The sequence below is a fragment of the Pelophylax lessonae genome (assembly GCF_965119305.1).
Source record: "Pelophylax lessonae genome assembly, chromosome: 9".
Classification (NCBI taxonomy): domain Eukaryota; kingdom Metazoa; phylum Chordata; class Amphibia; order Anura; family Ranidae; genus Pelophylax; species Pelophylax lessonae.
The window spans coordinates 8318319-8462497 of NC_138776.1; the positions used below are offsets into that span (position 1 = coordinate 8318319).

A 144179-nucleotide genomic window follows, 5' to 3' on the forward strand; every position below is an offset into this window, starting at 1 on the left:
GTATAACACTGGTGGTGGTTCTACAATTTCACAGTCCTAGATCTTTTGGACTTTAAGTCAAGGATTCAGCACTTCTATTAAGCTACGGAGAATTTTCAGAGTTAGTGAGCGTTGGCTGGCGCCGGCTGGCGTCAAGGAAGCTCCAACAGGCATTTTTCAGGAACAAAGTCCCAAGTGTACATAGTTGAAGCCTAAAGGAGTATCCCACTCATTTCCTTCTCCCATCACCTTTATCTACAATAAAACAACGAAACCAAGATGCCCGAGTTGTCCATGTCTCAGTCTCTACACCCAAGGTCGCAGCTCACATGGGTTGGAGAGGTAACCGGTAACAATGGCAGACCCACATCAGGCCACAGGCCTGGAAAACCTGCTACAAATACATAATATTTATACCAACTAACTTGGCCGTGTGGCATTATATATGTAGGAAAACTAGACACAAATTTCGCAAGAGGATGGGGGAGCATTTGACAAGCATCAACACAAAAGATGACTCATCGGTGACAACACACTTTACAGATGCACATGATGCATCAACTAAAGGCTTCAAATGCATGGCGACCTATAACCAGGAATTGACAGAAATAAGAGGGGACGGGGACAATATTTTGTTGCAAAAAGAAGCAAAATGGATTTGTTATTAAATTTATTAGTACCGAAGGGGTTAACCACTTCCAGACCGCTAACCACCACTTCCAGACCGCCCACCGTGTATTTATGTTTTTACTTTGACGTTAAATGCCGGTGTTATGGCAGCAGATAGTTACCATAACCCCGGTATTTTTCTACACAGCTGGTGGTTCTCTTTCACATAAAAGTGGTCCCAGCAGCGGTTTTGCCACAGGATCACTTTTATGGGTGGCAGGAGAGGTGCCCGACCCCCCTCCCACCACTTTTTGGTAGTTTTCCCAGCTTACCAAAGCCAGTGGAGATTCCGCTAATTTAAAAAATTATGTACCCATGGGCTGTACCCAGAGATGTCATCAGAAGTTCCCCAGAGACCCACATGGAGGAGCCCAGAAATGTCATCAGAGGGTCCCCAGAGACCCGTATGGAGGAGCCCAGAAATGTCATCAGAGGGTCCCCAGAGACCCACATGGAGGAGCCCAGAAATGTCATCAGAGGGTCCCCAGAGACCCGTATGGAGGAGCCCAGAAATGTCATCAGAGGGTCCCCAGAGACCCGCATGGAGGAGCCCAGAAATGTCATTGGAGTGTCCCCAGAGACCCGCATGGAGGAGCCCAGAAATGTCATTGGAGTGTCCCCAGAGACCCGCATGGAGGAGCCCAGAAATGTCATTGGAGAGTCCCCAGAGACCCGCATGGAGGAACCCAGAAATGTCATCAGAGTGTTCCCAGAGACCCGCAGGGAGGAGCCCATAAATATCATCAGAGTGTCCCCAGAGACCCGTATGAAGGAGCCCAGAAATGTCATTGGAGTGTCCCCAGAGACCCGCATGGAGGAGCCCATAAATGTCATCGGAGGGTCCCCAAAGACCCGCATGGAGGAGCCCAGAAATGTCATCGGAGGGTCCCCAAAGACCCGCATAGGGGAGCTCAGAAATGTCTTTAGAGTGTCCCCAGAGACCCGCATGGAGGAGCCCAGAGATATCATCAGAGGGTCCCCAGAGATGTTGGTAGTGGGGAAAATGATCTGGTCCTTTCAGGTCCTAGGCAGGAAGTCCAGTGAAAGCAAGATGGCCCCCACTCCACTCTATGGCCTCGGAGGACTGGAGTGACATCATACGTCGCTTCCTCCCAATGGCCCCATTTTTTTTCTTTTTTTGCTTTTTAGTGTAGATGTGAGATGTGAGGTCTTTTTAAAGAGGACCTGTCCTGCTTATTTCTATTACAAGGGATGTTTACATACCTTGCGACAGGAATAAAAGTGATCAAAACATTTTTTTTTAAAGGGACAGTGTAAAAATAAAAAATAACAGGTAAAATAAATAAGAAAAAAAAATGTAAACTGCCCCGTCCCTCTGAGCTTGCGCGCAGAAATGAACGCATACGCAAGTCACGCCCACATATGTAAACGGTGTTCAAACCACACAAGTGAGGTATTGTCACGATCGTTATAGTGAGAGTAATAATTCTAGCGCTAGACCTCCTCTGTAACTTTAAACTGGTAACCTGTAGAAATGTTTAAAGCGTCGCCTATGGAGATTCTTAAGTACCAAGGTTTGTCGCCATTCCACGAGCGTGCGCAATTTTGAAGCATGACATGTTAGGTATCAATTCACTCGGTGTAACATTATCTTTCATTATAGAAAAAAAAAATTTGGCTAACTTTACTGTTTTCTTATTTTTTAATTAAAAAAAGTATATATATTTCAAGTCCCTCCCCCATACAGTTAGAAAACACCCCCTACACTTAACCCTTTGATCGCCCCTGAGTTAACCCCTTCCCTGCCAGTGTCATTATTACAGTAACAGTGCATATTTTTAGCACTGATTACTGTAGTAATGTCACCGGTCCCCCCAAAAGTGTCAAAAATGTCAGTTAGGGGTCCGCTCTGTCCGCCACAATGTCGCAGTCCCGCTAAAATTCACAGATCGCCGCCATTACTAGTAAAAAAAATAAAAATTACATAAATCTTTTCCCTAGTTTGTAGACGCGATAACTTTTGCGCAAACCAATCAAAATACACCCATATCCCCCAAATCCCAAATACAATTAGAAAACACCCCCTACACCTAGCCCCTTGATCACACTCATTGTTAACCCCTTTCCTGCCAGTGTCATTTATACAGTAACAGTGCATATTTTTAGCACTGATTACTGTAGTAATGTCACTGATCCCCCCTAAAGTGTCAAAAATGTCAGTTAGGGGTCCGATCTGTCCGCCGCCATGTTGCAGTCCCGTAAAAAAACGCAGATCGCCGCCATTACTAGTACAAAAAAAAACCAATAAAAATGACATAAATCTTTCCCATAGTTAGAAGACGTGATAACTTTTGCGTAAACCAATCAAAATACGCTTTTTTTGCGATTTTTTTTTTACCAAAAATATGTAGCAGAAAACAAATTGGCCTAAAATTTAAAAAAATTTTGATTTTTTAATTTTTTTTTGGGAAAGTTATATAGCAGAAAGTTAAAATATTGTTTTTTTGGCATTTTTTTCTGAATTCTCGCTCTTTTTTTGTTTATAGCCCAAAAAATAAAAATTGCACAGGTCAAATACCACCAAAAGAAATCTCTATTTGTGGGGAAAAAAAGTACATCAATTTTAATTGAGCACAGCGTCGCACGACCGCGCAATTGTCAGTTAAAGTAACGCAGTGCCGTATGGCAAAAAATGGCCTGGTCATTAAGGGGGAAAATCTTCCAGTCCAGAACTGGTTAAAGGGATGAATCGGCAACTCTTCTTTGGAGGGATCTCTGGGGTCTGATGCTGTTAATTGTTTTATTTACTTTAATTGCCTAATCAATAAAAACTTTTTATTTGCGGTAACTACAGGGTGTTTATCTTTCCCTTTATATTTGATGTCCCATGATATCTGCCAGTGCAGAGGATCTGCTGGGTCTGTTTTGAGGTTTTGTAATTGGGGGTTGCGCCCTCTACTGGTGGTCCTGGTCACTAGCTCTTATATCAGTAGCCTTATTCCATCCTGACCACTTTGGTTCACCCATTGGTCCATCCTGGTACACCAGTGCCCCCCTGGCTTTATAGGTATCTTGGACATAATGTATGAATTCAACCCAACAGAATTAATGCAAGACCAAAATACTGTTTTCTGCTGGGTTGAGGCTTTAAGAATTGGCCATGAGCACTGTAATTATGACACAAGGAGGGGGTGTGCTGCAACATACTGACAGTAATCAATGGCGTCAGATGCCAGGAAATGGCTGATGTACCAACGGGAAGCCAACCCCGTGTACAGGACCCATACACGGCATCATTCAGAGACTTATGAACAAAGAGAGTCAATGTTACTTGCAGCCAGGGCCGCTGATAAGGCAGTACAGCCAGCCCTCCTGCACTGGGCCCGGGCCTCATCAGTTCAAAAGGGACCTGCTGAGCAGGAGGTCCGGCTGTACTGTCTTATTGCAGACACTGATTCTCTTCTGTCTCTCCTTGAAGCACTGCCAGCCTCTCCTCTTCTTTCCCCCTGCAGTGCAGCCGGAGGGAGAAAGAAGAGGAGAAGCTGGCAGTGCTGCAGGGAAAAGAAGAGGAGAGGCTGGCAGTGCTGCAGGGGGAAAGAAGAGGAGAGGCTGGCAGTGCTGCAGGGGGAAAGAAGAGGAGAGGCTGGCAGCGCTGCAGGGGAAAGAAGAGGAGAGGCTGGCAGTGCTGCAGGCGGGAAGAAGAGGAGAGACTGGCAGTGCTGCAGGGGAAAGAAGAGGAGAGACTGGCAGTGCTGCAGGGAAAAGAAGAGGAGAGGCTGGCAGCGCTGCAGGAGAAAGAAGAGGAGAGACTGGCAGTGCTGCAAGGGGAAAGAAGAGGAGAAGCTGACAGTGCTGCAGGGGAAAAGAAGAGGAGAAGCTGGCAGTGCTGCAGGGAAAAGAAGAGGAGAGGCTGGCAGTGCTGCAGGGGGGAAGAAGAGGAGAGGCTGGCAGTGCTGCAGGGGAAAGAAGAGGAGAGGCTGGCAGTGCTGCAGGGGAAAGAAGAGGAGAGGCTGGCAGTGCTGCAGGGGGTAAGAAGAGGAGAGGCTGGCAGTGCTGCAGGGGAAAGAAGAGGAGAGGCTGGCAGCGCTGCAGGGGGTAAGAAGAGGAGAGGCTGGCAGTGCTGCAGGGGGGGAAAGAAGAGGAGAAGCTGGCAGTGCTGCAGGGGGAAAGAAGAGGAGAGGCTGGCAGTGCTGCAGGGGGAAAGAAGAGGATCAGCTGGCAGTGCTGCAGGAGGTAAGACGAGGAGAGGCTGGCAGTGCTGCAGGAGGTAAGAAGAGGAGAGGCTGGCAGTGCTGCAGGGGGAAAGAAGAGGAGAGGCTGGCAGTGCTGCAGGGCGAAAGAAGAGGAGAAGCTGGCAGTGCTGCAGGGGGAAAGAAGAGGAGAGGCTGGCAGTGCTGCAGGGGGGAAGAAGAGGAGAGACTGGCAGTGCTGCAGGGGAAAGAAGAAGAGAGACTGGCAGTGCTGCAAGGGGAAAGAAGAGGAGAAGCTGACAGTGCTGCAGGGGAAAAGAAGAGGAGAAGCTGGCAGTGCTGCAGGGAAAAGGGAGGTCCGGCTGTACTGTCTTATTGCAGACACTGATTCTCTTCTGTCTCTCCTTGAAGCACTGCCAGCCTCTCCTCTTCTTTCCCCCTGCAGTGCAGCCGGAGAGAGAAAGAAGAGGAGAAGCTGGCAGTGCTGCAGGGAAAAGAAGAGGAGAGGCTGGCAGTGCTGCAGGGGGAAAGAAGAGGAGAGGCTGGCAGTGCTGCAGGGGGAAAGAAGAGGAGAGGCTGGCAGCGCTGCAGGGGAAAGAAGAGGAGAGGCTGGCAGTGCTGCAGGCAGGAAGAAGAGGAGAGACTGGCAGTGCTGCAGGGGAAAGAAGAGGAGAGACTGGCAGTGCTGCAGGGAAAAGAAGAGGAGAGGCTGGCAGCGCTGCAGGAGAAAGAAGAGGAGAGGCTGGCAGTGCTGCAAGGGGAAAGAAGAGGAGAAGCTGGCAGTGCTGCAGGGCGAAAGAAGAGGAGAAGCTGGCAGTGCTGCAGGGGGAAAGAAGAGGAGAGGCTGGCAGTGCTGCAGGGGGGAAGAAGAGGAGAGACTGGCAGTGCTGCAGGGGAAAGAAGAAGAGAGACTGGCAGTGCTGCAAGGGGAAAGAAGAGGAGAAGCTGACAGTGCTGCAGGGGGGAAGAAGAGGAGAGGCTGGCAGTGCTGCAGGGGGGAAGAAGAGGAGAGGCTGGCAGTGCTGCAGGGGAAAGAAGAGGAGAGGCTGGCAGTGCTGCAGGGGGTAAGAAGAGGAGAGGCTGGCAGTGCTGCAGGGGAAAGAAGAGGAGAGGCTGGCAGTGCTGCAGGGGGTAAGAAGAGGAGAGGCTGGCAGTGCTGCAGGGGGGGAAAGAAGAGGAGAAGCTGGCAGTGCTGCAGGGGGAAAGAAGAGGAGAGGCTGGCAGTGCTGCAGGGGGAAAGAAGAGGATCAGCTGGCAGTGCTGCAGGAGGTAAGACGAGGAGAGGCTGGCAGTGCTGCAGGAGGTAAGAAGAGGAGAGGCTGGCAGTGCTGCAGGGGGAAAGAAGAGGAGAGGCTGGCAGTGCTGCAGGGGAAAGAAGAGGATCAGCTGGCAGTGCTGCAGGGGGTAAGAAGAGGAGAGGCTGGCAGTGCCTGCGGGGGAAAGAAGAGGAGAGGCTGGCAGTGCTGCAGGGGGAAAGAAGAGGAGAGGCTGGCAGTGCATCAGTCTCTGCAATAAGACAGTACAGCCTGACCTCCTGCTCAGCAGGTGCCCGGCCCCTCCCTTTTGAACTAATGCACCCCTCCAGCGCCCCCATGTGTGACCCTTTTCTCCTCTCTCCTGCCGGCAGCTGCTGCAGGCACACCAATCCATACCCATCACTGACTCTGTTCATTCATCACTGAAGCATAGTAAACTGTTTACTATGATTCAGTTTGTGAATGAGCAGGAGTGCTTCCTATTCATTCATCTGTGCAGCTGAGGCTCCAGAGAAAGAGAGTAATACATCTATGTCCTCAGCCACTTTTGGCCGGGGGAAGGGGCCCCTGTCAGGTAGGCTGTATGAGGCACCCGTGATTTCTAATAGCAGCCCTGCTTGCAGAAGCCAATGAGAGGCCTGCTTTCATATTCTTAACTGCACTGAAAAAAAAGTCAGCTGGAATCTGGTTGGTACAGTCAGGACGGGTAACTTTCTCCAGTTCTATCTGCCCAACACAATGCTGATGACGCGCAGTGCAATCAGGTGGTGCAATCAGTGCGAAATTGGGAAAACGATCCGGTCCTTTCCCCTCCTAGGCAGGGCAAGCTGGCCCCCACTCCACTCTATGGCCTTGGAGGACCGGAGCGACGTCATACGTCATCTCCTTGCAACGCGTTTAAAGAGCCCATTTTTTTTCATCATAAAAAAAATTTCTTTTTTTTTTTCTCTTTTAGTGTAGATGTGAGGTCTTTTTTGACCCCAGATCTCACATTAAAGAGGACCTGTCCTGCTTATTTCTATTACAAGGGATGTTTACATTCATTGTAATAGGAATAAAAATGATCAAAACATTTTTTTAAAAAAAAACTGTGTAAAAATAAAAAATAATAGATAAAATAAATAGAAAAAAAAATGAAAGCGCCCCGTCCCCTTTAGCTCGCGCGCAGAAGCAAACGCATACGCAAGTCGCGCCCACATATGTAAACGGTGTTCAAACCACACATGTGAAGTATCGCCGCGATCGTTAGAGTGAGAGCAATAATTCTATCCCCCAACCTCCTCTGTAACTCTAAACTGGTAACCTGTAGAAATTTATAAAATGTCGCCTATGGAGATTTTTAAGTACCAATGTTTGTCGCCATTCAATGAGCGTGCGCAATTTTGAAGCGTGACATGTTGGGTATCTATTTACTCGGCGTAACATTATCTTTCACATTATAGAAAAACATTGGGCTAACTTTACTGTTTTCTTATTTTTTAATTAAAAAAAAATTGCCTTTGGAAGACCGCTGCGCAAATACGGTGTGCTAAAAAATATTGCAATGATCTCCATTTTATTCTCTAGGGTCTCTGCTAAAACAAATGTATAATGTTTGGGGGTTCTAAGGTTTCTAACAAACAGATTTTAAGTTGTAAACAACAAGTGTCAGAAAAAGGCCCGGTCCAGAAGTGCTTAACCACTTGCTGAGCACCCCATGCAGATTTACTGCGGCAGGGCGGCTCGGCTGCACATAGTTGCGCAGATTTACGTGATTATGTGTACGCGGTCTCGCCGACAAAGCCGCGCTCCCGCTGTGATTAGACACAGCTGGAGCCAGACTGCGGGAGGAGCGGGCACGATCGCTGCTGGCCTCCCACGATCTTTAGAGAAACTGACAGGAGAGCTGCCTACCTATGTAAACAAAGCAGACGGCTCTCCTGTCAGACAGGCACAATGAGATTGTGACATTTTTACAGTAACAGTGCATATTTATAGCACTGATTACCGTAGTAATGTCACTGATACCAACCAAAAGTGTCAAAAATTCTGTCCGCCGCAATGTCCCAGTCCCGCTAAAAATCGCAGATCGCCGCCATTGCTAGTAAAAAAATAAATGAAAATGAAGTAAATCTTTCCCCTAGTTTGTAGACGCAATAACTTTTGCGCAAACCAAACAAAATACACCCATATCCCCCATACAGGTAGAAAACACCCCCTACACTTATCCCCTTGATCACCCCCAGTATTAACCCCTTCCCTGCCAGTGTCATTAGTACAGTGACAGTGCATATTTTTTAGCACTGATTACTGTAGTAATGTCACTGGTCCCCCCAAAAGTGTCAAAAATGTCAGTCAGGGGTCCGATCTGTCCGCCGCAATGTCGCAGTCCTGCTAAAAATCGCTGATTGCCGCCATTACTAGTAAAAACAAAAAAAAATAATGAAAAATTCCAAAAATCTATCCCATAGTTTGTAAACATGATAACTTTTGCGCAAACCAATTAAAATACGCTTTTTGGGCTTTTTTTTTTTAACCAAAAATATGTAGCAGAATACAAATTGGCCTAAACTAAAGGGGAATCTATGGGGACCCTGCTGTAAAGGAGGATCTATGGGGATCCTGATCTAAAGGAGGATCTATGGGGACCCTGTTCCAAAGGGGGATCTATGGGGACCCTGATCTAAAGGGGTATCTATGGGGACCCTGCTCCAAAGGGGGATGTATGGGGACCCTGATCTAAAGGAGGATCTATGGGGACCCTGCTCCAAAGGGGGATGTATGGGGACCCTGATCTAAAGGGGAATCTATGGGGACCCTGCTGTAAAGGAGGATCAATGGAAATCCTGATCTAAAGGAGGATCTATGGGGACCCTGCTCCAAAGGGGGATCTATGGGGACCCTGATCTAAAGGGGAATCTATGGGGACCCTGATGTAAAGGATGATCTATGGGGATCCTGATCTAAAGGGGAATCTTTGGGGACCCTGCTGTAATGGAGGATCTATGGGGATCCTGATCGAAAGGGGGATGTATGGGTACCCTGATCTAAAGGGGAATCTATGGGGACCCTGCTGTAAAGGAGGATCAATGGGGATCCTGATCTAAAGGAGGATCTATGGGGACCCTGCTCCAAAGGGGGATGTATGGGTACCCTGATCTAAAGGGGAATCTATGGGGACCCTGCTGTAAAGGAGGATCAATGGGGAACCTGATCTAAAGGGGAATCTATGGGGACCCTGCTGTAAAGGAGGATCAATGGAAATCCTGATCTAAAGGAGGATCTATGGGGACCCTGCTCCAAAGGGGGATCTATGGGGACCCTGATCTAAAGGGGAATCTATAGGGACCCTGCTGTAAAGGAGGATCTATGGGGATCCTGATCTAAAGGGGAATCTATGGGTACCCTGCTTTAAAGGAGGATCTATGGGGATCCTGATCTAAAGGAGAATCTATGGGGATCCTGATGTAAAGGATGATCTATGGGGATCCTGATCTAAAGGGGAATCTTTGGGGACCCTGCTGTAATGGAGGATCTATGGGGATCCTGATCGAAAGGGGGATGTATGGGTACCCTGATCTAAAGGGGAATCTATGGGGACCCTGCTGTAAAGGAGGATCAATGGGGATCCTGATCTAAAGGAGGATCTATGGGGACCCTGCTCCAAAGGGGGATCTATGGGGACCCTGATCTAAAGGGGAATCTATGGGGACCCTGATCTAAAGGGGGAGCTATGGTCGCTAACTGGATATTTTCTCTTTTTCCCACCATTCTCTGTAATCCTGAGAGATGGTTGTGTCTGAAAACCCCAGAAATACTCAGACCGGCCCGTCTGCCACCAACAACCATGCCACGTTCAAAGTCACTTCCATCCCCTTTCTTCCCCATTCTGATGCTCGGTTTGAACTTCAGCAAGTCATCTTCACCACGTCTAGATGCCTAAATGCATTGAGTTGTTGCCATTTGTGGTACCAGGCAACTGATCAGGTGTACCTAATAAAGCGGCCAATGGGTGTATATAACTGGATTTCCAAATAATATTTGTGGTCTTGCCGAGTTCCCTCCTGGATGGTGACCTTGAGCACATCTGGACCATTGATGTGACGTGTCTGGGGGGGGTGGGGGGGGGGGAGTGATGACTGAGAAGTGACGAGAAAGGCATTTGCAATCTTTGTGAGTGTTGAAATACTACGTGGGGCTGGCAGATTACAGAACACTTATATACACCCTCCCTGTGCCCGGCAGTCAGCTATATAGACAGACGGACAGATAGATAGACAGACGGACAGATAGATAGACAGACGGACAGACAGACGGACAGGAGAAGGTTCTCTGCAGGATCTACAAATATTACAGAAGAAGGTGGGGACACATCTGGAGTGCCGGCTGCAGGACGCGACTTGCCACCACATTTTACTGGATTCTTCTGCAAGGAGTTAACCCTCCGAGGGCGGCGATCGCTGCGATGGAACCCAAAAAGGTACGCGGGGCACTTCTGATTCTCATTACAGAACGTCTGCAATCAGTTTGCTGCTGATTACTACAAAGAGAAATGTAACTCTTTATTCATTGTTACATTGTATACGGTGCCTGATACAAAGTTTTTGTCCTTCATCACAATGATCTCTGCTTTACACTGATGTGAGGGGGGACTCTGATGGGGACCCTGATATAATGAGTGACTGTGATGGGGACCCTGATGTAAGGGGGGGACTCTGATGGGGACCCTGATGTAAGGGGGACTCTGATGTAAGGGGGACTCTGAAATAATGAGTAACTCTCTGATGGGGACTCTAGTATAAGGATTGACTCTGATGGGGACCCTGATGTAAGGGGGGACTCTGAGACCCTTATGTAATGGGTAACTCTGATAGGAACTCTGATGTAAGGGGGGCTCTGATGGGGACCCTGATATAATGAGTGACTCTGATGGGGACCCTGATATAATGAGTGACTCTGATGGGTTCCCTGATGTAAGGGGGGACTCTGAGACCCTAATGTAATGGGTAACTCTGATAGGAACTCTGATGTAAGGGGGGCTCTGATGGGGACCCTGATATAAGGAATGACTCTGATGGGGATCCTGATGTAATGGGTGACTCTAATGGTGACCCTGATGTAAGGGGAACTCTGATGAGGATCCTGATATAATGAGTGACTCTATGGGGACCCTGATGTAAGGGGGGACTCTGATGGAGACCCTAAAATAAGGAGTACCTCTGATGGGGACCCTGATGTAAGGGGGGACTCTTTTTAAATTGAAGACTTTGTGGGACATTCTTCCCACTGATCACCAATGTAAGGAACATTCTTCCCACTGACCACCAATGTAAGGAGCATTCTTCCCACTGATCACCAATGTAAGGAGCATTCTTCCCACTGATCACCAATGTAAGGGACATTCTTCCCATTGATCACCAATGTAAGGGACATTCTTCCCACTGACCACCAATGTAAGGGACATTCTTCCCATTGATCACCAATGTAAGGGACATTCTTCCCACTGACCACCAATGTAAGGGACATTCTTCCCACTGACCACCAATGTAAGGGACATTCTTCCCACTGACCACCAATGTAAGGGGCATTCTTCCCACTGACCACCAATGTAAGGGGCATTCTTCCCACTGACCACCAATGTAAGGGACATTCTTCCCACTGACCACCAATGTAAGGGGCATTCTTCCCACTGACCACCAATGTAAGGAACATTCTTCCCACTGACCACCAATGTAAGGGACATTCTTCCCACTGACCACCAATGTAAGGGACATTCTTCCCACTGACCTCCAATGTAAGGGACATTCTTCCCACTGACCTCCAATGTAAGGGGCATTCTTCCTACTGACCACCAATGTAAGGGACATTCTTCCCACTGACCACCAATGTAAGGGGCATTCTTCCCACTGACCACCAATGTAAGGGACATTCTTCCCACTGATCACCAATGTAAGGGACATTTTTGCCTTTGACCCAGAGAAAGTGATATTAGTTAGAGTTGCAAACCTTAAAAATATTTTAGTGATTCCTCGGGGGGTAAAAAGGTTGAAGGCCGCTCTAGACCCCAGCTGGGACTATGGTGGGCAGGCAGCTGGCAATGACCCCCTACACCACCCCAGATTCCAGGTACTAGAGGTAAATTGTCTACAGCTTCACTTTACAGTGGGCAGAAATGGAGAAATGTTATGATGGTCACAGGAGAAAAACAATTATTTATAGCAGGAGACATCCATGTATGAGGAGCACTAATGAAAGAGCCCAGGGTCCCCAGAGAGGTCCCCATAGATCCCCCTTTAGATCAGGGTTCCCATAGATCCTCCTTTACAGCAGGGACCCCATAGATCCCCCTTTTGGAGCAGCCCTGGGTCCCCAGAATCTGAGTGACAGGTCCCCTTTATTGTGTAGGAATGAAAGCCAACACATTTCAGGGGCTGCTCAGACCTCCTTTGTCAGGGCTCACATTGTGGAAACACTTGTATTGGGTTTAGGGTCCTGCAGTGAAAGTCATGAAGCACTCACAGAGGACCAATAAGGAGCTTGTACACTCACCGGCCACTTTATTAGGTGCACCTTGCTAGTAGCAGGTTGGACCGCCTTTTGCCTTCATTCTTGATGCCATAGATACAAGAAGGTGCGGGAAACTTTCCTCAGAGATTTTCCTCCATAGTGACATGATAACATCACACAGTTGCTGCAGATTTGTTGGCTGCACATCCATGATGCCAATCTCCTGTTCCACCACATCCCAAAGGAGCTCTATTGGATGAGATGTGGGGAGTGTGGAGGCCATTGGAGGACAGTGACCTCATTGTCATGGTGAAGAAACCAGTGGTGAGATGATTGGAGCTTTGTGACATGGTGCATTATCCTGCTTGAAGGAGCCATCAGAGGACGGGGACACTGTAGTCATAAAGGGATGGACATGGTCAGCAACAATACTCAGGTAGGCTGTGGTGCTCTATTGGATGAGATATGAGTGTGGAGGCCATTGGAGTACAGTGACCGATCTGGTGAGTGTGGAGGCCATTGGGTTACAGTGACCGATCTGGTGAGTGTGGAGGCCATTGGAGTACAGTGTCTGATCTGGTGAGTGTGGAGGCCATTGGAGGACAGTGACCTCATTGTCACGGTGAAGAAACCAGTGGTGAGATGATTGGAGCTTTGTGACATGGTGCATTATCCTGCTGGGAGGAGCCATCAGAAGATGGGGACACTGTGGTCATAAAGGGATGGACATGGTCAGCAACAATACTTGGGGAGGCCGTGGCATTTAAACCATGCTCAATTGGCACTAACGGGCCCAAAGTGTGCCAAGATCCCCCACACCATTACACCACCACCACCAGCCTGAACCATTACCCCCCCCCACACCATTACACCCCCACCAGCCTGAACCGGTGATACAAGACAGGATGGATCCATGCGCCAAATTCTGACCCCACTATATGAATGTTGCAGCTGAAATCCAGACTCATCAGACCAGGCAACGTTTTTCCATTCTTCTTTTGTCCAATTTTGATGAATCGTAGCCTCAGTTTTCTGTTCTTAGCCAACAGGAGTGGCACCCGGTGTGGTCTTCTTCTGTGTTGGATGTGTTGTGCGTTCAGAGATGGTATTCTGCATACCTTGGTTGTAACGAGTGGTTATTTGAGTTACTGTTGCCTTTCTATCCTCTGGAATCTGCCCATTCTCCTCTGACTTCAACAAGGCATTTTCCTCAACACAACTGCCGCTCACTGGATATTTTCTCTTTTTCCCACCATTCTCTGTAATCCCGAGAGATGGTTGTGTGTGAAAATCCCAGAAATACTCAGACCAGCCCGTCTGCCCACCAACCACCATGCCACGTTCAAAGTCACTTCAATCCCCTTTCTTCCCCATTCTGATGCTCGATTTGAACTTCAGCAAGTCGTCTTCACCCCAGCTAGATGCCTAAATACATTGAGTTTCTGCCATGTAATTGGCTGATTAGCAATTTGTGTTAACAAGCAATTGAACAGGTGTACCTAATAAAGTGGCCGGTGAGTGTATATACAATATGGGAAGCGTTAGCAAGCTGGCCTAGGGATTGCATGCAAGTATAAGGGTCCTATTCCCAATTCCTGTGTAGGGTTGGAAGATGAACTGGCATCTACCCCAAACTGGGTGTAGCAAAGCACTCCCTATGTGTAGCTAGCAGTGCATTAGATTGTGAGCTCCTTTGCAGTGATTTACTGTTCTCTGTGCCAGGGCTCCGTAAATGAGTAATAAAAGGTAAATACGGGTAACAATGGGATCTGTAGCAAGGCTGCCGCTGGTTCCAGAAACATGCCCGTGCTGCTAATGGCGACACTCGCAATCCTGCCAACAAAACAAATATTTAATTGGAATCCTAATAGACTTTCAGAAACTTCACGATGTACTTGCCAAACTTCAAGATTGGAAATGTACACCAATAGCGCCTCCTGCTGGTGGCAATGCATATTATACAGTATCTCACAAAAGTGAAATTTTATTCTTTTTATGTGACAACACTGAAGAAATGACACTTTGCTACAATGTAAAGTAGTGAGTGTACAGCTTGTATAACAGTGTAAATTTACTGTCTCCTCACAATAACTCCACACACAGCCATTAATGTCTAAACCGCTGGCAACTAAAGTGAGGACACCCCTAAGTAAAAATGTCCAAATTGGGCCCAATTAGCCATTTTCCCTCCCCAGTGTCATGTGACTCGTTAGTGTTACAAGGTCTCAGGTGTGAATGGGGAGCAGGCGTGTTAAATTTGATGTTATCGCTCTCACTCTCTCATACTGGTCACTGGAAGTTCAACATGGCACCTCATGGTAAAGAACTCTCTGAGGATATGTAAAAAAAGAATTGTTGCTCTACATAAAGATGGCCTAGGCTATAAGAAGATTGCCAAGACCCTGAAACTGAGCTGCAGCACGGTGGCCAAGGCCATACAGCGGTTTAAGAGGACAGGTTCCACTCAGAACAGGCCTCGCCATGGTCAACCAAAGAAGTTGAGTGCACGTGCTCAGCGTCATATCCAGAGGTTGTCTTTGGGAAATAGACGTATGAGTGCTGCCAGCATTGCTGCAGAGGTTGAAGGGGTGGGGGGTCAGCCTGTCAGTGCTCAGACCATACGCCGCACACTGCATCAAATTGGTCTGCATGGCTGTCGTCCCAGAAGGGAGTCTCTTCTAAAGATGATGCACAAGAAAGCCCGCAAACTGTTTGCTGAAGACAAGCAGACTAAGGACATGGATTACTGGAACCATCTCCTGTGGTCTGATGAGACCAAGATTAACTTTTTTGGTTCAGATGGTGTCAAGCGAGTGTGGTGGCAACCAGGTGAGGAGTACAAAGACAAGTGTGTCTTCCTACAGTCAGGCATGGTGGTGGGAGTGTCATGGTCTGGGGCTGCATGAGTGCTGCCGGCACTGGGGATCTACAGATCATTGAGGGAACCATGAATGCCAACATGTACTGTGACATACTGAAGCAGAGCATGATCCCCTCCCTTCAGAGACTGGGCCGCAGGGCAGTATTCCAACATGATAATGACCCCAAATACACCTCCAAGATGACCACTGCCTTGCTAAAGAAACTGAAGGTAAAGGTGATGGACTGGCCAAGCATGGCTCCAGACCTAAACCCTATTGAGTATCTGTGGGGCATCCTCAAACAGAAGGTGGAGGAGCGCAAGGTCTCTAACATCCACCACCTCTGTGATGTCATCATGGAGGAGGGGAAGAGGACTCCAGTGGCAACCTGTGAAGCTCTGGTGAACTCCATGCCAAAGAGGGTTAAGGCAGTGCTGGAAAATAATGGTGGCCACACAAAATATTGACACTTTGGGCCCAATTTGGACATTTTCACTTAGGGGTGTACTCACTTTTGTTGCCAGCGGTTTAGACATTAATGGCTGTGTTGAGTTATTTTGAGGGGACAGCAAATTTACACATTGAATTGCAATTATTTGCACAGTCCCTCTTTGCCGTAAAAATTAACTTAATCCCAAAAAAATAAAAAATAAAATTCCACTGCATTTCAGCCCAGCCACAAAATGACCGGCTGACATCATGTCAGTGATTCTCTCGGTAACACAGGTGTCAGTGTTGACGAGGACAAGGCTGGAAATAACTTTGTAATGCCGATTTGGGTTAGAATAACAGACTGGAAGCTTTAAAAAGGAGGGTGGTGCTTGAAATCATTGTTCTTCCTCTGTTATCCATAGTTTCCTGCAAGGAAACACGGGCCAGTCATCATTGCTTTGCACAAAAATGGGTTCACACAGGCAAGGATATTGCTGCTACTAAGATTGCACCTAAATCAACTGTTTATTGGATCATCAAGAACTTCAAGAAGAGAGGTTCAGTCTTAGCTTCCAACTGTCCCTGATTTGAAGGAACTGTCCATGATTTGGAGGAACTGTCCCTGATTTGAAGGAACTGTCCCTGATTTGGAGGAACTGTCCCTGATTTGAAGGAACTGTCCCTCATTTGAAGGAACTGTCCCAGATTTGAAGGAACTGTCCCTGATTTGAAGGAACTGTCCCTGATTTGGAACAAGGTCACTCTGTCCCTCTTTCCTCCTTATTTGCCCCTCATTTTGGTCAGATCTGTAGAGATGTATATACAATGAACTTTTTATCATTCAAAAGGTGTTTCCCAGTGCAAAACTTTCCCTGATTTGAAGGAACTGTCCCTGATTTGAAGGAACTGTCCATGATTTGAAGGAACTGTCCCAGATTTGAAGGAACTGTCTCGGATTTGGAGGAACTGTCTCGGATTTGGAGGACCTGTCCTGGATTTGAAGGAACTTTCCCTGATTTGAAGGAACTTTCCCTGATTTGAAGGAACTTTCCCTGATTTGAAGGAACTTTCCCTGATTTGAAGGAACTGTCCATGATTTGAAGGAACTGTCTCGGATTTGGAGAAACTGTCTTGGATTTGGAGGAACTGCCCTGGATTTGAGGGAACTTTCCCTGATTTGAAGGAACTCTCCATGATTTGAAGGAACTGTCTCGGATTTGGAGGAACTGTCTTGGATTTGGAGGAACTGCCCTGGATATGAGGGAACTTTCCCTGATTTGAAGGAACTCTCCATGATTTGAAGGAACTGTCTCGGATTTGAAGGAACTGTCCTGGATTTGAAGGAACTGTCCCTGATTTGAAGGAACTGTCCATGATTTGAAGGAACTGTCCCTGATTTGGAGGAACTGTCCCTGATTTGAAGGAACTGTCCCCGATTTGAAGGAACTGTCCCAGATTTGAAGGAACTGTCCCTGATTTGAAGGAACTGTCCATGATTTGTAGGAACTGTCCCTGATTTGAAGGAACTGTCCCTGATTTGGAGGAACTGTCCCTGATTTGAAGGAACTGTCCCTCATTTGAAGGAACTGTCCCTCATTTGAAGGAACTGTCCCAGATTTGAAGGAACTGTCCCTGATTTGAAGGAACTGTCCCTGATTTGGAACAAGGTCACTCTGTCCCTCTTTCCTCCTTATTTGCCCCTCATTTTGGTCAGATCTGTAGAGATGTATATACAATGAACTTTTTATCATTCAAAAGGTGTTTCCCAGTGCAAAACTTTCCCTGATTTGAAGGAACTGTCCCTGATTTGAAGGAACTGTCCATGATTTGAAGGAACTGTCCCAGATTTGAAGGAACTGTCTCGGATTTGGAGGAACTGTCTCGGATTTGGAGGACCTGTCCTGGATTTGAAGGAACTTTCCCTGATTTGAAGGAACTTTCCCTGATTTGAAGGAACTTTCCCTGATTTGAAGGAACTTTCCCTGATTTGAAGGAACTGTCCATGATTTGAAGGAACTGTCTCGGATTTGGAGAAACTGTCTTGGATTTGGAGGAACTGCCCTGGATTTGAGGGAACTTTCCCTGATTTGAAGGAACTCTCCATGATTTGAAGGAACTGTCTCGGATTTGGAGGAACTGTCTTGGATTTGGAGGAACTGCCCTGGATATGAGGGAACTTTCCCTGATTTGAAGGAACTCTCCATGATTTGAAGGAACTGTCTCGGATTTGAAGGAACTGTCCTGGATTTGAAGGAACTGTCCCTGATTTGAAGGAACTGTCCATGATTTGAAGGAACTGTCCCTGATTTGGAGGAACTGTCCCTGATTTGAAGGAACTGTCCCCGATTTGAAGGAACTGTCCCAGATTTGAAGGAACTGTCCCTGATTTGAAGGAACTGTCCATGATTTGTAGGAACTGTCCCTGATTTGAAGGAACTGTCCCTGATTTGGAGGAACTGTCCCTGATTTGAAGGAACTGTCCCTCATTTGAAGGAACTGTCCCTCATTTGAAGGAACTGTCCCAGATTTGAAGGAACTGTCCCTGATTTGAAGGAACTGTCCCTGATTTGGAACAAGGTCACTCTGTCCCTCTTTCCTCCTTATTTGCCCCTCATTTTGGTCAGATCTGTAGAGATGTATATACAATGAACTTTTTATCATTCAAAAGGTGTTTCCCAGTGCAAAACTTTCCCTGATTTGAAGGAACTGTCCCTGATTTGAAGGAACTGTCCATGATTTGAAGGAACTGTCCCAGATTTGAAGGAACTGTCTCGGATTTGGAGGAACTGTCTCGGATTTGGAGGACCTGTCCTGGATTTGAAGGAACTTTCCCTGATTTGAAGGAACTTTCCCTGATTTGAAGGAACTTTCCCTGATTTGAAGGAACTTTCCCTGATTTGAAGGAACTGTCCATGATTTGAAGGAACTGTCTCGGATTTGGAGAAACTGTCTTGGATTTGGAGGAACTGCCCTGGATTTGAGGGAACTTTCCCTGATTTGAAGGAACTCTCCATGATTTGAAGGAACTGTCTCGGATTTGGAGGAACTGTCTTGGATTTGGAGGAACTGCCCTGGATATGAGGGAACTTTCCCTGATTTGAAGGAACTCTCCATGATTTGAAGGAACTGTCCCAGATTTGAAGGAACTGTCTCGGATTTGGAGGAACTGTCTCGGATTTGGAGGACCTGTCCTGGATTTGAAGGAACTTTCCCTGATTTGAAGGAACTTTCCCTGATTTGAAGGAACTTTCCCTGATTTGAAGGAACTGTCCATGATTTGAAGGAACTGTCTCGGATTTGGAGAAACTGTCTTGGATTTGGAGGAACTGCCCTGGATTTGAGGGAACTTTCCCTGATTTGAAGGAACTCTCCATGATTTGAAGGAACTGTCTCGGATTTGAAGGAACTGTCCTGGATTTGAAGGAACTGTCCCTGATTTGAAGGAACTGTCCATGATTTGAAGGAACTGTCCCTGATTTGGAGGAACTGTCCCTGATTTGAAGGAACTGTCCCCGATTTGAAGGAACTGTCCCAGATTTGAAGGAACTGTCCCTGATTTGAAGGAACTGTCCCTGATTTGGAACAAGGTCCCTCTGTCCCTCTTTCCTCCTTATTTGCCCCTCATTTTGGTCTGATCTGTAGAGATGTATATACAATGAACTTTTTATCATTCAAAAGGTGTTTCCCAGTGCAAAACTTTCCCTGATTTGAAGGAACTGTCCCTGATTTGAAGGAACTGTCCATGATTTGAAGGAACTGTCCATGATTTGAAGGAACTGTCCCAGATTTGAAGGAACTGTCCCAGATTTGAAGGAACTGTCCCAGATTTGAAGGAACTGTCCCTGATTTGGAGGAACTGTCTCGGATTTGGAGGACTTGTCCTGGATTTGAAGGAACTTTCCCTGATTTGAAGGAACTTTCCCTGATTTGAAGGAACTGTCCATGATTTGAAGGAACTGTCTCGGATTTGGAGGAACTGTCTCGGATTTGGAGGACCTGTCCTGGATTTGAAGGAACTGTCCATGATTTGAAGGAACTGTCTCGGATTTGGAGGAACTGTCTTGGATTTGGAGGAACTGCCCTAGATTTGAGGGAACTTTCCCTGATTTGAAGGAACTGTCCATGATTTGGAGGAACTGCCCTGGATTTGAGGGAACTTTCCCTGATTTGAAGGAACTGTCCCTGATTTGAAGGAACTGTCCCAGATTTGAAGGAACTGTCCCAGATTTGAAGGAACTGTCCCAAAAAAAAAAAAAAGCACTTGTAGGCTTCAGTAATGATTTTTTTGTGGTATAATTCTCCTTCGAGGGGTGTGGTAGGTGTGTGTCCTATGGCTACATACTTTTGCTAGTAGGTGTCCTTCATTCCCATCTCAAAAAGTTGGGAGTTATGGTTCAATTGTTGTGAAGAAGGCTTCAGGGCGCCCAAGAAAGTCCAGCAAGGGCCAGGACCGTCTCCTACAGTTGATTCAGCTGTGGGATTGGTAAACCACCAGTGCGGGTTGCTCAGGAAGGGCAGGAGTGAGTACATCGGCATGCATAGTGAGGAGAAGACTTTTGGAGGATGGCCTGGTGTCAAGAAGGGCAGCAAAGAAGCCACTTCTCTCCCGGAAAAACATCAGGGATAGACTGATATTCTGCAGAAGGTACAGGGATTGGACTGCTGAGGACTGGGGGAAAGTCATTTTCTCTGATGAATCCCCTTTCTGATTGGAGAAGAAAAGGTGACATCAGTCCTGTGTCTTGCATCCTGAGACCATTCATGTGTGAGGTTTCTTCTCAGCCAAGGGAGTGGACTCACTCACAATTTTGGCCTAAGAACACCACCATGAATAAAGAATGGTACAAAAACTTTCTCCGAGCTCGATTTTCGGGTGTGACGTCAGACGCCGGGTATCCAAGGTGACCGCGTGCTCACGCACTTACGCGTTTCGTCATCACGGACTTCTACGGAGGGCGTCAATCCTCCTAGAACAACTACTCCCAACCATCCAAGAAGAGTTTGGTGAGGAACAATCGCTTTTCCAGCATGATGGAGCTCCTTACCATATAGCAAAAGTCATAACTAAGTGGCTTGGGGAACAAAACATGGACATTTTGGGTCCATGGCCAGGAAACTCCCCAGACCTTAATCTCATTGAGAACTTGTGGTCAACCCTCAAGAGGCTAGTGAACAAAACAAAACCCCCCAAATTCTGACAAACTCCGAACATTGATTATGCAAGAAGGAGGGGCGGCCATCAGTCAGGATGTGGCCCAGAAGTTGAGTGACACCATGCCAGGCGGAATTGCAGAGGTCCTGAAAAAGAAGGGTCAAGGCTGCAAATATGGACTCTTTGCATAAACTTCAGGTCATTGTCAATAAAAACCTTTGACACTTATGGAATTATACTTCAGTATCCCATAGTAACCCATAGTAACATCCAGGGCTTTTTTTCAGCGGGAACGAGGGGGAACACAGTTCCAGCACCTTCAATGGGTGCTGGAGGGTCTACTGATGCTGGCTGCTAGATCTATTGGAGATCTATTGTTGCTGGAGCGGATCTATTTTTGCATGGAAATCTATTGTTGCTGGTGGAGGATCTTTTGATACTGAGGGTTCATTGTTGCTAGAAGGGATCTACTGTTTAGGGAGGGGTCCACTGTTGCTGGCTGCTAGAGAGTCTATTGATGCTGGCTGCTGGGAGGTCTTTTGCTGCTGCTGGGGGTCTATTGCTGCTGGGGGGGTCTATTGCTGCTGGCTGTGGGGGATCTATTTTATAGCTTTTCTTGTTATCATAACCTAATCCTTTAATCCTTTACATTCCAATACAAAATTATACTTGACTAAATTTTCTCGAAAAGGGGCTGTACTGGAAGCTGGGTAGGGGGTGGAACCAAGGGTTAGTGCTCGGAGGTTGGAAGGGGTGGAACCAAGGGTTAGTGCTCGGAGGTGGGTAGGGGTGGAACCAAGGGTTAGTGCTCGGAGGTGGGTAGGGGTGAAACCAAGGGTTAGTGCTCGGAGGTTGGAAGGGGTGGAACCAAGGGTCAGTGCTCAGAGGTTGGAAGGGGTGGAACCAAGGGTCAGTGCTCGGAGGTTGGAAGGGGTGGAAGCAAGGGTCAGTGCTCAGAGGTTCGAGGGGTGGAACCAAGGGTTAGTGCACAGAGGTTGGAAGGGGTGGAACCAAGGGTCAGTGCTCGGAGGTTGGAAGGGGTGGAACCAAGGGTCAGTGCTCGGAGGTTGGAAGGGGTGGAACCAAGGGTTAGTGCTCGGAGGTTGGAAGGGGTGGAACCAAGGGTCAGTGCTCAGAGGTTGGAAGGGGTGGAACCAAGGGTCAGTGCTCGGAGGTTGGAAGAGGTGGAAGCAAGGGTCAGTGCTCAGAGGTTCGAGGGGTGGAACCAAGGGTTAGTGCTCGGAGGTTGGAAGGGGTGGAACCAAGGGTCAGTGCTCAGAGGTTAGAAGGGGTGGAACCAAGGGTCAGTGCTCAGAGGTTGGAAGGGGTGGAACCAAGGGTCAGTGCTCGGAGGTTGGAAGGGGTGGAACCAAGGGTCAGTGCTCAGAGGTTGGAAGGGGTGGAACCAAGGGTCAGTGCTCGGAGGTTGGAAGGGGTGGAACCAAGGGTCAGTGCTCGGAGGTTGGAAGGGGGGGGTTAGTGCTCGGAGGTGGGTAGGGGGGCGGAGACACAAAGTAACTTAGAAGGGGGAGTTCCTGCACCTATTCTCTGAGAATAAAAGCCCTGGTTACATCTGACACAAAAATCTAAAAACAAAGAAGCAGCAGACTTTGTGAAAATGCATATTTTTGTAATTCTCAAAATCTTTGGCCACGGCTGTGCTGTACAGTATAGTGTACATTCACAGCAGTCCCTGCCCTCAACAGCTTACAATCTAAGGTTTCTAACTCACATTCATACATACACATACTAGGGCCAATTCAGCCTACCCGCATGTCTGTGGAGTCCAAAACAAAGTTTATTGGAAGTAGAAATGATGACTGTGTGGATATTGGTCTTTCTTTGCCTCTCATGCAGTAGTATGGCTGTGAACAGGTCTATTCATAAAAAAAAACTTGATCGTTTTTACAGCCGTCATAAATAAACCCAAAAATGCATCTAATAGGTGCATTTTCTGCGACTGTCAACGCCATCTAGTGGTCATAATGCAATATTTTCCTGACAGCAGTATATCAGGAAAATACCACATTATGGCCACTAGATGGAGCCGACGATCAAAGGAAATACACAAATTAGACGCATTATGCTGAGACATTTGTATGTTGGCTTTTTAAAAGTATAAATAGACTCCTAAATGTCTCTTCTATCTCTCTCTACAGGCCAGGCTCACGTGTTCGCTGGTCTTCGCAGTCCTGGTGGCGGCCATTGGCTCCCTGCAGTTCGGGTATAATAGCGGAGTGATCAATGCCCCTGAAAAGGTGATGATTTCTATATTTTCCTTCTTTATAGGACGCTAAACTATATTGCGATAAGGAGTGCGATGGACCTTGGGGTTGTTGACTGTGCACTTTGCATGTGCAGTTCCTCCAGAGCCAATGAGATGAAGCTTCACTTTGCAAAGAATACCCAGTCACATGCAAGGAAATTTTTTTTAAAAATTGCATTTTTTCCCTGGCACGTGATTGGACGATGGAAGTCAGCAGAGCTTCTCCTCTTTTACTAAGCTTCTTTATTCCACACTTCATTACAGAGGCATGCAAGGAACCCTCCCAATGAAAGACGTAAACTACTATATGGGAAATGTTACAAGAGATATAATAAATAATAAAATATAATATATATATATGACACATATATATATATATATATATACTATATATAATATATATGTGTGTGTGTATATATATATATATATATATATTATAATATATATGTGTGTGTGCGTGTATATTTATATATATATGATATAATAAATAATGTATTCTATCACTAGTGGAGTTGGTGTTTAACCACTTCTAGACCGGAAGGATTTACCCCCTAAGGGTTAAAATCAGTATTTTTTGCTAGAAAATTACTTAGAACCCCAAACATATATATATATATTATTTTTTTTTTTTTTTAAGCAGAGACCCTAGAGAATAAAATGGAGATTGTTGCAATACTTTATATCACACCGTATTTGCGCAACTGTCTTCCAAACGCAATGGCGGCAAACATTGGTACTTGTTGAATGTTTGCCGCCAAACATTGGTACTTGGAATGGCGACAAATATTGGTACTTGAAAAATCCCCATAAGCGACACTTACAGTAACAGAGGAGGTCTAGGACCAGAATTATTGCTCTCACTATAACGATCGCGGCGATACCTCACATGTGTGGTTTGAACACCGTTTACATATGTGGGCGCGACTTGCGCATGTATTCGTTTCTGAGCACGAGCTAACGGGGACGGGCACTTTAATTTTTTTTTTTTTCCTATTTATTTTATCTTTTATTTTTTATTTTTACACTGTCCCTTTAAAAAAAAATTTTTGATCACTTTAATTCCTATTACAAGAAATATGAACATTAGTGATGTCGCGAACCTAAAATTCGCCGTTCGCGAACGGCGAACGCGAACATCGGCAAATGTTCGCGAACCGGCGAACCGGGCGAACCGCCATAGACTTCAATAGGCAGGCGAATTTTAAAACACACAGGGACTCTTTCTGGCCACAATAGTGATGGAAAAGTTGTTTCAAGGGGACTAACACCTGGACTGTGGCATGCCGGAGAGGGATCACACAAAAAAAAGTTCTTAAAAATTATAATTTTTTGATAGAGAGCCAATTATTGGAAAAATTTAAAAAAAAATAAAAATAAAAAATTTCTTTGGATTTAGCATCTGGGGGGTCTAAAAAGTGTACCTGTGAAGTTTCAGCTCTGTAGCATGTCCAGAACCCCTAAAAAACAGCATTTGTCTTATATTTTCAGGAATATGGCTTCTCTGCGGCTGGCTTTTTCTCTTGCAGGCATTTAGCGGGCATTTTTTTAGGCAGGCATGTCATTTTTTGTATTCAGTGTCTGGGGGGTCTAAAAAGTGTACCTGTCAAGTTTCAGCTCTGTAGCATGTCCAGAACCCCTAAAAAACAGCATTTTTATTATATTTTCAGGAATATGGCTTCTCTGCGGCTGGCTTTTTTTCTTGCAGGCATTTAGCGGGCATTTTTTTAGGCAGGCATGTCATTTTTTGTATTCAGTGTCTGGGGGGTCTAAAAAGTGTACCTGTCAAGTTTCAGCTCTGTAGCATGTCCAGAACCCCTAAAAAACAGCATTTTTATTATATTTTCAGGAATACGGCTTCTCTGCGGCTGGCTTTTTCTCTTGCAGGCATTTATCGGGCATTTTTTTAGGCAGGCATGTCATTTTTTGTATTTAGTGTCTGGGGGGTCTAAAAAGTGTACCTGTCAAGTTTCAGCTCTGTAGCATGTCCAGAACCCCTAAAAAACAGCATTTTTCTTATATTTTCAGGAATACGGCTTCTCTGCGGCTGGCTTTTTCTCTTGCAGGCATTTAGCGGGCATTTTTTTAGGCAGGCATGTCATTTTTTGTATTTAGTGTCTGGGGGGTCTAAAAAGTGTACCTGTCAAGTTTCAGCTCTGTAGCATGTCCAGAACCCCTAAAAAACAGCATTTTTATTATATTTTCAGGAATATGGCTTCTCTGCGGCTGGCTTTTTTTCTTGCAGGCATTTAGCGGGCATTTTTTTAGGCAGGCATGTCATTTTTTGTATTCAGTGTCTGGGGGGTCTAAAAAGTGTACCTGTCAAGTTTCAGCTCTGTAGCATGTCCAGAACCCCTAAAAAACAGCATTTTTATTATATTTTCAGGAATATGGCTTCTCTGCGGCTAGCTTTTTTTCTTGCAGGCATTTAGCGGGCATTTTTTTAGGCAGGCATGTCATTTTTTGTATTTAGTGTCTGGGGGGTCTAAAAAGTGTACCTGTCAAGTTTCAGCTCTGTAGCATGTCCAGAACCCCTAAAAAACAGCATTTTTCTTATATTTTCAGGAATACGGCTTCTCTGCGGCTGGCTTTTTCTCTTGCAGGCATATATATCAGTGGTGGGCAGTGCACTGCAGTGGGTACAGTGCACTCTGTGGACCTGACACAGCACTCACTGCAATTATGACAGAGGAAAAAAAAAATATTTTTTAAAATGCCAGGTACTGTGCCTGTGCCACCCGAAATGAGTGTGGTGTGCACACAGTACAGTCTGTGGTAGGTCTGTGGCCTCTCACACACAGCGGGCAGGCAACTGCAGTGTACAATAGATATATATAGATATATATATAAAGAAAAAACTCTATTACCTTACCAGCCCTTAAAAGGGCTTTTGGGGACACTAGATAGATATAGATATATATATATAAGAAGAAACAACTCAATTACCAGCCCTTAAAAGGGCTTTTGGGGACGCTAGGTATATATATATATATATATATATATATAAAAAAAAAAAAAAACACAAATACCAGCCCTTAGAAGGGCTTTTTGGGGTGCTGATATTACAGCAGTAGTGGACCAAGAACACTGCAAGACCAGGAACACTGACTAACTGTCCCTAGCTTAACAGCAGCAGCAGCAGCAGCAGCAGCAGCAGCAGCAGCAGCAGCAGCAGCAGCTCTCTCCCTACTCTCACTACACACACTGCTTCAGAATGATCTAAGATGGATGCTGCCCTTGCTTATTTATAGGAGGTGGGAGGGTGTGGGAGGGAGGTACGCTGATTGGCTGGAAATGTGTCTGCTGACTGTAAAGTTCAGGGTCAAAGTTTGCCTCAATGATGTCTTATGGGGGGCGGACCGAACATCGCATATGTTCGCCGGCAGCGGCGAACGCGAACATGCTAAGTTCGCCGGGAACTGTTCGCCGGCGAACAGTTCTATACATCTCTAATGAACATCCCTTGTAATAGAAATAAGCAGGACAGGTCCTCTTTAATGTGAGATCGGGGGGCAGAAAGACCTCACACCTCACATTTACATTAAAAAGCAAAAATAAAAAAATAAATAAATAAAAGAAATGTCATTTTTTTATTTATGAAAAAAAAAATGGGCCCTTTAAGGCCGTTGGGAGGAAGTGACGTATGACGTTGCTCCGGTCCTCCAAGACCATGGAGTGGAGTGGGGGCCAGATTGCCCTCACTCGACTTCCTGCCTAGGAGGGGAAAGGACCGGATAGTTTTCCCCGCTACCGACAGCTCCGATAAGCGGGGAAAATGACCAGGAAGTGGTGGGAGGAGGGGGGGGGCACCTCTCCCGCCGCCCATAAAGGGGATCCCGCAGCGAATCTCCCGCTGGGACCACTTTTGTGTCAAAGTGGACCGCCCGCCATTTAAAAAAATACTGGGGTTGTGGCTGCTATCGGCTGCTATAACCCCGGTATTTAACATCAAATACCGACATAAAACTGCGGCGGGCGGTCATTAACCACCTCCCATCCGTGCTACAGCCGAAGTACGGCTGCAGCGCAGACTCACATTTTCGGGAGGCCATTTTTAAATGGCCTCCCAGAAACAGTCTCCCCGCGAGCGCGCATCGGGGAAAATCTGTGTCGGCCGTGTCCCTTAGACACAGCCAATCACAGATCGTGGTGAATGGCCAATCACAGCGGCCATTCACCACGTGATCGGACCGTCCAATGAGAGATGATCTCATATGTAAACACATGAGATCATCTCTCATCGCCGGCGCTCCTTCCTCACACAGAGACTGCAGTGTGAGGAAGGAGGAGAGCTGCCCAGCGCCGGGGACACAGAAGAATGTAATCAGGGCACCGATCACCAGTGCCCTGATTACTAGAGGTACACCAAACACACCTTCAATGCCCACAGTGCCCGCCATCAGTGCCCCCATCAGTGCACACAATCAGTGCCCATAGTGCTGCCAGTCAGTGCCCATCAGTGCCTGCTCATCTAGGCACTGATGAGCACTGACTGGCAGCACTATGGGCACTGAGTGTGGGCACTGATGGTGCTGCCCATCAGTGCTCATCAGTGCCACCCATCAGTGCTCATCAGTGCCACCCGCCAGTGCCCATCAGTGCCGTCCGCCAGTGCCCATCAGTGCCGTCCGCCAGTGCCCATCAGTGCCGCCCGCCAGTGCCCATCAGTGCCGCCCGTCAGTGCCCATCAGTGCCGCCTGTCAGTGCCACCTCTCGGTGCCCAGCAGTGCCACCTCTCAGTGCCCAGCAGTTCCGCCTATCAGTGCTCATCAGTGCGGCATATTAGTACCTCCTCATCAGTGCCACCTCATCAGTGCCCATAAGTGCCACCTCATCAGTGCCCATCAGTGCCGCCTCATCAGCGCACATCAGTGAAGGAGAAAAATGTATTTATTTTCAAAATTTACTCGCAGAAAATAAGTAAATTATTGTAAAAAATAAAAAACCCAGAGATGATTAAATACCACCAAAAGAAAGCTCTATTTGTGTGAAAAAAATGATAAAAATTTCATATGGGTACAGTGTAGCATGACCGCGCAATTGTCATTCAAAGTGTGACAGCGCTGAAAGCTAAAAATTGGTCTGGATGGGAAGGGGGTTTAAGTGCACAGAAGGCAAGTGGATAAGAGTCCAGCCCAAGGTCGTCATATTACGTCCTGGGTTTTCAGTGGAGATATCGGGGTGACGGGTGCAGCTGCAGGTATCAGATATCACATTTTTGTGCCGGCGATTCCTTGCACCATAAGAACAGTCATAGCGGCAGTTCACTCCGGTGCTTCTTCCGGCTCGCCCGTGCGATCGGCGAGCAACAGAAGGAATCCGCCAGCGGCCGAAGTTCACCATAGAGAATACTGAAGACTAGATGGTCTCCAGTCATCTCTATGACCTTCGGAGGCCCGGGTGTGACATTATGACGTCACGTGCACCCCGACATCTCAGTCTAACCTGCCTAGAGGAGAGACGTGGGGTCTTATAGACCCCATATCTCTCCATAAAGAGGACCTGTCATGCCTTATTTTCTATGTTTACATTCATTGAAATGAGAATAAAAGTAATAAAATAATAAATAAAATTTAATTTATAAAATAAAATAAAGAATAAAACAAATTTTAAAGTGCCCCCCTTCCCCACGTGCTCACGCGCAGAAGCGAGCGCATACGTAAGTCGCACCCACATATGTAAATGGTGTTCAAACCACACACGTTAGAGTGAGAACAATAATTCTAGCCGCCTCTGTACCTCTAAACTGGTAACATATAAATAATTTTAAAGTGTTGCCTATGGAGATTTTTAGTACCGAAGTTTGGCGCCATTCCACGAGCGTGCGCAATTTTTAAAGAATGACATGTTGGGTATCTATTTACTCGGTGTAAGATCATCTTTCACATTATACAAAAAAATCGGGCTAACTTTACTGGTTTTTTTTTTTTTTAATTCATGAAACTGTTATTTTTTTTTTTTTCCAAAAAAAAAGGGGTTTGAAAAATTGCTGCGTAATTACCGTGTGACATAAAAAGTTGCTGCCATTTTATACCCTGGGGTCTTTGCTAAAAAAAAAAAAAAAAAACATTTATAATGTTTGGGGGTTCTGAGTAATTTTCTAGCAAACAAATTATGATTTTTTTTTTTACACGTTGGAGAGGAGTGCCAGAATAGGCCCGGGATGGAAGTGGTTAAAGTATATATAAAACTTTGCCAACCAATTCAGTTTAAAAGAGAAATGAAAGGGAAAACATTTGTGTATAGAAAAAAAAAAACAATAAAACATAAACACTTTTTTCCCTTTTTTATAAGTGATCACATTCCCTCAGTTCTTGGCTGTATAAGGGCTGGGAAAGGAGAAACAGCAGCACACTGATCTTCCCAATAAATGGCTGTGCAAGGGATTGGGGCATGTCAGGACAGGAGGAGAGCAGGCTGAGTTCCCAGCATAGCTGGAGAACTGACCATGATGTGCTCTCCTGCTTAGTGTGGTCAGTTTTTTTTAATAGGAAAGCAGAGGGACTGGCAGAATCACCGGGGATTTCACATAAAGGAAGCAATACAAATAGAACTGGAGACTTTCTCATACAGTACACGGTACAGCCGCCACATATCAGGAATAAGAAATATTGGGGGTTACATATTCTATAATCCCTGAGCCTTGTCCTGGAAGGAAGGGACATTCGGCATCTAAGACTTGCTGAGCTTTGCAAGGAATGAAGGAATTCTGCACTATAGATCCATACAGGGTGACGTACCCCCGTATCTACGTGCTCAGCTACACATAGCACAGGGGAACTTGCTTCAGCATGTTCTAAAACATTCCACTTTTCTATCCGGCCCTAGACTCACAATTCTGACATTTTCCTGATTTATGGCAACATTCCTGCTTGTTAAACGGAAACAAAGTTTCATCATCTCTGAAATTTTTCGTAAAAAAAAAAAAAAAAAAAAACGGTATAGAACTCATGCACGGACAATGGTCTGGTATGGATTTCGGGGGGGGGGCTGCATGCTCGGATAATGGTCTGGTATGGATTTGGGGGGGCTGCATGTTCGGATAATGGTATGGCATGGATTTGGGGGGCTGCATGCTCGGATAATGGTCTGGTATGGATTTCGGGGGGGGGGGGGGGCTGCATGCTCAGATAATGATCTGGTGTGGATTTCGGGGAGGGCTGCATGCTCGGATAGTGGTCTGGTATGGATATTTCCGGGGGTGGGGCTGCATGCTCGGATGGTGGTCTGGTATGGATTTTGGGGGGGCTGCATGCTCAGATAATGGTCTTTTATGGATTTCGGGGGGGCTGCATGCTCGGATAATGGTCTGGTATGGATTTCAGGGGGGCTGCATGCTTGCATAATGGTCTGGTATGGATTTCGGGGGGAGGGGGGGGGGCTGCATGCTCGGATAATGGTCTGGTATGGATTTCGGGGGGCTGCATGCTCGGATAATGGTCTGGTATGGATTTCGGGGGGCTGCATGCTCGGATAATGGTCTGGTATGGATTTTGGGGAGGGGCTGCATGCTCGGATAATGGTCTGGTATGGATTTTGGGGAGGGGCTGCATGCTCGGATAATGGTCTGGTATGGATTTCGGAGGGGGGGCTGCATGCTCGGATAATGGTCTGGTATGGATTTCGAGGGGCTGCATGCTCGGATAATGGTCTGGTATGGATTTTGGGGAGGGGCTGCATGCTTGGATAATGGTCTGGTATGGATTTCAGGGGGGCTGCATGCTCAGATAATGGTCTAGTTTGGATTTCGGGGGGGGGGGGAGCATGCTGTTTTTTTTTTGCTGACAATGTTTTTTAATTTTACATTCAGCTGTCAGTGGGGAAATGATGAGTCATCCATTGGTAAGGACGTGGTGGCCGGCTTCCCAGCCCACTCCTTAACAACCAGCTAATCGGCTCCAAAAATTTGCATCTGAACCAAATCTAAATGGCAGCTGGAATGCGCACCGGACATGTGTGAACCTTTTCCATGGTGCCCAACCTACCCTCGGGGGACACATATGGTCCTTTGGTACTTGTTGCGTGGTCCTAGCAGCCTATTGTGGGAACATTGATTTGAAAAGGGACCTAACCACTTCCCCCCATAAGATGTAATATGACGTCCTGGACTTGAAGTGGTTGTACCCGGATGATGGGTGCAGCTACAGGCATCACCCTGGTATCTTTATTTTCATTCAGAGATTGACGCAATTCAGTGAGTCATGCTAGGGGCAGGTTAGCTGCTGGATTGCTTTTACAGGCAGCGGGAGGGGACATCCCCCCCTCCCCCACCCATCAGCGCCTTTCCTTGCTCTCCCGGTTGATCAGAGCACTGGGGATCCCATCCGGCGGCGGCACAGGGTTACCACAGATTTGGCTGAAGACCAAAAGGTGCCCAGCCTTCTCTATGATCATAAGTCTGCGCAGCCTATTGCATTAGAGTGTGCACCCCAAAGCTCAAACACACTGAAGCATAGTAAAATATATTTACTATGCTTCAGTTTGTGAATGAACACAGTAAGTGAGTGTATTCACTGTGTTCATTTAGAAAGGGAAGGGGCCGGTAAATGACATATTGACTAGCCCTTTCCCCCGCTCTCCATCCTGAAACATCCCTACAGCAGCCGAGTGGAGAGAAGAGGAGGGAAGCCAGCAGCACTGCAGGGGGGAAGGGGGGGGCAACATGGGGGGGGGAGCATGGGCAGTAAGGGGAGTCGGAAATGCACAGAGTGATTAGGGTGTGCCCAGGCACACCTGGCACATCCCCCTGGGCAAGCCTATGTCTATGATCCTGGGAAGCCAGAAGCGACGTCATGACGTCACTTCTGGCGCTGGCAGATGTAAAGGACCGCCATTGTAGAAGAGAGATTTGGGGTCTTATAGAAGGTATTGTTGTCAATCACAGTATCTAATTGCTCCAATAAACCTCCTTCTGAACATCAGAGTTTATTAGGATTACAGATGGAACCGCAGATGTGTAGGTCGATTATTCCCCCTGTGGCACACTTGTGCAGTCTACTTTCTCCACAGCAGGTGGCACTCTTCTACAGCAGCACTGCAGTTGGAAAAAAAAAGTCAAGAGGAACACGGATCATCGTGGAAGCTATCCCATTGGATGCTGCCGCCTCATGTGACTCTAGCAGCCATCTTGGGTCAAGCAGAGCCTTTAATTTATTTTTTTAAATATTTTTTTTTTTCACCAGAAAGGCAGTTTCCATATCAACAAGACAATAAGAGAGAAATAACGACATACCAGTATACATTATATAAGCACAACCAGCTTTTTAAGAGCCTGGATTCCAGGTTTGGCACACGTTTTGTAAGTTGGTAGAGTAGGGACAGGTACCCCGTCTGGTAAAGACACAATTCGTGTCAGGGGAAGGTTCCTAATGAGGCGTGAAAGCGTAGGGTTTGAAAAGTCTCTAGACATCTTCCTGTTTGAGCACAAGAAGGCCAGGCTGCATTCTGCCCCTCTCAACAGACATTGCCAGTTCAGCTGAGTCCTGCTCTCTACACACTGTTGGACCTGTGAGTGTTCCCAGCTGGGCTGCCTTCCCCGGGCTATCTGTGAACTGTCTTTGCATTATTTCAATACAAGTTCTTTCATCACACTGGGCCTGTGGGTGTTATTGCCGCCACACCACACTTGCACCCCACCTACACACTTGCAGCTTCAAATAGCCAAATTCCCATAAAATTACACCAATTCCTGTATGTTTTGCCATTGTATATGCAAAAGGGCCCGCTGGCCACAGAGGATTGGCAATCCCCTTTGTGGCTTTTTTCTTTGTCCCAATAGTTATGCTACCCTCCCAGGTCAGCCAATCTCAACCACAGTTCGGTGGAATATTAGCGTTCCTCCAGAAGGTATTAGAGGTCTGCAGGTATCGACAGCAGGGTTTGCTCTTGGATACGGAACTGGCTAAAAGGCCGTGTCCAAAGGGTGGTAATAAACAGCGCATACTCAGACTGGTCTGAGGTAGTAAGCGGGGTGCCCCAGGGCTCAGTCCTGGGACAAACCTTGTTCAATTTATTCATAAACAGCATTGAGGACGGGATCAGTAGTTCAATATCAGTTTTTGCAGATGACACAAAATTGGGCAGGGCAATAACTGCACAGCATGAAGCAGATATCCTACAGAATGACCTGGACAAAATAACGGAGTGGGCAACGACATGGCAAATGAGGTTTAACGTGGAGAAGTGTAAGGTTTTGCACTTGGGGACTAAAAACATAAAAACACAATACACGTTAGGAGGGGAACCCTTGGGGGAATCAAAAATGGAGAAGGATCTGGGAGTCTTGGTTGATGATAGATTAGGCAACAGCATTCAATGTCAAGCGGCAGCTGCCAAAGCCGGCAGATTATTAGCATGCATAAAGAAAGGGATGTATTCCAGAGATAAGACTATAATCCTTCCATTTTATAAAACTCTGGTCTGACCGCATCTGGAGTATTCTGTCCAGTTCTGGTCACCAGTCCTCAGAAGGGATGTGTTGGAGCTGGAGAGAGTCCAGAGAAGGGCAACTAAACTGATTAGGGGGTTGGAGGATCTTAATTTACGAAGAGCGTCTGCAATCGCTCGATTTATTTTCCCTGGAGAAGAGACACCTGAGAGGGGACATGATAGCAATTTATAAATATCTTAATGGGGATCTCAGCTTAGAAAAAAAGCTGTTCATTCGAAGGAATTGCATGAGGACTCGAGAACATACAATGCGATTAGAGGAGAAGCGTTTTAACCTCAGGCAACGTGGGGGGTTCTTTACTGTTAGGGCTACAAGATTGTGGAATTGTCTACCACAAGAGGTGGTTTCTGCGGGTAGTATGGTGACTTTCAAAAGACTCTTAGACTTACATCTCACGGATCAGGAGATTAAGGGCTATGTTAGATGATTACGGCCACACACACCTACACAGGTTGAACTGGATGGACTATTGTCTTTATTCAACCTCACCTACTATGTAACTATGTAAGGTTCCTTGGCCGTGGCTGATTGACCTCCCGTCTGATGGTGCCTACAAAGTTCTGGGACCAATGCCACTTGACAGAGCCAGCTGCAGGACACCATTGGTCTTTATAGCTGCCTGAAAGGCCGCTGTAAGGGAGGCATTTTACCACTGCCCCCTAAAGAATAGGTCTTAGCAAGGGTTCCCCAAGGCCCAAAACTTATTTTAAGATTACCTCTGGGGTATAAACATTGAAAAAAGGCTTCTTACAGGTATTGTTTTTTTAATAAACTATTCAACTGCCATTTCTTTTTTTCAGATCATCCGTGCGTTCTATAATGAGACGTACTCCCGTCGTTACGACAAGGAGATTTCTGAAGGCCTCCTGACATCACTCTGGTCCATCTCTGTGGCCATATTCTCCGTAGGTGGGATGGTGGGCTCCCTCTCCGTTGGGTACTTCGCCAACCGTTTTGGCAGGTAAGGATGCCGCATTCTCTTTCAAGGCTATAGTTTGAGGACAATCTACAGTCTTTTTTGGCCATATATGTAAAAAATGTAATAAATACTAAAACTGGAGAATATTCAGTATAAACTACACACAGCAGCGCTCAATATGCGTTACCATATTGCAAATCATATAGTCCTCATAAAACAGGTAAAAACAATCAAACAGTCTTTGTATAAAAGGCCACGAATTTTCAATAAAATGTTGGTACTTCCAGTGTTCAGTGTTCTGATCCAGTGTGCACCTTCACCACACCAAAAAGTGTTCCCCTTAGGAATGGACACTCACCAGAGTTAAAACGATCATACGCCTGTAAGCATTGGTTGCTTGCACCCTTGAAACTCAGGACCACCTCTGCTACCACCGAATGACCAATGTACTCGAGTATCCCCCAGGGACCAGACCGTACCAAAAAGAAATTGGAATAGGAGGCACAATAGTGTAATACTGTCTTAAAATTTTATTCAAACACCACACACTAAAGTAAACCCCCAAATCCAATCTGCTTACATTAGATAAATACGCAGCATCCACATCCGGTGTGACGACACCGGAAGTGAGTTCTACAGCGGAGGTCGCTGCGGTATGGGGCTAATAGCGAGTCTATAACAAAACACCGGGGGATTAACGTTTAAATAGTGGCATTATTAACCACTTGCCGACTGCCTAACGCCGATCTACGTCGGCAGTCAGCCCCTCACAGGCAAAGCTAGCTTGTGAGGGTCTAGGGAGCGAGCGCGCGCCGCCGGAGGCGCGCTCCTGCGCGGTCACGCACCCCCCCGCGCGTGTGACCGGCGGACCCGATGTCCGCCGGTCACTCTGCGATCGTCGGGGGAGAGGGAGAAAGTCAGGCGGCTTGTGTAAACAAAGCCATCTGTCATTCTCCCCGGTGTATGAAGGATGATCATACGGTTCTACTATATAGAACCGTTGATCACTGTTCATACATCTGAAGTCACAGCCAATCACAGTAGAAAGCACGCCCCTAGGGACACACACAGCCCCTCCCTCCCTCTCAAATAAAGTTAACCCCTTCACTACCAGTGTATTTTTACAGTAACAGTGCATATGTATAGCACTGATTACTGTAGAAATGTCACTGGTAACCCCAAAAGTGTCAAAAATGTCAGTCAAGGGTCCGATCTGTCCACCGCAATGTCGCAGTACCGCAAAAAAAAATCGCAGATCGCCGCCATTACGCGTTAAAAAAAAACAACAAAAATTACAAAAATCTTTCCCTTTGTTAGTAAACGCGATAACTTTTGCGCAAACCAATCAAAATACGCTTTTTGCAATTTTTTTTACCAAACATAGGTAGCATAAAACAAATTGGCCGAAAATGTTAAAAAATTTAGATTTTTACATTTTTTTGGGGGGGAATTTCATATAAAAAAATGTGAAAAATATTGTTGTTTTTGCAAAATTTACGCTCTTTTTTTGTTTATAGCGCATGATCAAAAAATTGCACAGGTGATCAAATACCACCAAAAGAAAGCTCTGTTTGTGGGAAAAAAAGGACGCCAAATTCATTGTTTCAAGGGTGCAAGCAACCAATGCTTACAGGCGTATGATCGTTTTAACTCTGGTGAGTGTCCATTCCTAAGGGGAACACTTTTTGGTGTGGTGAAGGTGCACACTGGATCAGAACATTGAACACTGGGAGTACCAACATTTTATTGAAAATTCGTGGCCTTTTATACAAAGATTGTTTGATTGTTTTTACCTGTTTTATGAGGACTATATGATTTGCAATATGGTAACGCATATTGAGCGCTGCCGTGTGTAGTTTATACTGAATATTCTCCAGTTTTAGTATTTATTACATTTTTTACATGAATCGTTTTATCTTTACAGTAGCTGCCATCAGAGAGCTTTTATGAGATTTTATGTATTGTAGTATTCAACTGAATGGTATACCCCTCATAATATCAAGCGCTGGGCGAGTGTTTGGAATCCTCTCCTTTTCAACCACTTTTATTTTTTGGCCGTATGATGTAAATTGTGGGCATATTTCTGCACCTGGGAGACACAGCTGCCATGTACACCCAATTGGATGGTATAGATCAGCCTTTCTCAACACAGAGGAACCCTTAAAATAATTTTCAGGTCTCGGGGAACCCCTGCTAAAAATGACGATTATTACAACTCATGATACATTAGTGTGATGGTCAGTGGGATGAATGCTCCTTACACTCGTGGACACTGGGAAGAATTACCTTCTTCCAGATAGCTAAAAAGATCATTGGTGTCAGGGGAAACTTATCTGAGAGGCAGAACTGCCCATTGCTCAAGGAACCCCCAGCAACCTCTGGAGGAACCTTAGGGTTCCACGGAACCCTGGTTGAGAAACACTGGTATAGATGGTACAGCCCCTTTTTAATCAACGACACCACCAAGCTTCTAATTCACTCCGTGGTTATCTCTCGCCTCGGCTACTAACTACTAACTGCAACTCCCTCCTCATTGGATTACCTTTACATAGGCTCCTCCCCCTTCAGTCCATAATGAATGCTGCAAGACTCATCCACCTTACCAACCGTTCAGTGTCCTCCACCCCCCTCTGCCAATCCCTTCACTGACCTCCATTCAGTGTCCTCCACCCCCCTCTGCCAATCCCTTCACTGACCTCCATTCAGTGTCCTCCACCCCCCTCTGCCAATCCCTTCACTGACCTCCATTCAGTGTCCTCCACCCCTCTCTGCCAATCCCTTCACTGACCTCCATTCAGTGTCCTCCACCCCCCTCTGCCAATCCCTTCACTGACCTCCATTCAGTGTCCTCCACCCCCCTCTGCCAATCCCTTCACTGACCTCCATTCAGTGTCCTCCACCCCTCTCTGCCAATCCCTTCACTGACCTCCATTCAGTGTCCTCCACCCCCCTCTGCCAATCCCATCACTGACCTCCATTCAGTGTCCTCCACCCCCCTCTGCCAATCCCTTCACTGACCTCCATTCAGTGTCCTCCACCCCTCTCTGCCAATCCCATCACTGACCTCCATTCAGTGTCCTCCACCCTTCTCTGCCAATCCCTTCACTGACCTCCATTCAGTGTCCTCCACCCCCCTCTGCCAATCCCTTCACTGACCTCCATTCAGTGTCCTCCACCCTTCTCTGCCAATCCCTTCACTGACCTCCATTCAGTGTCCTCCAACCCTCTCTGCCAATCCCTTCACTGACCTCCATTCAGTGTCCTCCAACCCCCTCTGCCAATCCCATCACTGACCTCCATTCAGTGTCCTCAACCTCTCTCTGCCAATCCCTTTACTGACCTCCATTCAGTGTCCTCCACCCCCCTCTGCCAATCCCATCACTGACCTCCATTCAGTGTCCTCAACCTCTCTCTGCCTATCCCTTCACTGACCTCCATTCAGTGTCCTCCATCCCTCTCTGCCAATCCCTTTACTGACCTCCATTCAGTGTCCTCAACCTCTCTCTGCCAATCCCTTCACTGACCTCCATTCAGTGTCCTCAACCTCTCTCTGCCAATCCCTTCACTGACCTCCATTCAGTGTCCTCCACCCTTCTCTGCCAATCCCTTCACTGACCTCCATTCAGTGTCCTCCACCCCTCTCTGCCAATCCCTTCCCTGGCTTCCTCTCACCCAACGAATAAAATTCAAAGTACCAACAATACTTTACAATGCCATCCACAACTCTGCCCCCAGCTTATCACTAACCTGATCTCAAAATATCAACCAAGCCGCTCTCTTCCATCCTCCCAAGACCTCCTGCTCTCTAGCTCCCTTGACACCTCCTCCCACGCTCACCTCCAGGATTTCTCCAGAGCTTCTCCCATTCTTTGGAACCCTCTACCACAATCTGTCCAACTGTCCCCTAATCTATCCATCTTTAGACGATCCCTGAAAACTCTTCTCTTTAAAGAAGTCTATCCGGCTACTTCTCCATCTGCTCATCCCCCACAGCTATTACCTTTTGTATCAATTGACCCTCCCTTTTAGATTGTAAGCTCTAACAAGCAGGGCCCTCTAAATCCTTTTGTACTAAATTGTATTGTAACTGTAATGTCTGCCTTCATTTTGTTAAGCGCTGCGCAAACTGTTGGCACTATATAAATCCTGTATAATAAAAAAATTATACTAGTAGCTGAATAGTAACGAATGGCTTAATGCCGCTATGCATGAGTTTATGCCACTACTTGCATAAACCCAAGCAAGCATTAAGCCATACTCTCCTGGATGCAGACCATCTTCAACCAGGGTTGTAGGCCAGTACCCGTGGGTGGATTACACAAGTAACAGCATAAACCCGCCTACCGCTCCTACAGCCATCCATTGCTATGGTCAGTTGTATGCAGTTAGCTGTGTATCCTGGGAAAGGAAATACACCCATATTTACGATATACAGCCCCATGTACGAGTGTGCATGAGGTCATGAAGCTCTTTGGATACACATATGGCCATAGCTCCCAACTGTCCCTGATTTGGAGGGACTGTCCCAGGTTTGGAGGGACTGTCCCGGATTTGGAGGGACTGTCCCAGGTTTGGAAGGACTGTCCCGGATTTGGAGGGACTGTCCAAGGTTTGGAGGGACTGTCCCGGATTTGGAGGGACTGTCCAAGGTTTGGAGGGACTGTCCCGGATTTGGAGGGACCGTCCCTAATTTGGAACAAAATCCCTCTGTCCCTCTTTCCTCCTCATCTGTCCCTCCTTTTGGTCTGATCTATATAGTTATATATAAAATGCACTTTTTATCTTTCAAAAAGTGTTCCCACCCAGTTCTAAACCTTTCATCCAATTTCTAAATTGCTGCATTTGTAAATTCCAGAAGCCAATATAAAAGAATAGTATTGGGGGAGGAAAAAAAGCACTTGTGGGTTTAACTAATTCATCTCCGGAAGGTTTTACCTCCTTAATGACCAGGCCATTTTTTTTTTGCGATACGGCACTGCGTTGATTTAACTGACTGTTGCGCGGTCATGCGACACTGTACCCAAATTAAATTTATGTTTTTTTTCCCCCCACAAATAATTTTTCTTTTGGTGGTATTTCATCACCTCTGCTTTTTTTTCTTTTTTGCGTTCTAAACAAAAAAAAAGGGACAATTTTGAAAAAAAAAATACAATATTTTTTACTTTCTGCTCTAAAACATTCCCAATAAAAAAAATTAAAAATCAAATTTTTTCTTTTTATCTAATCTCATTTTTTTATTTTTATTTTTATTATAAACAAAAAAAGAGCGACAATTTTGAAAAAATAAATATTTTTCTATTAAAACATTCCCAATTAAAAATTCTAAAAATCAAATTTGTTCATCAATTTAGGCCAATATGTATTCTGCTACATATTTTTGGTAAAAAAAAAAAATCCTAATAAGTGTATCTTGATTGTTATAGCGTCTACAAACTATGAGATAGATTTGTGAACTTTTTATTTTTATTTTTTTATTGTTGTTATTAGTAATGGCGACGATCAGCGATTTTTTTTTTTAGCAGGACTGATCTAACAAATCTTAAGCTAAGTGACACTTTTTGAGGACCAGTGTCACCAATACAGTGAAAAAAAAATGCACTGTTACTGTATAAATGACACTGGAAGGGAAGGGCTTAACACTAGGGGTGATCAAGGGGTTAAGTGTGCTCCTAGGGAGTGCTTTCTAACTGTGTGGGGGGATGGATGTGCTTAGCTGAAACACAAGATCTGTCTCTGCCTCTGTGACAGAACAGCCGTCTGCCTTGTTTACATAGGCAGACCGCCGTTCTGTCATTCCCCTGCAGGATCATGGGTGGCCGGCGGCCGCCGGACCTGCTGATTGGCTTCCACTGTATCTGATCACCCGCGGGAGCCAATCTCCACCCAAAAGGGGAAGTTATACTTGAAGGACTCGCCCCCGCTCCTCTTGAGGAGCGGGGGGGGGGGGTTACCTGATTTTGACAGGTACCTGATCCCACTTCCATTCCTCCCTCCACTCTGCAGGACTATCGGCGGGTCCCGGTGCCTATTGCAGCCGCCCTCCTGCTGTGATTGGATGCAGCGGGAGCCAATCAGCAGGTCCGGCTGTAAACAATGCAGACTGTCATTTTGTCACAGAGGAGAGATCTTGTGTTCCAGTCAGTCCATCTCCCACACAGTTAGAAAGCACTCCCAGGAACACAGTTAACCCTTTGATCGCCCCTGGTGTTTTTTGTCAATTATACAGTGACAGTGCATTTTTTTTACCACTGATCACTGTATTGGTGTCACTGGTCCCCAAAAAGTGTCACTTAGTGTCAGATTTGTCCGGCGCAATCGCTGATCGCCGCCATTACTAGTAAAAACTATAAAAAAAATAAAAAGTCCATAAATGTATTTATTTATTTAGGAACACCGATCTCTGTGTTCATGCAGCAAGACCACCCCCCCCCCCTCACATTTAGAAAACGTGTAAGGTTCTGGCACTCTCAGTGCCTCCTATCACATTATTTCCGGGTGATTTCCATCTACCTAGATAAAAGAAACACATATAGGTGTGTTTCCCTTTAAGACTGATGCTGTCATCACTCAGCACCGGACTAGATGGCTATTTAAATCGCCGGTTCTCACTCACATGTGTTCGTTCAAACACCCTTACCTGGATGCTAACTTGGCTTGAAGCTTTCATGCTTGCAAGCATACCTCGCTGACGGAACCTCGCTGCGCTGATCCCTGTATCCCGCTTCTGGATCATCCGCTCCTCCTGAACCAACCTTCGGCTGTATTGCTATTAGTGCTAAGTACCCCGCAGGGGAACCCTCTATAAAATTATACTAAGCTTACACTATCTAGCTCTGCATAGTAAAGCCTATTTATCACATCTGCATATCTAGATTGCTAGCTCTTAAGACTACTGCTACTTATTCCTGCACTGGGTTGATCTCTCTTGTATGTCCACCTGCTACTCTGTCATCTGCTACCATACATGATTGCTAAACCTACCTGCATCTATCTGCTACTGTCTTACCTTCAAGTGTCTGTCACCTACCACCTCCACTCAACCCGTCTCTTAAATCTTCATCACTGTGTTACTACATACATAAAGTCACTCTAGGAACCAGCTTGTTGAGTGTGTGTATTTACTAGCTGAATTAAGACCTTCCACACATGATGAGTCATTGAGGTTGGGAATGGTATCTCAGCATCTCTCTTACATGACTACTGAAGTGGAATATTTCTGCAGCTGAAAATCCACACCATACATGAAACGCAGGAGCGTTACAAAACGCCCCCTAGGGACACATTTAACCCTTTCATCGATCCTGGTGTTAACCCCTTCCCTGCCAGTGTCATTATTACAGTGATCAAATACCACCGAAAGAAAGTTCTATGATTTGTGAGAAAAAAAGGACATCCAATGTAAGAGCTTACTTCTACACTGACCAGCAATGTAAGAGGGAACTTTTCAATGGACCACCAACGTAAGAGTGTTCTTCTCTACAGCCTCTAGTGCAGGTGTTGAGTTCAAATGTTAAGTTTGAGCCTTGAAATAACGGACATCTACGCCAATCAGGTTTGCATTCGTCTCCATATGTTTACTCAGAATATACGCCATACAGCGGCCGTACAACGGTTTACATCATCCTTCAATGGATGTGTGACCCAGATTACATTTTGGTTACAGCTTTTATAGTACATAAATGGGCACAAGCCCAAGTTACAGATTACACAAGGTTTCACAAGATTTCACAATACAGTCTAGGCGGATGACAATACATTCCTTGTGGAAAATCCCAATTACACATCGGGTCATCTTGACCCAGCAAGGGCATAGTGACAGGTTAGTCTGACAATTAAAAAAGATTGAATATGTTAGGGAAAAAAACATTTTACGGTAATAAGGGCTTATTTTCATAAACATCTCTTTCCGGGAACTTTATCATTTTTGGCAGAACATTTCATATCCTCTGGGACAACGTGAGACACAGTATTTAAAACATACTAACTAGAATTCTAAGCATTAAGAAGAATATATTTTTTTATTATATTAAAGGGGACTCTTTGACTATATAACGATATGCTCTTCATATATTTTCATATCTTGACACAGGGGTGTCAAACTCAGTTTCAGGCCACATCAGCATTATGGTTGCCCTCAAAGGGTCGGTGAATGTGGCCAAATTGCACAGTGGGAGGATCTTAAAGGGGCAATAAATACCAGGAGTTTGTTCTGTGCACTATGATGCACTATGTACACAGTGCAGGGCTCAAGACCACGCTATGTACAGTGCAGTTTCAGGGATGCGCTACTTACAGAATGCAGAGTTCAGAGGTGCGCTGTGTATGGAGTGCAAAGTTGAGGAGTGTGTTACATACAGAATGCAGGGATTAGGAGTGTGTTACATACAGAGTGCAGAGTTGAGCAGTGCGTTACATACAGAATGCAGGGATTAGGAGTGTGTTACATACAGAGTGCAGAGTTGAGGAGTGTGTTACATACAGAATGCAGGGATTAGGAGTGTGTTACATCCAGAATGCAGGGTTGAGGAGTGTGTTACATACAGAGTGCAGGGTTGAGCAGTGTGTTACATACAGAGTGCAGGGTTGAGCACTACGTTACATACAGAGTGTAGGGTTGAGCAGTGCATTACATACAGAGTGCAGGGTTGAGGAGTGTGTTACATACAGAGTGCAGGGTTGAGCAGTACGTTACATACAGAGTGCAGGGTAGAGGAGTGTGTTACATACAGAGTGCAGGGTTGAGCAGTGAGTTACATACAGAGTGCAAGGTTGAGGAGTGTGTTACATACCGAATGCAGGGATTAGGAGTGCGTTACATACAGAGTGCAGGGTTGAGCAGTGTGTTACATACAGAGTGCAGGGTTGAGGAGTGTGTTACATACAGAGTGCCGAGTTGAGCAGTGCGTTATATACAGAGTGCAGGGTTGAGGAGTGTGTTACATACAGAATGCAGGGATTAGGAGTATGTTACATACAGAGTGCAGGGTTGAGGATTGTGTTACATACAGAGTGCAGGGTTGAGCAGTGCGTTACATACAGAGTGCAGGGTTGAGGAGTGTGTTACATACAGAGTGTAGGGTTGAGCAGTGCATTACATACAGAGTGCAGGGTTGAGGAGTGTGTTACATACAGAGTGTAGGGTTGAGCAGTGCGTTACATACAGAGTGCAGGGTTGAGGAGTGTGTTACATACAGAATGCAGGGATTAGGAGTGTGTTACATACAGAGTGCAGGGTTGAGCAGTGTGTTACATACAGAGTGCAGGGTCGTGGAGTGCGTTACATACAGAGTGTAGGGTTAAGCAGTGCGTTACATACAGAGTGCAGGGTTGAGGAGTGTGTTACATGCAGAATGCAGGGATTAGGAGTGTGTTACATACAGAGTGCAGGGTTGAGGAGTGTGTTACATGCAGAGTGCAGGGTTGAGCAGTGCGTTACATACAGAGTGCAAGGTTGAGGAGTGTGTTTCATACAGAATGCAGGGATTAGGAGTGTGTTACATACAGAGTGCAGGGTTGAGCAGTGTGTTACATACAGAGTGCAGGGTTGAGGAGTGTGTTACATACAGAGTGTAGGGTTGAGCAGTGCGTTACATACAGAGTGCAGGGTTGAGGAGTGCGTTACATACAAAGTGCAGGGTTGAGGAGTGTGTTACATATAGGGTTGAGCGGACACCTAGATGTCCGTGTTCGACGGGTTCGGCCGAACTTTAAAAAAAAGTCTGGGTCCGTGTCCCAGACTTTTACCGAACTTTTCCCGGACACCGAACCCCATTAAAGTCAATGGGGACCCGAACTTTAAGGCACTAAAATGGCTCTAAAACACCAAAGGAAAGGGCTAGAGTGCTGCAAATGGCAGCAAAACGTAATTAAGAGCATGGCAATTGCTCTGCAAACAAATGTGGATAGGGAAATAACTTAAAACAACAAAAAAAAACAGAAAAATAAAACAATGTTCTTCTTCATCTCTGAAGGACGAGGCCCATATGGAGTAGGAGGGAGGTTGAGGTGGTGGTGGATGTGGCGGTGTCATAGGCGTGCGCACAGGGTGTGCCGGGTGTGCCTGGGCACACCCTAATCACCTAGGGCACATTAGCATTATCGCTCAGTTTGCCAGTGAGGAGATGGGAAAGATCTCCCTCGGACCTGCTCTGCTCTATTTCTCTTTGCCAGCAGGGAGAGTAATGTATCGGGGCCATGTACCTGTAGGCAAACACATGCATGTGTATTTCAACTTTGGGGTGCACACCTTAATGCAATAGGCTGCGCACACCTATGGGCGGTGTAGGTGGAAGCGGCGGTGGAGGAGGACCAGGGCCGGATTAAGAGCATCATGGGCTTGGTGCTGAGGATTTTGAAGGGCCTTAAGGGCCGTGCCTTGGCATGCACCCAGAGGAGGAAGGGTGCAGCCATGCATGCCTAATTCAACATGGGATGCTGTCTCTGAAGCCCATAAACACATCCATGCATCGGCAACTGTCCCTCCTTGTCCGGCCTTCGCGCTGTGTGGGGAGGGTCTGAGGGTGCTGCCTGGGGAAGCGAGCATAGAAGCCAGACTTCTGTGTTTACAAGTGACAGAAGAGCGGTAACAGTGAATATGGCCAACCCGGGCCTATATAAAAGGTAGGGGCCTGGAGCTGCAGCTCCAATAGCCCCTACGTTAATCTGGCCCTGAGGAGGAGGACGAGGTAGCCAACACTGCTTCTTTTCACAAATTTTAAATGAGGGTACACCCCAAAAGAGTGAGAAAGAGCAAAAATGGAACAATGGGTGGGTAAGGTCGGTATCCATTGCTATTCTGCATAAGGTACGGAAAAGTCCCGTGGGATCCATGCCTGGTTCATTTTAATGAACGTGAGCTTGTCCACATTGTCTCTGGACAGGCGGCTGCGCTTGTCTGTTATAATGCCCCCAGCCGTGCTAAATACCCGTTCAGATAATACACTGGCTGCAGGGCACGCCAGCACCTCCAAGGCGTAAAGGGCAAGCTCAGGCCATGTGCCCAATTTGGAGACCCAGAAGTTGAAGGGGGCAGACCCCTCATTCACTACATGTAGGCGTGTGCACACATACTGCTCCACCATGTTGGTAAAATGCTGCCTCCTGCTAAGACGTTCCATCTGAGCTGCTGGTGCTGCTGTTTGTTGTGGCGTGCTGACAAAGCTTTTCCACATTTCGGCCATGCTAACCCTGCCTTCTGAGGTGCTGGCGGTGCCCTGGTTGCGTTGGCGACCTCCTCCTCCTCCTCCTCCTCCTCTGCCTTGTGCTTCCACTGCGGCCCCGCTGTCAGATGGGAATGCCAGCAGCATGGCGTCTACCAGCGTGCGCTTGTACTCGCGCATCTTGCGATCGCGCTCCAGTGAGTGAATTAAGGACGGTACGTTGTCCTTGTAACGGGGATCCAACAACGTGGCCACCCAGTAATCAGCACAAGTTAGAATGTGGGCAACTCGGCGGTCGTTGTGGAGACACTGCAGCATGTAATCGCTCATGTGTGCCAGGCTGCCCAGAGGCAACGAAAGGCTGTCCTCTGTGGGAGGTGTATCGTCCGTGTCCTCTGTATCCCCCCAGCCACACACCAGTGATGGCCATGAGCTGGCCTGGGTGCCACCCTGCTGTGAACATGGTTCCATCTCCTCCTCCAGCTCCTCCTCCAGCTCCTCCTCCTCCTCATCCTCCAGAACTGTGCCCCTGCTGGACAATTGTGTCCCTGGCGTTTGTGTGTGCAGGAACCCACCCTCGGAGACCCTTGCGAATGACTGCCCTGAAAGCCTTGGAAATGTTACCTCTTCATCCTCCTCCTCCTCCTCATCCTGTGCCACATCCTCTTCCATCATCGCCCGAATTGTTTTTTCAAGGAGGCATAGAAGTGGGATAGTTAAGCTGAGAACGGCGTCATTGCCACTGGCCATGTTGGTGGAGTACTCAAAACAGCGCAACAAGGCACACAGGTCTCGCATGGAGGCCCAGTTATTGGTGGTGAAGTGGTGCTGTTCCGCAGAGCGACTCACGCGTGCGTGCTGCAGCTGAAACTCCACTATGGCCTGCTGCTGCTCGCACAGTCTTTGCAGCATGTGCAAGGTGGAGTTCCACCTTGTGGGCACGTCACATATGAGGCGGTGAGCGGGAAGGCCGAAGTTACGCTGCAGCGCTGCCAGGCGAGCAGCAGCAGGGTGAGAACGCCGAAAGTGCGCACAAACGGCCCGCAGCAGCTCTGACATATCGGGGTAGTTTTTAAGGAACCTCTGCACCACCAAATTCAGCACATGCGCCAGGCAAGGGATGTGCGTCAAACCGGCTAGGCCCAGAGCTGCTATGAGATTTCGCCCAGGCCGGGCTTGAGGCTCGCTGGCAGCAACCACTCATTTGTCTGCTGTTCCTTGCTCCTCCACAACTCCTGCGCGGTGTGTGGTTTGTCCCCCAAACAGGCAAGTTGTAAAACTGCCTGCTGTCGTTTACCCCTGGCTGTGCTGAAGTTGGTGGTGAAGGTGTTACGCTGTCCGGATGAGGAGGCGGTAGAGGATGAGGAAGCGGAGTAGGAGGAGTTAGGAACAGGAGGCAAACTGAAGCGCCCTGCAATCCTCGGTGGTGGAAGGACATGCGCCAAATTGCTATCCGCCTCAGGCCCATCCGCCACTGCATTTACCCAGTGTGCCGTTAGGGAGATATAACGCCCCTGACCGTGCTTACTGGTCCACGTATCGGTAGTTAGGTGGACCTTGGCACAGATGGCGTTGCGCAGTGCACACCTGATTTTTTCCCCCACTTGGTTGTGCAGGGAAGGGATGGCTTGCCTGGAAAAGTAGTGGCGGCTGGGCACGACGTACTGTGGGACAGCCACCGACATAAGGTTTTTAAAACTGTGCGTCTCCACCAGACGGAATGACAGCATTTCAAAGGCCAATAATTTTGAAATGCTGGCATTCAGGGCCAGGGATCGCGGGTGGGTAGGGGGGTACTTCCTCTTCCTCTCAAGTGTTTGGGAGATGGAAAGCTGAAAGCTTCCACGGGACATTGTGGAGATGGTTGGTGACCCAGGTGGTGGTGTTGCTGACAGATCCTCTGTTTGCGGGGTGGCAGGTGCCGGTATCACTACAGATGTGGCTGGAGCGGCCGAGACTGCAGCAGAAGAGGAAGCAGGATGAGCCAGAGACGTTTCTTGGTTTTGAAGGTGTGTACTCCACTGCAGCTCGTGCTTTGCACTTAGATGCCTGATCATGCAGGTTGTGCTCAGGTTGAGAAGGTTTATGCCTCGCTTCAAGCTCTGATTGCACAGGGTGCAAACCACTCGTGTCCTGTCATCAGCACATTTTCTAAAGAACTTCCACGCTAGAGAACTCCTTTGAGCTGACTTTGGTGCGCTCGTTCCCTTGCTGCGTTGGGCAGTAGCGGGCGTAGTGTCTAGGGCACGGCCGCTCCGCTTCTGCACCCTGCTCCCTCTTCTGCTGTGCTGGTGGCTCTGTGCGACCACCGCCTCTTCCTCCAAACTACTCAGGTCACCTGCATGACGTTCATTCCATGTGGGGTCGAGGACCTCATCGTCCTCCACATCATCTTCCACCCAGTCTTCACCCCTGCCCTCCTTGTCGGTCTCCACAATGCTGAACGCCGCAGCAGTTGGCACCTGCGTTTCGTCATCATCGGAGATGTGCTGCGATGGTCCTTGCATGTACTCATCTTGAGAAATAAGTGGTTGGGCATCGCTGCACTCAATCTCTTCCACTTCTGGGGCAGGGCTAGGTGGATGGCCCTGGGAAACCCTGACAGAGTCATCAAAAAGAAGAAGAGACTGCTGTATGGCTTGGGGCTCAGACTGCTTGCCTGATTTGCAAGGGGGTGAGGTGAAAGACTGTTGGACATCGGCTGCAGGTGCCAACTGTGACCTTTCTGCAGTAGACTGGGTGGGAGACAATGTGAAGGAACTGGAGGCACTGTCAGCAGCAAACCAATCTACTATCGCCTCTACGTGTTCTGGCCTTATCACTTCTAGAGGCGTATGATGCCCTACCAAATACTGATGCAGGTTCTGTCACCTACTCACCTTTGAGGAAGGTGTTTCACTTGTGCGTGTAGCTGGCACAGATCGACCACGTCCTCTCCTTGCAACAGGAGCTCTACCAGCAGCACCACGACCCAGGCCACGGCCCTTATTTGACGGTCTCCTCATATTTCTGTAATTTAAGATCTTGCCCTAGAAAGGTTTTTATTGAATTGCGGAATAGGAAATATGATCCAAAAAAGTGTATGTATCTCACACGTACACAACCACACTAGGCCCCAATTACTATTGTTTCTACCCCTAAAAGGATGGATGAGGAGTAGGAGGAGGAGTATGGAACAGACAGCACCCTCAAATCTTCAGAAGTATGAGATGAACCCCAAAAACTTGGAAAGGTGGATCTCACACGTACCGACACAGACTATCCCGCAATTCAATTGATCCTCAAAGGTTTTTATTGAATAGCGGAATAGGAAATATGATCAAAAAAAAAGTGTATGTATCTCACACGTACACCACCACACTAGGCCCCAATTACTATTGTTTGTACCCCTAAAAGGATGGTTGAGGAGTAGGAGGAGGAGTATGGAACAGGCAGCACCCTCAAATCTTCAGAAGTATGAGATGAACCTCAAAAACTTGGAAAGGTGGATCTCACACGTACCGACACAGACTATCACGCAATTTAATTGATCCCCAAAGGTTTTAATTGAATAGCGGAATAGAAAATATGATCAAAAAGAAAGTGTATGTATCTCACACGTACACCACCACACTAGGCCCCAATTACTATTGTTTGTACCCCTAAAAGGATGGATGAGGAGTAGGAGGAGGAGTATGGAACAGGCAGCACCCTCAAATCTTCAGAAGTATGAGATTGTGTTCACTGTACCCCACAAAGATTGTGTTCACTGCACCCCACAAAGATTGTGTTCACTGCACCCTAAAAGGATTTTGTTCACTGCACCCCAAAAAGGATGTTGTTCACTGCACCCCAAAAAGGATGTTGTTCACTGCACCCCAAAAAGGATTTTGTTCACTGCACCCCACAAAGGATTTCGTTCACTGCACCCCAAAAAGATTGTGTTCACTGCACCCCACAAAGGATTTCGTTCACTGCACCCCAAAAAGATTGTGTTCACTGCACCCCAAAAAGTATTTTGTTCACTGCACCCCACAAAGATTGTGTTCACTGCACCCTAAAAGGATTTTGTTCACTGCACCCCAAAAAGATTGTGTTCACTGTACCCCCCAAAGATTGTGTTCACTGCACCCCACAAAGATTCTGTTCACTGTACCCCACAAAGATTGTGTTCACTGCACCCTAAAAGGATGTTGTTCACTGCACCCCACAAAGATTGTGTTCACTGCACCCTAAAAGGATGTTGTTCACTGCACCCCACAAAGATTGTGTTCACTGCACCCTAAAAGGATGTGGTTCACTGCACCCCAAAAAGGATGTTGTTCACTGCACCCCAAAAAGATTGTGTTCACTGCACCCCACAAAGGATTTTGTTCACTGCACCCCAAAAAGATTGTGTTCACTGCACCCCAAAAAGGATGTTCACTACACCCCAAAAAGGATGTTGTTCACTGCACCCCAAAAAGGATTTTGTTCACTGCACCCCACAAAGATTGTGTTCACTGCACCCCACAAAGGATTTTGTTCACTGCACCCCTAAAAGATTGTGTTCACTGCACCCCAAAAAGGATGTTGTTCACTGCACCCCAAAAAGGATTTTGTTCACTGCACCCCAAAAAGATTGTGTTCACTGCACCCCACAAAGATTGTGTTCACTGCACCCCACAAAGGATTTTGTTCACTGCACCCCAAAAAGATTGTGTTCACTGCACCCCAAAAAGGATGTTGTTCACTGCACCCCAAAAAGGATGTTGTTCACTGCACCCCAAAAAGATTGTGTTCACTGCACCCTAAAAGGATGTTGTTCACTGCACCCCACAAAGATTGTGTTCACTGCACCCTAAAAGGATGTTGTTCACTGCACCCCAAAAAGATTGTGTTCACTGCAACTCACACACAGAAAAATGGATGTGGATCACTGACACCTGCCTATCTCCTATCCCACACTACACAGCAATATCGATTGTAGTTTGTAGAACACAGTTTCCCTAAAATTCAGCAGCAGCCTCTCCCTAACAGGATTGAGAAGAGATCGTAGATCAGGATTGAGTGCAGACCCCACCCCCCACACAGCAATATCGATTGTAGTTTGTAGAAGACACTGACCCTATAATTCAGCAGACTCTATCCCTAAAATGCCTACAACTCGCCCTGCCTAAACACTCCGACCTGTCCCTCAATTCTATCCGGACACCAATTCGTTTTTCCTGCCTGTCTTTCCCTAATCAGCAGCCAGCACGTTGATGTGTGCTCTGTCCCTGATCTAAGCAGCAGAATGAAGCCGCTGCGGCTGCCTGGAACTTATAAAGACTTGGTCACATGCTTCAGACGGCCAATCACAGCTACTGAGACATTTGCAGGCATGGCTGGGATGGCTTAAGGCACACCAGTTAAACGATTGTTGATTGGCTGTTGAAAGCCCGCCATGAAAAGAGCGCCAAAGCATGCAAAACCCGGAAATAAAACGACCGAACACGGATTTTTACCCGAACATACAGTAAAGTGTCCGTGTCCGTGTTCGGGTACAAAAAAATGTACGAACACGAATAATACAGTCCGTATTCGCTCAACACTAGTTACATACAGAATGCAGGGATTAGGAGTATGTTACATACATAGTGCATGGTTGAGGATTGTGTTACATACAGAGTGCAGGGTTGAGCAGTGTGTTACACACAGAGTGCAGGGTTGAGGAGTGTGTTGCATACAGAGTGTAGAGTTGAGCAGTGCGTTACATACAGAGTGCAGGGTTGAGGAGTGTGTTACATACAGAGTGCAGGGTTGAGGAGTGTGTTACATACAGAGTGCAGGGTTGAGCAGTGCGTTACATACAGAGTGCAGGGTTGAGGAGTGTGTTACATACAGAGTGCAGGGTTGAGCAGTGCGTTACATACAGAGTGCAGGGTTGAGGAGTGTGTTACATACAGAGTGCAGGGTTGAGCAGTGCGTTACATACAGAGTGCAAGGTTGAGGAGTGTGTTACATACCTAATGCAGGGATTAGGAGTGTGTTACATACAGAGTGCAGGGTTGAGGAGTGTGTTACATACAGAGTGCAGGGTTGAGGAGTGTGTTACATACAGAATGCAGGGATTAGGAGTATGTTACATACAGAGTGCAGGGTTGAGGATTGTGTTACATACAGAGTGCAGGGTTGAGCAGTGCGTTACATACAGAGTGCAGGGTTGAGGAGTGTGTTACATACAGAGTGTAGGGTTGAGCAGTGCGTAACATACAGAGTGCAGGGTTGAGGAGTGTGTTACATACGGAATGCAGGGATTAGGAGTGTGTTACATACAGAGTGCAGTGTTGAGGAGTGTGTTACATACAGAGTGCAGGGTTGAGCAGTGCGTTACATACAGAGTGCAAGGTTGAGGAGTGTGTTACATACAGAATGCAGGGATTAGGAGTATGTTACATACAGAGTGCAGGGTTGAGGATTGCGTTACATACAGAGTGCAGGGTTGAGCAGTGCGTTACATACAGAGTGCAGGGTTGAGGAGTGCGTTACATACAGAGTGCAGGGTTGAGCAGTGCTTTACATACAGAGTGCAGGGTTGAGGAGTGTGTTACATACAGAGTGCAGGGTTGAGGAGTGTGTTACATACAGAGTGCAGGGATTAGGAGTGTGTTACATACAGAGTGCAGGGTTGAGGAGTGTGTTACATAAAGAGTGCAGGGTTGATCAGTGCGTTACATACAGAGTGCAGTGTTGAGGAGTGTGTTACATACAGAGTGCAGGGTTGAGGAGTGTGTTACATACAGAATGAAGGGATTAGGAGTGTGTTACATACAGAGTGCAGGGTTGAGGAGTGTGTTACATACAGAGTGCAGGGTTGAGCAGTGCGTTACATACAGAGTGCAGGGTTGAGGAGTGCGTTACATACAGAATGCAGGGATTAGGAGTGTGTTACATACAGAGTGCAGGGTTGAGGAGTGTGTTACATACAGAGTGCAGGGTTGAGCAGTGCGTTACATACAGAGTGCAGGGTTGAGGAGTGTGTTACATACAGGGTGTAGGGTTGAGCAGTGCGTTACATACAGAGTGCAGGGATTAGGAGTGTGTTAAATACAGAGTGCAGGGTTGAGGAGTGCGTTACATACAGAGTGCAGGGATTAGGAGTGTGTTAAATACAGAGTGCAGGGTTGAGGAGTGCGTTACATACAGAATGCAGGGATTAGGAGTGTGTTACATACAGAGTGCAGGGTTGAGCAGTGCGTTACTTACAGAGTGCAGGGTTGAGGAGTGTGTTACATACAGAGTGCAGGGTTTAGGGGTGTGCAGGGTTCAGCTCTCTCTTTTACAAGCTATCCACAACTTACTTCCGCCCCTCCTCGGCTCTGACCTCTGCACCACTCTTCCTTATCCCCCACCTCTGCACACATCTCCCTCCACAGCCCTCATCTCTCCCCCCCCACCCAAAAGCTTCCTCGCATCTCACCTGCCCGGCCCAGCTCTAGTACCCCACCCTGGCAGTGTAGGTGGCTCCTCCTCTCTCTCTCTCACTTGCAGGACGATCATTGGTTAGTATCTGTGCACATGGGCTGCTATAGGGATCAGGGATATCAGTGATCAGATAGGGATCACAGTGCAGCTAATCACGGGATGCCCCATCCCACATTGCACCTGCATCTTCCTTGTCCCCGCCATGAGTGCAGGGTGGGCAGAGATCTGTGAGAACTGCCAAGAGGAAAGCTGTCCTTGTGAACACAGAAGGCTTCTGTGTTTACAAGTGACCGTAGTAAGCGGGGAGCGAAGGGAGAGACCCGGGGGTGACAGAATGGAGTTCCGCCATGTTGCGGCTGAAAAAAAGCCATGGGTGCAAGGGCAACATGAAATTGCCTGGAGGGCCGGATTGGGCCCACGGCCTTGTGTTAGACACATGTACTCTAGCATACACTTTTCATTTTCATAGTCTATTTTTTTTCTTTTTTTGGAAAATATCATTTTTTAATTTGGTTTGATATTTATATTTAACCATGGTTCTCATTTGCCCTTTTCCAGGAGGAATGCCATGCTACTGGTCAATGTTTTTGCTTTAGTGGGAGGAGCCTTAATGGCACTTTCTGGAGTTGCCTGGTCCATTGAGATGCTGATTATTGGAAGATTCATCATTGGGATTTTCTCCGGGTTCTGCACTGGTCTAGTGCCGATGTACATCGGAGAACTGGCGCCCACTGCTTACCGAGGAGCTTTGGGGACACTCAACCAGCTTGGCATCGTGATTGGAATATTGATAGCACAGGTGAGTACATGAAATGGGTTGTGCACTTTGATAAAGAAAGAGAGTGTAACATTATATCTAGTAGTAGTTCATTCAACTGGGCTTGTTATGTTATGTTGAAAACGTCTTCAAGCTGCTCTTCAGTTCTAATGAACGTCAGGAACATAGCTCAACATTTATATCCACGCAGCCAACACCAATACCTTAACCACTTTACCACCGGAGGATTGACCTGCTTTACGTCCAGGCCACTTTTTGCAATTCGGCACTGTGCAACTTTAACTGACAATTGCGCGGTCATGCAATGCCGTACCCAAACGAAATTTACGTCCTTTTTTTCCCACAAAGAGAGCTTTCTTTCGGTGGTATTTGATCACCTCTACGCTTTTCATTTTTTTGCGATATTAATTAAAAAAAGCGACAATTTTGAAAAAATAACAATATTTTTCTAATTTGACAGTTAAAAAATATCCAATGTATTCAGTTTTTGTCATATATTTAGGCCAAAATGTATTTAGCTTCATGTCTTTGACAAAAAAATTCTCAATGAGCGTATTTTTAACCGCTTTAAGACCGGAAGATTTTATCCCATTCCTGACCAGACCATATTTTGCGATTCGGCACTGCATTACTTTAACCGACAATTGCGCGGTCGTGCGACGCTGTGCCCAAATTAAGTTTATGTCCTTTTTTTCCCACAAACAGAGATTTATTTTGGTGGTATTTCATCATCTGTGTGATTTTTACTTTTTGCGCTATAAACAAAAAAAGAGCGACAATTTTGAAAAAATAACAATATTTTTCCCATTTTTTTATCTGAAATTCCCCCAAAAAAATGTAAAAATCAAATCAAATTTTTTTAACATTTTAGGCCAATTTGTTTTCTGCTACATATGTTTGGTAAAAAAAATCGCAATAAGCGTATTTTGATTGGTTTGTGCAAAAGTTATCACAGCTACTAACTACGGGGAATTTATGTCATTTTTATTGTTTTTTTTTTAACTAGTAATGGCGGCGATTTGGCGGCGATCTGCAATTTTTTTGCAGGACTGCGACATTGCGGCAGACAGATCGGACCCCTGACTGACATTTTTGGGGGTACCAGTGACATTACTACAGTAATCAGTGCTAAAAATATGCACTGTTACTGTAATAATGACACTGACAGGGAAGGGGTTAACTTTATTGGTGATCTAGGGGTTAATTGTATGCCTGGTGCTTACTGATGTGTGTGGGGGGAGGGGATTGAGTGACACAGACACAGATCCCAGGTTCAGCTATGCTGAATCCTGTAATCTGTCCCTGCCTGTCACAGAGGAGATCCGCCCGCTTTGTTTACGCAAGCGGGGGAATCTCCACACTCGATCCCTGACGATCGGGGAAAAGCGGCGGTTATCACCGCCTCTCCTCCCCTGGCCCGACTCCTGCTGTGTCTGAATACAGCGGGAGCGAGCCTCCGGCGGCGCGCGCGCGCCGCCCACAAGGGGAGGAGTCCAGCAACATAGGTCTACGTCGCTGGACGGAATTGAGCCACTTTGCCGCAGTACCAGCTCAGTGAGCGGTCGGCAAGTGGTTAATGACTGTGGCTCAAATGTCTCCTATATAGCACCAAAAAAAGCCCCCAAAAAACCCTCAAACCACTTTTTTTTGCCACATCACATGTCTCCTTACCATGGAATCAATCAGTGGTTTGTTCCTTTTTGGTGCTACATTTCAGTGCAGTGCTCATCTATGTGTTTTGTGGCCTCAGTCTACATCAGTCTTTTCAACCATTTTACCCCAGAAGAACCCTGGAAATAATTTTAAGGTTTCCAGGAACCACTGCTAAGATATGTCCATTGAGGGTCATAAGGCAAATGCCCCCTTTGTTAGTGGTCAGTGGAAGGAATCACCCCTTACAGTGCTGGTTAGAATGCCACCCTTAGAGCCGGTTCACACTACTCCGACTCAAAGTCGCCCCATGAAGGAGAGACTTTTTAGCGCCGACTTTAGCGCGACTTTGAAGAGACTTAAATGATAGGCGACTTTGTCTGTGGGGAATGGCTGGGTAATCTTTTTCTTCTTCCTGGAAAGTCTGATCACAGTCGCTTGAAAATAGATAAGGATCCGACTTAGAGGCGACTCCCATTGAAGTCTATGTGCACAAGTCGGATAGAGGTCGCCTTGAAGTAGTACAGGAACCTTTTCTGAAGTTGGAGCGAATTCAGCAGTGCATATTAAGACGGCTCTCATTCATTTACATTGAATTTGTAATGACAAGAGACTTGGGGCGACTTGAGGGCACACAAGTCGCGTCCCAAGTCGGAGTAGTGTGAACCGGCTCTTAGAGTCAGCTGAAAATATCTTTGGTGTCATGCTACTGGCTCTGCCAAGTGGCCATGGACCTGGAAATATGAAAGCACCATCAGATGGAAGGTCAACTAGCCACAGCTCAAGAAACCCCCAGCAACCTTGGGAGGAACCCTAGGGTTCTACGGAACCCTAGCTGAAAATGCCTTGTCTACGCATTTAAAAATGCCAACTGCCAAGCTTAAGATAGGCTTTCCATTGACGTGGATGGTGTGTATGTTGGAGGGGTCTCAGAATTCACACGCTCCAGATGACGTCGTAGTGATGAAATGCGTAGGGCGTGGCTTATTACGTCAGTACGTCACTTCCGATAACGGTGGTTCAGACCGGTGGAACGCGGAAGTAGCCCGGCGGACCCTGCACGCTGAAAGCGAACTCCCTAACTGTGAGTGGATGCTAACTTGCTTCAATTTAAACACTATATACTACGCAATGGAGGCTATTTTGTGTTACAGCAACTGATGGGACCCGAGTTACCTGCCACAAGCGTGCGGTGAGCATTTGTTTGCACCCAGTGGAGATCCACAGGCGCAAGTCCTATTATTTAAAGGCACGTAACTGAGCACTTGGTGCAATAACACACAGCTGTATTAATAGCACTAAGCACTTTGTATTTAAGTGGCGATATTATATGGTTTTACCAAACACACCATATGCACTTTCATGATTTTATGGATGGGATTTTATGGATATAAACAGCACTAAGCACTTTGCATTTAAGTGGCGACACTATATGGTTTTACCAAACGCACTATATGCACTTTTTTGAACCTATGATTTTGTACATTTTATTCTCACTAATATGCACATTATACACATCTTTTTAACCTCATAATTTTGTATGTGGTAGCGCCGGCACCAACAACCCTGCACTTTTTTCACTTCACACTACCTCAGAGGTAGGTTGGCGGCAGCTTACATCACCATTTTAATCTAAAACTAATTCTAGTCCAACCAATGTACTGAAGCTCCATAGCGCTGGTGTCAATCTCACCCCCTATATCAGAAATCACACGTTTTGAGGATTTTGGCTACAGTGCTGGATGGGCTGCACGGTTATGATCTCGGAAGAGCGGAGTTTGAAGTAGTAAGAATAGGCTATAATGGAAGTGGTAGAGAAGGGTAGCAGAAAAGAAGAGCACTTATCCTTTATATCAGTGGTTCCCAACTCCGGTCCTCGGGACCCACCAACAGGCCAGGTTTGCAAGATAACTAAATTACATCACAGGTGATCTAATTTGCTGCTCAGTGATTGCAGTATTCTAGTCTGCATCCCCCAAGCCACGAACACATGTCGGGTGGTCAGGCCCAAGAAGTCGTGTGCTAAGCCATCAGGAACTAGGATCACCAGGTTTAGTACTATCTATAACAACAAAGCCTTTAACATACAGCGGACCCTGAAACGCAATTGGAACATTTTGAAACAAGATCCAGTCCTGGGCTCTCTCCTCCCCCCGGCCCCAGAGGTGGTCTTTAGAAAACCTAGGGACCTTAGGAGTCAGATTGCCCCCAGTAAAGTCAGGAAAATTAAGGAGTGCGGTGGTATCATCCCGAATAACCCGTGGTTTACTGTGTTTGATCAAAAGGGCAGTTTTAGGTGTGGAGTGAGGAATTGTGGAACCTGTTCATATATGTGGCATAGAAAGAGTGAGGTCCTCGGGCTGGATGGCCGCAGTAGGAACATCAAGCAGTTTATCAATTGCGGCACCAACTACGTAGTTTACGGTATAGTCTGCCCATGTAACCTACTCTATGTAGGCCGCACTATACGGCCCCTTAGAGTAAGGTTCAGTGAACATAAGTGCAGCATATTGAACAGGAAAACGAAGGCTGGAGTTAAGGACCGCAACAGCTACTCCGTACCTCGCCACTTTGAGCAGCACCATAATGGGGATCCAACGGGCCTACGGGTCTTTGGCATTGAGCAAATAGCTAAGGACCCTGATGAGGGGGCTAGATTCCAGAGGCTGTGCAGAAGGGAGTCTTACTGGATCTTCACCCTAGGGTCTATGGCCCCTGGGGGTTTGAATGAAGATCTTGAAATCCAGAGTGTACTGTAGATTCCGCAGTGCATTCTTGTTTTCTCCCCCCTTCCGTATGTGTCTCTGTCCCCCCGACATCTGTTGCAGCTACCATTGTTCCTTCTATGGCCCATCTTAGTACCACACCACTCTCTATTTTCTTTTTGGGGTTTACACGCATACGCTGGTGTATATGTTCAGGCTGACGTATGTGTATGTGTGTGCCCCTCCCCCCTCCCCGTCTCCTCAATTGTGTGGATATGCGTGAGCGTAGTCTATGCACGCACATATACACACACTGCTTGCTACACCATCCTCCCTTTCCCTTTTTCCTTTCCTTCCCCTCAATCTATTTTGAAGCGTACAGTTCCTCAGTATAGGTCCCACACCTATAGTTTTTTCCATTTGGCTTACCGAGTTTAGTTTTTTAAGCTCTCCAAGGTATGTTTATAGAGGAGGTATGGCACGTGCAAATTGGTGTCCGAAGCTCCACATGCCATATCTAACGAGTCACACTATATGTAAACACATATTTTTAGATAGTTTTAATATGGATTTTATATAATGAATCATATGGTTCGGCATGTATATATGGGTGTCTGTATATACATGTATATTTATATGTGCATGGTATGTAAAAGATTATTTTTTCTTCAATTTTTTATGTATGTGTATATACTTATTCACAGTTATATAATTTAGTTGGAAATTGAATAATCTCTTATCCATTGTTTTATTCTTTTATACATGTGATTCTCATTCAGGCTTAGCTAGTTACATTATTAGTACACAGGTACCCATCATTAATACCATTGGTGTTAATGTTAATTTTATTGGTTTGGGTCGTCCTATCTGATGTACAATATTTCACTGCTATTTTAAATATGTGCGACCATTTTTTCCAAATTTGGTGGGTGCCCCAATCAACTCCCACCAGAGTCGACTCCGTATGGTGTATTTTAATTTAGTGCCCCTGGACGTGGTCCGGTGTGTAAATATATATATATCACATCAGCGGGGCATACTTGTGTCCTCCCCCTTGCGGTCTCCATAGGAACGGCTTGCTGAGGACGGAGGTTGTTGTGGTTTGGATGGGCGGAAGTGACGTTACGCGGTGATGCGCACGACAGTTCCGGGTCGGGCGGCGTGCGTTCCACCGCTGTCCCGCCGCCCACGTATATGGAAACCGGAAGCTGTCACGACCTGGATGGGCGGAAGTGACGCTATGCGGTGGTGCGCACGCTGGTTCCGGGGTGAGCGGCGTGCGTTCCACCGCCACCCTGCTGCCATATCATACCATCCCCAATTATCCTGGTAACCTATCTTACAGTAAACACCATTGGACCACCAGGGAATATGCCCAATATGCCCAGTATGAGGCAGTGGACTATAAATCAACACGATGGTCCCAGCTCGATGCCCTACTTGGTTCAGGACCACCACACATACAGGTCAGTCTACTATATCAGTTACTATTTTTATATTATTATTATTTTTATATCACTACCATTATTCTATATGATTATGATTATTATTCTTATGTGAAATGGAGTCCACGATGAGCTGGGAAGTGTTTTGGATAGCTCACCAATGGAACAAATGGTCACGTGGGGCTTTGCCAACTAAAATGTAAATGTAACTACACTTGTGACTTGCAATAGCTTTTGGGTAAATGGCTGTGTAGCAACGCCCATTTGGGCGATATCTCCTCCCACATCTCCCAGGGGTCATATGGAGGCCTGGCCCTACATACTATATTTAAACTATGGTCTTGACCATGGCCTCCAGGCTCTGAGGAAGAGGCACAGCCTCGAAACGCGTCAGCCCTCTGCTTCCAGTAAAGACGTTGATCCTCTGGTAGGAGGCAGGTGTATGGAATTGATGTGCCTGAAACTTCTTGTTTGTTTGTGAGTATTTGATTTTAAACAATTTTATCCAAATAAACTTGCCAAGGATAATGCGCTAGGCTGGTGCGCCCTTTTTTGCTTTGTATTTTCAGTGTTTGGTCGACCACCCTGGTCGTAAGGGGCAGCAAAGCCTAGCCATCATGGATGCCTAATACCAGTACGAGTTCCAGGATTGTAACAGCCTGAGGACCAGGTTCCGAGCGCAGGAAAAGGGAGTGCTGTCCAGCACTTATCTTTTTTGGAATACATACAAGTGGGATTCCTGCAGCTGAGGATTAGGCCCTCTAGTGATTCATTGGATCGGCTGTGTTGCAAAAAAGGACTCTACAAGATGGTTCTTTCTATGGAAGAAAGGGAACTCAGGAGGCAATCCTTAGCTAGAGGTTTCAGTAATAGCATAGATTCCTATGAAAAGCAGCATGCACCTAGTACGGTGAATAAAGAAGCTCCAGCGGTTGTGGACAGAGAAGACACTATGGTGTCCTTGTTTTATAAACTTAAACATTCCTTGGAGAAGGAAATGACACAGTGGTGGGACATCTTACTATTAGAAAAGTACCTTGAGGTTAATAGGATTCCTAGAGGCCTCAGACTTACTAAGACTTGCTTCTGGTTAGATGAGGACCTACAAACCAATTGGCTCAATAAGCTGAGGGAGTGCAATAAAATCCTCCTCGAATCTATTGTGGCACAAAGGAAGAGGAATCTGGATAATATCCGTGAGGATCTGAAAAACACACAAGAAGAACTGGCCTCCTTTGTAGATCTACCATCCTTTAGTAGTTGGGATGGCAAAGTAAATGACCAGATTGTCAATTTTGAAACAGACCTAATTAGTCGCAAATCAGGAAAATTTGAGAGGGATAGACTTGACTATCAGGAGGGGAGAGAGTTGAACTGGAGAAGGGATTCATTTACTAGTAAGGCCCCTGTTAACGATCTCAGAGAAGGTGAAAATGTAAATCACTTTAGGCCCAATAGATCCCAGAGGAAAAAGAAAAAGAACAAACGCCACTACCAACAGCATAATAATGTCTATAATAGGGGATATGGCCACCCTAATGATATTAGAGAAGTTGGCAGTGACAGGTCCAGTAAACAGGCCCCCCAAAGGAGCACTATGGAGAACACATCAGACCCAGCCCCTTGTGAAAATAGAGGTGTCTCTGATCGCACGGTCACAGAGCCTCCCCTTGGTGGTTCGGAGGTCAATTGGGTAGACACTAGTGATAGACCTGGTCCTGCATGCCAGTCTAGCCACCTACCAGTTGGGGACCAGCAGCCAGATTCCCGTTTTTTAGGGAGAGGAGCTGTGGGGGGATTCACGCCCACAGCAGCGAAATATCAAAACTCGCTCCCTATAAGACAGTCCCAGAGAAAGATGGAACAAAGGGAAAGAGAAAGAGAGGTACGAGGGGAGGAAAGAAGGCCCAGGGGAGGAAGAAGGTGATGGCTGGCAGGTCAACCATTAAGATCTATAACCTGTCTGCTTCGGTTTTTACGGAGACTGAACTAGACTTGTTACGAAAGGGGCTGAACTTTGCGCCAGACAGCCAGCCTAACCTCTTCAACCTCTTTGTAGACCTGAATAGGTTCATTCGTGGACTAACAATCCAAAGGTATTACGCTATGAAAAAGGATACGGTGGAACCCTGTAGCAATGAAATGACTATAGCACCAACCCAGTCCCCTAAGAAACGCATGACAGATGATGAAGTTCTAATTATTCTGGAGGACCTATTTCAGGAAGGGGGGTGCGAGGATTTTATGATAGACCTTCCCACATCTGAGAGTGGTGGGGACATCATCCATACCAATTTTAGGCCCAAGTCAACGTTTTTTCCCCACTGGGCTAAGGGTAATTTCATTCCCGTCTTTTACGAGGTAGTCCTTGGGGAGCTTAGACAATTATGTTCTAGAAAGGACTACACCAAGTCCAATTCTAAGCGCAATATCCTGACCCAGGAAGGTCTTACTATGGGTGATGTGATTAAACAATTGAAGGGCAGGGATGATGTCATCATTAGGCAGGCTGATAAGGGGGGGAGCCTGGTAATACAGGATAGGTCGGCTTACTTAGCAGAAGCCTTCAGGCTATTAGGTGATGAATTAACGTATGAAAAGCTTCGAAAGGATCCTTTGTGCGACTACAAAAGGTCGCTCAAGGTCCTTCTCGACGACGCACTGTCCAAAAACATCATCTCGAAGAGTGAATATCACTTCCTGTATGTCCCGCATCCCAGAACCCCACACTTTTACCATATTCCCAAGATACATAAAAATGAGACCAACCCCCCGGGTAGACCGATTATAGCTGGCATTGACAGCTTGACAAGTAACTTGGGTAGCTACATCGACTCTTTCCTACAAGATATAGTGATGGCATTACCGTCATACGTCAGAGATTCAGGACACATGCTTGATATCCTGGCACCTATACAATGGCTGAGACATTATAAATGGGTATCACTAGATGTATCATCCTTGTACACGTCAATTAGACATGACTTTGGTGTCGCAGCAGTCGAGTATTATTTAAAAACCAGTAATCTTCACCCTTCCCAAGCGAAGTTTTTGGTTGATTGTATTGAATATACATTGAATCACAATTACTTCGTATATTTGGATGAATACTATAGACAAACCAGAGGCACAGCTATGGGAGCTCGATTTGCCCCAAGCTATGCCAATTTGTTTATGGGGTACTGGGAGGATCAGTATATCTGGAATAATAACCCCTATAGAGTCCATCTGGCCTTGTATTCCAGATATATTGATGACATATTGATCATCTGGGACGGTACTAGTGAGGAGTTGGATGGGTTTATCTCACATTGCAGCAGCAACCCTTTTGAGATATCCTTCACCCATGTTGTAAGTGATAACCATCTGGTGTTCCTGGACCTTGAACTGCGAGCTACTCAGGAAGGGGGCATAATTTCTAAAACACACTTCAAACCAAGTGGAGGGAACTCCTACCTCCACGCGGAGAGTAATCACCACCCGAGGTGGATTAGAAATGTCCCTTTCGGCCAATTCTGCAGACTACAAAGAACATGCACTTTGGTCACGGATTATGAAGAGCAGGGCCAGGTCCTGAAAAATAGATTTTTGGAAAAGGGATATCAGGCTTGTCTTATTGACGAGGCCTTCAACAAATACTTACAACACTATGTGGGAGAAGGTACCAATGTCGGCGGTATCCAAGCCACGAACACATGTCGGGTGGTCAGGCCCAAGAAGTCGTGTGCTAAGCCATCAGGAACTAGGATCACCAGGTTTAGTACTATCTATAACAACAAAGCCTTTAACATACAGCGGACCCTGAAACGCAATTGGAACATTTTGAAACAAGATCCAGTCCTGGGCTCTCTCCTCCCCCCGGCCCCAGAGGTGGTCTTTAGAAAACCTAGGGACCTTAGGAGTCAGATTGCCCCCAGTAAAGTCAGGAAAATTAAGGAGTGCGGTGGTATCATCCCGAATAACCCGTGGTTTACTGTGTTTGATCAAAAGGGCAGTTTTAGGTGTGGAGTGAGGAATTGTGGAACCTGTTCATATATGTGGCATAGAAAGAGTGAGGTCCTCGGGCTGGATGGCCGCAGTAGGAACATCAAGCAGTTTATCAATTGCGGCACCAACTACGTAGTTTACGGTATAGTCTGCCCATGTAACCTACTCTATGTAGGCCGCACTATACGGCCCCTTAGAGTAAGGTTCAGTGAACATAAGTGCAGCATATTGAACAGGAAAACGAAGGCTGGAGTTAAGGACCGCAACAGCTACTCCGTACCTCGCCACTTTGAGCAGCACCATAATGGGGATCCAACGGGCCTACGGGTCTTTGGCATTGAGCAAATAGCTAAGGACCCTGATGAGGGGGCTAGATTCCAGAGGCTGTGCAGAAGGGAGTCTTACTGGATCTTCACCCTAGGGTCTATGGCCCCTGGGGGTTTGAATGAAGATCTTGAAATCCAGAGTGTACTGTAGATTCCGCAGTGCATTCTTGTTTTCTCCCCCCTTCCGTATGTGTCTCTGTCCCCCCGACATCTGTTGCAGCTACCATTGTTCCTTCTATGGCCCATCTTAGTACCACACCACTCTCTATTTTCTTTTTGGGGTTTACACGCATACGCTGGTGTATATGTTCAGGCTGACGTATGTGTATGTGTGTGCCCCTCCCCCCTCCCCGTCTCCTCAATTGTGTGGATATGCGTGAGCGTAGTCTATGCACGCACATATACACACACTGCTTGCTACACCATCCTCCCTTTCCCTTTTTCCTTTCCTTCCCCTCAATCTATTTTGAAGCGTACAGTTCCTCAGTATAGGTCCCACACCTATAGTTTTTTCCATTTGGCTTACCGAGTTTAGTTTTTTAAGCTCTCCAAGGTATGTTTATAGAGGAGGTATGGCACGTGCAAATTGGTGTCCGAAGCTCCACATGCCATATCTAACGAGTCACACTATATGTAAACACATATTTTTAGATAGTTTTAATATGGATTTTATATAATGAATCATATGGTTCGGCATGTATATATGGGTGTCTGTATATACATGTATATTTATATGTGCATGGTATGTAAAAGATTATTTTTTCTTCAATTTTTTATGTATGTGTATATACTTATTCACAGTTATATAATTTAGTTGGAAATTGAATAATCTCTTATCCATTGTTTTATTCTTTTATACATGTGATTCTCATTCAGGCTTAGCTAGTTACATTATTAGTACACAGGTACCCATCATTAATACCATTGGTGTTAATGTTAATTTTATTGGTTTGGGTCGTCCTATCTGATGTACAATATTTCACTGCTATTTTAAATATGTGCGACCATTTTTTCCAAATTTGGTGGGTGCCCCAATCAACTCCCACCAGAGTCGACTCCGTATGGTGTATTTTAATTTAGTGCCCCTGGACGTGGTCCGGTGTGTAAATATATATATATCACATCAGCGGGGCATACTTGTGTCCTCCCCCTTGCGGTCTCCATAGGAACGGCTTGCTGAGGACGGAGGTTGTTGTGGTTTGGATGGGCGGAAGTGACGTTACGCGGTGATGCGCACGACAGTTCCGGGTCGGGCGGCGTGCGTTCCACCGCTGTCCCGCCGCCCACGTATATGGAAACCGGAAGCTGTCACGACCTGGATGGGCGGAAGTGACGCTATGCGGTGGTGCGCACGCTGGTTCCGGGGTGAGCGGCGTGCGTTCCACCGCCACCCTGCTGCCATATCATACCATCCCCAATTATCCTGGTAACCTATCTTACAGTAAACACCATTGGACCACCAGGGAATATGCCCAATATGCCCAGTATGAGGCAGTGGACTATAAATCAACACGATGGTCCCAGCTCGATGCCCTACTTGGTTCAGGACCACCACACATACAGGTCAGTCTACTATATCAGTTACTATTTTTATATTATTATTATTTTTATATCACTACCATTATTCTATATGATTATGATTATTATTCTTATGTGAAATGGAGTCCACGATGAGCTGGGAAGTGTTTTGGATAGCTCACCAATGGAACAAATGGTCACGTGGGGCTTTGCCAACTAAAATGTAAATGTAACTACACTTGTGACTTGCAATAGCTTTTGGGTAAATGGCTGTGTAGCAACGCCCATTTGGGCGATATCTCCTCCCACATCTCCCAGGGGTCATATGGAGGCCTGGCCCTACATACTATATTTAAACTATGGTCTTGACCATGGCCTCCAGGCTCTGAGGAAGAGGCACAGCCTCGAAACGCGTCAGCCCTCTGCTTCCAGTAAAGACGTTGATCCTCTGGTAGGAGGCAGGTGTATGGAATTGATGTGCCTGAAACTTCTTGTTTGTTTGTGAGTATTTGATTTTAAACAATTTTATCCAAATAAACTTGCCAAGGATAATGCGCTAGGCTGGTGCGCCCTTTTTTGCTTTGTATTTTCAGTGTTTGGTCGACCACCCTGGTCGTAAGGGGCAGCAAAGCCTAGCCATCATGGATGCCTAATACCAGTACGAGTTCCAGGATTGTAACAGCCTGAGGACCAGGTTCCGAGCGCAGGAAAAGGGAGTGCTGTCCAGCACTTATCTTTTTTGTCAATCTCACCCCCTATATCAGAAATCACACGTTTTGAGGATTTTGGCTACAGTGCTGGATGGGCTGCACGGTTATGATCTCGGAAGAGCGGAGTTTGAAGTAGTAAGAATAGGCTATAATGGAAGTGGTAGAGAAGGGTAGCAGAAAAGAAGAGCACTTATCCTTTATATCAGTGGTTCCCAACTCCGGTCCTCGGGACCCACCAACAGGCCAGGTTTGCAAGATAACTAAATTACATCACAGGTGATCTAATTTGCTGCTCAGTGATTGCAGTATTCTAGTCTGCATCCCCCAAGGTAATACTTAAAATCTGGCCTGTTAGTGGGTCCCGAGGACCGGAATTGAGAACCACTGCTTTATATAAGTTATTCCCCTTTTAAATGACTCTACTGCTCTTTCCAGATTTTTGGTCTTGACGTCATCTTGGGGTCAGCGACCTTCTGGCCCGTGTTGTTGGGTATCACAGTCCTCCTGGCGATCATCCAGTGTATCCTGCTGCCATTCTGTCCTGAAAGCCCCCGCTACCTGCTGATCTTCAAGCATGAACCGGACAGAGCTGAAAAAAGTGAGTACTGTGCATTTATTATTGTTACAGGAGGTGCTGAGGGGTCCATTGCCCTGAGGTCAGGGTACCAAGTCAAGACTGCTCCTCTCTCTTATCCACCAGCTCTATGCAGAATGTATACCAGAGGTCACCCGAGATTTTCTTCACTCCCTTATCTACTGATTGGCCAAATCACTGGCTTGTTGGAGAAATGTCCTCCACGTTGATCACTTGAAAAGTGTGAATATAGATATTAAAGTTTATCTCTAAGCTTTGGATAGAGTGGTGAAGGGTTAGAACCTCTATCAGTTTTTTTTTTACTTTCCCAGTGTCCCCACTGGGGAGATTCACCCTGGTCCTGATGGCCAACAAAAAGTGATGGAAGACCCAAAATGTTACAGGTTAACGTTAGCAGGGCTGCTGTTAGAAATCTCGGGGCCCCGTATAGCCCCCCAATATTTTTACTATAAATACACTAACATTATAATTAGCGGACACAAATATAACAGAGAACCTGCGTGAAATAGTCCTTTTTAATTCATTTTTACATTTAAAAAAAAATAAATTCTAATTTATTTTAAAAATGTTAAAAATTATTTTATTTTACATTTTTTTAAAAATAATTTATTACAATGTTTAATTGTTATTTTTTTCCAATTTTTTTTTTTTTTTACAGAACAAGGGAAGCCTGTAGTGCTGTGGGAGGGGCGGGGGATACGGTGTTCTAAAATTTAGTCGGATCCGTGAAAATTCCGGACCCTCGTCACTTCCGGGATACTACGTCACCACCAGCTGGAGCGACGAGCCCCGGTGCACATGCGCAAAAGACATTTTCCAGATCCGATGAGATTTTAAGACTTTGCTAACAGCTGACTGAGAGGAGGAGGAGGGGCTGAGGTAGGACGACAACACCGCCGTGGGAAAATTTTATAACACCGCCACATCATCGAGCAAGGAACATGTTGCAGAGCTGACTTAGAGGGGACTGTCCGTCCCGAGGAGGCGGGAAGGAAGTGAATATATATAATTTTAGAACACCGCCTGAGGTCCCTAGACTTTCGCCCTCACATAGAGCCACTTCCGCCTCTTCTCCCGATACTTCCGCCCTTACTGACACATACCTCCGCCTGAGGTCCATAGACTTCCGCCCTCACATAGAAGTGAATTCCGCATTCTCTATGGAAACTAATAGAGAACTAATAGAGAACCCCTCTAAGTCAGCTCTGCAACATGTTCCTTGCTCGATGTTGCGGCGGTGTTATAACATTTTACCGTGGCGGTATTGTCGTCCTACCTCAGCCCCTCCTCCTCCTCTCAGTCAGCTGTTAGCAAAGTCTTAAAATCTCATCAGACCTGGAAAATGTCTTGTGCGCATGCGCACCGGGGTTCGCAACAGCTGTCGCTCCAGTTGGTGGTGACGTATTCCCCCCCCCCCCCTATCAGCAGCCCTGGGTGTTAGTGATGCAGGAATAGAGGGGAAATCTTCCAACGGGGACACCTGTCTCAGCGACAATTTTCTAAGACCTCTCATTTTGGAAAGATGTCCTCCCACTTCTTTTGTCAGGTCACTAACCTGGCTCTTCTGATTGGCAGGGCTGTATGAATTTTGAATTTCACTGACAGACATACATTTTCTTTATATATATATATATATATACGCACACGCACTATGTTGTCAAAAGTATTGGGACGCCTGCCTTTACACGCTCATGAACTTTAATGGCATCCCAGTCTTAGTCCGTAGGGTTCAATATTGAGTTGGCTCCACCCTTTGCAGCTATAACAGCTTCAACTCTTCGGGGAAGGCTGTCCACAAGGTTTAGGAGTGTGTCTATGGGAATGTTTCACCATTCTTCCAGAAGAGCATTTGTGAGGTCAGGCACTGATGTTGGACAAAAAACAAACACAAGGGCGCACCAACCTAGTTCATTATCCTCCACAAAGATTTTATAATACTCACAAACAAGTTCTTGGTACAAGCATATCAAATGGATGCATTGCCATCAGCATCCAAACCAAAGGGTGTATCGTCCTCTGGAGGTTTACGCGTTTCGAGGCTTTGCCTCTTCCTCAGAGCCTGATGTTGGACAAGAAGGCCTGTTTTGCAGTCTCCAATCTGATTCATCTGGTTCTATGGGGTTGAGGTCAGGACTCTGTGAAGGCCAGTCAAGTTCCTCCACCCCAAACTCGCTCATCCATGTCTTTACGGACCTTGCTTTGTGCACTGGTGTGCAGTCATGTTGGAAAAGGAGGAGGCCATTCCCAAACTATTCCCACAAAGTTGGGAGCATAAACTTGTCCAAAATGTCTTGGTATGCTGATGCCTTAAAATTTCCCTTCACTGGAACTAAGGGGCCAAGCCTAACCCCTGAAAAACAACCCCACACCATAATCCCCCCTCCACAAAATGATTTGGACCAGTGCACAAAGCAAGGTCCATAAAGACATGAATGAGCGAGTTTAGGGTGGCGGAACTTGACTGGGCTGCCAGCACAAAGGCTGAGCTGTCAAAGACAGCTCTTGGTTTAGACTAAAGATCGGTAGCTGGCTGGACCGGCCTTTTGTAGGCAGGTGCAGTCTGCTGTCTCCACTGCAGGTGGTACTCAACCGATGGCTCTTCTATGGTTTCCTTAGTCTCTGTGGCAGTGATCCCATTGGATGCTGGTCACCTGTGGGACTCTGGTGGCCATCTTGGGTGTGGCAGAGTCTGTTTAAGACCCTGGCCCCTGCATTAATGTGTGGGTAGTGTAGGGACAGGTCACCTGTCTTTCAGGGAGAGTTTTAGCTGCAGGGAAAGGTTCCAGTTGAGTAGGGAAAGCCTAGGTATTTGCACACTCCTTGGACACCTTCCTGTTTGGGCTTCCTGAGGCCACTTTCTGCCCCCCAAGACAGGTGCTGTCAGTTCGGCTGAAGCCTGCCCAGCTACATGCTATTGGTCTTTGGGGTTTTCCCAGTTGGGCCTCCTACCACCAGGTTGTTGTGAACTTTTTGCCGTACTTCAATACAAATTCTACCATTTGAACCTGGACTGTGTGTCTGTCGCCATACCATGCTGCACCCAACCACATTCCGGTCATGTGACCACTGATCACCATTCTCTCCACCCCCCAGGCTTTCAAAACCATTTAAAACAGTGGTATTGAATTAAAATTCACAAAGGTCCAGTCAGTAAAATATTCTTTCAGCAGAGGTCCGAATTTAAAATGCTTGTGCGATGACCACCCTGTATACTCTCAACCAATCACCTGCTTGTTAACTTTGGTAGCCCCCGCCCTCTGTCCAAAGCTGTCCTGCCTCCAGCTCTTGGCTCTGTGAGAATGGCAGTGGTGATGGCTGTGGGCAGAATGACTCTAAAGGGTGGGACCGCAGGGATCCTGATGAGACATTAACTGGGTCCGGATCTGGACCGCGGTCCGCCATTAAGTGATACCTGGTTTAAAGGGACGCCAGGGTGGGCGGGGTTAAAAAATCCAAGTGGGACTTCTTCAGTTTTCCTCTTGTAAAGGACATAATGAACCACAAACAGTCTATGGTAAAAGTGCAGGCCCCTGAAAGGTTAAAGCTCTAAACCTATTGGTCAGATTACCCTTTCACAAACCGCCACTGACTCATGTTATTTCTGAGCCCCATTGACTCTCCATGTGTTTTACACAACTATTTGGTGTTAGTTTTACAGAAACTTCGGCAATCAAGCGACGTGTCCGGCGAAATTGCAGAAATGAAGGAGGAAGGGGAACGGATGTCCCAGGAGAAGCCCGTGTCCTTTATTGAATTATTCCGCTCCAGGCAGTATCGCCAGCCCATCATGATCGCCATCGTTCTGCAGCTGTCGCAGCAACTGTCCGGGATCAATGCCGTGCGTATCCTCCCTGCCTATCTTCTAAACCTTTTCTCAGCTTCCTCTTACTATGCAGGCAGGTCAGGATAAAAGTGAAGAGAGGGCAGATCAGATGTTTGGGGCTGAAATAGTACTACTGGTAACATTTCACCTGCAGGAAAATTAAATCAACTGGACCTTTCATGGTGGGGACAGTTTCCTGGGGGGGGGGGGGGGGGGGCTAAAGAAAATGCAACACAAAGAGATGCATTTGTTAAAAAAATAAATAAATAAATGTGCAGAGCTATTCCCTTTGTGCAAATAAGGGAAAAAACTGAATGCTACTAGGAAATTTCCTTTGCAGGTTGAATGTTCCTCATGCATATAGAACAGAATGAAACAGGAAATCACAGCCTTAGGCCAGTAGATGAAGCTGACAATTACAGTAAATATGTATTTATTTCCTATGATCATCAGCTCCAACTAGTGGCCCTAATGCAGTATTTTTCTGATTCACTCCATGAAGAACATTCAACCTAGTGAGAAAATAGCCTAATAACATTCCTTTTTCCCCCATTCAAAAAGGACAAATATGGCATACACACAGTTTCACCAGATGGGCAGCTTACCCCCCAAAGTGGACAGCAGTCATAGTGAAAGGTGGTGATGTCTTAAAGAATAAATTCTATTTTACCACACCTTTTGACATGGCAATGCAAAAAAAGAGGGGTCATAAGGGATAAACTACAAATTAGGAAGTACTTTACGAACCGAACACGGTGACTATTATAGAAACTTGACCAATAAAGTACGAAATAAAATTCTATGCTATCACCCCGCACTGATCAAGGTCCTAATGGAGGAGTATTTCCACTTAGGGCCACCAGCCCATCATATATTATTTGTACTGTCCCTAGGGACCAATGTTGCTCAGCTCATTCCTTCTCTGGTACTACTGAAGACTGCAATTACCTAAATACAAAGAAAAAAAGAACACATGCCTTCCACTAGAGGGAAGAGGAAACTTGGGGGAGGTACAAATGCACTAAAAAAAATAAACAGAATATCAGAGGTGTAACTACAGAGGTCGAATGGCGGCCCGACCCCATACTCCAGAGAGCCGGGGCATCCCCCTGTATACCGGGATAGGAGGGACGGTGGGGCAGGATGTAGAGAAACTGATTCCCTCCACCTTCCTCCTGCAGCCGCTGGAAGCCTGCTTCTCCTTCTCTGCCTCCCGCAGGCATTCAGTGGCTGCAGGAGGAAGATGGAGGGGATCGTTTTCTCTACATGCTGCCCCATTTCCCCTCCTATCCTGGTCCTGCGGCCCCCCTGTGTGCTCTCCTGCCCCCCCCCCAACCCCCGCGCTGCTAGATTCCTCTCTCCCCTCTCCCGCTGGCTGCTGCAAGAAGGAAATCAAGATAGAGAGCGTAGGGAAGGGGCAGGTAAATATGTAATTTACCTGCCCCTTCCTTTTCTGAATAGACCGAGTCATTGATCTGTACTGATTGCTTCTGTGTCCGTTCATAACTAAAGCATAGTAAACGTTGCTTACTATGCTTCGGTTTGTGAATGAACAGGAAGCCTCTGTACAGAGCTATTCCTGTCCATTCATTTTGTGTAGCTGAGGCTGGAGAGAAGGAGATTGAGGGCTGTGTCCTCAGTCACTTTCTCTGTCTCAAAAGTGAGACATCAGGGGGTCTGTGTAGACTCCTGATAATTTACCAAAGTCCCCCAACGGGGCTCCTAAAAAAATGGTAAAAAATAATTAAAAATAAATTAATAAAAAAATGGTAAAAAAACAATAAAAAAAACTATTGACACCAGGGTCGCAAAGGTTGCACTTGCGACCAGGCCACTGGGCTCAGAGGGAAGGGCCCTGGGCTTAGAGGGGAGGGTCACAGCTGGGGGTCAGGGGGCCTTTAATGGTTCCTATGCTAGTGTTTACTATGCTTCAGTTTGTGAATGAACAGGAAGCCTCTGTACAGAGCTATTCCTGTCCATTCAGGAAGGAGATTGAGGGCTGCGTCCTCAGTCACTTTCTCTGTCTCAAAAGTGAGACATCAGGGGGTCTGTTTAGACTCCAGATAATTTACCAAAGTCCCCCAACGGGCTCCTAAAAAAATGGCAAAAAAAATTAAAAATAAATTAATAAAAAAATGGTAAACACAATAAAATAAAAAAACTACTGACACCAGGGTCGCAAAGGTTGCACTTGCGACTGGGCCACTGGGCTCGGAGGGAAGGGCCCTGGGCCTAGAGGGAAGGGCCACAGCTGGGGGTCAGGGGGGCCTTTAATGGTTTCCCGCACCAAGGCCCTGAAGGTTCTAGTTACGCCTTTGCTGTTTATGTTCCATGGAACAAGGCTAGTTGCAGAATTTGATGGGTTGCTATTCTACTGCCCATCTTGATACTTCTAGTCTTGCCCTTTACTATTGAATAGCATATGTAATCTTCTTCTTGCAGGTCTTCTACTACTCAACCAGTATTTTTGAGAATGCCAAAGTCCCCAATCCGATTTACGCCACCATCGGAGCTGGTATTGTGAATGTGGTGTTCACAGTTGTATCGGTGAGTATGTTACATGTGCCACTGAGCAGCCATAGGCTGTTTGCCATGGTAAAGTCCTCTAAAATATGTTTTCTCTGCAGCACTACAGTCCATGAACGGTTCTTGCCTCCTCCATGGTTTTAGATTACTTACACTAATGCAGGGCTTTTTTTCAGCGGGATTGCGGTGGAACGCCGTTCCGGCACCTCCAGCACTGAATATATGTAATGGCAAGGAGTGATGGGGGGGGGGGGGGCGGTTTATTGTCTTTTGTGGGGATCTATTTTTGCATGGTGTTTACTGTTGCTGGGTAGGTTTATTGTTGGTTGTGGGGGGGGGGTCTAATGTTGCTGGGGGGTCAGTTGTTGCTGGGAGAGATCTACTGTTGAGGGAGAGGTCTATTGTTGCTGGCTGCTGGAGTGTCTATTGATGGTGGTTGCTGGGAGATTTGTTGCTGCTGCTAGGGATCTATTGTTGCTGGAGCAGAATTTTTTTTCCGGGGGTCCATTGTTGCTGGGGGGAGTCTACTGTTGTGTGGGGATCTATTGTTGCTGGGGTGGGGTCTATTTTTGCTCACTGCAGGGGTTCTATTTTACCATCTTTCTTGTTATCATTAAAAAAAATCCATACAAATTACTTTGTAGCAGAAAACGATACTTGTTTCTGTATTCTCTAAAAGGGGCGGTACTAGGATGTGAGTAGGGGGTGGAACCAAGGAACAGTGCTCAAAGATGGGTAGGGAGCAGAGACGAAGGGTGTGCAGCCGTTTGTCTTCATGGGCTTCAATGCACGGAGTGAGGATGGACTTGTTGGCTAACACCTGGGACACCCATAGCTGGAAGGAGAGAACACAATGATGTCCCAACCTGAAGACTGACCTTTTATTGCATTTCATCCTTTGATGCCTAATAATTCATCTACGATTAATCAAGAAAGGGTGAAACACGTTAGAGTGATGGTTTTTTCCGATGCAGATGTCAATGTGTTTTCTGGATAGTTCCATAAAGCGTTTCTGAAGAAGTGTCCTTATTGGTGTGCGGGCATTTGTCTTCTTGGGCTTGAGTGCACGGAGCGAGGATGGACTCCTTGGCCGGAACCTTGGACACCCGTAGTTGGAGGAAGAAAACACACTGAGATCACCACCTGAAGACTTGCCTACTAATGCATTTCCCGGAAGGGTGAAACACGTTAGAGGGGTGTTTTTCAGGTAGCAACATCAATGTGTTTTCTGGAAGGAGGTCCCAAACTGAAGACTGATCTTCTAATGTGTTTCATCCTTTGATGCCTAATCATTCATATACTATTAAGCCTGCAAGGGTAAAACACATTAGAGGGGTGGTCTTCAGGTGGGAATGTCAATGTATTTTCTGGATAATTCATTAAAGCTTTTCTGAGGAAGTGACCTCATCTGTGTATGGCCATTTGTCTTCTTAAACTTGAGTGCACAGAGCGAGAATGGGCTTCTTGGCCAACACCAGGGACACCCGTAGCCGGAGGGAAAAGAAACACGGACGTCCCAAACTGAAGACTGACCTTCTAATGTGCTTCATCAATTTGATGCCCAATAATTCATCTATGATTAAGCCTGGAAGGGTGAAACATATTAGAGGGATGGTCTTCAGATGGAGATATCAATGTGTTTTCTGGATAGTTCAATAAAGCATTTCTGAAGAAGTGTCCTTATTGGTGTGCGGGCATTTGTCTTCTTGGGCTTCAGTGCACAGAGCGAGGATGGACTCCTTGGCCGGAACCTTGGACACCCGTAGTTGGAGGAAGAAAACACACTGACGTCACCACCTGAAGACTTGCCTACTAATGCATTTCCTGGAAGGGTGAAACACGTTAGAGGGGTGTTCTTCAGGTAGCGACATCAATGTGTTTTCTGGATGGATCAATAAAGTGACCTCATCGGTGTGCAGCCATTTGTCTTCTTGGGCTTGAGAGGATGGACTCCTTTGCTGGCACCTGGGACACCCATAGCTGGAGGGCAATGTGTGAGTTTAGAGCGGTGCAAGCTTCTATTGTTTCATTACCCGTGATGTCAATTCAGTTGATGGGAGATGCTTGCATCTCCCATCAACACAGGCCCAAAATCCATCTACACTGGCCCCTAATCTACGTATGACTCCCATCTTTCTCAGGAAAAAGTTTCTCTATTTTATTGTGAATACGTGAATTCATACAAAAGGATCAGTAATGAACTCTCCCAACTATTGTCTCTTTCAGCTTTTGGTTGTAGAACGGGCTGGTCGGCGGACACTACACCTCACCGGCCTCGGTGGAATGGCGGTATTCGCTCTCATATTGACAATTGCTCTTAAGCTTACGGTGAGAACTCATTATTTCATGTTTCCTAATCAAATTATCTTTCCTATTCTACTTCATCTTTCAGTCTTCTCCATATTCACCTTACCATGAGGTCTTATCATACTCTGATCTGAAGACCTAAATACAGTATAGTATGGTTATGTGTAAATTTCACTGAAAATACAGTATATATATTTTTTGTTACTGGATGAATTAGATTCTTTCCCATATGGTAAATGATACAATACTAGGGTGCAAAAAAAAGAACACCTCAGTTTCCAATTATTGTTTCCCTTTCCTCAAGGAAATCCGTTTTTTCACCAGTTATTAGAGATGAGTGGTGTGATTTAACCAAAGCTAACTTTTTTCAGCTAAATAACTAATTTATACAAATTTAAAGTTAGTAAAGCGCAATCGTCTAGTTACAATGTTAGTACAATCATGTGACCAAGTTTCAAAAAAATATCAGTGAACAAATAAATCTACACAAATGTCCCAATAGGTGAAAAAGACAGGAAAAGGTAAAAAAAAAAAAAAAAAATCCTTACATCGAATATATTCATCCATCCGCACAGATCTCCATGTATCCCTAAAGGGGAACAGTGTGTCTTTACTCTCTGGTCAAAACTGGAGGTGAGCTACTAGAAAGTTGATCATTATACACAGAGGTGGCAAGAACACTCGATATAAGGATTGTTTTAACAGTTTTTTGTTTTTTATTATATCATTTTTTTTTTGTATGGTTTTCTTCTCCTTGGAAATTTGTGCAGATTTGCTTGGCCACTGATATTTTTTGCACAGTTTGCACGATAATTTGGAACATTCGATATAAGGGTTTTTATTTTGTACTGTGACATACTGAAGCAGAGCATGATCCCCTCTCTTCGGAGACTGGGTCACAGGGCAATATTCCATTCCACATTCCATGGTCTGGGGCTGCATGAGTGCTGCCGGCACTGGGGAGCTACAGTTCATTGAGGGAACCATGAATGCCTACATATACTGTGACATACTGAAGCAGAGCATGATCCCCTCCCTTCAGAGACTGGGCCACAGGGTAGTATTCCATTCCATGGTCTGGGGCTGCATGAGTGCTGCCGGCACTGGGGAGCTACAGTTCATTGAGGGAACCATGAATGCCAACATATACTGTGACATACTGAAGCAGAGCATGATCCCCTCCCTTCAGAGACTGGGCTGCAGGGCAGTATTCCATTTCACATTCCATGGTCTGGGGCTGCATGAGTGCTGCCGGCACTGGGGAGCTACAGTTTATTGAGGGAACCATGAATGCCAACATGTACTGTGACATACTGAAGCAGAGCATGATCTCCTCCCTTTGGAGACTGGGCCGCAGGGCAGTATTCCATTCCATGGTCTGGGGTTGCATGAGTGCTGCCGACACTGGGGAGCTACCGTTCATTGAGGGAACCATGAATGCCAACATGTACTGTGACATACTGAAGCAGAGCATGATCTCCTCCCTTCAGAGACTGGGCTGCAGGGCAGTATTCCATTCCACATTCCATGGTCTGGGGCTGCATGAGTGCTGCCGGCACTGGGGAGCTACCGTTCATTGAGGGAACCATGAATGCCAACATGTACTGTGACATACTGAAGCAGAGCATGATCTCCTCCCTTCGGAGACTGCTCTGCAGGGTAGTATTCCATTCCATAGTCTGGGGCTGCATGAGTGCTGGCGGCACTGGGGAGCTACAGTTCATTGAGGGAACCATTAATGCCAACATGTACTGTGACATACTGAAGCAGAGCATGGTCCCCTCCCTTCGGAGACTGGGCCGCAGGGCAATATTCCAATATGATAACGACCTCAAACACTCCTCCAAGATGACCACTGCCTTGCTAAAGAAGCTGAGGGTAAAGGTGATGGACTGGCCAAGCATGTCTCCAGACCTAAACCCTACTGAGCATCTGTGGGGCATCCTCAAATGGAAGGTGGAGGAGCGCAAGATCTCTACTATCCACCGGCTCCTTGATGTTGTCATGGAAGAGTGGAAGAGGACTTCAGTGGCAACCTGTGAAGCTCTGGTGAACTCCATGCCCAAGAGGGTTAAGGCAGTGCTGGAAAAGAATGGTGGCCACACAAAATATTGACACCTTGGGCTCAATTTGGACATTGTCACTTAGGGGTGTACTCACTTTCGTTGCCAGCGGTTTAGACATTAATGGCTGTGTGTTGAGTTATTTTGAGGGGACAGCAAATTTACACTGTTATACAAGCTGTACACTCACTACTTTACATTGTAGCAAAGTGTAATTTCTTCAGTGTTGTTCCATTGGATAATTCAGGTACACATGACGCCCGTCGATATTGTCCAGTCAGCTCATGCCATTTCTCTTGGTGGGTTGGACTAGCATCCGAAAATATAGAATCTTTCTGATTTTCGAATCCGTTTGATTCGATAATATCGAATATACAGGTATAATAATCTTCAGGAAAAAGTGTAAAATTTTTGAATCCACCAGGACCAAGGAATATACGAAATGAATGCCGAAAATGAATCAGGTCAACATAACGAATATGACAAAACAAAATTCTTCAATGAGCAGATGCTTCTGAAAAAAACAAAATTTACGGTGTGCACATCTAATTCTCAGTACCTAATGTCATCTTTTCTAGCTGACAAGGACCATTTGTTGGCACATGTAGAGGTCGTGGATAGTTAATAGGAACTTCCCTAACTTCCAACTGCCATTTAAAGCCTACTGCACCTGAAAGCCACCATAAGCTTTCTTTATTGACACCAGAGCATTTGGTGATATAGTCAATATTTGATAAAATGTCTTGATTTTCTCCAAAATATTCTACAAACTATGGTATATATGTGAAAATGGATCAATTCTGATGTACTAACAGCCGATCTCATTTTTTATCCATTTGCTGACTGCCTGACGTACATTTACTGTTGCAAAGTGGCTCTATTGCGCACAATCACGCACGTGTACGTCATTTTGTGCAATAGCCACTAGGTGGCGGGAGTGCGCCGCCGGAGGCGTGGTCGCGTGCTGATTGGACAGAGGTGGGGCCAATCAGTGGGTCCGGCAGACCCGATGTCCGCCAGCCACCCGCGATTGTTCCGGAGAGAGGCAGAACGGCTGTCTGCCTATGTAAACAAAGCAGATCTCCATTCTTGCAGGGGAGAAGAAGAAGATCTTGTGAAGAGCAACCCCACCACAGTTAGAAAGCACCCCCTAGGTACATATTTAACCCTTTGATCGCCCCTGATGTTAACCCCTTCCCTGCCAGTGTCATTAGTACAGTAACAGTGCAAATTTCTAGCGCTGATCACTGTAATCGTGTCACTGGTCCCCAAAAAAGTGGCAAAAGGGTCAGTTAGATGTCCAATTTGTCGCAATGTCGCAGTCCCGCTAAAAATCTCTGATCGCCGCCATTACAAGTAAAAAATAAAAATGCCGTACAAAATATCCCATAGATTGTAGGCGTTATCATTTTTGCCAACCAATCAATATACGCTTATTTGGATTTTTTTTTACCAAAAATATGTAGCAGAATATAAATTGGCCTAAATTTATGAAGAAAATTAGATTTTTGAAATTTTTTTTTATTGGATGTGTTTTATAGCAGAAAGTAAAAAATATACATATATTTTAATTTGTTTGCTTATTGCGCAAAAAATAAAAATTGCAGAGGTGATTAAATACCCCCAAAAGAAAGCTCTATTTGTGGGGAAAAGAGGACATCAATTTTAATTAGGTACAGCATCACATGACCGCGCAATTGTCAGTTAAAATAACGCAGTGCCGAATCGCAAAAAAATGACCTGGTCATTAAGAGGGTAAAACCTTCTGGGGCTGAAGTGGCGAAGGCCCTAAAATTCCAGGACAGTAAAAATAAATTTCCCAAATGACCCCTCCGAGGTATTTAGTAAGAGATATTGAGAGATTTTTGATGTTGCAGTTTTTTGTCACAATTTTTTGGTTACCAACAGCGGTCACTGGAGCAGCCTGCTGTGCGGCCCCAACCCGGAACAGGCTGGATGATGTACATACAGTATATATGTGATTCAGCCTGCCTGTGCCGCCCTGCCACAGTAAAAGCACTGTGGCCATGCGGCAACTGTTATTTTTATGGGTTTGCTTCCATTTCTTCCCTTGCTAACCTAAGTTGTGCACTAGATCCCATTCTCTTTTATAATCTGCACCTTTCTGACCACTTTTCTATTAGTTTGTGTCTAACTCTTATCTCATTATATGGTTCTCTTTAGGAACAGGCCTTTGGGTGGAGTTACCTGAGCATTGTGGCCATCTACCTCTATGTGGCTTTCTTTGAGATTGGCCCAGGACCTATCCCTTGGTTCATCGTGGCTGAGCTTTTTAGCCAGGGACCACGACCAGCAGCTATGGCCATATCAGGCTGCTCAAACTGGACAGCCAACTTCCTTGTTGGGTTGTTATTCCCCTATGCAGCGGTAAGTGGAATGGGATTATGTATGATTTGGTTTGAGGAGAAGCATGTTAATTATAGTACTCAGCTATATTTCCTAAGGTCATCTTGACTCAAGGTTTCCTAAGATCATCTTGAGTTCATCTTGACTCAAGGTTTCCTAAGATCATCTTGACTCAAAGTTTCCTAGAGTCATCTTTAGTCATTTGACTTAAGGTTTCCTAAGGTCATCTTGATTTAATCTTGATTGAAGGTTTCCTATGGTCATCTTGACTCAAGGTTTTCTAAGATCATCTTGACTCAAAGTTTCCTAGAGTCATCTTTAGTCATTTGACTTAAGGTTTCCTAAGGTCATCTTGAGTTAATCTTGATTGAAGGTTTCCTAAGGTCATCTTCAATCAAGGTTTCCTAAGGTCATCTGCACTCAAGATTTCCTAAGGTCGTCTTGGTTCAAGGTTTCCTAGGGTCACCTTAATTTCATCTTGACTCAAGGTTTTTTGAGTTTTGGAGGTTTACATCTCAGCTTCAAGTTATTTTCTTTAGATCAGTTGTAGCAGCTTATGCCTGTGTACACTATGTTAATCATTTCTTCCCTTTTTCAAGATTCAAGGTTTCCTTAGGTCACTTTAAGTTAATCTTGACTTGACTTAGGAACAGGCCTTTTGCTGGAGTTATGTGAGCATTGTGGCAGTCTACTTCTTTGTGGCTCTTTTTGAGATTCGCCCAGGACCTATCCCTTGGTTCATCTTGCTGAGCTTTTCAATAGTAGTCAGCTATATTTCCTAAGGTCATCTTAAATTCATCTTGACTCAAGGTTTTCTAAGGTCATCTTGAGTTCATCTTGACTTAAGGTTTCCTAAGGTCATCTTGAGTTTATCTTGATTGAAGGTTTCCTAAGGTCATCTTGACGCAAGGTTTTCTATGATCATCTTGAGTTCATCTTGACGCAAAGTTGCCTAAGGTCATCTTGAGTTTATCTTGACTTAAGGTTTCCTAAGTTCATCTTGACTTAAGGTTTCCTAAGGTCATCTTGAGTTCTTCTTAATTGAAGGTTTCCTAAGGTCATCTTGACTCAAGGTTTCCTAAGGTCATCTTGGTTCAAGGTTTCCTAAGGTAACCTTGAGTTCATCTTGACTCAAAGTTTCCTAAGGTCATCTTTAGTTCATCTTGACTTAAGGTTTCCTAAGGTCATCTTGACTCAAGGTTTTCTATGATCATCTTGAGTTCATCTTGACGCAAAGTTGCCTAAGGTCATCTTGAGTTCATCTTGACTTAAGGTTTCCTAAGTTCATCTTGAGTTTATCTTGACTTAAGGTTTCCTAAGGTCATCTTGACTTCATCTTAATTGAAGGTTTCCTAAGGTCATCTTGACTCAAGGTTTCCTAAGGTCATCTTGGTTCAAGGTTTCCTAAGGTAACCTTGAGTTCATCTTGACTCAAAGTTTCCTAAGGTCATCTTTAGTTCATCTTGACTCAAAGTTTCCTAAGGTAATCTTTAGTTCATCTTAATTGAAGGTTTCCTAAGGTCATCTTGAGTTCATCTTAATTGAAGGTTTCCTAAGGTCATCTTAACTCAAGGTTTCCTAAGGTCATCTTGGTTCAAGGTTTCCTAAGGTAACCTTGAGTTCATCTTGACTTAAGGTTTCCTAAGGTCATCTTGACTCAAGGTTTCCTAAGGTCATCTTGAGTTCATCTTGACTCAAAGTTTCCTAAGGTCATCTTTAGTTCATCTTAATTGAAGATTTCCTAGGGTCATTTTGACTCAAGGTGTCCTAAGGTCATCTTGGTTCAAGGTTTCCTAAGGTAACCTTGAGTTCATCTTGACTTAAGGTTTCCTAAGGTCATCTTGACTCAAGGTTTCCTAAGGTCATCTTGAGTTCATCTTGACTCAAAGTTTCCTAAGGTCATCTTTAGTTCATCTTAATTGAAGATTTCCTAGGGTCATTTTGACTCAAGGTTTCCTAAGGTCATCTTGGTTCAAGGTTTCCTAAGGTAACCTTGAGTTCATCTTGACTCAAAGTTTCCTAAGGTCATCTTTAGTTCATCTTGATTGAAGGTTTCCTAAGGTCATCTTGACTCAAGGTTTTCTATGATCATCTTGAGTTCAAATTGACGCAAAGTTGCCTAAGGTCATCTTGAGTTCATCTTGACTTAAGGTTTCCTAAGGTCATCTTGAGTTCATCTTAATTGAAGGTTTCCTAAGGTCATCTTGACTCAAAGTTTCCTAAGGTCATCTTTAGTTCATCTTGACTTAAGGTTTCCTAAGGTCATCTTGACTTAAGGTTTCCTAAGGTCATCTTGACTCAAGGTTTCCTAAGGTCATCTTGAGTTCATCTTAATTGAAGGTTTAATAAGGTCATCTTGAGTTCATCTTAATTGAAGGTTTCCTAAGGTCATCTTAACTCAAGGTTTCCTAAGGTCATCTTGGTTCAAGGTTTCCTAAGGTAACCTTGAGTTCATCTTGACTCAAAGTTTCCTAAGGTCATCTTTAGTTCATCTTGACTTAAGGTTTCCTAAGGTCATCTTGACTCAAAGTTTCCTAAGGTCATCTTTAGTTCATCTTAATTGAAGATTTCCTAGGGTCATCTTGACTCAAGGTTTTCTATGATCATCTTGAGTTCATCTTGACGCAAAGTTGCCTAAGGTCATCTTGAGTTCATCTTGACTTAAGGTTTCCTAAGGTCATCTTGAGTTCATCTTAATTGAAGGTTTCCTAAGGTCATCTTGACTCAAGGTTTCCTAAGGTCATCTTGAGTTCATCTTGACTCAAAGTTTCCTAAGGTCATCTTTAGTTCATCTTGACTTAAGGTTTCCTAAGGTCATCTTGACTTAAGGTTTCCTAAGGTCATCTTGACTCAAGGTTTCCTAAGGTCATCTTGAGTTCATCTTGACTCAAAGTTTCCTAAGGTCATCTTGAGTTCATCTTAATTGAAGGTTTCCTAAGGTCATCTTAACTCAAGGTTTCCTAAGGTCATCTTGGTTCAAGGTTTCCTAAGGTAACCTTGAGTTCATCTTGACTCAAAGTTTCCTAAGGTCATCTTTAGTTCATCTTGACTTAAGGTTTCCTAAGGTCATCTTGACTTAAGGTTTCCTAAGGTCATCTTGACTTAAGGTTTCCTAAGGTTATCTTGACTCAAAGTTTCCTAAGGTCATCTTTAGTTCATCTTAATTGAAGATTTCCTAGGGTCATCTTGACTCAAGGTTTCCTAAGGTCATCTTGGTTCAAGGTTTCCTTAGGTCACTTTGAGTTAATCTTGACTTGACTTAGGAATAGGCCTTTTGGTGGAGTTATGTGAGCATTGTGGCCATCTACCTCTTTGTGGCTCTTTTTGAGATTGGCCCAGGACCCTTGGTACATTTTGCTGAGCTTTTCAGTAGCAGTCAGCTATATTTCCTAAGGTCATCTTGACTCAAGGTTTCCTAGGGTCATCTTGACTCAAGGTTTCCTAGGGTCATCTTGACTCAAGGTTTTCTAAGGTCACCTTGAGTTCATCTTGACTCAAGGTTTTTTGAGTTGTGGAGGTTCACATCTCAACTTCAAGTTATTTTCTTTAGATCAGTTGTAGCAGCTCATGCCGGTATACACTATGTTAATTGCTTCTTCCCTTTTTCTTTTGTTTTATTTTACTGTTCTGCGCTTTCTCACAAAAAGCTTGGATGTGGTCCATACGTCTTCCTCATCTTCGTGGTACTTCTGATATTGTTCTTCATCTTCACATTCTTCAAAGTTCCAGAGACTCGCGGACGGACATTCGAGGAGATTTCCAAGGATTTCCAAAAGTCCAAGGGACTGGGTCATGGCGGCCCGAGTAGCAGCGTGGAGTTGACTGGAGTGAAAGTGCCTTCAGAACAGATGGAGTAGGAGGAAAGTGATGGACCTGCACAGAAACTATACTGTAAATAACAGTGAGGACCTTATTCTGGGGACAACTGGTGCATCACAGATTAGCAACAAGTTTCAATGAGGACACAAAGCCGGTTTCTCAAACCGTAAAATAATTGTCCTCTTTTTTTTTTTTTTTCATTATGAAGAAACTCTCTGATGTACTGGGATAAAGGAACTGTGATTAGTATGGCTTGGGAAGATGGTGGGCCAAAAACTCTGAGAACTTCTGGAAGCAGTTGCACGTATTTCAACTTTTTGGAACTTTGGAAAACCAAGCCCTTGAAAGAACCTCTCTTGTATATGACAGCAGCTGGTTTCCTCACCAGATTGTGCGGTAAAATAGATGGGGCTTTGATATCAGGCACAGTTAGGGGTGTAATCAGTCCAGTAACAGCTCTTGGCAAGGAAGACTGAGGCAGGACATGAATTCCACCACTGTTTACGAGACATTTTCATAACTAGGGGTTTATACAGTAACGGGAGTGAAGGTATGCCAGGTGATGTAACCAGGGCTTTTTTTCTCAGAGAATAGGTGCAGGAACTCCCCCTTCTAAGTTACTTTGTGTCTCCGCCCCCTACCCTCCTCCGAGCACTAACCCTTGGTTCCACCCCTTCCAACCTCCGAGAACTAATCCTTGGCCCTTGGTTCCACCCCTTCCAACCTCTGAGCACTAACCCTTGGTTCCACCCCTTCCAACCTCCGAGCACTGACCCTTGGTTCCACCCCTTCCAACCTCTGAGCACTAACCCTTGGTTCCACCCCTTCCAACCTCCGAGCACTGACCCTTGGTTCCACCCCTTACAACCTCCGAGCACTGACCCTTGGTTCCACCCCTTCCAACCTCTGAGCACTAACCCTTGGTTCCACCCCTTCCAACCTCCGAGCACTGACCCTTGGTTCCACCCCTTACAACCTCCGAGCACTGACCCTTGGTTCCACCCCTTCCAACCTCCGAGCACTGACCCTTGGTTCCATCCCTTCCAACCTCCGAGCACTGACCCTTGGTTCCACCCCTTCCAACCTCCGAGCACTGACCCTTGGTTCCACCCCTTCCAACCTCCGAGCACTGACCCTTGGTTCCACCCCTTCCAACCTCCGAGCACTGACCCTTGGTTCCACCCCTTCCAACCTCCGAGCACTGACCCTTGGTTCCACCCCTTCCAACCTCTGAGCACTGACCCTTGGTTTCACCCCCTACCCAGCTTCCAGTACAGCCCCTTTTAGAGAATATAGAGCCACGTATAATTTTGTATCGGAATGTATAGAATTAGGTTATGATAACAAGAAAAGCAAAAAAATAGACCCCCCCACAGTCAGCAGCAATAGATCCCCCCCAGCAGCAATAGACTCTCTAGCAGCCAGGAACAGTGAACCCCTCCCTAAACAGTAGATCCCTTCTAGCAACAATTAACCCTCAGTATCAAAAGATCCTCAACAATAGATTGCCATGCAAAAATAGATCCCCTCCAGCAACAATAGATCACCCAGCAGCCAGCCTCAGAGTAGACCCTCCAGCACCCATTGGAGGTGCCGGAACTGCATTCCCCCACGTTCCCGCTGAAAAAAAGCCCTGGATGTAACCCATACCCCTACCCATGGGTGCTCAACCTGTGGCCCTCAAGCTGTTGCTGAGCTACAAGTCAAATCATGCCTTTGCGAGTCATGCATCAGCCTTGCAATGCCTCATGGGACTTGTAGTTCCGCAACAGGGCCCTGTGGAGGGCCACAGATTGAGCACCTACGACACCATCCAATCAGAATTAATCTATCACTGATCTACAACACAAAGTAGTATTATGATGGCGCCAACAGGTAGTAATACACGATCCACACAAACCTCCCTTAAAATGTATAAAAAGGGGAGCACCAATGGAGAGTAGGAAGCACAAGAGAAGAAAAACAGTCTCTGGATTGGGGTAAAAGTCCACCAATGTAACATATAAAGTTCATGGAATCACGAAGGACAGGTGAAGATTACACTCCCAGTCAGGGCCGGGACAAAGGGTGGGCAGGAGGGCGGCTGCCCTGGGCGCGATGGTTTATTGCAGGGATGGGGACGCCCTGATCCTAACTCTATGGGAAAGGGGGGGCGCAGTTTGGCATCTTTGCCCTGGGCCCTGGACGACCTTGTCCTGGCACTGCTCCCAGTAGCCAGCTCCACTTGAGACAGGAACAGATTTCTGGAAACACGAAAATCAACACAAGTGGGCGCCAACTAAGTGTAGTATTAACCACGTACCGACTGCCCAGCGACTATTTACGTCGCTCGTTCAACGCTAAATACCGGGGTTATGGCAGCAGATAGCTGCCATAGCCCCGGTATTTTTTTTAAACGGCAGGCGATCGGCTTTCAGATAAGGGCGGTCCCAGCGGCGGATTCGCTGCGGGTTCACCCTTACGGTGCAGCTGAAGAGGCCCCCCCCCCCCTCCCGCCGCGCTCCGGCCGTTTTCCCCGCTTACCGGACCCAGGTAAAACGATCCGGTCCTGGATCCTCAGAGACAGGAAGTCGAGTGAGGGAAAGATAGCCCCCACCCGACTCTATGGTCTTGGAGGACCGGAGCGACGTCAAACGTCATTGCCTAGGAACCGGTTTAAAGGGCCGATTTTTTTTTCAACTATTTTTTTTTCTTTTCTTTTTTTTAGTGTAGTTGTGAGATGTGAAGTAAAAATAAAAAATAATAAATAAAATAAATAGGAAAAAAAAAAGTTAAAGCGCCCTGTCCCCGTTAGAAGCGAACGCATACGCAAGTCCCGCCCACATATGTAAGAGGTGTTCAAACCACACATGTGAGGTATCGCCGCGATCGTTAGAGGGAGAGCAATAATTCTATCCTAGACCTCCTCTGTAACTCTAAACTGGTAACCTGAAGAAATTTTTAAAGTATCGCCTATGGGGATTTTTAAGTACCAATGCCTGGCGCCATTCCGCGAGCGTGCGCAATTTTTGAAGCATGACATGTTGGGTATCTATTTACTCGGCGTAAAATTTATCTTTCACATTATGGAAAAAAATTGGGCTAACTTTACTGTTTTCTTATTTTTTTTATTCAAAAAAGTGCATTTTTTCCCAAAAAAATGCGTTTGGAAGACCGCTGCGCAAATACGGTGTGATAAAAAATATTGCAACGATCTCCATTTTATTCTCTGGGATCTCTGCTAAAAAAAATATATATAATGTTTGGGGGTTCTAAGTAGTTTTCTAGCAAAAAAAAAAAAAAAACTAATTTTAGCATGAAAATACCGAGTGTCAGAAATAGGCGGGGCCTCGAAGTGGTTATTAAGTATTTTAACTGTATTAAAAGTAATATTAAAGGTTTGTTGTTTTTTCATTTTTCCCTGCTCTGTGTAATGGTTTTGCACAGAGCAGCCCTGAATCTCCTCTTCTTCTTTGATCCCCCACCGGCGCTTCTGGCTCCTCCCCCTTTACCAGTGCCCTCCAATAGCAAGCTGTTTGCTATGAGGGCACTAATGCATGCTCACTCCCAACCAAAAAAAAAAAAAACCCCACCCCTGCTCTCCCCTTATTGGCTCACTGGCTATGATTGACAGCAGTGAGAACCAATGGCTCCTGCTGCTGTGTCTCAGCCAAGAGGAGAGGGAGTGCTGGGAGAGCCAAGGCTCCCGTGCACAGCGCTGGATCGAGAGGGGGCTCAGGTGAGTATTAGGGAGGGGTATGGGGGTTTGAATTCATGCATTGAATGCGCCCTCAGCCTTTACAACCACTTTAAAAGGCCAAATAAAAATTCACAAGGACAACTAAGTGTAGTATTGATAAGTGTTATAATGATAACAAAAGGCTTGAGACGGGAACAGATCTCTGGAAACACAATAAGGAACACAAGGGGGCGCCTTTTTCCTATTATAATACTTATCAATACTACACTTAGCTGGCGCCCATTGTGTTTCCCGAGATCTGTTCCTGTCTCAAGCCTTTTAATATCATAATACCTATCAATACTACCTATCAATACTACACTTAGTTGGCGCCCCCTTTTATTGTGTTCCCAGAGATCTGTTCCTGTCTCAAGCCTTTTAATATGATAATACTTATCAATACTACAATTCATTGGCGCCCCTTGTGTTCCTAGTTGTGTTTCCAATGATCTGTTCCTGTCTCAAGCTATTAAATATTATAATACTCATCTATACTACACTTAGTTGGAGCCCCCTTGTGCTCCTTATTGTGTTTACAGAGATCTGCTCCTGTCTCAAGCCTTTTAATATTATAATATTTATCAATACTACACTTTGCTGGCGCCCATTGTGTTTCCAGAGATCTGTTCCTGTCTCAAGCCTATACTATTATAATACGAATCAATACTACACTTAGTTGGCGCCCATTGGGTTTCCAGAAATCTGTTCCTGTCTCAAGCCTTTTAATATTATAATACTCATCAATACTACACTTAGTTGGCACCCCATTGTGTTCCTTATTGTGTTTTTCAGAGATCTGTTCCTGTCTCAAACCTTTTAATATCATTATAATACTTATCAATACTACACTTAGTTGGCGCCCATTGTGTTTCCAGAGATCTGTTCCTGTCTCAAGCCTATACTATTATAATACGAATCAATACTACACTTAGTTGGCGCCGATTGGGTTTCCAGAAATCTGTTCCTGTCTCAAGCCTTTTAATATTATAATACTCATCAATACTACACTTAGTTGGCACCCCATTGTGTTCCTTATTGTGTTTTTCAGAGATCTGTTCCTGTCTCAAGCCTTTTAATATCATTATAATACTTATCAATACTACACTTAACTGGCGCCCATTGTGTTTCCAGAGATCTGTTCCTGTCTCAAGCATTTAAATATTATAATACTTATCAATACTATACTTTGCTGGCGCCCATTGTGTTTCCAGAGATCTTTTCCTGTCTCAAGCCTTTTAATATTATAATACTCATCAATACTACACTAAGTTGGCGCCCCCTTGTGTTCCTTATTGTGTTTCCAAAGATCTGTTCCAGTCTCTAGCCTTTTAATATCATTATAGTACTTAACGATACTACACTTAGCTGGTGCCCATTGTGTTCCCAGAGATCTGTTCCTGTTTCAAGCCTTATTAAATATTAAATCATGATAATACTCATCAATACTACACTTGGTTGGTGCCCCTTCTGTTCCTTATTGTGTTCCCAGAGATCTGTTCCTGCCTCAAGCCTTTTAATATCATTATAATACTCGTCCATACTGCACTTAGTTGGCGCCCCCTTGTGTTTCTTATTGTGTTTCCAGAGATCTGTTTCTATCTCAAGCCTTTTAATATCATTATAATACTCATCAATACTACACCTAGTTGGCGCCCATTGTGTTCCTTATTGTATTTCCAGAGATCTGTTCCTGTCTCAAGCCATTTAATATCATAATACCTATCAATACTACACTTAGTTGGCGCCCCCATTTGCGTTCCTTTTTTATTTATTTTTTTGACCACGACAAACCAAAAACAACTTTCTACCTGCCTTGCCCATCATCAATACCTCTTCTACTGAATGCCTCTGTTAGTGTTACAAGGATGTAGGGAAAACCCCCTTTAATATTGTCCTGGCTGCTGTGTCATCATTGTACATACCGGTATCATGTGTGAGTGTGCACTATTGTTTTAAAGGTCAAAAGGTAAAGTGCAGTAACCCATAGCAACCAATCAACAATCATTGTTCTTTATAAGTGGTTGGTGTGGGTAACCGCCCATCATTTTTTTTTTTTTTATTTTATTTAATAAGCCTATATATGGTATATAATGCGGTAATGTTGAGGATAATCAGGTTCTGTAATAATAAAAGGGAAATATTATTATATTTATTACAGGTGTGATGTTAAAATATATTTTTTCTACATTTTAGATTCTATTACATCACTAAAGATTCCTCTGTTCCACATTCTTCATTTATTTCTTCCCCTCATATCACGTGTGAGGTGTTATTTTTACATTATAATTATTATAAAGAGTTCCTGTCTCCGCCCATTTTATTCACTTACTACCGAATAGCTGTGCAATACTGGGGGCTAATTACTGACTAAGAGTAATTACCAGGCCTTTCCTCAGCAAGAACACCAGGGGGCGCAGTTGTGGCACTTCTGTACACTGAATGTATGCTATATTGTCAAAAGTATTGGGACGCCTGCCTTTACACACACAAACTTTAACCACTTCTGGATCGTAAGGATTTTCCCCCTTAACCACTTAAGCCCCGGAGGATTTGGATGCTCAATGACCAGGCCCTATTTTGCGATTCGGCACTGCGTGACTTTAACGGACAATTGCGCGGTCGTGCGACGCTGTACCCAAATGAAATTGACGTCATTTTTTCCCCACAAACAGTGCTTTCTTTTGGTGGTATTTGATCACCTTTGCGATTTTTTACTTTTTGCGCTATAAACAGAAAAAGAGCGTCAATTTTGAAAAAATATTATTTTTCAAATTTTTTATATAAAATTCCCCCCCAAAAAATGTAAAAAAATCAAAATGTTTTTAACATTTTAGGCCAATTTGTTTTATGCTACATATTTTTGGTAAAAAAAACCCCGCAATAAGCGTATTTTGATTGTTTTGCGTAAAAGTTATTGTGTTTACTAACTAAGGGAAAGATTTATGTCATTTTTATAGTTTTTTTTTTTAATGAGTAATGGCGGCGATCTGCGATTTTTTTTGCAGGACTGCGACATTGCGGCGGACAGATCGGACCATTAACTGACATTTTTGACACTTTTGGGGGTACCAGTGACATTACTACAGTAATCAGTGCTATACATATGCACTGTTACTGTAAAAATGACATTGTCAGGGAAGGGGTTAACTTTATTAGAGATCCAGGGGTTAAGTGTGTCCCTAGGGGTGTGATTCTAACTGTCAGGGGGCGTGGCTTGTGATGTAACCACAGAGACATGCGATCCTACATAGCAGGATTGTATGATCTCTGCTGTTACACCAGAGAGAATGACAGACGGCTTTGTTTATATCAGCCGCCTGCCTTTCTCCCTCTCCAGCGGGAGATCGCGAGTGGCCGGTGGACATCCGAGCCACCAGTCACTCGCGCGAGGATGGCCGTGAACGAGCGGGGGCGGGAGCGGCCTCTGGCGGCGTGCGCGCGCCCCCTACAGGCTCCTGGGCAAGAGACATAGTACTTCGTCACTTTGCCCAGGAGGGGCTGACTGCCGCAGTAAATGTACTTGCGGTGGTCGGCAAGTGGTTAATGACCAGGCCATATTTTGCGATTCGGCACTGTGGTACTTTAACTAAAAAAATTGCGCGGTCGTGCGACGCTGTACCCAAAAACAATTAATGTCCTTTTTTTAGCCCACAAATATATTTCCCATATTTTTTCTGCACTGGGTTGTACTAGAATGGGATAAAATGCATAAAAAACGCACTGGAAAGCACATTTTACCCCCTTTAACCAGTTATGGATCGGAAGGATTTGCCCCCTTAATGACTGGGCCATTTTTTTGCGATTCGGCACTGCGTTACTTTAACAAGAAAAATTCCGCAGTCGTGCGACGCTGTACCCAAATAAAATTTACGTCCTTTTTTCCCCACAAACAGAGCTTTCTTTTGGTGGTATTTGATCACCTGTGCGATTTTTATTTTTTGCGCTATAAATAAAAAAAAGAGAAACAACTTTGAAAAAAAAACACAATATGTTTTACTTTCTGCTATAAATCATTCCCAATAAAAAAAATTTTATATCAAAATTGTTTAACATTTTAGGCCAATTTGTATTCTGATACATATTTTTGGTAAAGAAAACCCAAAACCGCATGTTTTAATTGGTTTGCACAAAAGTTATCGCGTTTACAAACTACAGGATAGCATTTTGGACTTTTTATTTATTTATTTTTTGTTTTTATTAGTAATGGCGGCGATCGGCGATCTGCGTTTTTTGGCAGGACTGCGACATTGCGACGGACAGATTGGACCCTTGACTGACATTTTTGATACTTTTTGGGGACCGGTGACATAAATACATTAAACACTTCAGCTCCGGAAGGTTTTGACCAGGCCATTTTTTTGCGATTCAGCACTGCGTTACTTTAAAAAAAAAAAAAATTCCACAGTCATGCGACGCTGTACCCAAATACCATTGATGTCCTCCCCCCCCCCCACCCCCCACAAACAGAGATTTCTTTTGGTGGTATTTGATCACCTGTGCGGTTTTTATTTTTTGCGCTATAAACAAAAAAATAGCGTCAATTTTCAAAAAATAACAATATTTTTCAAATTTTTTTATATAAAATTCCCCCCAAAAAAAATGTAAAAATCTAAATTTTTTAACATTTTAGGCCAATTTGTGCAATAAACAAAAAAAGAGCGATAATTCAGAAAAAAAAAAACAAAAAAAAACAATATTTTTTTTACTTATTGCTATAAAACATTTCAAACAAAAAAAAAATCAATTTTTTTTATCAGTTTAGGCTGATTTGTATTCTGCTACATATTTTTGGTATAAAAAAATACCAAAAAGAGAGCACGGGGAGGAGTAGAGAAGCGTGCGGAGGACGCGACGAGAAGAGCAGCGTGGAGCGTGCACGGAAAGCCGGGGGAACTGTAGCAACATGCAACCGGCATCCACAAAGTGTTACGATAGGAGGGATTATGTTTTTTTGTGGAGTTCTGTGTTGAGGACAGCAAAGAAGTAAAAATAGACTTTGAGAAGAATAAGTTAACTTTCAGCTGTCTGGGTGGAGCTGATCATGTTAACCACTTAAGCCCCGGAAGATTTTACCCCCTTCCTGACCAGGGGGTTTTTTGCGATTTTTTCCTGCGTGACTTTAACGGACAATTGCGCGGTCGTGCGACGCTGTACCTAAACGAATTTCAAGTCCTTTTTTTCCCACAAACAGAGCTTTCTTTTGGTGGTATTTGATCACCTGTGCGATTTTTTGATCATGCGCTATAAACAAAACAAAGAGCGTAAATTTTGCAAAAATAATATTTTTCACTTTTTTTATATGAAATTCCCCCAAAAAAATTTAAAAATCTAAATTTTTTAACATTTTTGGCCAATTTGTTTTATGCTACATATGTTTGGTAAAAAAAATCGCAATAAGCGTATTTTGATTGGTTTGCACAAAAGTTATCGCGTTTACTAACTAAGGGAAAGATTTTTGTCATTTTTGGTGTTTTTGGTGTTTTTTTTTTTAACGAGTAATGGCGGCGATCTGCGATTTTTTTTGCGGGACTGCGACATTGCAGCGGACAGATCGGACCCTTGACTGACATTTTTGACACTTTTGCTTTCTCCTTTGTCAACTTAGGCCACGACTGGCCAGATTCTCCTTTTCGTAAACAACACAGGACAGATCTGTCTGTTCTTTTATGTTTGGACTCATTTGGTTCAATAGACTGATAAAGTTCAACCTCATTTAAATGTTTAACCGCTTGCCGACCGCCGCAAGTAGATATACTGCGGCGGTCACCCCCGGCCAGGCAAAGTGACGTATATACAGTATACGTCACTAGCCTGTGACCGGTTAGTGAGCCAATAGCGGGCGAGCGTGCGCCCGCTGAGGTGCGCGCCCGCCCCGACCCGTTCACGGAGGAGTCCGCGCGTGTGACCGGCGGACCCGATGTCACACTACGATCGTCTGTAGAGCGGAAGAAAGTCAGGCGGCTTATGTAAACAAGCCGCCTGTCATTCTCCCCTGGTGTAAAAATGGAGATCAGACGGTTCTACTATGTAGGACCATTGATCTCTGTTTTTACACCAATAGCCATGTCCCTATACAGTTAGAATCACGCCCCTAGGACACACTTAACCCCTCCCTCTCCAATACAGTTAACCCCTTCCCTGCCAGTGTCATTTTTACAGTAACAGTGCATATGTATAGCACTGATTACTGCAGTAATGTCACTGGTAACCCCAAAAGTGTCAAAAATGTCAGTCAAGGGTCCGATCTGTCCGCCACAATGTCGCAGTCCCGCAAAAAAAAAGAAATCGCAGATCGCCGCCATTATGCGTTAAAAAAAAAAAACCACCAAAAATGACAAAAATCTTTCCCTTAGTTAGTAAACGCAATAACTTTTGCGCAAACCAATCAAAATACGCTTATTGTGATTTTTTTTTACCAAACATAGGTAGCAGAAAACAAATTGGCCAAAATTAAAAAAAAAAAAAATTAGATTTTTACATTTTTTTTTGGGGGGGGGGGGAATTTCATATAAAAAAATGTTAAAAATATTGTTATTTTTTCAAAATACACGCTCTTTTCTTGTTTATAGCGCAAAAAGTAAAAAATCGCACAGGTGATCAAATACCACCAAAAGAAAGCTCTGTTTGTGGGAAAAAAAGGACGTAAATTTTGTTTGGGTACAGCGTCGCACGTCCGCGCAATTGTCCGTTAAAGTCGCACAGCGCCGAATCGAAAAAAGTGGCCTGGACGTAAGACAGCAAAATCCTCCGGTGGTAAAGTGGATAACAATTGGAAAGATTGGGAAGATGATTCTGATGAAGATATGTCCAATTTTGACCGCTTTTCAGAGATGATGAACAACATGGGAGGAGATGAAGATGTAGACTTACCAGAAGGAGACGGTGCAGATGATGATTCACCAGACAGTGATGATGAAAAAATGCCTGACCTGGAATAAAGAGACATCCTGTGCTTTTGGGAAAGGAGTGGGAGAATGGGAGGAAAGAATATTTCGAAACACTCTGCAACAGTTGCCGATACCCAAGTTGTAAATTGTTTTGCACAGCAATTTGAATATATTATGACCTTACAAACAGGGCACTGACAACCAAGGAATCTTCTGAAACTTGCATGTTTTAGGAACATGGTCATTCCCAGTTCCCTTCCATTTTTTTGGATGAAAAAGCTGTGATTTTGACTAGATGTGATGGAAGCTTTATTAGAATTGACAAATTTTGGTAGAAAATTACCTAGTAAATCCAAATACGGTTTTGCCAGAACATATAGGAGTTCTATTTCACATAAAACACACATTGGCTATTTTGAAGGATGTTAACTTTTTGATGTGCTCAGTACCGGCATAGCATACTTCATTTTTGTGAGAAAACAAATTATCTAATTGTTCGTTCTGATTTGATTTAACCACATCCCGCCCGCCCTATAGCAGAATGACGGCGGGAATGTGGTTGTATTATCTTGACCGGACGTCATATGACGGCGGCAGGATAATACAGCTCTGCACACCCCCCAGGGGCACGCAGAGCGGCGATCGGTGATGCGAGGTGTCAGTCTGACTCCCTGCATCTCTGATCTCGGTAAAGAGACTACTGACGTAGCTCTTTACCATGTGATCAGCCGTGTCCAATCACGGTTGGTCACATAGTAAACAGGAAGAGCCGTCGATCGGCTTTCCTTAGTTCGTACCTGACAGGCACGAGTAAAGGAGTGCCGATCGGCGGCTCCCCTGACAGGGGGGGGGGGGGTCGGCACTGGTAATCAGATCATTGATTACCAGTGCAGACCCTCGGGGGGGGGGTGCCACTAGAACCACCAGGTATACCCACCCATGACCCCAGGGATGCCCACCTATGACCCCAGGGATGCCCATTATGGCCACCAGGGATGGCAATCAGGGCTCAGGGAGCCCCCCATTGCCCTCCCCATCAGTGCGCCCGCCAGTGCCCTCCCTATCAGTGCTGCCCACCAGTGCCCATCATTGCCACCTATCAGTGTCGCCCACCAGTGCCCATTTTTGCCCACCAGTGCCGCCTATCAGTGCCCATTAGTGCCGATCAGTGCCACCTATCAGTGCCCGTCAGTGCCCACCAGTGCCGCCTATCAGTACCCATTAGTGCCCATCAGTGCCACCTATCAGTGCCCATCAGTGCCACCTATCAGTGCCCATCAATGCCGCCTATCAGTGCCCAGCAGTGCCACCTATCAGTGCCCACTAATGCTGCATATCAGTGCTACCTATCAGTGCCACATATCAGCGCCCATCAGTGCCACCTATCAGTGCCCATCAATGCCGCCTATCAGTGCCCAGCAGTGCCGCCTATCAGTGCCCACCAATGCTGCATATCAGTGCTACCTATCAGTGCCACATATCAGTGGCTATCAGTGCCGCCTATCAGTGCCACCCCATCAGTGCCACCCCATCAGTGCCACCCCATCAGTGCCTCCTCATCAGTGCCTGTCAGTGCAGTCTCATCAGGCCCCGTTCACATAGGGGCGACGCTACTTTGCACCACGACCTCCGAGGTCGCGGTGCGAGCAGCGCACCGTGACCTCGGAGCGGCCGCCACGGACTTCATAACATTGAAGTCTATGGCGGTCGCCTCCTGGTCGCCCCAAAGAAGCTCCGGGCCCTTTTTCTAGGTCGGAGCGACTTGTGTCGCTCCTATCAGAACGGGTCCGCAGCTTCCCTATGGGAGGCGACCTGCGGCGACCTGTGAGGTGAACTAGTGTGAACCGGGACTCAGTGCTCATCAGTGCAGGAAAAAACGTATTTTTTTACAAAATTGTATAACATAAACAAAAAAACTTTTTTTTTTTTCAAACTTTTCGGTCTTTTTTTATTTGTTTAGCAAAAAGGAAAAAACCCAGAGGTGAAATACCACCAAAAGAAAGCTCTATTTGTGGGAGGAAAATGACATAAATTTGGTGTAGGTACAGTGTTGCATGACCCCGCAATTGTCATTCAAAATGCAACAGCGCTAAAAGGGGAAAATTGGCCTGGGCAGGAAGGGAGGGAAAGTGCCCGGTATTGAAGTGGTTAAATGGTTTCAAAAAGCCAGCTAGTCAGTATCGGGCGCTTTCCATATCCAGCATTGTAACTCGCCGCACTACATCAGTTAAATAAATAATATGCTGCTTTGACAATGGGAAAATTACAGTAGATGCCCTAAATTTGTATAAGAGTCTCATGGTTGAGTTGAATCTTGTTCCTAAGGGTAGTGATCAATAAACCCCCCACCTTTATAACCTGAGTGTCCTGTACAATTGAACCGACCCTTTCCATCTCTACATTGGAAGAGTGTAGACAGCTGTACATTGTTTCTCTCATCAGTCTGTATATTTAGACCAAATTGTATTTGCACTGTCACAGTATATATTAAAAAGGAAAGAGTAACAATGTTTATTCACTATTCTGTTTTATTTCTTTTTGATCAGCTGAAAAAGCCTACATTGTATTGAAGGGGATTTTTTTTAATTGTTTGCGTTATTTCTAACTATTAATAGACCCTAAAAAAAATAAAAATAACAAAAAGTGTATTTTTAATTGGTTTGCGCAAAAGTTATAGCGTTTACAAACGATGGGATAGATTTTTGGACTTTTTTTTGTTACTAGTCATGGCGGTGATCTGCGATTGCTACATTGCGGCGGACAGATCGGACCTCTAACTGACATTTTTGACACTTTTTGGGGACCAGTGACATTACTACAGTAATCAGTGCTAAAAATATGCACTGTTACTGTATAAATGACACTGGCAGGGAAGGGGTTAACACTGGGGGTGATCAAAGGGGTTAAATGTATGCCTAATAGTGCTTACTGACTGTGTGGGGGAAGGGCTCTGTGACAGGCACTGAGAGATTGGGGTTGTAGCTTAGCTAAAACTCCTGATCTCTCCCTGCCTGTGTGACAGAAGACCCGCCTGCTTTGTTTACATAAGCAGGCGGGTCTTCTGTCAGTTTCTCTGACGATCACGGGAGGCCGGCAGCAATCGCCGCTGCTCCTTCTGCTGCCTGACTCCCGCTGTGTCTAATCACAGCGGGAGCGCGGTCTCGGCAGCGCGCACATCATGTAGTACTATGTGATTATGCGCAGCTGCTGCAGTAAATCTGCGTGGGGTGGTCAGCAACCAGCCGCCGCATAACTGCAAACCGCCATACCCGTACGGCAGTTCGCAGGAGCTATCCTGGGGGCGCACGTGCCCGTGTCAACTTGCTAGAGGGGAAGGGATGTTTTCTCCAGGTTAAATGGTATTCATTCTTACAGAAAAAAGAAAATTAGGAAAATACCACATTATGGCTACTAGATGGAGATGATGATCATAAGAAATAAGTATTTAATCATCAGCCCCATCTAGTGGCCATATTGTGGTATTTTCCAGGCATTCAGTTTTATTTAACCACTTGCCGACCAGCCGCCGGGGCAGGTTGCCACGAAATGCCGTACCCGGATGATCCATAGAGGTTGTGGGGGACGCGTATTCGCCAGATGGGAAGCTGATCTGCGGGACCCGCGGCCGTGATCGCTCCCCGTGGAGAGAGAACAGCGGTCTGCTGTTGTAAACACGGCAGACCGTTGTTCTCTCTCCTATCAACACAGAGCTCCTGTGTTCCTCCTATTTAGGGACACGGGTCTCTGTGTTGATATTACAAGCCCATCCCACATACAGTTAGAAAACACCCCCTAGGCTCAAATTTAACCCTTTGCAGGTATATGGCAGCAGGTCAGCAGCGTCAGTGAGTGTCAGTGACTGCGTGAGCGTCAATGAGCGTCAGTGAGTGTCAGTGAGTGTCGCGGAGTACCAGAGGGTGAGGAAGTAGAGTTAGGAAGCTAGAAAACAGCCACACAGGACAGACCTAAATTACTGAATCCCCCATTAGATTAGTAGGTACAATGCCCGGCGGGTGTGGAGATGCGATACGGTGTACATCTTGTGGCATGTATACGTTCCTCGATCATGCGATCGAGGGGGAATACAGCTGCACAAAATGTAAGCATGTTGCTTCCCTGGAAGCTCAGGTCCTGAATCTAGGGAAGCAACTGGAAACACTGAGAAGAATCTCCATATTGAAGGAGAGCTGGGAGCGTACCCATCAGGTGCAGGCAGGGGCCGGCACAGAGGAGGGTGGAGATACAAGGGTGCAGGCATCAGAGCAGAGTAGATGGGTGACAGCAGGGGTAGAAGGGAACAAGGCAAGGAGGCCGGTCCTGGGCTGGAGCACCCCAATAAATACACCCTGTTGCATGATGTTAGGGAAACCAGTCAGGGACCAGCATTGCTGGAGCAGAGCGACGCCCCTAGCTGCCAGGGGAAGAACTCCTCCAGTGAGGCCGGGAGAAAGGGAAAGGAAAGACAGGTGCTGGTGGTAGGGGACTCAATTATTAGAAGGACAGACAGGGCAATCTGTCACAAAGACCGTAAGTGCCGAACTGTCTGTTGCTCGGGTTCGGCACATCACGGATCGGGTGAACAGATTACTGGGTGGGGCTGGGGAAGACCCAGCTGTCATGGTACACGTGGGTACCAATGACATAGGCAGAGGGAGATGGAGAGTCCTAAAAAACGATTTTAGGTACTTAGGAGCTAAGTTGAGGAGTAGGACCTCCAAGGTAGTATTTTCAGAAATACTACCTGTACCTCGAGCCACACCAGAGAGGCAGCGGGAGATTAGGGAAGTTAACAAGTGGCTGAGGAGCTGGTGTAGTAAGGAGGGTTTCGGGTTCCTGGAGAACTGGGCCGACTTCTCAGTCGGTCACCGGCTCTTTAGTAGGGACGGATTGCACCTAAATGGGGAGGGTGCAGCCGTACTGGGTGAGAAGATGGCCAACAATTTAGAGGGGCTTTTAAACTAGGTGATGGGGGGGGAGGGTGCAGATGTAAAATTAGCCAGCGGGGAGCAAGGTTCAGCGGGCACAAATGGGGACATTAGCGGTAGGGTGTTCAGAGTTCCTAAATCCAAGATGGGTATTGGGAAAAATCACAACAGCAGCCTAAAAACAACATCAAACGAGGATAAAGTATGCAACCGGTCAAAGTTACGAGGCTTGTATACCAATGCCAGAAGCCTGGCCAACAAGATGGGAGAGCTGGAGCTGCTGATGTTTGAGGAGGATTTAGATTTTGTGGGGATAACAGAGACTTGGTTTGACAGCTCTCATGACTGGATGGCGACCATTCAGGGGTATTCCCTTTATCGCGGAGATAGAGAAGGTAAAAAAGGGGGAGGGGTATGTCTGTATATTAAGAACAGTATACAGATAAATATGAGGGATGATATTAATAATGGAGCTATGGACGAGGCAGAATCCCTATGGGTAGAAATTCAAAGGGAAGGCACGGTGGGGAAGGTAATATTGGGCGTATGCTATAGGCCCCCCAACCAGAGGGAGGAGGGGGAGGAGGACCTCTTTTCACAGATTGGAATGGCAGCAAGGATGGGAAATGTCATTATAATGGATGACTTTAATTATCCAGATATAGACTGGGCAGAAGGAACCGCGCATTCATACAAGGCTCGGCAGTTCCTAAATGTTTTGCAGGACAATTTCATGGGTCAGATGGTGAATGCACCGACAAGAAACAATGCGGTACTTGACCTTCTGATTACCAACAATACAGACCTGCTCACGGATATAGAAATACGGGGCAACTTAGGAAACAGTGACCATAGGTCAATTAGTTTCAGTATTAATCATAGTAATAGGAAACACAAGGGTAATATAAGGACGCTGAATTTCAAAAGAGCCAATTTCCCAAAACATGCGCTCTTTGCTAGAAAATATCAAATGGGATAAAAAACTGGGGACAAAGAACACGGAGGAAAAATGGGAGTGCTTCAACAGCATACTAAACAAAGGGATTGACCAGTGCTTTCCAAAGGGAAATAAATTTAAAAGAGCAAAACTAAACCCTGGGTGACTAAACTCCAACATAAAAATGCATATTAATACTAAAGAAAAGGCATTCAAAAAATACAAAGGCTGAGGGGTCATTGGCAGCATTCCAATAGTACAAAGAGTGTAATAAGAAATGTAAAGGCGAAATCAGGGCAGCTAAAATAGAACACGAGAGACATATAGCGGAGGAGAGTAAAAAGAACCCCAAGAAATTCTTTAAGTATATAAACAGTAAAAAAGCGAGGCCAGAATACATTGGCCCCATAAAAGATGACGAAGGGAATCTGGCCATAGAGGACAGTGAGAAGGCGAAAGTGTTAAATCATTTCTTCTCTTCAGTCTTCACAAAAGAATTGTGGGGGGGCTACACTAACCCAGCTTGTAATGCTAAACTAAATAATACACCTCAGGAGGTACCCCCATGGTTAACAGATGATAGACTTAGAATTAAACTAGAGAAACTTAACATACATAAATCACCGGAACCGGATGGCTTGCACCCTAGGGTTCTTAAAGAGCTCAGCCAGGTGATTGCCAGACCATTATTCTTGCTCTTTAAGGATAGTTTACAGACGGTATGGTGCCAGCTGATTGGAAAAAAGCCAAAGTGGGACCAATATTTAAAAAAGGGCAAACCAATCTATTAACCTTCTACAATGAGGTGAGTTGCCATTTAGATAAAGGTAAGCCTGTGGATGTGGTGTACCTGGACATTGCAAAGGCATTTGACACCTTTTCCCACAAACGCTTACTGTACAAACTAAGGCACATAAGTATGGGCCATAGGGTGAGTACCTGAATAGAGAACTGGCTCCAGGGGAGAGTCCAGAGGGTGGTGATTAATGGGGAGTACTCTGATTGGGCGGGTGTGAAAAGTGGGATCCCCCAAGGTTCTGTCCTGGGACCAATCCTGTATAATTTATTCATCTCTGTTCTTACACAAGTAGCCACATCAAATCACAGTTAGAAACACGCCCCTAGGGACACACTTAACCCCTCCCTCTCCAATAAAGTTAACCCCTTCCCTCCCAGTGTCATTTTTACAGTAACAGTGCATATGTATAGCACTGATTACTGTAGTAATGTCAAAGGTAACCCCAAAAGTGTCAAAAATGTCAGTCAAGGGTCCAATCTGTCCGCCCCAATGTCGCAGTCCCGCAAAAAAAATTGCAGATCAACGCCATTACTCGTTAAAAAAAAAAAAAACAACAAAAATGACAAAAACCTTTCACTTAGTTAGTAAACGCAATAACTTTTGCGCAAACCAATCAAAATACACTTATTGTGATTTTTTTTACCAAACATATGTAGCAGAAAATAAATTGACCTAAAATGTTAAAAAATTTAGATTTTTACATTTTTTTGGGGAATTTCATATAAAAAAATGTGAAAAATATTGTTATTTTTGCAAATTTGACGCTCTTTTTTTGTTTATAGCGCATGATGAAAAAAATCGCACAGGTGATCAAATACCACCAAAAGAAAGCTCTGTTTGTGGGAAAAAAAAGGACGTGAAATTCGTTTAGGTACAGCGTCGCACAACCGCGCAATTGTCCGTTAATGCAACGCAGTGCCGAATCGCAAAATAGGCCCTGGTCAGGAAGGGGGTAAAATCTTCCGGGGCTTAAGTGGTTAAAGACCACAACATACAGGGGTATACAATGTACGGTTAACAGCAAACACACACACACACATCATAACAATATCAATCAACTGAACCCCACCAAATACAATGGAGGTCAATTGATTAACACCTTAAATGTGAATATTTAGCAAACAGGATATTGTTTTAATGAATAAAGTAATCTGACCACAATGTCAGCTATGACTGTCAAAGGTTTTGCAATATGTGTTACCTTATAACTTCTGATTTAAACTCTCTACTGTTAAATCTAGCAATATCTATGTAGCACCCTCCTAGGTAGGTGCTGGTGGATAAAAGCTTAGCAGCTCCATCTGCTTACCAGGCGAGCCTGATTGTTAGTTTTGCCTGATGCATGTGTCCATGTGTGATATATTTGGTCTGAGGGAGTGTCCACACTGTATCCAATAGAGGAGCATGTTGGACAGTGGAGGAAACCCACCCAGTGACGCACAGGCTTTTATGACTGTCCCAGTGGGTTGGCACAGAGAGTGGTGCATCCTAGGATACGTTATAAAAGCCACAGGCACATGGGACAGGGCGTCTTTGGGCAGGAAGCTAGGTCCTGGGAGGAGGGTCCTGTTGCTGAGGAAGGTGGTCACAGGCGGTCGGCCTTGTGGACCAGATGTGGTGCTGAGCCAAGAGGTCCTGTGGAGACTGACAGAGGATCAAGTGGCAGAGCGACCTGAGGAAAAACAGTGTCCGTGAGTACCAGGCAGCTTGCCAGGGGTCTGCCCAGGAAGGGGGACCACTCCAGTAGGGTGTCAGTGGACAGAAGGTCAGCGCACACAGTCAGTGAGAAAGGGGGTGCCATGTTAGACCCCGAAGAGTAATTCAAGTGCGAGTCCATATTCTTTATCTTCACTTCAGTGGCAAGGTGAAGCAGCGGCCTTGCCGCATCTTGCAGTCAGTTGTCCTCAGAAATTGTGCATAGTTAAAGTTGGAGTATCCCACTCATTCCCTTCTCCCATCCAAGTTCTAAAATAAAATACAAAAAAAACACATCTCTTGGACTATTCATTGTCTGAGCCAAGAACTGATAATGCCGTGTATCTGCTATCAGTTGCTAATGGTAGCCCAGGGGACCCAAGAACGTGTAATTCTCAGCAGCTCCCTTGGGGGCAGTGCTACATTTGGGGGCTCGTCCGGGATGTCACCCTGGGTTACCGGAATGGTTGCTAAAGGCAACGGCCGAAGAAAAGTTGTGAAAATTTAATTTTTCTCTCAAGAACTGTGCTCTAATGCTCAAGAGAAGTGTGAGGCCTGCTCGTCAGGAGATGGGGAGAGTGGGATGAAAAATCAAATGCACAATAATGGTTGAAAAAACAAATTTAAACCCGCGCTACACAATAGTGATAAGTTATTCAGTGAGAAAACTGTGAAGGTGTGCAGCTGCTGCAACACTAAGAAATTCTTAGAATAAATGAATAAAACCAAATTAATGCAGCGCTAGCAACAGATTAATAACAAAAATTACAAATTATTTAAATTGAAACCAATCTATATCATGTGAATACAATATGTAATAATAAAATATATTAATCACATTAAGGTGCATAAATTTCTATAGAAATAATTTAAAGTGCATATTTAAACTAAAAAAATAAATAAACATTCAAAGTGTGAGATTTAAAGTGCAAAAATGGTGGAATAAAGTCCTTATTGATGATCCAAAAAGGTGCCAAAGTGCCAAGTAAATAAAGGTGCTTGTGAGGTGAAGGTGCCTTCTTGGTTCCCCACTCACCGGAATTAGATAGTATAAAAGCCCTTGGTTTTATTGCACATTTGCCCAGGATCAGATATGGGATTCCTCCGATGTGTCAGCTCCAGCACTGCACAGGGCTCGTCTCTGGGGCTCTGTGCTGCAGCATTGGTGTGATGCTCCACCATTTTTGCACTTTAAATCTCACACTTTGAATGGTTATTTATTTTTTTAGTTTAAATATGCACTTTAAATTATTTCTATAGAAATTTATGCACCTTAATGTGATTAATATATTTTATTATTACATATTGTATTCACATGATATAGATTGGTTTCAATTTAAATAATTTGTAATTTTTGTTATTAATCTGTTGCTAGCGCTGCATTAATTTGGTTTTATTCATGCACAATAATGGTTGCCCGTGGCAACCGAATAATTCCTGTCAGAATAAATACAAAAAAAAAAACACATCCCTGGACTGTTCATTGTCTGGGCCAAAAACTGGTAATGCCATGTATCTGCTATCAGCTGCTAATGGTAACCCAGGGGAACCCAAGAACGTGTAATTCTCAGCAGCTCCCTAGGGGGCAGTGCTACATCTAGTATCCACTCAAATGACTCAATAATACTGCAACAGGTCCCCTTTAAAGCAGCCTGTACTGAAGTTCCCTCCCTAGCAAGGCCTTGCTATATCTTTACCGGCAGATGGAGCTCTTATCAGTCTTCAGCGTGATATTTGTAATCCAAAGAAAATAGTGTAAGCCTGTTCCTATCTGCAGTCAGTGTGTCACACATGAATATTTATACTTGTGATTCAGGATTTCCCCAGGCACTACTCCGTTCATCAGTGTCCACTTGCGATTATCCTGCTACCCAGGCGATGTGCTCTCCCACGCCTCTGCGTCACTGGGGATGATCGACACTCGGCCGTTTTGGTCAGTCAATTCAGCTTCGCCCATTCTCTACTCTACTGGATCTATTACCACTCTGTGATTACCAGCATCCACACCGCTGAGGATGGGCTCCTCTCTCTCTCTCTAGGCTGAACACTCTGGCCTCCGTCATCAACGGTGTCCGCTCACACCTCTCCAAAGACCTGTCCTCCACGAGTCCCAGGAGCAAGAGAGCGCGGGCACTGCCCGGCAGATAATTATATCAGCTCTCCCATGATCCTTCACTCTCCCATGGCTCCCTGGGAGTATAGATCTTCCAACAATCCACACAACACTCAGTTCTTGACTATATCTCCCACAATCCAATTCGTCCATATCCAGAGCAAGCCAATCCTCCCTTGCAAAACCTTAAAGGGGCACTCTGGTTGGATCATTAACCACTTACCGCCCGCCCGCCACAGTTTAACGTCAGTCTTTGATGCTAAATACCAGGGTTATAGCAGCAGATAGCTGCTATAACCCCGGTATTTTTTAAAACGGCGGGCGATCAGCTTTCAGAATAGGGTGGTCCCAGTGGCAGATTCGCTGCAAGATAACCCTTACGATGCGACGGAAGAGGTGCACCCCCCCCCTCCCGCCACGTCCCGGACGTTTTCCCCGCTTACAAGACCCGCCGGCAGCGGGGAAAACGATCCGGTCCCGGATCCTGAGACAGGAAGTCGAGTGAGGGCAAGATGGCCCTCACTCGACTCTATGGTCTTGGAGGACCGGAGCGGCGTCAAACGTCATTGCCTAGCAACCGGTTTAAAGGGCCGATCTTTTTTTCAACTTTTTTTTTTTCTCTCCATAAAGAGGACCTGTCATGCCTATTTCTATTACAAGGAATGTTTACATTCCTTGTAATAGGAACACAAATGATCAAAATGTTTTATTTTTTTTTTAAAACTGTGTAAAAATAAAAAATAATAAATAAAATAAATAGGAAAAAAAAGTGCCCTGTCCCCTGCTCGCGCGCAGAAGCGAACGCATACGGAAGTCCCACCCACATATGTATACGTTGTTCAAACCACACATGTGAGGTATCGCCGAGATCGTTAGAGCGAGAGCAATAATTTGAGCCCTAGATCTCCTCTGTAACTCTAAGTTGGTAACATGTAAAAATGTTTAAATTGTCACCTATGGGGATTTTTAAGTACCAAAGAGCTTGCGCAATTTTGAAGCATGACATGTTGGGTATATATTTACTCAGCGTAACATTATCTTCCACATTATGTAAATAAATTGGGCTAACTTTACTGTTTTCTTATTTTTAATTAACAAAAGTGACATTTTTCCCCAAAAAATTGCGTTTGGAAGACTGCTGCCCAAATACAGTGTGATAAAAAATATTGCAACTATCTCCATTTTATTCTCCTGGGTCTCTGCTAAAATATATATATATATATATATATATATAATGTTTGGGGGTTCTTAGTAGTTTTCTAGCAAAAAAGATTTTAGCTTGTAAACACCAAGTGTCAAAAATAAAGTGGTTAACCTCCCTGGCGGTATGATTATGTCCGGAATTACATACCAAAAGCGGTACAATTCTTTTCATGGAAATTTGGCGTTATGTATTATAGGCCTACAATTCTTAGTAATTACTGACTTAAACCTGACCAAAACAAGTCTAGTAGACATCACAGATGTGATAAATTTAAAAAAAACAAACGCATGAATTATAATCAAATCAATAATATAATTTTATTATTTAATATATAATATATATAATAAAATTTTATTATTGATTAGATTATAATTCATGCATTATATAACATATATATATATATATATATATATATGTGTGTGAGTGTATATATATATATATATATACACACATATATATATATATATATGTATAATATATATATATATATATATATATATAACATATAACGCATGAATTATAATTGAATCAATAATATAATTTTATATATATATATATACATATATGTATATATATATGTGTGTGTGTGTGCATATATATATATATATATATATATATATATATACATATATATACATATATACACATATATACATATATGTATATATATATATATATATATATATATATATATATATATATATATATATATATATATATTTATATATATATATATAATATACAATGTGTTATGTGTTTGTGTTTTGTGCAACGTTTTTTTTTTTTGAGAATTTCCCTCCCTAGTTCCGCTCCCATGCAGCATTGCTGCTGCAGGGAACGGAACTAGGAAGTCATCACACTGACGGAGGATGGAGGAGCGGCGGGACTCTCGGCTGGCGGTCACAGCAATGAGAGATCATCGCTGGATCACCAGGAGAAGGTAAGAGACACCGCTGCGCTCTCTGCACATTCACCCCGAGCGTGACTCGGGGATACCGATCCTGAACTAATTACCGCCAGGGGGGTTAATAATGGTAACCTATATGTATATATATATATATATATATATATGGTAGTCCAGGCTTGGCTACACGGACGTGTGCAGTTTTTATTTTTATCAGAAAAATGTGCCAAAATCCTTGGGGATACAATACAATAAATGTTAAGAATATGACACCCAAGACATACAACAAAGGATATTGCATATTTCACATACCATAAACAAACCATAGGACTAGAAAATTACATGAATCCAGATCTTTTGGGTATCTAAGGTTCATCCTATGAATAACACAGATATAAGGCACTTTGGCATGAAGATATCGGAGTAAACTAAAAACCATATGTAACAGAATTGCGACCCACACTGTGTTTGTGGGCTTCCCTCAGAATATCGCTTCCTCCAGTCTGAACATAGATATCAGATATTACAGCCGCCCTGCATACAATACTAGCTGGAACTTAGCTTTTATAGATCTGGAATAAATATAAATAATTCTCCCTACCAACCAGCAGAGGGAGTAATGGTAATTCCAAGCCCAACCTAGCTAAAAATTAAGTATGAACGGACCGAAAACATCTGACAAACACAGAAGTATCAAAAAATTGTGAGTAAACTCAAAATTCAAAAAATAGAAAAAAATATTGATGGTTAATATCAAATAATCCACCATATAGATCTAAAGGAAGTGAAGGCCCTACAGTCCAGACTGAGTTCACAACCTGCTATTAATATATCTTAACCACTTAAGCCCCAGAAGATTTTACCTCCTTCCTAACCAGGCCCTATTTTGCGATTCGGCACTGCGTGACTTTAACCACTTGCCGACCGCCGCAAGTAAATATACTGCGGCGGTCAGCCCCGGGCAGGCAAAGTGACGTATATATACATCACTAGCCTGTCACCGACTGGTGAGCCAATAGCGGGTGAGCGTGCGCCCTCTGAGGCGCGTGCCCGCCATGGCTTGTTCACGAAGCAGTCAGTGCGTGTGACCGGCGGACCCGATGTCTGCCAGTCACTCGCCGATCGTCGGTAGAGAGGGAGAAAGGCAGGCGGCTAACGTAAACAAGCCGCCTGCCTTTCTCCCCTGTGTAAAAATGGAGATCAGACGGTTCTACTATGTAGAACCGTTGATCTCTGTTTTTACAATAGTAAACATGTCCCATTACAGTTAGAAACACGCCCCTAGGACACACTTAACCCCTCCCTCTCCAATACAGTTAACCCCTTCCCTGTCAGTGTCATTATTACAGTAACAGTGCATATTTATAGCACTGATTACTGCAGTAATGTCACTGGTACCCCCAAGTGTCAAAAATGTCAGTCAAGGGTCCGATCTGTCCGCCGCAGTGTCGCAGTCCCGCAAAGAAAAATCGCAGATCGCCGCCATTACTCGTTTAAAAAAAAAAACACCAAAAATGACAAAAATCTTTCCCTTTGTTAGTAAACGTAATAACTTTTGCGCAAACCAATCAAAATACGCTTTTTGCGATTTTTTTTTTTTGCCAAACATATGTAGCAGAAAACAAATTGGCCGAAAATGTTAAAAAATTTTGATTTTTACAATTTTGTTGGGGAATTTCATATAAAAAATGTGAAAAATATTGTTATTTTTGCAAAATTTACGCTTTTTTTTTGTTTATAGCGCATGATCAAAAAATCGCACAGGTGATCAAATACCACCAAAAGAAAGCTCTGTTTGTGGAAAAAAAAGGACGTCAAATTTGTTTAGGTACAGCATCGCACGACCGCGCAATTGTCCGTTAAAGTCACGCAGTAAAAAATCGCAAAAAACCCTGGTCAGGAAGGGGGTAAAATCTTCCGGGGCTTAAGTGGTTAACGGACAATTTCCATGGTCATGTGATGCTGTACCAAAATGAAATTGACGTCTTTTTTTTCCTACAAACAGAGCTTTATTTTGGTGGTATTTGATCACCTGTGCGATTTTTACTTTTTGCGCTATAAACAAAAAAGAACGTAAAATTTGAAAAAATAACAATATTTTTCCCATTTTTTTTATATGAAATTCCCCCCAAAAAAAATTTAAAAATCAAATTTTTTTAACATTTTAGGCCAATTTGTTTTCTGCTACATATGTTTGGTAAAAAAAATCGGAATAAGCGTATTTTGATTGGTTTGCGCAAAAGTTATTGCGTTTACTAACTACGGGAAAGATTTTTGTCATTTTTGGTGTTTTTTGTTTTTTAACGAGTAATGGCGTTGATCTGCAATTTTTTTTGGCGGGACTGCAACATTGCGGCGGACAGATCGGACCCTTTACTGACATTTTTGACACTTTTGGGGGTACCAGTGGCATCACTACAGTAATCAGTGCTATAAATATGCACTGTTACTGTAAAAATGACACTGGCAGGGAAGGGGCTAACGTTATTGGTGATGCAGGGGTTAAGTGTGTCCCTAGGGGCGTGCTTCTAACTGTAAAGGGGTGTGGCTAGTGATGTAAGCACAGAGACATACGATCCTACATAGCAGGATCGTATGATCTCTGTTCTTACACCAGGGAGAATGACAGGCGGCTTTATTTACATCAGCCGCCTGCCTTTCTCCCTCTCCACGGGGAGATCGCGAGTGGCCGGCGGACATTGGGTCCATCGGTCACACGCGCGGACTTGTTAGGGAACGAGCGGTGCGCGCTCGCCCCCTAGAGGCTCACAGGCTAGCGCTGTAGTACTACGTCACTTTGCCTGTACGGGGCTGACCGCCGCAGTAAATAGTCGTGTGGCAGTCGGCAAGCGGTTAAGAGTTGTTAATAAATGCATTAACGTCTATATCAACGTTTAAACCAAAGGGTGTATATGTCTTGATCTTGTGAATCCAAGACATTTCAAGTTTGGATATACCTCTGACGAAAGGTTCTCCACGCCAGTGGGGACTGAATTTATCTGTACCTAAAATGAAGGTATTCCTGGGGTCTTTATTATGTTTGTAACGGTAGTGTTTTTCTAGGTTTCTGAAGCCCTTCCTAATGTTATTTATATGCTCATTGATACGAACCTGCATGGGGCGTTTGGTCCTCCCAATATACTGTAACCCGCAAGGGCATTGCAATAAATAGACCACCCCCACACTAGAACAGCATATTAAAGATTTTATAGGGTACACTCGACCTGTGCTGGTAGATCGAAAGTCCCTAGTGTTTCTCTGCTTACAACTATTTACAGAGCAAGCTTGACACCTGTTAGCAGGGATGTTGTTAGAAATCATGGGGCCCCATACAGCCTACCTGGCAGGGCCCCCCCCCCCCCCCCGAATATATCAAGACAATATTTTCACTAAAAATACACTAAAATCATTATTAGCGGACACAAACATAACAGAGAACCTGTGTGAATTATCCCTTTTTAAATTGTGTTTTACATTTTTTTTTAAATGTTTTTATTATTATTTTTTTTAAATGGTAAACATTTTTACAATTATTTTATTTTACAATTTTTTAAAATGATTTATTACAATATTTCATTTACATTTTTTTTTTTTTTTTTTTTTACAATTTGTTATTTTTTTCACAGGGAAGCCTGCAGTGCTGCGGGGTGGGGGGGGGGGGAGTTAAAGGGGGGCACACGGGGAGGGGGAGAGATCAGAAGCAGGCAGAACAGGGAGGAGGATCTGAGTCAGAGAGGCAATTACAGGAACGATGTCCTGTGTCTGTGTCTCTCCCTGCAGCAGCTGAAAAGCTGACAGGAGGGGGGGGAAACTGACTTTCAGCTGCTGCAGAGAGCTGCACAGGGCTTCCTTCTGTAACTGCCCCTCCACCCAACTGCACCGATTCCCTGTGCTGTTGGGGCCCCCCTGTGTGCCTGGGCCCCCTACAGGAGGACTGGTGGTCCCCCCCTATCAGCGGCCCTGCCTGTTACATATATAGTAGCCAACCAAATTACTAAAAAAAAGTTGGCCTAGGAACAGGGGGATCCAAAACATTGGGTTCTAATTTGTCACGTAGGGTAGAGACCCCCCTAAAGACAACCTGTGGTCTAGCAGGTAATACCTTATTAAGAACGCTGTCATTATTCAGAATGTGCCAATGGCGTCGCATTAAGTTTTTCATACTCTTATGCTGGATAGAATATAAGAGAAGGGTCGGATTTTAACCACTTCCTGACCGCCCACAGTATATTTACTGCGGCAGTCAGCCTCTCCTGGGCAAACCGACATAGTACTACGTCGCTCGCCCCACGAGCCTGTAGGGGGCGAGCGCGCCACTGGAGGCACGCTGCCGCTCGTTCACGGCCATCCCCGCGCGAGTGACCAGTGGCTCCGATGTCCGTCGGCCAGTCGCGATCTCCCGCTGGAGAGGGAGAAAGGCAGGCGGCTGATGTAAACAAAGCCGCCTGTCATTCTCCCTGGTGTAACTGCAGAGATCATACGATCCTGCTATGTAGGATCATATGTCTCTGTGGTTACATCACAAGCCACGCCCCTTACAGTTAGAATCACGCCCCTAGGGACACACTTAACCCCTTGATCACTAATAAAGTTAACCCCTTCCCTGCCAGTGTCATTTTTACAGTAACAGTGCATATCTATAGCACTGATTACTGCAGTAATGTCACTGGTCCCCCCAAAAGTGTCAAAAATGTCAGTCAGGGGTCCGATCTGTCCGCCGCAATGTCGCAGTCCCGCAAAAAAAATTGCAGATCGCCGCCATTACTCGTTAAAAAAAAACAATAAAAATAACATACAGTGGATACGGAAAGTATTCAGACCCCCTTAAATGTTTCACTCTTTGTTATATTGCAGCCATTTGCTAAAATCATTTAAGTTCATTCTTCTTCCTCATGAATGTACACATAGCACCCCATACTGACAGAAAAACACAGAATTGTTGACATTGTTGCAGATTTATTAAAAAAGAAAAACTGAAATATCACATGGTCCTAAGTATTCAGACCCTTTGCTGTGACACTCATATATTTAACTCAGGTGCTTTCCATTTCTTCTGATCATCCTTGAGATGGTTCTACACCTTCATTTGAGTCCAGCTGTGTTTGATTATACTGATTGGACTTGATTAGGAAAGCCACACACCTGTCTATATAAGACCTTCCAGATCACAATGCATGTCAGAGCAAATGAGAATCATGAGGTCAAAGGAACTGCCTGAAGAGCTCAGAGACAGAATTGTGGCAAGGCACAGATCTGGCCAAGGTTACAAAAAGATTTCTGCTGCACTTAAGGTTCCTAAGAGCACAGTGGCCTCCATAATCCTTAAAATGGAAGACGTTTGGGACGACCAGAACCCTTCCTAGAGCTGGCCGTCCGGCCAAACTGAGCTATCGGGGGAGAAGAGCCTTGGTGAGAGAGGTAAAAAAGAACCCAAAGATCACTGTGGCTGAGCTCCAGAGATGCAGTCAGGAGATGGGAGAAAGTTGTAGAAAGTCAACCATCACTGCAGCCCTCCGCCAGTCGGGGCTTTATGGCAGAGTGGCCCGACGGAAGCCTCTCCTCAGTGTAAGACACATGAAAGCCCGCATGGAGTTTGCTAAAATAACACCTGAAGGACTCCAAGATGGTGAGAAATAAGATTCTCTGGTCTGATGAGACCAAAATAGAACTTTTTGGCCTTAATTCTAAGCGGTATGTGTGGAGAAAACCAGGCACTGATCATCACCTGTCCAATACAGTCCCAACAGTGAAGCATGGTGGTGGCAGCATCATGCTGTGGGGGTGTTTTTCAGCTGCAGGGACAGGACGACTGGTTGCAATCGAGGGAAAGATGAATGCAGCCAAGTACAGGGATATCCTGGACAAAAACCTTCTCCAGAGTGCTCTGGACCTCAGACTGGGCCGAAGGTTTACCTTCCAACAAGACAATGACCCTAAGCACACAGCTAAAATAACGAAGGAGTGGCTTCACAACAACTCCGTGACTGTTCTTGAATGGCCCAGCCAGAGCCCTGACTTAAACCCAATTGAGCATCTCTGGAGAGACCTAAAAATGGCTGTCCACCAACGTTTACCATCCAACCTGACAGAACTGGAGAGGATCTGCAAGGAGGAATGGCAGAGGATCCCCAAATCCAGGTGTGAAAGACTTGTTGCATCTTTCCCAAAAAGACTCCTGGCTGTATTAGATCAAAAGGGGGCTTCTACTAAATACTGAGCAAAGGGTCTGAATACTTAGGACCATGTGATATTTCAGTTTTTCTTTTTTAATAAATCTGCAACAATGTCAAGAATTCTGTGTTTTTCTGTCAGTATGGGGTGCTATGTGTACATTCATGAGGAAGAAGAATGAACCTAAATGATTTTAGCAAATGGCTGCAATATAACAAAGAGTGAAAAATTTAAGGGGGTCTGAATACTTTCCGTACCCACTTTAAATCTTTCCCGTAGTTAGTAAACTCAATAACTTTTGCGCAAACCAATCAAAATACGCTTATTGCGATTTTTTTACCAAAAATATGTAGCAGAAAACAAATTGGCCTAAAATGTTAAAAAATTTTGATTTTTACCTTTTTGTTTTGGGAAATTTCATATAAAAAAATGTGAAAAATATTGTTATTTTTTCAAAATTGATGCTCTTTTTTTGTTTATAGTGCAAAAAATAAAAATCGCACAGGTGATCAAATACCACCAAAAGAAAGCTTTGTTTGTGGGGAAAAAAAGGACATCAATTTTATATGGGTACAGCGTCGCATGACCGCTCAATTGCCCGTTAAACTCACGTAGTGCCGAATCGCAAAATAGGCCCTGGTCTTTAAGCAGCCAAATCCTCCGGGGCTTAAGTGGTTAAGAATGCTGTCATTATTCAGAATGTCCCAATGGCGTCGCATTAAGTTTTTCATACCCTTATGCTGGATAGAATATAAGAGAAGGGTCGGGACTTTAAATGAGAGACATGATCAGCCTGTCAGGATAAGTAAAGACATTTAATGATGTCAGCAGATGTACACATGATCATAGAAAATACAGAATAATGAAGCAAAAACCTCATGGGTATTACATAGACTGGTAAATGTTCCTCAGATCCAGTGTTCATAAAGATAAATGTACATGTTGGGACAAGAATAATAGAGTAGTTGGATAAAATCACAACAAATGAAACTCAATGTTGCAACAATGTAGGAATGGTAGAGTATGATCGAAACAAAAAAAATCTTGACGCTTTTCGTGCCACTTCATCAGGAGTAGATGTTGGTTTCATATCTAAAATATATATATATATGTAATATGTATAGAGCAACAACAACCATGATGTTAAATGAAGACTGGACAAAAGAGGGAGGGTGGAGAGAATAAATCTCCCAATTTACCAATGAGTGCTGGCATGAGAGGCAAAACATGGGGCCAGGGGTCTCCCACGGGAGCTGAGGGAACACAGGGCGGGCTGGCAGAGGCAAGGACGCCACACCGAGGAGTATGGGCTGAACTGGATGGAGTAAAAATGGTGCATGTAAGCAGCAGAAAAAATATATTGATATCCATGAGTATATAAAGTGGTAAAAAATTTGTGTTGGGAAGGGGTATTTAGGGGGTGGAAAAATAATTGTGCTGGGTAGGGGAATTGGGGGGAGAGAATTTGTGCTTTTGTGCTATAAATGGGGAAAAGATTTACTCGGGGAGATCTGCGCTAGAAGAGTGATTGGGTTTGGGGGTTTTTTTGCAGGGAGAAGAAATGTGGGGGGATTTGTTGTGCTGGGAAGGGGGATTGGTGAGAAAGAGGATTTGTGCTGGGGGTATCTGGAGAGGGGTTATTGGGTGGGAGAGCATTAGTACTTGAAATGGTGGGTTGTGCTGGGAGGGAGGATTTTGGGGGGTGGAAGAGGATTTATTCTGAGAGGGGTATTGGGGGGAAGGAGGATTGGTGTTGGGAGGGGAATTGAGGGGTGTGGGGATAAGTGCCAGGACAGGGGGGTTGTGCTGGGTCGGTCTGGGGAGGTAGAAGTGGGGGAGCATACAAATTAGTGCTGGAGGGGAGGGAGTGGGGATTTTTGCTAAAAGGGTGAAGTTGGGGGGGGGGGTTATTTTGTACTCTCCTTACCACTACACTCCTGTCCCCTGCATTCTGTGCATTATATACTCCCGTCCCCTGCATTCTGTACATTAGACACTCCTGTCCCCTGCATTCTATACATTACACAATCCTTTCCCCTGCATTCTGTACATTACATACTCCTATCCCCTGCATTCTATACATTACATTCTCCTGTCCCCTGCATTCTGTACATTACACACTCCTGTCCCCTGCATTCTATACATTACACAATCCTTTCCCCTGCATTCTGTACATTACATACTCCTATCCCCTGCATTCTATACATTACATTCTCCTGTCCCCTGCATTCTATACATTACATACTCCTGTCCCCTGCATTCTGTACATTACACACTCCTATCCCCTGCATTCTATACATTACATACCCCTGTCCCCTGCATTCTGTACATTACATACTCCTGTCCTCTGCATTCTATACATTACATACTCCTGTCTCCTGCATTCTGTACATTACATACTCCTGTTCCCTGCATTCTGTACATTACATACCCCTGTCCCCTGCATTCTGTACATTACATACTCCTGTCCTCTGCATTCTATACATTACATACTCCTGTCTCCTGCATTCTGTACATTACATACTCCTGTTCCCTGCATTCTATACATTACATACTCCTGTCTCCTGCATTCTGTACATTCCATGCTCCTGTCCCCTGCATTCTGTACATTACATACTCCTGTTCCCTGCATTCTGTACATTACATACTCCTGTCCCCTGCATTCTGTGAATTACATATTCCTGTCCCCTGCATTCTGTACATAATGTTCTCCTTAACCCTGTTCTCTGTGTGTCATGTATTCCTAAACCTAGCTCTGACTACAGCTTTCTGTGTGTTACACATTGTATTACACACCCTGGACCCCTGCAGTCGGCGTTATGCATCCTTAACCAAACACTAACTGCAGCACCCTGTGCATTGCACATCATCGACCCCTTGCCTTACATACTCCTGCACTATATACACAATACTGTACATTATATACTTCTCACCAAAGTTTTCATTATCTCAACAGTTACTGGTTGCTATGCAGTCCCTGACTATTTTAAAGAAGGTCTTTCTTAAGGTAGGCTCAGATAAAGTGTAAGCTCTGTGTATATTTTCATTGTCTGCAAAACCATATGCAATGGAAGCTTTGCATTCTTTTTTTTGTGATTATTGTGCTGGGGTTTATAAGTATTCGTGAGATTCTTGCTTATAGCATAGCAGTAAAAGCATCTTTTATGGGTACAAGTGTTTAACCACACTCTTAAAGCGGAGTTCCACCCCAAAAGTGGAACTAACCCTGATCTGTTTGCACCCCCCCCCCCTCCAGTTTGGCACCTTTCAGGGGGGAGGGGGGAACGAGTACCTTTTTTTGACAGGTACCCCTCCCCACTTCCGGGAGACAGCGCTGCAGCGCCATCCCTCGGAAGTTCAGCCCCCTCCTCCTTCCCCCGCCACTGGGGCAATTACAAAGTGTGGCGCGCTTAACGCATGTGCAGTAGGGAACTGGCAGTGAAGCTGAAAGGCTTCACTGCCGGTTTCCCCTATGACAAATGGCGGCGGCAGCACCTGACAGCCGTTCCCGAAAATTGTCTGGGGTGCCCACATCGCAGGTTCCCTGGACAGTTAAGTGTCTATATATTAAAAGTCAGCAGCTACAGTATTTGTAGCTACTGATTTTTAATTTCTTTTTCCCCACGCAGAACTTTACTTTAAGCTACGTGCACCACAGGTCACTTCCTCCCTCAAGTCTCCCTCATTCTGAAGTTTAAAAGTTATAAGGAATGCAGGTGGCAGGTGAGGGGGGGCACCAAAATGCACCATCGCCTGTGTAGACAAAAATCCTTGCACCAGCCCTGGCCACTAGAGCCACCAGGGATGCCCACCCATGCCACCATTGATGCCAATCAGTGCTCAGGGAACCTGTTAGTGCCCTCCTCATCAGTGCTGCCCATCATCACCATCTATCAGTGCTGCCCACCAGTGCCAATCATTGCCACCTATCAATGCCCATCAATGCTGCATATCAGTGCCACCTATCAGTGCTGCATATTAGTGTCTCATCAGTGCCTGCCAGCGCAGCTTCATCAATGCTCGTCAGTGCAACAAAAAACATATTGATTTACCAAATTTTATTACATAAACAAAAACACATTTTTTTAGGGGTCAAACATTTAGGTCTTCTTTTTGCCAATAAAAAAAAAAACCTTGCAGTGATCAAATACCACCAAAAGAAAGCACTATTTTTTTATGAAAATAGTGTCATACATTTGTGTTAGGTACAGGGTTGCATGACCGCGCAATTGTCATTCAAAATGAAACAGTATAAAAAGATGAAAATTGGCCTGGGCAGGAAGGGGTGTAACTGCCCTGTAAGGATATATATTCCAGGGGGGGGGGGGGGGGGTGTGTAATCATGCTCGGCTCAATGGTTTAGTGGTTAGTGTTCCAATCCTGGCTATAAACACTGAGAGCATGAGTTCAAATCCCAAGTGTGCCGTCACCTCCTTACATTTTAGACAGCTGTAAATAAATACTGAAACTTGGCAAATGCATAATTGCACCCTGAACATATGCATGTCTGTTTCTTGAATATACAAGGCCATTGACATGCAATTTTAGGTGATGTAGCCAATGTATTACTATGTGGCCAAAAAAAATAACGACACACAACTGTGAGCACACAAGGTGTTATCATGGGTGGGCCTTGAACTCATGACCTAGCAATCTTTGGCTATGAGCTTAGCCCACTACACCAAAGTGCTGAATACAATCAGATATGCCTGAAAGTTTCAGATGAATAAATAACGAAGACTGCTAATTAGACAGCTGTGTAGTCTGCTATTAGTAAATCTAAAAGTTAAAACACATAAGATACATAACTATACCTTAAAATTAAAATAAACCATAATAGATGACATTGCTGTGTAATAGTGATTCAGAATAGACAAATTTCCTTTTATGAAAAACACAACGGGAATTTAGTTAACTCCAAACTCAAATTCAGCCTAAGTTAACTCCAAACCCGAATTCAGTCTAAGTTAACTCCAACTCCGAATTCACTAAAGCACCTAGTTGAAGGTTTAACTCCAGCCACTTCACCTAATTAGGATGCAATGAGTTTAGGCTGGAGTTATTTCTGGAGAAGTGAGCAGCTCTACTCCAAACTTATACTGAATTAGGCCCCTTGTAACACTAATGAGTCACATGACCCCGGGGAGGACAAATTGCTATGTGGGCCCAATTTGGACATTTTCACTTAGGGGGTGTACTCACTTTTGTTGCCAGCGGTTTAGACATTAATGGCTGTGTGTTGAGTTATTTTGAGGGGACAGCAAATTTACGCTGTTATACAAGCTGTACACTCACTACTTTACATTGTAGCAAAGTGTCATTTCTTCAGTGTTGTCACATGAAAAGATAGAATAAAATATTTACAAAAATGTGAGGGGTGTATTTACTTTTGTGGGAGATACTGTAAACCTTATTTAGTTACAGCGTTGTATAACCGCGTAATTATTTAACGTAACACAGTGCTGTGTCACAAAAAGTAGCCTGGTCAAAAAAGAGGTAAATGTTCTGGAGGTGGAGCAGAGGATGCTGCTTTGGGGGGAGTGGAGGACGCTACATTTGGGGGGGGGGACAATTGATGTAAAGGGGGGAGAGGACACTACAGTGTGGGGGGGGGGTGATGTGAACGGGACAGAGGAGACACTGTTGGCGAGGGGGGGTGGAGGGGTAGAGATTGCGATAAGAAATGGACAGAGGGCACTACTTCTGGGACTGTGGAGGCAGAGGACACTACAGTGGGGGGTGATGTAAAGGGGGCAGAGGACACTACAGTGGGGGGTACAGAACAGTACTGTGGGGTATGAGGGGGGCAGAGGACACTGCTATGTGGTCTGCACGGTCTAAAATGCCCGGGCCTTTTATTTTTTTTGTCCCACTCCAGGCCTGACTGTGGGGGATTGGGGACCTTCATTCTGGGGATCAAACACAACCAAATGGTTTCTTCATAGGTTTAGTAGGGACAAATTTCTGTGGACGTAAAAAAAAAAAAATCCTCCCCAAATATTCTGACCCTGATCTTTTAACTTTACTTGACCCAACTACTAACCCTGGCACTGACCTACATCAAACCTTGATTTTTTTTGGTATTTTTTTCTTTATTTTTTATTTTATTTTTTAAATTTTTTTTTTATTCCTAATTTATGTTGGATGTGGCACGGTGAGGGTCTGTATTCTTTACTGTTTAATCAAGACATGGAATAGAAATGCCCATTTTATTGCTCCTGTCACTGAAGAAAAGAAATTGTCAGGATAAGATCAAAACTTCCGGTTCCGGCGCCTGATGAGCTAGGCGGTTGTAACGGCGGCTCCGGACTCATCTGCTTAAAAAGCCGCCTTACCAGCTCCTGCGATCGGTGGCTTCCACCCCTTCCACCTCCTAAACCTCGGGGGACATTCCAGGTATGGACCGCTTCGTTACCCACGGCGCTCCGAGCCCTGGAGACACTCGCTCGGATGCGGACCCTCCCGCCGCACATGCAGCCAATATGGCCGCAGCTGCTCCACAACACCTCGCGGTTCCCCGACCCCCCCGGCATCTATGGCTGCAGCTCTCCCCTGTACGGAGGATCAATACACCCACATAGCCCAGGCAGTGGCTGCTCTGATGCTACCCACCATCACAGCGGCAGTGGACAAAGCTGTAACGGACAGCATTACACAGCTCCGCAGGGAGGTGGGGGAACAGGCTCGGAGGCTCACAGACTTGGAGCACAGACTCTCTGAAGTGGAGGATGAGGTTCAATCGAATCTCTCCAACGATTAAAAAATGGCACAGACTCAACAATACATATTGGACAAGCTGGAAGATCTCGAGAATCGCTCGCGCAGGAATAACCTGCGAATCATAGGAATCCCGAGTCTTTCACTGCTCTACCTGACATGTGCTCTAATCGCATCCCTCAGGCAGTGGGGATTACAACGCCATGCACAGTCGAAAGGGCACATAGACTGGGTCCACCTTCCAATGATAGGCGCACACCGCGCCCGGTGATCGTGCGTTTCTTAAACTATGCTGACAGGAACGCCATTCTTAAATCGTACCGCAATGCCAAAGCGCTACAATTGGAGGGCCACAAACTGCTATTATTTGCGGATTATTCGCAAGAAGTCGCAAGGTGACGAAAAGCATTCCAGCCGCTTTGTTCCACACTGTACCACAAAGGTATTAAATTCACTTTGGCCTACCCACCGACCTTGCGATTTAATACTCCGGCGGGAGATTCTAAGTCCTTCACGCATCCTGACGAGGCTTCTGAATTCCTCCAAGCACACATGCAAATTGCTATGGAGACCCAAGATTCATTCCCTGTCTCCCCGTCTTTGGGCGCCAGGGACACACGCAGTCCTAGGAAGGATTCCTCTAAAAGGGCAAGACTATGCGCACAGATCCAATGGAGACCGCCAGCGCTGACAGCACGAACTAAACTCTCCCATATGGGTTGTGTCGGTCGCCAGATTTTTGCTCCACTACCCCCCAGGTACTTAGTTACAGCTATTGGGAATGTGCCCGGATGAACCCTACTCTGCACCATGTTCCTGAGTTCTCATTGTACGGGCAGTGTTATCTTTCCTCATTGGCTCTCTTCCTGGGGTATTACTCATGGTTTATCCAAAGGTTTTGCGCAGCTTTAAAGGTTCATACCTGCTGTGTTATTGATTTAGTGTTTTATTGTTTTACTGTTTTAATGTTTTCTTTTCTTATTCTGTTTCTGATTGCAACCAGCATTTCCCCCCACACAGCCTTACCGGACAGGCCTCACTGAAGCCATCCTCAATTCCAGAAGGGTTGCTGCCAAGGTTAGTTCCAGGTCTCAGCGACCACATCAAGCTCACTTATGGAGACCCTGCGACTCCCGGTTCTCCCACAAGAAGGCTGTGTCGCGGGAGCTGGCCCTATTTCTGCCGGCTCCGGTAATGCCGTGCCTAAGAGATGCAGCTTGTCAGGAAGAAAGCGAAGTCCCAGACTTCTTTGGTATGTTTTTTTGTATTTCTATCACTTTATATTGTATTTCCATGTTCAATCTTTATTGGGAACACCTATCCACATCTATCTCGGCAGAAGACAGGCTCTGTGACTCCACTAGGCACTCTATGCATTTGCATTTCGCGGACTCCCCCCTCCCTCTACTCTTACTTACCAAACAACTATGTATTCCCCTCATTTTTGACCCTCCTTGATGTCAAAATAATATCATGGAACGTCAAAGGGCTTTGTTCCCCCCATAAGAGAATGGCGATGCTACGTGATTTGAAACGACTAAAGGCGGATATCGCTATTTTGCAGGAAACCCACCAACCGACTTCAGATTTCCACCGTATGAAAAAACTATGGGTAGGACAGGTACGCGAATCTGCGGCGGTAAACCATAAGGCGGGAGTTATCACACTGATTAATAAAGCCCTACCTTGTGAAATTATCACAGAACATAATGATACTGACAGCAGGTTGCTTACTTTGATCCTTAAGATTAGGGACACCACTCTAGCTTTAGCAAATGTGTACGCCCCGAATTCCCCATCCAAATCGTACTTTCAGTCTCTTACCGCCTCCCTAGCCCCCATGGTCCACCTCCCTCTTTTGGTTGGGGGGGGGACTTCAATTCAGTAATGGATACCCTAGAAGACAGATCTAAGGATAAGGGCAAACCTTCCTCCCAGCAGTCACAGCCGCTTTACCTACCGGATTTTGCGGCATCTTTAGACCTGACTGATGTCTGGCGTCAAGCCAACCCATTGGGAAGAGAATATACATTCTTTTCTCACCCTCACAACAGTTTATCGCGCATTGACTACTTTTTTTGCAATCACGTCTTCCTCCAGAGGTCATCCAATCCCCTAATTGGGGATATGGCAATCTCAGACCACGCTCCAGTGTCTCTTATGTACTCCGATTTCCACTCACCCAACCCTACTAGAATTTGGCGGTTCCCTTCCTTCCTGGCCAATAACGTAGATTTGCAGTCCCTTCTGAAAAAAGACTGGACAGACTTTTTGAGCGACAACGCTCAATATGCACATGATTCGGCTCTCCTATGGGAAACTGGAAAATCGGTACTGCGAGGCCACATTATCGCCTTTAGTACGGCTTATAAACGAAAAACCACTGCCCGGTTTCGCCACGCCAGCGACACTTTAAGACGAACACAAGCGAACCTTTCTCAGTCGAATACCTCTACTCACAGAGCTGAGTGGAAGAAAGCTAAACAAGACTTTGACCACTGGGCAGAAATGTCTGAATGTTTCCGTCATTCTCTTCGGGACCTTGCATTACATAAATTTGGTAATAAATCGGGGAAATTACTAGCACAGCTTTGTAAAACTCAATACACCCCAACGCACATTGCTTCAGTCAACAATTCTAGGGGCGAGATCTGTACATCACAGGAGGACATCTCCCAGACGATGCATGATTTCTACTCCTCTCTGTATGGACAAGAACACATTGACCTACAGAAAGCAAAGGCTTTCCTGGAAGGTGTTTCACTCCCCAGGATAGATACTGCAGCCTTATCAGAACTTAATGCTCCTGTCACAAGTGCGGAGGTTTCCGCCACTATCCACACTTTATCCCCTGGCAAAGCACCCGGCCCGGATGGATACACCTCGGATTTTTTTAAACTTACCTCGGACGTAATCTCCCGACCTTACCTCGGTTTATCAAAATATCTTAAATGGCTTTCAAGCCCATATTAAATTAATTCCCAAGCCGGGCAAAGATCCTCTGGAACCAGGTTCCTACCGCCCCATCTCCCTTTTAAACCTAGATTCCAATATACTCTCAAAGATCATTGCAAACAGACTGGCGAAAATTATGCCAGGCATTATTCACCCAGCCCAAGCAGGGTTCACGAAAGGATGCTCGGCGACCTCTAACATCAGGAAGTTCCTATCCATCCTGGAGATGGCAAAATCGAACCCACTACATGACATGGCCATTATCACGCTAGATGCAGAGAAGGCCTTCGACAATGTCAACTTCACATGGCTTTTTAAAGTGTTGAGGAGAACTGGGTTTCGAGGGGCCTTTTCTGCATCTCATAAAATCCATGTATTCTGCCCCTAATGCCACGGTCATCACGAATGGTCACCCATCTTCTTCCTTTCCCCTTTTTAAGGGAACTGCCAGGGCTGCCCCCTCCCCCCCCCCCGTTATTTAACCTGGCCATAGAGACGTTATCCCGTTTATTGACAGCCCACCCTGGTCTCCACGGTGTGCGAGTGGGAGATCAGGAGGTGAGGTCGGCAATGTTTGCTGACGATATCCTCATTTTCACCTCAAACCCGGCCAAAGACATCCCTCTGATCCACGACATCTTCACTACCTTTCGCTCCTGCGCGGGGTTGAAAATCAATTTTTCCAAGAGCGAAATACTGCCTCTTGGACGAATCAATCCCCCTTCCTGGGCGTCGGAGACAGTATTCAAGATTACCAGTAGTCACATTAAATATCTTGGAATTAACATAGGGAAAACCCCCTCCTCTATATATACTTTAAACTTTCCACCTGTGCTTAGGGATATTATCAAAAAGTTGGAGGCGTGGTCTGGGTTGCCATTGTCTTTGCTGGGTAGGTGTCATCTCTTCAAGATGATGTGCTTCCCAAAACTTCTTTATCCTTTACAAACGATTCCATTATTATTAAAACACTCAACACTAAGACACTCAACTCTTATATCAGTCACTTCAAAAGTTCCTCTGGAGAGGGAAACGACCTCGAATAGCTCTCAAGAAGTTGTCTCTACCGAGTGGTGAGGGTGGGGCGAACATCCCCAACATCAGACTTTATAATATAGCCTGTCTTCTCCGAATAGGTTTGGATTGGGTGTCGGGCCACTCCTACTTTTCTAATTTTGATATCGAAAAGCAAATGGTTGCCCCATTCACCCTAGGAGCCCTCTTGCACTGCTCCCTTTCAGCTCTGCCTTCTACACTCAAAAACAACCTGCTCCTCAGAGACACTATAATTGCTTGGAGGGAAACGTGTAAATTTCTTACCTTATCTCCAAAAATTACAAGATACCTGCCCATAGTAGGTCACCCTCTGTTCCATCAAACTCTCCAATATGCTGCATTCTCGCACTGGCCTTCGCACAACCTAAGGAACTTTGCCCAATTGTTTGATACGTCATCAGGTCGGCCTCTACCACTGCAGGAGATCTGCTCAAAGCTCCACATTCCGCTTGCTGACTTTCCCCATTTTCATCAGGCCATTAATTTTGCTACCCATCTCTGCCGTGATATCGCCAAGAGCCTTAAACCTTCTCTACTGGATGCCCTCGTGAGCATTCCCAAGCCAAGCATTTCAAGCATCTACAAGCCACTTTAACGTCACCGGTTTCTGCAAAAAGCGCTGCCTCTTACATCACCTTGGGAAAGAGACTTTCACTTTGCAAACCTTCCGTACTGCATTCTGGCAGGTTACCGATCTACATGCTCACTCATCGCCAATGAGTTTTGCAAGGAACAGCAACTGAAAATCGTTCACCAGGCATATGCTCCCTTTACTTTTTCCCCTACCGCTAATGCTCCGCAACAATGTGCATAGTGCTTGACGAATAGACCAACTTTATCTCACAGGTTTTGGTCCTGTCCCACCACCACGAAATTCTGGACAGAGGTGGAACTTTTTGCCCAACGGATCACAGGTCTTACACCAACTGGACACCCACTAAAGGCCCGTACACACGTACCGATTGTCGGCCGTAAATATTCGGCCAATGTCCGATCGGCCGATTGTCGGCTTGTTAGTATGATGCTTCCGACAACCGACTGCGACTTTTCAGCCGAACAGAATCTGGTGTGCAGGCTTTAAAATTTTTGTTGGCCAACACCAGAACGGCCGATTGTTCCTCAGTCAGTACAGAATTCGGCCGACAAACAGCAGATGAGCAAGACTGGACATGCTCAGAGAAGAAAAAAACACACGGAAAGTTAACCATCACATGACATCACTTCTGCAGTCGGCTGTTGTTGGCCGACAAAATTCGTGTGCAGTCTTTAGCACTTTTCAACCGACAGGACAGCACCGGACAAAAGATGGCCGATCGTTCGGCCGACGATCGGTGCGTGTGTACGGGGCTTTATACTGCTATTTGGTTATCTAGATGGCCGTTCACTAGGCTTAGACAAAACCCAAACTGCAATTCTTTCTGCAAATAAAGCATGGCTGTCGACCTTTTACATGTTAGCCAGAAGAGTCATACTACACAACTGGATTAATTACAGCCCTCCTACCCTGCAAGAGGCTACTTCTTCGTAAGAGGGAACTTACGAAGCTTCTCAATAGAGACTCCATCGATGCTCGTATCTTCATCGGCCTTACACGCAAATTCTACATGAAATGGAACACCTACAGTTCTATTACATACCTGACGTACTCCTGCTCATCCTGGATAGACTCCCTTTTTCACGCAGCTTCCTCCAATTCTTCATCCATGTCCTGTAGGCCTACCCAATTCTCTACACCTGCCTTTCCGCATTGCCTTTCGGTTAACATGTTATTGCCCTCAAACGCTTCCCCCCTTCGAGTCTGAGATGGCCTTTAAAACAACTAGCAGTTGCTGTTAGGTACTTTAGCCTGAGTGCCCCAACACTGCAGTTCCCTACGGTACGGGTGCGCCTTTTTCGTGCACCGGTACTACACACATTTATGATGTAGAGTGTTATTGGAAGTGACGTTCATGTCTCTATGTCTATACTTTGTACCTTAGAAATGCAATATTTTGTGCTATATTTGTTATTCTTCGGACGTGAATCTGCTTCCCATGTATATTCTTATAGGTTTCCCACCTTACCTTACCTTATCTCCCCCCCCCCTCCCTCTTTTTACTTGCCCTGCCTTTAACCCTAACCTCTCCCTTCCCCCCCCCTCCTATAGTCCTTACTCCCAACATCCCCCCCCCCTCTCACCCATACCCCCCACCAGATGTTATCTTACCCCACCCCCTCATGCTATAGGAGTTGATATTTCTGGTATTCTAGATCCCTTATTTCATTGCAGTATATGATCAACCGTTTGAGTTTTCGTTTACTGTACTTTTTGCTAATTTGTTATTTGAAAAAATTTTCAATAAAATTTATTTGAAAAAAAAAAAAGGATAAGATCAAAGACAAATTACATTTTTATTCCACAAATGGAACCGTATACCGTCTACCTTCAAATATGAAGGATTTAGAGACCACAAAGGAGTTGTATGGCCAAATAGAAGAATGGAACTACAGGTTGAATGCTTTCTCCTTCTGCTCTAATTTTTGGCTTCTCTCCCTTTAATTTTTTGTTTTAATTCCTTAGCCATTCGCTCGGTTTTCTTCTCCCTCTCTCTTCCTCTTTACCCTTCTGTTCCTCTCTCCTCCTATCTTCCTCTTCTCCCTTCTGTTCCTCTCTCCTCCTATCTTCCTCTTCTCCCTTCTGTTCCTCTCTCCTCCTACCTTCCTCTTCCCCTTCTGTTCCTCTCTCCTCCTACCTTCCTCTTCTCCTTTATGTTCCTCTCTCCTGCTTTTACCCTCTTCCCTGGTCCACTCTCCCCTCATCTTCCTCTTCCCCTTCTGTTCCTCTCTCCTCCTACCTTCCTCTTCCCTGGTCCGCTCTCATCTTATCTTCCTCTTTTCCCCTCATTTCCTCTCTCTTCTTATCTTTCTCTTTTGCTCTGTTCCCTTCTTTTCCTCTCTCTCTCTTTTTCGATATTATATTGAATATTTTTGTGTTATGAATACAAGAAACAGATATCTCACTGGCACTTTACTAGCTGATGGAGGCAGCTTAAACATGGGATGAAGTATATTAGGTTTGTGCATCAGTCAAAAGTGTCAGTGAGCAGCAAAGCATTCCCCATAGAAGTATACACAATCAGCCATAACTTTATGGCCACCCACCTAATACTGAGTAGGTCCCGCTGCTGAGGACGTCGAATGACGAAACGCGTATGGCGCCGTCACATCACTTCTGGTTCCGGATCTTGGTGGGACACATTGCATTCCGGAGACTCATATACTGCGCTTTATACACTGTGATATTGTGAGTACCCTTTTCTTATATGTGAATAAAATATTGCCATACAGCATCACACTATTTGCCCTTTCCTTGCTTCATATGGGATTACCACTTACCCTAACACCCTGATGATTACCCCGGAGTACTTGGGATAGGACCCCAACTACCCAGCGTGGATCCATTCACCAGGCCACAGGAGACCTAATAGGATACCCATGAACACCCTTTTAGGAGCCTTAGAGAGGCCCCAGGAGTCCTACAGGGATTACCAGGTCCACACACCGGGACCCCCAGAGGGAGCCAGGACCCACCAGAGGGATCGTTTACCCATATTTTATACCCGCTCTATACCCCTGTGTGGGACGGGAATCTCTGGTGAGTGTGCTACTTACTTGAGGGATCACCAGCACCCCACCACTATACCCACCACAGGGTTACCACTGGGAATATCGCACGAAGATTTACCATCTGGGTTGCACTATATATGGACTGTTTCCATTACTAGCCATTGATCACCTTTGCACATTGTCACTGTTTACTTTTGCACACTGTCACTTTAATTTATTAATTTGTGCACAGTGTCACTTTATTCGGTCATATTTATGCCCTAATCAGGGCCACCTTAAGAGCCCATTCAGACTAGCGCGACACGACTTTGGGGGGCGACCTGTGAAGTCGCATGCACCGCTGTGCACCATGACTTCGGCGCGACTTGCAGAGACTTCACATAATGGAAGTCAATGCAGGTCGCTCCAGGTCGCCCCAAAGTAGTACAGGACCCTTTTTCTAAGTCGGAGCGACTTGTGTCGCTCCTATTAGAACGGGTCCTGTGCTAATCAATGGACCGCGACGTACCGCGACTTGTCAGGCTGACAAGTCGCCTGACAAGTCGCGCTAATGTGAATGGGCTCTTATTTATTTACTTATTTATTTGCTTATCAGTTTACAAACCCATCCATCCACTGAATATTAAGATCACCACTATTGTGTAACTCTTTATTTTTACATACTGTATATATCTTCAGCACCTTTATTTATTATTTTACATAGACCACCCACCTGGTATTCACCACCATCCGTTATAGTCCAGTTGGTTTGCACCTTACGGCACTAGTCACCTCATTACTTTTGTCTGTTTGTATTCATTACCAGACTGTTTGCATTGCATTGCTTTTTATTTATTTGTGATACACCCATTTTACATACCACTACCTACATTTCTAGGCAGCGCCATCACCCTTTTTCCCCCATTTAGCCATAACTTTATGGCCACCCACCTAATATTGAGTAGGTCCCCCTTTTTGCCGCCAACACAGCCCTGACCTGTCAAGCCATGGACTCCCCTAGACCTCTGAAGGTAGGCTGTGGTATCTGGCACTGAGCTGTCAGTAGTAGCTCCAGCTCCAGCCACCTGGGAACAGGAAGTCTGAGAGCAGCAGGAAAAAGTTTGCATTTGAGAGATGAAACAAAGGTACATTCTACTTCTATTTACACACATTGTATTTATTTTATTCCATAAAAAAGTTTAGTATCACTTCAAGGAACACCCACCTTTCCCCATGCCCACCAATCACTACCATGGTATACTTTCTTTTTGTAATTATTATCAGTATCAGTGAGTTTTAGGTAGGACAAATGAAATGCAAAATGCGCATTATTGTTTCTGGGCTGCACTACAGGTAACAAACATCACCTATCATACATGTGTGGTATCACTGCGATCGGTAGCAGCAGGAGAATTTATTTTGAGTTGTTATTTGGTGGTAGGTTATGGTAGTAACAAGAAATATATAGCTACATTTAAACAAAAACACTTTTACTATTTTGGTTCAGTTCTCCTTTGAAAATAAAAATAAAATCAGGAGATATCCATTACCATTTACCATGAAAATAAAAGCCCAATTTGTCCTGAACAAAATGCGGTATATACCACCTGGATACACAAAGTAATTGTGATGATATGTACAGTTTTACTAACACTTGTCAATGTTGCAAAATTGTGCTTAGGCATTAACATTTGTTTTACCCTCCGGCATGAAAGGGTTAATAGGATCAGTAACAGCCGGATGGAGCCACCTGAATTGAACCGGCAGGGAGGGGATGGAGTCTCGGCTCAGACTCATTCAAATCTAAATTTCTACCTTTAATCTATATTGAGCTATATAGTACATAGCGGGCCTTTCTTCAGCCAAGCTGTAAAGGAAAGCTTAGAAAATGCCTGAAAAGGAGCCGAGTGCTCCACCTACTGGCTGAAAAGGAGAACACAAAACAATCTCACCCACCTGCAAGAAATCTGTTATTCAATAATGTTTACTAAAACCTATACAAGCATACGACACATTTGCTAAATTTTTAGTTTTGGTTTAAATTTTATTTGGTTTAAATTTTATTCCACCTTTGATATATACTCAACACCTAATGTGTATAGCGCTTTCCCCCTGGGGACTCAATGCACTTAGAAGGTGAGGCAGATATCATGGTGATTGCGATGGCCTGGAATCGAACCCGGCTCAGCTGTCAGCTGCTTGAAAAGCAGCTATGCTTACCACTGCACCATCAGCGCAAGGTAGCATGTCTTTGGAGTGTGGGAGGAAACCGGAGTACCCGGAGGAAACCCACGCAAGCACAGGGAGAACATGCAAACTCCATGCAGATAATGTCCTGTTCTAGATTTGAACCAAGGACCCCAGTACTGCAAGGCTAAACACTAAGCCTCTGTGCTGCCCGTATGCGGCCTCTGTTATATAAGGCCGCCCCCGCTGAGCAGGGTAAATCAGTGATGTCCAATAGAGCTTAGAGATGATGCCTTCAGTTCTTCATTATTACATGGCCGGGTTCCTTGATGTTGTCCATCTTCTTTCCTGCAGGAGTGTCCTGTCTGTGAACATGAGGAGGTTTCTTTGTCTGAAATGTTGGTCTGTGGAGCAGCAATGTGAAAAACGCTTCCTGCTCATGTCTTCTGATGGTGAAGGTCTCTTCCATTCCCCCAACCCAATCCAACCCTTGGACAACTCCTGTGGTTAGGGATGGATGAGAGAATATTCTATATACAGATATGATGGGGGGTGACCCCCAATATACAGAGAATATTCTATATACAGATATGATGGGGGTGACCCCCAATATACAGAGAACATTGTATATATTGCTGTGAAGCACTGATGTAAAAAATCTTTGCTGTTAATTTATTTTTCTGATGGTGAACATCTCTTTGGTGCCTCTAACCCAACTCTAGGACAGCTTCATAAAGGACTTACTGGCGTATTGTTGCGTCACTATCACTCTGCGTTTGGGGCACCATTCAGAATGGTGCCATTTTGATGGTGAACGTCTCTTTGGTACTTCTTTTAGACAACTTCATAAAAGACGTCACAGGTGGAAAAAGAAATCATTGGCCCCAGCAGAACAAGTCTAGGCCTTAAGCTGGGAAGACTCCTAACACCTGTGAAGACAAGAAGAATTCCTTTCTTTTCTTCAAGGCTTCAACCTACAAGGCCAGACCTGGGCCAGGGGCCCAGTTTAGTCACAAGCCTTGGTTACCTAATCTCCCAAGCCTGCAGACAAGTCCTATCAAACATCCTGAAGGGACGTCCCCACTTTCCAAAGGTCTGCTGATCTTTGTGGACACCTAGTCAGCAAGTTTCTCGAATGCTCAGGTGAGAGATGTGGTGTCCAGAGGCTACAAGCTGAAGTTCCGCTCTCTGCCCCAACCCCCCACCCCGCTTTGTGTTGTCTAACCTGCCAACACGAAGCGGGGTGGGGGCAGAGAGCGTAACTCCCGCTTGTTTCCCCTGAGCACCACGTCTCTTACCTGAGCATCCAAGAAACTTGCTGATCATGTGTCCATAAAGGTCAACAGACGCCCCCCACTTTGGAAAGTAGGATTATCCCTTCAGGATTTTTAAGAGGACCTGTCTGCAGGTTAGAGGGATTGGGTCTTCAAGGCTTATGGCAATAAAAGGTGGCACTGATAGATGACACTGATGGGCGGCACTGAAAAGCAGCACTGATTGGCATAACTTATAGGCACTAATAGGTGGCACTTATGAGCAATGATAGGTGGCACTGATGGCCACAGACTGGTGCCACTGATGGGCACAGAGTGGCATCACTGATGGTCACTGTTTGAGCTGCATGGAAATCATGGCATTGATGATCAGTGCCCTGATTACCTTTACAAGTCTTCCCTGTGAGGAGATGCTGCTTATCTGCTCTCCTCACCTCACACTCTGTTAGTGTGAGAGAGGAAAAACTGATAAACGGCATTTCCTTGTTTACATGATCGGCTGTGATTGGACACAGCTGATCACATGGTTAAAGAGCCGCAGCCGCGGCTCTTTGCCGGGATCGTGGTCAGGCCGTGTCCCTGGAACATATTGTGCTCACAATCACGCAATCGATCTAGGCTAAACTGATGTTACCTTGCCCAGCCAATTAAATTGGCTGGAGATTGGTAACTGGAATCCACTTAGCCTAAGCTGGCAGTGGCACCGGGACACCATAGTGCTGGAGCGCTATGAAAAGTATGATTCGGGTTTAAGACTCCTGTTATTCCTCCTTGGTCTTCTTGCGGTTCTTCACTAGCCTGAATAATTCCCGTAGGTGAAGACGGGTTTGATTACTACGACTTTCTGCGCTGGGATTAACTGCCAGTGTTGCCCTTTGTTGACCAATTGCAGAATTCAATTGTGCATTGATGTCATCATTCACTGGTGACATAAGGAAACTCGGTAAGGAGAAGATATCTTTCTGTGGGATGATGTTGCTGTGATCCCTAGAAGGTGTGACGCTGGGAATGTCAGTCTTGTCCATAGCTCTGTCCGCATTTCTACTACGCCGTGGGACGTTGGGATGGACAGTAAATGCACTCTTTCGTAGCCTAATGCCGGAATTCATTGATGGGGTCATATATTTTGTTGGGAGGATCTCATCACTCCATGGCCTAGTGTTATCCATTGATTGAATGCTGTTATCAGGTGTTGAAGGAATGACGCTGGAAGAGACATTCGGTATCGTCTTTTCAGACGGAAGGTAATTCTGAGGAGGTGCGACTCTAGAAACGGGAACATTAGTCTCCTCCATAGTGCTGTCCACATTTTCACTTGGTGGAAGGATGTCATCACTCGTTGGGAATATGTTGCCATCCTTGAACACCTTGGTTGGCCTGCGCTTCTTCACTGGCCGACGTAAATCCCGTAGGTGAGCACGGATGTGATCCCTAGGAGGTGCGACTCTGGGAATGGGAATGTCAGTCTCCTCCATGGTGATATCCGCACTTTTATTTGTTGGTGGGATGGTGTCATCACTTGCTGGTAGAATTACATCACATGTTGGTGGAATGGTGTCATCACTTGCTGGTAGAACGATGTCACATGTTAGTGGAATAGTGTCATCAATTGCTGGTAGAATGACATCACATGTTATTGGGATGGTGTCTTCACTTGCTGGTAGAATGACGTCACTCGGTGATGGGGTAATGTTTCTACTTGTTGGTTGGAACAGTCGGTAGAATGGCTTGAAATATATTCGGAGCAGTACCAGCAGCATGGTAATAAGCCCCAGAAAGCATTCTGACCGGTGCTCAGTAAAAATATTTATAAGCAGGGGTGGGACTGTGTTCTCTAAGACCACCCACCCCTTGGACCAGACTGACCAGAGTCTGGCGACCAGCCAGAGGTACCAATCACCAGCATCTATAGGCAGGGGTAGGATTAAGTTCTCAAAGGTTGCCCCCCCGCTGTTCCAGATATTGATAAGTAGATAAATGAATGCACCCAGCTCCAGGAACATCAAATAGAGTTCTAACATTATGGCCAGGTAATTTTGGTGCAGGATGTACTGCAGAATGAGAAAACTTATCATGACTGCCCATCTAAACCAGAATGGAGGGCAGGTCAGGAATGAAAACCAGCTGATAGGGTCTGGAGGGTCATTTTCAATTCCTCTTACTGTTTCCTCTACTGGCTGCTCTGTCCTCTTCATGTTCCCATCCTCCTCTTCCATGTGGGTCTCTGGGGACCCTCTGATGACATTTCTGGGTTCCTCCATGCGGGTCTCTGGGGACCCTCCGATGACATCTCTGGGTACAGCCCATGGGTACAAAATTCTAAAAATCAGCGGAATTTCTGCTGGCTGCTGTGTTGTTTCCACAACTTCTTCCTCCTTTTCCATTTGAGTCTCTGGGGACCCTTCAATGATATTTCTGGACTCCTCCATGTGGGTTTCTGGGGACCGTCCAATGACATCTCTGGGTACAGCCCATTGGTACAAAATTCTAAAAATCAGCGGAATCTCCACTGGCTGCTGTGTTGTTTCCACAATCCCCTCCTCCACGTGGACCTCTGGGGATTGTATGATGGTATTTCTGTCTACTCCCCAAGGGAGAAACAGCATAAGAATGACGGTAAGGATTTTAGTCGTCATTTTTGTTTGAAAAGAATATCTGACAGGAAATGCCAATTACTATTAATGAAAGATTAGTATCTGACAAATAATACCAATCAATAAATTGACTCTGAATTCCAATTACTGGAAATAATGTGATGAAATACAATTCAATCACTCAGGAGCTCTGCAAGAGAGATGCTTCTTCTGTGCAGTCCAAGAGCCAACTGCCAAATTCTCCCTGTGCTCCTCTATTTATAGGCTGCAGACAGATCATGTGACCACCACTGAGAAATCATAATGTTCGTGAATTCTGTGTGCTGGCTGCAGGTCATGTGACTACAACTGACAAAATCATAGAGCCTGTGCATGTAAACAGCCCGCAGCCTCTCATTGGTTTATCCGGCAGCTGCTTCAATCTGATTGGCTGTTCTGTTTTCTGACTGGCTGTTTGGTAGAATGTGGAAAGGATGGTATTATATAACATGGAATACTGCGTATATGTTCACTAAAGTGGAATGTTTCCTATTGGATGTAATATATATTATAGGAGAGTTTAGGAGCAGAATGGAGTCATGGAGCAATAAAACCCTTTACAGACTAAAAAAATTAAATGGCCGCATCAGACAGAATATATATATATATATATATAAATATATATATACAAATATATATATATACATACAAACATATATATATATATATATATATATATATATATATATATATATATATATATATATATATATATATATTATAGCAGATCATATTTTATAATTATTAATTTTATTATTACATATTATTTTATATATTTTCCCGATTGTTATTCATACATGATATTATATTTTATATCAGTATAATATTAATAAAATATAATAATATGTTTTATTATTTATTTATTTCAATGTAATACTAATTGTAATAGTATTTACAATATTAATTATTGTAAATATTAATACAATTAATAACAATGATAATTATGACAATATCAATAGAAGTATAAAGAAATGTTTCTCTGTATTCGGTCAGTAGAAGTCTCCTCTGTATTTCTTCTGTTGACATTTCATTGACTGCACTTATCTCCGGTGCCACTAGAGGCCAGCACTTCCTATACTGTGCGATCACTATAGAGTCCTTCCTGTAGTGATTATAGAGCTCCGGCTGGGCGGAAGTGATGTGAGAGGAGGGTGTGTGTATATAGGGGGTCCCTGTAATGATGGGGAAGTCGGGGAAGCTGCGCCCCCTGGTGGCAGGTGGCAGATTCTTTGTCTCTAGCCACAGTTCTTTTCTGCACAGATATTTATCTGTTTTCTTATCATTTCTCTCTGATCAGACCATTGTTGGGATCATTTTACTATCACTTGGCACTTTAGTTCACTGTCACTTTTTTCCTTATAGTGACTTTGGTTCATTATCATTGAATTATTTATTTCTTTGCTGCTATTGTGGTTCATTTTCACACATGTTTGTGCATTTTATGCACTTTTTGCACCACCTTACCACATCACTATATATTTATTTCATGTCACTTATTTATTTCCTGGTATTTATATGTATAACATTAGTTGCCTTTTATTTTATTGGGATTGATTGAGCGCCGATTTTATTGATTTTATAGGTGTCATCACCGCCACCCATCAGAAAATGTACCGGAAGTGACGTTCTGAGACAGGGGGAGGCGCTCATTATTATCCAATCAGAACTAATATGGTGACAATATTGTTTCTTATTTATACTTCTAATTATTATTGTCATTATTGTATTTTTTTTTTTATGATTATTATTATAAATGTTTATTTTAACCACTTAAGGACCGAGCCCATTTCTGACGCGTTGTTTACAAGTTAAAATCAGTATTTTTTGCTAGAAAACTACTTAGAACCCCCAAACATTATATATATATATATATATTTTTTTTTTTTTAGCAAAGACTCTGAAGAACAAAATGGCGGTCATTGCAATATTTTTTATCATGCGGTAATTGCGCAGCGGTCTTCCAAACGCCATTTTTTTGGGAAAAATTACATTTCACTGCATTTAAAAATAAAAATAAACAGTAAAGTTAGGACATTTTTTTTTTTTACATTGTGAAAGATGATGTCACGCCGGGTAAATAGATACCCAACATGTTACGGTTTAAAATTGCGCACACCTAAGGAATGGCGACAAACTACGGTCAATAAAAATCTCCATAGGCGACGCTTTAAAATTTTTAATGATTACCAGTTTTTTTTTTTAATTATTGCTCTCGCTCTGGCGATCGCGGCGATACCTCACATGTGTGGTTTGAACAGCGATTTTATTTGCAGGCGCGACTTCCGTGTACGTCTTCTTTTGTGCGCGAACTAACGGTGACGGGGGGGGGCGCTTTCAATTTTTTATTTTCCCTCTTTTATTTTATTTTTTTAATTTTAGCACATGTTTAAAAAAAAAAATGTTTAAAAAAAATTTGTTATCATTATTTATATTATTATCATCATTATTAATTATATTATTAGCGTCATTAAATAAATCATTATCAACGTTATTATATTATTAATGTCATTAAATAAATCATTATCATTGTTATTGATTATATTATCAGATGAACGGCAGATCCCATCCCCCAACATCTCCAGGGTGGAGAGGAAAACTGACATCACTTGGGAGGGAGTAAAATCTGTGTGTGAGAAATGATGGAAATCCAGCAGCTTCCCTGAGCCGCTCTGCATGAGGTTCACGGTAAACCACTACAGATGCCAGCATTGTACCCTCCAGTCTCCTCCTGTCCCCCCCCCCACCCCATTATACTTTCCTCTCCTGCCCCCCCGTACTATACTTTTCTCTCTTTGCTCCCCCCTCCTTTACTATATTTTTCCCACCTGGTGCCCCCCCCATACTACTATACTTTTCTCTCCCCCCCGTACTATACTTTACTCTCCTGCCCCCCCCCCGTACTATACTTTTCTCTCCTGCCCCCCCCCCCCCCGTACTATACTTTTTCTCTCCTGGCCCCCCTGTACTATATTTTTCTCACCTGGTGCCCCCCTATACTATTATATTTTTCTCCCCCCCCCCATACTATACTTTCCTCTCCTGCCCCTCCCCCCGTACTATACTTTTCTCACCTGCCGCCCCCCCCCCCCATGCTATACTTTTTGCTCCTGCTCCCCCCCCCATACTATACTTTTCTCTCCTGCCCCCCCTTCCCCTGTACTATAATTTCCTCTCCTGACCCCCAGCCCCCCTTCTCCCCGTACTATACTTTTTCTCTCCTGCCCCCCCCCCATACTATACTTTCCTCTCCTTGCCCCCCCCTGTACTATATTTTTCTCACCTGGTGCCCCGCCTTACTAATATACTTTTCTCTCCTGGCCCCCCATAGTATACTTTTCCCTCCTGCCTCCCCCGTACTATATTTTTCACTCCTGCCCCCCCATACTATACTTTTCTTTCCTTCCCCTCTCTGTGCTGTGCTCGCCCCTCCCGTACTGTTCCCTGAATCCCCTGTGCTCTGCCCTGCTGACCCCTCCCCCCTGCTTATCTTAGGTTTGTCCCAGAATTGAGCATCTATGCAAAAAAAGGAAGAAGTGTCACAGGGAGGTATGTTTTATTATTCATTCTATTGCTTGTCTAAGAATATTTCTTGTTATATCTGCAGCGCGCTGATCAAACTGATGTCCTGTGATCTGTAGATAGGAAAATTATTTCAGGGGTTCCCCAAGCTCTCAGACTGCTCACCAGGGGTTCCCCGAGCTCAGACTTCTCACCAGGGGTTCCCTGAGCTCTCAGACTTCTCACCAGGGACCCCCCGAGCTCTCGGACTTCTCACTAGAGGCTCCCCCAGCTCTCAGACTGCTCACCAGGGGTTCCCCAATCTCTCAGACATCTCAACAGGGGTTCCCTGAGCTCTCAGACTTCTCACCAGTGGTTCCCCGAGCTCTCAGACTTCTCACCAGAGGTTCCCAGACCTCTCAGACATCTCCCTAGAGGCTCCCTGAGCTCTCAGACTTCTAACTTAGAGGCCCCCTGATCTCTCAGAGGTTCTCCGAGCTCTCAGACATCTCAACAGGGGTTCCCCAAGCTCTCAGACTTTTCACCAGAAGTTTCCAGAACTCTCAGACTTTTCACCAGAAGTTCCCAGAGCTCTCAGACTTTTCACCAGAAGTTCCCAGAACTCTCAGACTTCTCACCAGGGGTTCCCCCGAGCTCTCAGACTTCTCACCAGAGACTCCCTGAGCTCCCAGACTTCTCACCAGAAGTTCCCAGACCTCTCAGACATCTCCCTAGAGGCTCCCTGAGCTCTCAGACTTCTAACTTAGAGGCCCCCTGATCTCTCAGAGGTTCTCCGAGCTCTCAGACATCTCAACAGGGGTTCCCCAAGCTCTCAGACTTTTCACCAGGGGTTCCCCGAGCTCTCAGACTTCTCACCAGAAGTTCCCAGAACTCTCAGACTTCTCATCAGGAGTTCCCCGAGCTCTCAGACTTCTCACCAGGGGTTCCAGCGAGCTCTCAGACTTCTCACCAGGGGTTCCCCGAGCTCTCAGACTTCTCACCAGGGGTTCCAGCGAGCTCTCAGACTTCTCACCAGGGGTTCCCCGAGCTCTCAGACTTCTCACCAGGGGTTCCCCGAGCTCTCAGACTTCTCACCAGAGACTCCCTGAGCTCTCAGACTTCTCACCAGAGACTCCCTGAGCTCTCAGACTTCTCACCAGGGGTTCCCCGAGCTCTCAGACTTCTCACCAGGGGTTCCCCGAGCTCTCAGACTTCTCACCAGGGGCTCCCCGAGCTCTCAGACTTCTCACTAGAGGCTCCCCGAGCTCTCAGACTTCTCACCAGCGGCTCCCCGAGCTCTCAGACTTCTCACCAGGGGCTCCCCAAGCTCTCAGACTTCTCACCAGGGGCTCCCCAAGCTCTCAGACTTCTCACCAAGGGCTCCCCGAGCTCTCAGACTTCTCACTAGGGGCTCCCAAGCTCTCAGACTTCTCACCAGGGGTTCCCCGAGCTCTCAGACTTGTCACCAGGGGTTCCCCGAGCTCTCAGACTTGTCACTAGGGGTTCCCCGAGCTCTCAGACTGCTCACCAGGGGTTCCCCGAGCGCTCAGAGAGTTCACCAGGGGTTCCCCCGATCTCTCAGACATCTCAACAGTGGTTCCCCGAGCTCCCAGACTTGTCACCAAGGGCTCCCCGAGCTCTTAGATTTCTCACCAGGGGCCCCCCCAGCTCTCAGACTTTTCACCAGGGGCTCCCCCAGCTCTCAGACTTCTCACCAGAGGTTCCCCGAGCTCTCAGACTTCTCACCAGGGGTTCCCCCGATCTCTCAGACTTCTCACCAGGGGTTCCCCGAGCTCTCAGACTTCTCACCAGGGGCTCCCCAAGCTCTCAGACTTCTCACCAGGAGTTCCCCGAGCTCTCAGACTTCTCACCAGGGGCTCCCCAAGCTCTCAGACTTCTCACCAGGGGCTCCCCGAGCTCTCAGACTTCTCACCAGGGGCTCCCAAGCTCTCAGACTTCTCACCAGGGGCTCCCCAAGCTCTCAGACTTCTCACAAGGGGCTCCCCGAGCTCTCAGACTTGTCACTAGGGGTTCCCCGAGCTCTCAGACTGCTTACCAGGGGTTCCCCGAGCTCCCAGACCTTTCCCCAGGGGTTCCCCGAGCTCTCAGACTGTTCACCAGGGGTTCCCCCGATCTCTCAGACATCTCAACAGTGGTTCCCCGAGCTCTCAGACTTGTCACCAGGGGCTCCCCGAGCTCTCAGATTTCTCACCAGGGGCTCCCCCAGCTCTCAGACTTTTCACCAGGGGCTCCCCCAGCTCTCAGACTTTTCACCAGGGGCTCCCCCAGCTCTCAGACTTTTCACCAGGGGCTCCCCAAGCTCTCAGACTTCTCACCAGAGGTTACCCGAGCTCTCAGACTTCTCACCAGGGGTTCCCCCGATCTCTCAGACTTGTCATTAGGGGTTCCCCGAGCTCCCAGACCTTTCCTCAGGGGTTCCCCGAGCTCTCAGACTGTTCACCAGGGGTTCCCCCGATCTCAGACATCTCAACAGTGGTTCCCCGAGCTCTCAGACTTCTCACCAGGGGTTCCCCCGATCTCTCAGACTTCTCACCAGGGGTTTCCCGAGCTCTCAGACTTCTCACCAGGGGCTCCCCAAGCTCTCAGACTTCTCACCAGGGGCTCCCCAAGCTCTAAGACTTCTCACCAGAGGTTCCCCGGGCTCTCAGACTTGTCATTAGGGGTTCCCCGAGCTCCCAGACCTTTCCCCAGGGGTTCCCCCGATCTCTCAGACATCTCAACAGTGGTTCCCCGAGCTCTCAGACTTGTCACAAGGGACTCCCCCGATCTCTCAGACTTGTCACCAGGGGCTCCCTGAGCTCTCAGACTTGTCACCAGGGGCTCCCTGAGCTCTCAGACTTCTCACCAGGGGTTCCCCGAGCTCTCAGACTTCTCACCAGGGGCTCCCCGAGCTCTCAGACTTCTCACCAGGGGCTCCCCGAGCTCTCAGACTTCTCACCAGGGGCTCCCTGAGCTCTCAGACTTGTCACCAGGGGCTCCCTGAGCTCTCAGACTTGTCACCAGTGGCTCCCTGAGCTCTCAGACTTCTCACCAGGGGTTCCCCGAGCTCTCAGACTTCTCACCAGGGGCTCCCCGAGCTCTCAGACTTCTCACCAGGGGCTCCCCGAGCTCTCAGACTTCTCACCAGGGGCTCCCTGAGCTCTCAGACTTCTCACCAGGAGTTCTTCCAAGGTAAAAAGGTTGATAAACACTGTCTTAGTGCCGGTTCACACCCCAAAAACGCACTCCAGATCTGTTCTGGTGCGTTTCTACATGCGCATTTTAGTGTGGTTTTTTTCATTGAGTTCTGGAGCGTTTTTGATGCGTTTCTGGATGCATTCCTGATGCTTTTCTTCCCTACTTTTTCCAGTTTCTTTTCTCTATCGTTCATCGACAGACGCAGCTCTCCTTAATCATAGACTCATGGGGTTAGGCTCCTCCTTCTAGGGATAGTCACTAGGCGGAAAAAAACTTGTCCACGCCTATGGGGGCTGTCCCAGCAGGCATTACCCCTCAGGCTCTGCTATACTCCAAACAGTTTGTTCTGCCTAGTGTAACTGATAGGACCTAGTTCTCTGCTGGGACTTCGGTCTTAGCTGTATCAGGGAGAATTTGTGATTCTTTAATTTTTGAACTAGTTAGTTCCTGAGGACCAAGATCCAGAGGAACTACAAGCAACAGCCGGCTGGTATTTGAACTGGATAATCTAGATCCTTAAGGTCTCCCAGCCTGGCCTGCGAGCATGAGCAAGTTCTAGTCCAGAACTAGGCCTCGCCAGGACCGTGCCCCGATGGATGGGGAGGAGCCTGCGAGTGGATCGTATCGCCGGGACGCAGACGACCCGGAGCTCCCTGAGTCGCAGCTTCCCTTTGGCTAACAGCACCCCCATCCCAGGAGGGAGATGATCTGTTTTCAGAGTGGTATCGTGGTATGGTGGGTAAGCTGTCCCCCCAACACCCTTGGAGGTCGCGGGCCTGGGCCCATCCCTGGAATGGTCAGACCTTAGGGGCTCCCTCGGTTCCCTGGCACCCCCCTAGGACAATCTGGCTTCCCCTTGCTTCTCCCTCCCCTAGTAGGTTTTCACCGTTGGGGGGGGTAAAAATGCATCCATTTTGGCGCTTCCTGGAGGTGGATGGATCATCCTGGGTGGGGACCCTTTGTTGCCTTTTGTTCTGTAGCCGCTTTCTGGATGTCCCAGGAAAATCGCATGGCGCACAATGGGGACCGCCATTTTGCCGTGGTTCATGAGCTCTGTGTTTCCCATTAGGTTGTATGGGCAGCCATTTTCTTGGATTTCCCCATTGAAAACTGTATAGCGGCCATTTTCTTGTGGCCCGGGGGGTGGGACTGGCACGCAGCACGTGTTTCTCTGTAAAGAAAAAGCTGCGCTAATCTGAAGTGGAACAACCAAATGTCCCAAAAAATGAATAATTGGAAAACTGTAATCAATCATGGACAATAACCACAAATTGTCACCGATAAATATAAATCACAAATAAAGTGAGCAAATAATATTAAAGTGAAATCTCTCCTCAATGAAGTGTGAATTATCCCAATTATTTGCATGCAATAGATACAGGTCACAAAAAACAAATATAGTGAATAAATCACAAAGGTTGTAACAAAAAATAGTGAAATATTGAATAAATAACTCAATTGAGTGAAAGTCCCTTGTAGTTGAGAGTCCCAAGATGGTGAATAGTAGAAAATAAAGGTGAATATTGATTTTCAGTAATACTGGCTTCACCACGGTGCTCCCGTTAAATTAGCATATTCATGAGCTTACCAGAAATCAGAGGAAATAGGCTCATATCATCCTTAGGGAAGATCGTTTTCTTCAGCCAACCAACCGGGACAGCGATGTTCCAAGGCACTGATCCTTAACCACTTGCCGACTGCTGCACGACTATTTACTGCGGCAGTCAGCCCCTCCTGGGCAAAGCAACGAAGTACTACGTCGCTCGCCCACGAGCCTCTAGGGGGCGAGCATGCGCCGCCGGAGGGGCGCTCCCGCCCCCGCTCAGTAACATCCCCGGCAGGTCCGATGTCCGCTGGCCACTAGCGATCTCCCGCTGGAGAGGGAGAAAGGCAGGCGGCTGATGTAAACAAAGCCGCCTGTCATTCTCCCTGGTGTAACTGCAGAGATCATACGGTCCTGCTATGTAGGATCGTATGTCTCTGTGGTTACATCACAAGCCACGCCCCTTTACAGTTAGAAGCACGCCCCTAGGGACACACTTAACCCCTTGATCACTAATAAAGTTAACCCCTTCCTTGCCAGTGTCATTTTTATAGTAACAGTGCATATGTATAGCACTGATTACTGTAGTAATGTCACTGGTACCCCCAAAAGTGTCAAAAATGTCAGACAAGGGTCCGATCTGTCCGCTGCAGTGTCACAGTCCCGCAAAAAAAACGCAGATCGCCGCCATTACTCTTTAAAAAAAAAACAATATAAATGACAAAAATCTTTCCCTTAGTAAACGCAATAACTTGTGCGCAAACCAATCAAAATACGCTTATTGCGATTTTTTTTTTTTATCAAAAATATGTAGCAGAAAACAAATTGGCCTAAAATGTTAAAAAATTTTGATTTTTACATTTTTTTTTCGGGAATTTCATATAAAAAAATGTGAAAAATATTGTTATTTTTTCAAAATTGTTGCTCTTTTTTGTTTATAGCGCAAAAAATAAAAATCGCACAGGTGATCAAATACCACCAAAAAAAAAAGCTCTGTTTGTGGGGAAAAAAGGACGTCAATTTCATTTGGGTACAGGGTTGCACGACCGCGCAATTGTCCGTTAAAGTCACGCGGTGCCAAATCGCAAAATAGGCCCTGGTCTTTGAGCAGGAAAATCCTCCGGGGCTTAAGTGGTTAATGATATGTCCGGTATTCTCAAAAAAACATGATAGGCTCCATAGTGTTAAACCGTAAACAATTTATTAAAATAAATGGTAAAATAAATCACAGGAAATAAAACCGCATGAAACAAATAAGCCGGCCAGCTCATGGACTAGCCGTCATTCCGGGAGGTGAGGTGACGTCAGCACGCCGGACCCTACGCGCTCGTCACAAATGACTTCTATTGGGGATGCGGGCGGCGTGCTGACTCCACCAATAAATACATGACAATCAAAGCCCCGCCTCAGTCTGAACTGCACAGGGTCATATCGCAGCCGCCATATTTGATATGGGATCAGCTGCCAATATTTAAAAGCAAATATAAAAAGAGGATTAAAAAACAGAAAACAAAAAGGACAGCGAATTGATGCGGCCATGAATGTTCCGGGTGTCATGATCTGCAGCATAAAAAACTATTTTTGAAATTAGATAATAATAGCTGCAGCATAAAGGACATCCAAAAACACAAAGCGCTTCATATAACCAGATGGCTATACTGTGCTAACAATTATAATAGGCACAGATAAGTATGGTACATGTGGATCGCCAATAATCAGAGATGTATAAAGTACTAGAGACCCAGACTTGAGTAAAAGTACAACGGCTCTATCAAAAAAGTGACTTGAGTAGAAGTTGAAGTGCTCTTGAAGCACCACACTTAAGTAGAAGTAGTAAAGTATTCAACATTTTTTGTACTTAAGTATTGCAAGTAGTTTATTTAAAAATGTACTACTCAAGTTCCGCTTAGAGCAGGCCAGGGTCCCCCTCCCATTATAGATCTCCTTAGAGCAGGCCAGGGTCCCCCTCCCATTATAGATCCCCTTAGAGCAGGCCAGGGTCCCCCTCCCATTATAGATCCCCCTTAGAGCAGGCCAGGGTCCCCCTCCCATTATAGATCCCCCTTAGAGCAGGCCAGGGTCCCCCTCCCATTATAGATCCCCCCTTAGAGCAGGCCAGTGTCCCCCTCCCATTATAGATCCCCCCTTAGAGCAGGCCAGTGTCCCCCTCCCATTATAGATCCCCTTAGAGCAGGCCAGGGTCCCCCTCCCATTATAGATCCCCCTTAGAGCAGGCCAGGGTCCCCCTCCCATTATAGATCCCCCTTAGAGCAGGCCAGGGCCCCCTTCCATTATAGATCCCCCTTAGAACAGGCCAGGGTCCCCCTCCCATTATAGATCCCCCTTAGAGCAGGCCAGG

At 45.4% G+C, this 144179-nt stretch overlaps 1 protein-coding gene and 1 pseudogene across 2 annotated transcripts; both read left to right on the plus strand.

The window, feature by feature from the left end:
- Positions 1-10379: 10379 nt before the first annotated feature.
- LOC309562588 (solute carrier family 2, facilitated glucose transporter member 3-like) lies at positions 10380-84191 on the plus strand. Its single transcript, XM_082266839.1, has 10 exons — positions 10380-10514; positions 23146-23244; positions 34500-34660; positions 53761-54001; positions 66757-66919; positions 70567-70754; positions 73182-73286; positions 75492-75593; positions 79820-80023; positions 83650-84191. The coding sequence occupies exons 1-10, from the start codon at positions 10500-10502 to the stop codon at positions 83857-83859; spliced, it is 1488 nt and encodes a 495-aa protein (XP_082122965.1). The 5' UTR covers positions 10380-10499; the 3' UTR covers positions 83860-84191.
- An 8165-nt stretch (positions 84192-92356) lies between these two features.
- Positions 92357-94567, plus strand: LOC309564160 (prostaglandin E synthase 3-like; annotated as a pseudogene). Its single transcript has 2 exons — positions 92357-92595; positions 94299-94567. The product of its transcript is annotated as a prostaglandin E synthase 3-like (transcript).
- Positions 94568-144179: the final 49612 nt, after the last annotated feature.

Excerpts from the sequence above, each read along its gene's own strand:
- LOC309562588 (XM_082266839.1), top strand. Across the intron at positions 70,755-73,181 it reads AACTGTCCGGGATCAATGCC|GTCTTCTACTACTCAACCAG; the intron begins GTGCGTATCCTC and ends TTCTTCTTGCAG. Across the intron at positions 80,024-83,649 it reads TGTTATTCCCCTATGCAGCG|CTTGGATGTGGTCCATACGT; the intron begins GTAAGTGGAATG and ends TCTCACAAAAAG.